The 117,602-nt window shown below is 52.1% G+C and overlaps 14 protein-coding genes and 7 pseudogenes across 14 annotated transcripts; 9 read left to right on the top strand and 12 right to left on the bottom strand.

The window, feature by feature from the left end:
- Nucleotides 1-1,641: 1,641 nt before the first annotated feature.
- Nucleotides 1,642-3,962, bottom strand: SAPIO_CDS1720 (uncharacterized protein; the record flags this gene model as incomplete). Its single annotated transcript, XM_016784924.1, has 4 exons — nucleotides 1,642-2,782; nucleotides 2,848-3,112; nucleotides 3,202-3,324; nucleotides 3,401-3,962. The coding sequence occupies 4 exons, from the start codon at nucleotides 3,960-3,962 to the stop codon at nucleotides 1,642-1,644; spliced, it is 2,091 nt and encodes a 696-aa protein (XP_016645221.1).
- A 2,518-nt stretch (nucleotides 3,963-6,480) lies between these two features.
- On the bottom strand, nucleotides 6,481-7,011 carry SAPIO_CDS1719 (annotated as a pseudogene; the record flags this gene model as incomplete).
- A 1,156-nt stretch (nucleotides 7,012-8,167) lies between these two features.
- Nucleotides 8,168-9,258, top strand: SAPIO_CDS1718 (uncharacterized protein; the record flags this gene model as incomplete). The annotated part of the gene is made up of 2 exons (XM_016784923.1): nucleotides 8,168-8,643; nucleotides 8,724-9,258. The coding sequence occupies 2 exons, from the start codon at nucleotides 8,168-8,170 to the stop codon at nucleotides 9,256-9,258; spliced, it is 1,011 nt and encodes a 336-aa protein (XP_016645220.1).
- Nucleotides 9,259-25,270: 16,012 nt separating this feature from the next.
- On the top strand, nucleotides 25,271-28,585 carry SAPIO_CDS1717 (von Willebrand and RING finger domain-containing protein; the record flags this gene model as incomplete). Its single annotated transcript, XM_016784922.1, has 4 exons — nucleotides 25,271-25,520; nucleotides 25,601-26,267; nucleotides 26,359-27,306; nucleotides 27,379-28,585. The coding sequence occupies 4 exons, from the start codon at nucleotides 25,271-25,273 to the stop codon at nucleotides 28,583-28,585; spliced, it is 3,072 nt and encodes a 1,023-aa protein (XP_016645219.1).
- A 3,181-nt stretch (nucleotides 28,586-31,766) lies between these two features.
- Nucleotides 31,767-33,324, top strand: SAPIO_CDS1716 (FAD binding domain-containing protein; the record flags this gene model as incomplete). Its single annotated transcript, XM_016784921.1, has 3 exons — nucleotides 31,767-32,017; nucleotides 32,093-32,426; nucleotides 32,485-33,324. The coding sequence occupies 3 exons, from the start codon at nucleotides 31,767-31,769 to the stop codon at nucleotides 33,322-33,324; spliced, it is 1,425 nt and encodes a 474-aa protein (XP_016645218.1).
- A 1,557-nt stretch (nucleotides 33,325-34,881) lies between these two features.
- Nucleotides 34,882-36,784, top strand: SAPIO_CDS1715 (Thiamine pyrophosphate enzyme; the record flags this gene model as incomplete). Its single annotated transcript, XM_016784920.1, has 3 exons — nucleotides 34,882-35,046; nucleotides 35,128-36,463; nucleotides 36,525-36,784. 3 exons carry the CDS (start codon nucleotides 34,882-34,884, stop codon nucleotides 36,782-36,784), a joined length of 1,761 nt encoding a protein of 586 aa, XP_016645217.1.
- Nucleotides 36,785-39,299: 2,515 nt separating this feature from the next.
- SAPIO_CDS1714 lies at nucleotides 39,300-40,583 on the bottom strand (annotated as a pseudogene; the record flags this gene model as incomplete).
- Nucleotides 40,584-48,937: 8,354 nt separating this feature from the next.
- On the bottom strand, nucleotides 48,938-51,503 carry SAPIO_CDS1713 (Palmitoyltransferase AKR1; the record flags this gene model as incomplete). Its single annotated transcript, XM_016784919.1, has 6 exons — nucleotides 48,938-49,575; nucleotides 49,628-49,695; nucleotides 49,803-50,064; nucleotides 50,130-50,220; nucleotides 50,308-51,117; nucleotides 51,204-51,503. 6 exons carry the CDS (start codon nucleotides 51,501-51,503, stop codon nucleotides 48,938-48,940), a joined length of 2,169 nt encoding a protein of 722 aa, XP_016645216.1.
- Nucleotides 51,504-53,304: 1,801 nt separating this feature from the next.
- On the top strand, nucleotides 53,305-54,201 carry SAPIO_CDS1712 (annotated as a pseudogene; the record flags this gene model as incomplete).
- A 388-nt stretch (nucleotides 54,202-54,589) lies between these two features.
- On the bottom strand, nucleotides 54,590-56,371 carry SAPIO_CDS1711 (Cystathionine beta-synthase; the record flags this gene model as incomplete). Its single annotated transcript, XM_016784918.1, has 2 exons — nucleotides 54,590-55,889; nucleotides 56,109-56,371. The coding sequence occupies 2 exons, from the start codon at nucleotides 56,369-56,371 to the stop codon at nucleotides 54,590-54,592; spliced, it is 1,563 nt and encodes a 520-aa protein (XP_016645215.1).
- Nucleotides 56,372-58,420: 2,049 nt separating this feature from the next.
- On the top strand, nucleotides 58,421-60,163 carry SAPIO_CDS1710 (uncharacterized protein; the record flags this gene model as incomplete). Its single annotated transcript, XM_016784917.1, has 2 exons — nucleotides 58,421-58,959; nucleotides 59,473-60,163. 2 exons carry the CDS (start codon nucleotides 58,421-58,423, stop codon nucleotides 60,161-60,163), a joined length of 1,230 nt encoding a protein of 409 aa, XP_016645214.1.
- Nucleotides 60,164-60,972: 809 nt separating this feature from the next.
- SAPIO_CDS1709 (uncharacterized protein) lies at nucleotides 60,973-61,516 on the top strand (the record flags this gene model as incomplete). The annotated part of the gene is made up of 2 exons (XM_016784916.1): nucleotides 60,973-61,358; nucleotides 61,426-61,516. The coding sequence occupies 2 exons, from the start codon at nucleotides 60,973-60,975 to the stop codon at nucleotides 61,514-61,516; spliced, it is 477 nt and encodes a 158-aa protein (XP_016645213.1).
- A 1,016-nt stretch (nucleotides 61,517-62,532) lies between these two features.
- On the bottom strand, nucleotides 62,533-64,505 carry SAPIO_CDS1708 (uncharacterized protein; the record flags this gene model as incomplete). Its single annotated transcript, XM_016784915.1, has 2 exons — nucleotides 62,533-64,152; nucleotides 64,305-64,505. 2 exons carry the CDS (start codon nucleotides 64,503-64,505, stop codon nucleotides 62,533-62,535), a joined length of 1,821 nt encoding a protein of 606 aa, XP_016645212.1.
- A 1,156-nt stretch (nucleotides 64,506-65,661) lies between these two features.
- SAPIO_CDS1707 (uncharacterized protein) lies at nucleotides 65,662-67,414 on the bottom strand (the record flags this gene model as incomplete). Its single annotated transcript, XM_016784914.1, has 7 exons — nucleotides 65,662-65,784; nucleotides 65,853-66,302; nucleotides 66,379-66,717; nucleotides 66,811-66,890; nucleotides 66,954-67,026; nucleotides 67,259-67,306; nucleotides 67,397-67,414. 7 exons carry the CDS (start codon nucleotides 67,412-67,414, stop codon nucleotides 65,662-65,664), a joined length of 1,131 nt encoding a protein of 376 aa, XP_016645211.1.
- A 2,014-nt stretch (nucleotides 67,415-69,428) lies between these two features.
- SAPIO_CDS1706 lies at nucleotides 69,429-71,255 on the bottom strand (annotated as a pseudogene; the record flags this gene model as incomplete).
- Nucleotides 71,256-72,316: 1,061 nt separating this feature from the next.
- Nucleotides 72,317-75,156, top strand: SAPIO_CDS1705 (uncharacterized protein; the record flags this gene model as incomplete). Its single annotated transcript, XM_016784913.1, has 4 exons — nucleotides 72,317-72,457; nucleotides 73,090-73,150; nucleotides 73,227-74,842; nucleotides 74,983-75,156. The coding sequence occupies 4 exons, from the start codon at nucleotides 72,317-72,319 to the stop codon at nucleotides 75,154-75,156; spliced, it is 1,992 nt and encodes a 663-aa protein (XP_016645210.1).
- A 1,011-nt stretch (nucleotides 75,157-76,167) lies between these two features.
- SAPIO_CDS1704 lies at nucleotides 76,168-77,088 on the bottom strand (annotated as a pseudogene; the record flags this gene model as incomplete).
- Nucleotides 77,089-77,950: 862 nt separating this feature from the next.
- SAPIO_CDS1703 lies at nucleotides 77,951-80,437 on the bottom strand (annotated as a pseudogene; the record flags this gene model as incomplete).
- Nucleotides 80,438-81,200: 763 nt separating this feature from the next.
- SAPIO_CDS1702 (uncharacterized protein) lies at nucleotides 81,201-82,938 on the bottom strand (the record flags this gene model as incomplete). The annotated part of the gene is made up of 5 exons (XM_016784912.1): nucleotides 81,201-81,389; nucleotides 81,502-82,272; nucleotides 82,363-82,643; nucleotides 82,728-82,772; nucleotides 82,860-82,938. The coding sequence occupies 5 exons, from the start codon at nucleotides 82,936-82,938 to the stop codon at nucleotides 81,201-81,203; spliced, it is 1,365 nt and encodes a 454-aa protein (XP_016645209.1).
- A 9,995-nt stretch (nucleotides 82,939-92,933) lies between these two features.
- On the top strand, nucleotides 92,934-95,714 carry SAPIO_CDS1701 (C6 transcription factor; the record flags this gene model as incomplete). Its single annotated transcript, XM_016784911.1, has 4 exons — nucleotides 92,934-93,595; nucleotides 93,678-94,319; nucleotides 94,429-94,813; nucleotides 94,896-95,714. 4 exons carry the CDS (start codon nucleotides 92,934-92,936, stop codon nucleotides 95,712-95,714), a joined length of 2,508 nt encoding a protein of 835 aa, XP_016645208.1.
- Nucleotides 95,715-97,010: 1,296 nt separating this feature from the next.
- Nucleotides 97,011-98,483, bottom strand: SAPIO_CDS1700 (annotated as a pseudogene; the record flags this gene model as incomplete).
- Nucleotides 98,484-117,602: the final 19,119 nt, after the last annotated feature.

The raw sequence follows: 117,602 nt of genomic DNA, 5'->3' as shown, positions 1-117,602 counted from the left end.
ATCTATCTCCTTCCAGGCTCCACGACTTATGATTTTTTTTTTTTTTTTTTCGGATTCCTTCTTTTCCTTTTCTTTCCTTTTTTTGCCCTCCGTCATAAATGAATGATTATCAGGAAAGATGTCCCGGGATTGGCACCTCTTCCTACTTCGTAGTCTACTCCAATTCTCTCTTGCTTTCGCTGATTTCCTCCGCTCGAGGGCTGTGGAAACAGTAATACATTTGCGTAGACCGGCGCATCCGGGGTGGACCATGTCGTGATAAAATTAGACTCCACAACCAGGCTCCCAGTTGAAGGCCTCCAGCATCTTGTCAGCCCCAGTCGACGCTGCTAGCGATTACGCCGATCTGACTGGGATCTCGTCGCCGACCTGGTCCTTCATGTACTGATCTGGGTTCTAGTAGGCTTCAAGGTACCTGTGTAATCCCCACGCCAATATCAAGTAGCGTTTCCGGATCGGAAATAAAATTCGGGTCCTCGACGTGGCCTGGACAGATTCGGGAGTGGAGCCTGAGATATCGTTAACATTTTCATCTCTCCCTGCTCCTTCCTTTTTCTCCAGCTTATTTTCTTTTCTTTTTTAGAATTTTTCTTGATTTTGAACGTCGGTCAACGTTTATACTTGCACTTCGCGGAGAATTCCAATCCCAGTAGATGTGGCTGACTCCAAGCTTCCAGAAGAAAAGCTCGGATATATGGGCCAACTTGTGATCTTCAATGAGTGGCATTCTTCGCTCCACCTCTAAGTCAGGACTAAATGGCCTGGCCCACTTGATGAAGGTTTCACTAGAAAAAAAAATTAAAGAAAAAAAATTCAACACAATTTCAATTCAATACCCCCCGATGAAGAGTCTGCCAGAATCCACCCAAAGTCAACATACTGTGTAAACACGCTCCGTTTGCCAGGCAACCTGGGCGGTGTCCACAATCTCCAAGTCAGGATCCAAACCATCAATTCCTGCGTTTTCACCTCCTGTACGAAGTAGCTACCTTCTATTTTGAGCCTCCCTAGCGACCTCGGTCTCACCGAACAGGGAAGCAAGGAAGGAAGCGCGGATGAGACAAGTGTCTCAAGTTGGATCTTGGTTGAACCCAGACCACCCTGCGATCCCTCCAGGCGTTCGCGCTGAGACAAGAGCCACAGGGCAAGGAATGTATGCGATGGAAGCTTCGTTGGATCCAAGGGCTGCTGGGATGTCTTGGAAGTGACCTCATCGAATGATCAAGGTTTGATCAGGGTTGTTTTTATATCGTAGGGGTGTTTGTTGGTCTAAGCGACGACTTCCACTTCAAGCCAGCTTCTCTTCATCAATTCAAGTAGATCCCATTCCTGATGACCCTGGAATACCCAAAGATGCATCACAAGACTGGAAAACTATGCATTGACAGATGCAAACAAAGCATGCCAACCATCCAATGCATTTTCATTCTAAAGGCTAAGACAAAGACGGAAACAAAAAAGCAAGGAACATTCTCCAAAGACAAAACGCCTCGTGTACCTCACTTCCCAGAGCCAACTCGAGCCAACTCCATTCCAGAACCACCACGACTGATCCAAGCACCTCCAAAACACTGATCCACGCCAACTCGGCAAAGGGCCTGTTTGTTGAGCATCGTCTCTGTTTACTCTGGAATGGTTTGTTTACTCCATGCTGTGAGATTTCCTCATTTGCATTCCCTTTCCGAGAATGGCCTCTGCGTCGGGCGTCTCTGAGTCTTCCTTTCCGTCCGCTGGAGGCTCTTCTACGGGAGGAGGTTCGTCCACGGGATCCTCTGGTTTTGAATCCTCTCCCTCGTCCGGGACCTTCTCACCAGTGCCTTCATCCGTCCCGGAGCCCTCTCCGCTATCATCACCAGTCCCATCCTCTCCTGGTTCCCCCTCACTGCCCCCCTCCCCTTCATCATCAACTGGCGGTTCCTCTTCAACCGCAGGCGGCGGCGGAGGCGGCGTCAACTCATCCACCCTACCCAACAACGCTCTCAACGCCACAGGATCAACAGCAACAGCCTTCCCATCCTCACCAACCTCAAACACAATCTCATCCAACGTTCTCGCCGCCCAAAGATTCGAAGAAGCCGACAACCAAGTCGCGCAGTCCGTCGAAAATAGTCTATTCTCCCTCGCCGGACTGTCCGCGTCCTCAAACGTCGCTTTAAACGCTATCCTCTTCTTCACTTCCCTATCCTCTTTGACCGTCTCCAGACCAGCGGGGTATAATCTTATCCGTGGGTTCACGGGCCCGCGTGTCGAAAGCTGAAGTAGAATAGCCACTGTAGCCATGTCCGTTCCGTTGCTTATCCAGCGCTCTACTTTCAAGCCCGGATCATCATCCACCGTAATCACCATGGATGAATTAAGAGTAGTAACGTTCCCGAATTCGTAGTTCCCCGCAAAATTCTCTCGCGCCTGCTCCCTTGACACGTTATGAATAGCGGGTAAGAGCGTAGCGCCAATGACATCCGCAAAGTCAAAGTTCATGTTCCCTGGCATATTGCCCGCCGTAAGGAGAGTGAAGCCCACGCCGTAGTCGGGCAGCATGATAATGAGGGCTGAGTAGTCGCCGATACGGCCGGCCTTTTGGTAGCCGTAGGTCCAAAGGTAGGGGTGGCCCATGTTGATGCGGCGGATGCCCCACGGCTTGCCGAGGGCCGCCATGGGGTCGGACGTGAAGGTTACCGGGCGGAGCCAGCGGCGCGTCATTGCCGGTGGGAGGAGTTCGGAAGAGAGGATGGCTTTGTTGAGGCGGGTTATGTCGGCTGAGGAGGCGTACATGCTCCCAGAGCTGAAATGAACCGGATGTTAAAAATTGGAATAGATACACTTGCAAAGGTTATCTGGGCTACTTACGGTCCGCCATCACCAAGTTGGTTATACCAGCCCACTTGAGAAGCGTTTCCTGGGATGACGCCAAGAGTCGTGTCGTTTGGAGTGTTGAAGAATGTTCTCTCGAGACTCAACGGCTCCAAAATATTGCTCGAAAGAAGAGTGATCCAATCCTTGCCTGTGATCTCTTCGAGGGCGTATGCTAGGAGGACATATGCCACGTTCGAGTAGGCCGGCGCCGCATCTGGAGCAAACACCGGCATCAAATCTTCAAGACCCTCAAAGAATTCTAATAGTCTCCATGTAAGCGTTTATTCATATATCAGTGGATTAGGGAGGGACAACGAGAGAGGCTCAGGAATCGTAAACCCAACTTACGAGTTCGATTGCATAGCACGAAGATCCCACATTCAGGCGTCTCTGGTAGTTTCTCTGGAGGAGGGAAACCCACATAGACCAAATCCGGGCCATAATCCTGCGTCAGTTCTCCCAAGAGCGAATCTGTTTCCCTGCCATGTTAGCCTGTAGTTCACTCCTGCGTGCCTATGAAATCGAACCCCGGCCTCTATGGACTTACAATCTCGAGGAATCCCCGACATCTGAGAAGCCAACGCCCCAACCGTCACAGCATCCCAATCCGTATATCGAATAGCATCCCCCTCCCCCCTACTCCTCTCCTGAATATCCTTCAGCTCCGGCACGAAATTCGTAATCGGCACAAACCAGTGCTCATCCCCCACCTCCGCCAACCACGTCAACACCGTAAAGATCTTCGTCACGCTCCCCAGCCTATACACTGTCGACCCGTCCACCTCCCGCGTGCCCGTCGAGTTGACGGCATCCAGGTTCATGGCGGCATGATAGTGCGACCACAGCAGGGCGGTCGGCTCGGCGTTCTCGTGGATGGACCATGCTTCGAGGGACCACGAGTTGTTGGTCGCTATTAGGTTGGTCTCGTTGGCGGCGAGGTCATCGAAGCTTGCTGTTAGCTGTTGGGCGGCTTCGATGATGAGGGGGTGGGAGGAGAGATCGGTTGGTTTGGGGTAGGCGGGGCCGCGGAGGGCGCAGTTGGGGGATGCATGTGTGAGGGGGATGAGGCCCGCCGCGAGGAGGGCGGCGAGGTGCTGGGGTGGGCGCATGTCGGGAGGGTGGCACGGTTGGTTTCCGCACCGACGGGAAGGGAGAGAGGAAGGAAAGGAAAAGCGATAGTTCGAAGGGAGAGAACGGCTAGACCTGCCAGACAGCCAAGGTCCTACGAAGCGAACACCGCGATGGTTATAAGCCAATGGCGCAAGGGACTCGGTTGTGTTGTCCGCGTCATCACCCGCGATTCAAGAAGAGGAAGAAAAGGGAAGCAAGGCTCGCGACACCCAGGAAAACTCTCTCAAGAAGCGGCATCAATTTCTAGGAACCAAGCTTTACTAGAGTAGTTGCTTTGTACTGACGACCCTCTACATTGGATCCTTCCCTCGGCTCCGTATATACGCATTCGTCATCCTCCAGACAAAAAGAAATCCCAGGGTCCGCGGACTGGGGGTAAATTGGCACAGTTCATATACTATACCCAGAGAGAGAAATTCAACCTTCCAGTTCCAGAGACCAGGGCCGTTCCATGGCAAAGATGCCCGGAAAGAATCGGCAAGAGGCCCAAAAGGGGACAATCTCTGCGAAGGTTCACACATGATATTGTTTACTTAGGTCTTGGCCTTTATAGATCGTCGTCATGCTTGTCCCGGGATCACTGGACTAGATGTGGTGTTGGGCGGCGATCTCCTACTGGAAATTGGAAGCGGCAGGAGAAGGACACAGCGGGACTATATTTAGTGACAGGCTCATCAATTCATGGACGGGCAACTCATGAATACTAATCAAGGTTAGCCAATCTGAGGCTTCATAAGTACTCGAACCTCCTTTAACCCTTTCCAAGTATAGAATCCGGCGACGGGAGCGCAGATTGTCACTAGATCGAGTTAGAATTTCCCAGAATTTGTGGCCAGATGAGCGACGTGAAAGTGGAGTTATAATGCGGCGCGAGAAGGAGTATCCAACTCTACAATATGTAGTATATTGCGGATGATCTCTGCATCCAATAGGCTCGGTCTTTACTGAGGATGTGGTAAATGGATGAATGCGGGTCCTTGGATGATCAGCTGGGACGGGACCGAATCCGGCAGCCCGGATCAATTGGAGCTCACGTAGAAATATCTAAGCGGAACTGAGCCGGGCACGAGAACGGACAGGAAGATGCGCCGGGTACCCATGAGTTGGGGCTTGGGGACTACGGAATAGAATTGAGATCTTCACAGAATATAATTGCATTTCGTATAAGTAGCAATACTCGAGCTCATACACACATATATATATATATATATAACAAAGCAGAGTATGATAAGATATCCTAACGGCCGGTTTACCGTGACAGCGAGAAACCGGGTTTCGGGTATCCAAGCCCGGCCTTACTTCCTCGCCGGTTCCGAGATAACGTGCTGAGAGACAAAGCCGCGGAGGAGGAAAGGAGTGGAGGGAGCATGCTAGCTGACTTAACAGGGCTCATGGAAATGTCGTGGCTATTGTCCTGAGCAGAATGACTGCCCTGTCCTGTAGCGAACGAAGCGACCATGACCTGAAGGAAAAGATGTGAGGAAGAAATTGGCGCTTGACGTTTACTTACTTCTTCCACAATGCGAACGTGGTGCGACGGAAGTGATGAGTTGCTAACCTGAAAGGATTCATAAGGATTGGGTAATACTGATCTTCTGTCCTAAGAAAGAAGAAGGAAAATGAGAGAAAAGGAAAAGAGCATTAGATCGTACCCGTTGGATCGCATGCATTCATACCGGGAACAGGCGTGGAACGGGACCGCATCTTCCGCGCCGAGGGGCCGAAGATACATCTGCCTCCAATTAATCCTCGGCCCCTGCACAATTCCGGTTGCCCGCAGCCCTGGTATCAAAGTTGCTGATAAGACTTGTATGTTTCTTACAGAGCTCAAGGTCGGATCAAGTCTGGACCTTGAGGATATCGGCAAAGGAGTTCTCGCGGCCGAAGCGAAAGGCTAGAACTCCTGCGCTGCAATGCGAGCGTGTGATTCCTCTATATTCAGTTTAAGTCTAGCCCTACTTTCTTTTACTTTCTCGTTCTTAAGGCCGGGCCTTTATTCGTATGCTGAGGCGGGCTGGATCAATTCTTATGACGAAATGGAAGCAGCAGTTGACGTGACGTGTGAAGGCACGGGTCGCTTTACGCGTAAATCGAAGGGCAGGGTATATGAAGCAAAAAAAGAAAGAGGAAGGAAAAGAGAGAACAGGGAGGAGGGGAGGGAATCAAATAGTAGAATTTCCGATCACTGGCTCATGCCACTCAGCGATACTGCTTGGGATGATTTTCGAGAATAGATGGAAGGGACAGTCAAGCTCGACGAGAAGCGCTAGCTATGTCACCAATTGACATTAGGTCGCTCAATGAACTGTTGTAAGGAGGGAACTGAAATATACCAGGTATCCTTATGTATCCGGCATCCAGACATTGTAAGGGAAACATATGAGAACAACAAAACGATGCAGAAGCGTTTATATCCGTCTACCACTAATGCAATTCTTCAACTCTACTCGTACAGGCAACAACATCTCAGCCGCTCAACCTCATTAAACAACACCCTTAGTTCCCTCCCACCGTCGTCGCCTTGGCTATCTTCAACCACTCTTGCGCCATGAGCTGATGATCCAAAAAGTCCGTCTTATTCCCCCTTTCCAACGCCGCAACCGCCAACTCGTTCTGCACCTCAGACACCTTGATGCACGCATTCCTATTTCCCCTGAGGGCATTGATGGTATGCTGGACCATGTCCGGAGGGAATCCGTCCTCGTAGGACAGCTCGTACCACGCGTCCAAGAGGTTGTGGTCATCTGCTGCCTGCTTAAAGTATCCCCACGCCGCGGGCTTGTTGCCTTCTTCGCGCATCAAGCGACCTAGTTCTAGGAGGCAGGCGGGCCGCCACTCGAAGGGCAAGGTAGGCGACTTTCCGTTCTCCAGGGCTTGGTTGAGGAGGTTCTTGGCGAGGGCCGTGTCGCCTTTGTAGACGGCGATCTTGCCGGCGACGGTGAGTGCGTCGGGATCGCCCCTCTCGATCATGGCGTTAAGACGCTCTTCTACCTCCTTTGGAAGATTGAAGGGGGTAGATTTGTTCATTGTGCTGATGCCTAGGGAGAGCCTCGTATATGTGAGGGTAGATCCATCGTGACCTTGGGATGAGGCATAGAGGAGCATGCGCAGGCAGAGGTCACGGTAGGCTATGCTATTCTCCGGAGGGGCGATGCGCTCTATGAATATGGCTGATTCATGGAACTGTTGCAAAGTTACACCGATTCCTACATGTCCTTCTTGTCAGTTTCAAGCAAAAGGGTGTGAAATCAGTGTTGAGGCAGGCTCACTGTCTAGCAGGTGAGGGTCCTCCGTATTGCCCCTTTGCTCTGCAGTAATCCATTCGACGATACACTTCCGGCAGAGCTTGACGTCCCCCCCTTGGATGTTTCGATCCCTAGCTATTTGCTCAAAGGTCTCCAGTGGCGGTACATCTACCGAGGACCTTCCCCTTCGTGGCTTGGCATATGCCCGAGTCTGTGGCGGCGCTGGTATCGCTGGAGATAATAGCCTGATGGGAAGAGATGAAAGGCGCGCTGCATATCTGCCTGTTAAAACGGGGCGGAGAGGCTGCGAAGTCCGCAGGAGAGAAACGCCTAGACGAGACATCTCTATGGAGCCCTCACTCTTGAAAGTGAGCTTTGGAGATGGGCTGCGTGAGTGTGATGGATGCTCTCAATTAGGCAATTGGCGGGCTATGAGACCTCAAACTCTGCTGTAATAAATCGCCGCAGTATATGGGAACTAATTTAATAGCGAAAAGGTGAGCAATAGCAAGTGGCCCATTCAATGCGGGCTAAGGAAGAAGCGAAATGCTGGCGAACCGTGAGGTCTGCTGGCTCGTGAGATGAAGCGCTCAAGTTTCGGTGTCGGAATCGCCTGAGAGAGAAGTACCGATTATTATTGGCTGCGTTGTGGGAAGGAACCCATATGATAAGGACTCACCGACTTATCGCACACCAAAAATTTGAACCAGCAAAATCGAAATTTCAATCCCACCACCACACAAATCACTACGTCTACTCTCTTCTGCGAAACCACGTAAAGTGCTGATCTTTAGAATCATCTCCTAAGTTCTTCTACGACCAGTCGCCGACATCTCACTCGGCCCCAAACCTCGACCACGACCAGGAATCCAGTTTCCCAACACCCATCCAACTCTCTCTCGACTCCCGCCTTTTCCTCGCCAATCCCCAACGCAACTATGGTGACCACTAGAAGCGGCACCAAGCGCAAGGCCATGGACAAAGTCGAACCCGCCGAACCCGCCACGAACGCCCCCAGCTCTACCCCCAAGCGACAACGGTTACCCCTCCGCAAGAAGAACGCCGAAGGAGCCACCGACTCTCCCGCTCCCAAGAAGGGCGCTGCGAAGAAGACGCCTTCGAAAAAGAAGCAGGCGGAAGATGCGCCTGCGGACAAGGAGGGCGAAGTCGTCGAGGATGCGGCTGTGAATGATGAAGATGGCGGGGACATAATGGCTGCGCTGCAGCGACAGCTCGCTGCTGCCCACCCAAGCCCGGCAGTATTGAAGAAGGCAGAAACGCCGGCGGTAGTGGCTACAAACCCCCAGGAATCAGATGAAGACTCGGATGATGAGGCGCCGGAGGCTATTTCCAACGTTCAGGCTGCCGAGGCGGCGAAGCAAGTTGCTCAAGCGTCACAAAAGGCAGCCCAACAGTATGTCATTACGTTTTGCCCTCCCTCGAAGGTCTATACCCTACAAGCCTTATTCTGGTGACTAACTACATTTTTCACAGACAAGCCGCACAAGCCAAGAAGAAGCGTCAGGAGCGTGATGCTCTCTTCAAAGCCCAAGCCGAGTCCAGGAAGCAATCCAAACCCGAAGAGGAGAAACCCGCGGCCGCAGAACTCACCGCCCCCACAGAAACGCCTTCCGAGGACGTCGTGACCACCGAGGGAGAGACACAACAAGAACAACAAGTCACACAATCAGGCAAGGCGAAGCTCCCCGAGTTCCTCCCCCAAGAGTTCCTCGATTCAGACGATGACGAGGAGGCGTACCAGGGCGACCTCAGCAGCGTCGGCGGTGAACCGAAGCCCAAGAGGCGCAAGAGTGAGCAGAAGAAGGCGCCCCGGGATAAGAGGGTCGGGTCGACAGTTTACAGGGTCATGTCGGAGGTGGATAAGAGGTTGGCGCCGAGGAAGGCGAAGAGCTCGAATGAGGTAAAGGCGAGGTTGTTGAAGAGGAATAGGAGCGGAGTGCCGCAGCAGAAGGGGTTTATCGTGGGGAGGCCGATGCCTAAGCCGGATTGGGGAAGCTCGAGGAGGTGAGAGGGATGGATGGATGGATGATTGGGTGGATGTATGAAGTTGGGCGTTCAGAACTAATGATAGCTAGAGTACGTCGCCGACGTCGATGAATGGGACGTTCTGTTCTGTAAGGAAAGCCTTGATCATCACCATGCTAACCTCCGTCACTCCTCCTTAACCACCTGCCGTTGACTCGCTCTATTGACCTAGGTCTAAGCATATGATCGACTAACGGCTAGAGAGACTCTCAAGCTGACGCATAACGACTTCAGAGCAAGGAAGTAGACAGAGGATTTACGGTTTGATACGTTGAACACCAGGCCAACCTCCGCGCAGAGTAGAGTCGCGAAATCACAACAACTAACCCACCATTTCGCGACGCCCGCGCATATACTCATTGACCCTCTCTCGCACAACATCCATAGTTCGCCACTCCCCCCAAGATCGCGAAATTCTTAGAAACATGGAAGGAAATCAAAAATCAATATCAAATCAATATACCCGCCATTGTGTTACCGTGTTACCTGACCGCTCCATTATGCACCTTCCCGTCTCGGCAGAAGACGGAGTTTCTGACGGGATTCTCTCACCGAAGGATACACAGGGAAGATTGAGGCCCGGGGCACGGGAGCGGCTCGACGCCCCATGGCGGCCCCACGTGTCTGAATGGAGTGTCGCAAAGCGGCAGAAGAGTCTGTGGCTTGTGGTCCGCTCCGGTCCGGTCAGATAAAACGGCAGCTACCATGAGATTCGAGAGCACTGTGCTTCGTTGAGCTAGGCGGTGCCTCTATGTTTGGGTGCACCTCCCAGCTGAGAGCACCAATTATAGAGTGATGCGATGCGGTGGTCACTGAACCAGCTGTATCAGGTCGACTGCCGCTTCGCTTGAAGACAGGATATTAAGCGACAGGATGCTTTTTTTTTTTCTAACCCGGATCGCCATTTGAGCAGGAGTACGAAGTAATACGCACCATCAGCGTTCCATTTTCCTTTGCCCCGTACTTCGTTGGTGTGAGCGTTCAATTACTTCGTCGTTTACAAGTAGTATTGTGCACATACAAGAATGGTATAAACCAGCCCACAGGAATCTCCGATCGAACTTTGACCTCCAAGAGCTCCGTGAACCTAGGCGAGTGCTACCTAGCCTAGCTGATAGCTCCAGACTCCGCCTTGATCCCCCCTCACCTCACGACTTGACGACACATCTTGATTGCCATCTCCTACTTCGTACTCACACTGGCCACTCGGAACGTTGCCAAAGCATTGGACGCCCATGTTGCAACAGGGACGATTCTTCATGTTTCCCTGTTTTACCCACATCTCACATCAGAACTGCACATCAACTCCGTCCATCTCGGCCTCTTCACAGGGTCCCCTTCCACCTGTTGATATCGATCCTCTCTTTCCCCCCACAGTCAGACATGGCCCCATCGTGCCATGGGATCAAGATGAGCATACATACATACTTGTACTTATTAGGAACTGCATTGCCCCCACGTCGAAGAAGCAGTGATCCGTTGCGAAGCTAGGGTCCCTCCAGCCAAGGGGTTTGCAGAGCATCCTCCTGAGAAAAAATCCCGGCTCACTGGGTGAACTGTGCACATCTGTCACTCTGTCACTAACCCTGTCTGGCTAGTGTCCCCTTCTTGCTCCATAGCCGCAGACGCGAGGGCGACCCAAGGATAAAAACTCTCCACTCTGCTTGCCAAGGCAAGAGATACAAAGCAAACCAAGTAGCATCAATTGATGGAAGGCTGCGTGCTCTTGCCTGTGGTTCCAGTATCAGGAAAGCAGACGAAACATCAAACAAAAGAGGAGAAAAACAAAGAGGTTACATGAAGAAAAAGAAAAGACATTAAAAGGATCAACTCGCCGTTTACAACTCGGGTCTGCATAGCCTCCCTTCCGTTGCAGATTTAGTTCCTTTTTTCCTTTTCCTTCTTCCTTTTGACCTGGGAATCGTCAAGGGTATCGCTTACCCATGTCTATATCACTACTACTATACGTCGTAGATTCGCAAGAAACCCTTGAAAGAGAAACGCTCATCAACCATTCTCGGAACCGCTAGAAAATTTATGCAAGATGGAACAATGAAGGAATAAAAAAGAAGTTTTATTCATGTTTGAGGAGGGTCGCCGCAGCCAAACTTTTGGTACGAACGCGTCTGTTCCCTTTGTGCTCCTCGCACATCTACACATCTGTGCTGAGCATCCATGGAACAGATACTTCGTACCTACTCTTCTACGAAGTACACATTCAGAAATATTCCGAAACGGAACGATGTCGCCTTCACCACACTAGCAGGCCCCCGAAGCGACGGCCCCGAAACACAGTCGCCGGGCAGTGCTCGTTGAGAATCGGCCCAACCCCCTTCGATACGAGGACCTCGATGGCGAGATTCCCCTCCGAAGGATTAGGTGTATTATAGTGTTCTGCATCACACGGAAAGCCTTGCTCAACTATCCCAAGGAAAGGTGCATATTCTCGGAGAGTAATGAAAGGAACCCTGCACCACTACACTGCTAGATATAACGCCGACTCCATTCAGTGGAACAATCCACTTGGAATGAAGCGATCATGACTATCAACATCTTACCCCTCCGTGTAGTGGGACAAATATCACCGGTCCCCGGCACGCGGCCGGATTGGAGGACCCGCTCAAAGAGAACCTTGAAGAGTCTGAGAGGTTACCATCCGCTTGACCCCTTACAAGGCTCTGCTTCTCCCCTCTTTATGTTTCCCCGAATCCAATCGGACCACTTGTGAGGGGCTCCCGGACTATGGCGTGCCTCTGCGGTGCAACTCTACCTGTGGCCCTGCAGGTAATATTTTCAGTGTGTGTGTGTGTGTGAAAGTGTTAACCTTCCACCGGTCTTGATACGGCCTCATACTTGCAAGCATCAATCGTAGAAGTTGTACTTCTGGGCAACGGTCAGTCACACTGCAGCAGCAGCAACAACAAACGACTCGGCTAGGAAACCTTGCTTGTCGTCGCCCTCGCTTCTGCATGAAGTATGTGCGTGTAAGGGGCTTTTCAACGTTCTAAAAAATCCCCGAATGAAAGAGTGCGGGAAATATTGCCGTGCCCAACGGCATGGTAAGCTCGTTGTTCTCACCTAGCCCGGAATCCGTGTTCCGGGCTTTGGCAAGCTCGAAGCCCTTTGTTTGTGATAAATCGTAGAAATCCATGCCGTCTCCCCCGTCATCGTTTCATGGTGAATATCTCAGAGACGAGCAGGTTAGGAGAAAATACAGAATGTCTGATTCAAACACCAGAAAGTTCGAGAACATCCAATAACTGGGTGATCTCGCATTCCTCCTTCATTAAAGGACGAGCAAGCGTGACCGGGTTTTATGCTGGCAAATTTGACTTGTGAATGATCGACAAACATCTCGTCCGAAGTGATGAGAAATACAGGTAGAAAAAAGCGAAACATGTTGGCCGAAGAGATCTACCGTCGCCGGTGATCTCCAGGCCACAAAATGATCTCCATCCCCAGACTTGAAGTTCCAAACATCGCCGTTTTGTGTCATGGTGACTTGCTTCCTGCGTCCTGTGCCAGATAGTCGTGATTGGCAAAAGGGAAAATGGCAGGACCGGCAGAAAGGTGTCTCGTCACAATCGACGGGCGTGAAGACGGCTCCACATCTTCTGGTATGTGTGCGTCTGGTATAGCCGACCCAGCATCTAACGTCTCCGGAACCACACTCCTCGATACGACAGACCATAAACTTGGATGACCAGCCTGACCTCAGATGGAGAGAGCGTTGCTCGCCGTCCAAATGTGGGAAGTAAGAATGATGCACTTCTCCCATCACAGGAGCCTGCTTCGTTATGCTTGACAACAACATGAGAAGATATTGATGCCTGGGTATCGGTCAGCTAAGGGCGATGCCCACTGCCTACCTTAATGACGCTCTGGGTCAAGAACGATCTATGCTTTACCTCGTCATCCAAGTTTAAATTATGTGCATGGCTTGCGCCTACCTCGTGCACTTGCACTTGCAAGTTGCCCCGTCGTCGAGTACGAAGTATCTAGGAGACTCGGAAAGCAAGGATGAGGTCATCCCAAGTGCGAAGTATCCATACTTCGTACTTCGTAACAAGATCAGATCGAATGGATTGCGACCGGAGTCGTTGCATTGTCAAACCATGATACCAGGGCCTCCCTCGTCGCCAAGGGTCAACTTTTCGACCAGGAACTGGGATCCGTTCAGTAAACGTCTGCAAAGTGTATGTAGATACTTCGTCGACATGTCCTTCGGTTCCGAGATCCGGCTCGAAGCCGAACAAGAAGAAAAAAAAATTACTTCGTGGGACCAGCGGAAACGAAACATGAGACGAACCAAGATCCTTTGGGGCTTTGGCTGGCCCATCTGCGAGAGAGGACAGAGCACATTCTCGCCTTCCAGCTCTCACTTCTTCCTCGTACTTTGTAGGAGACCAAAAGACTCAGCCGCCATGCTGAGAAAATAAGGGGGCGGTCCCTTGTTCGTTTCTGTCAACGAAAGATTAGTGAGACTCCTCGCCGGATATCATCAGGGGATCCTGGCCTCGATTGCGGATATCGTGGGGCGCGATCCCACGTTGTCACTTCCGCTTGGTGCTCTAGTGCGACACTTCGCACATTTTTGAACCCCTTTCTCCAAGTGGAAAGCTGACCCTGGCAGGACGCAAGCAGCAGCGCTGCGGTACGAACACTCATCGCGACGTGCCATCGTGAGTGGATAAGAGTAAACCGTCTAATACAAACTAAGTTGTTTGTGCTCAGTTTATGCTTGACACTAACAACAACTAGCGCACCCAGGTAATTTGCTGAAAGACTTTTGACAGAAAGCGGCGTCGTCGCTATTGATAGCGCCATCGGGCAGCTTATTTGGTAGTGTACACTACGGAGGTTTTTGGGTGAAGCCCCCGAAAGAAGAATGCAAAGAACGCCGTGGCCACATGGCAACGGAGATTATTCCACATGCTTTGAGACGACGCTTTTGCTATCTGTGCGAGGTGTCTAACTGGATGAAGGAGTACGAAGTAATACAGTGTAGTGTACGGGAATGTTCCGCAATCTTTCTCTTTCCTCCCACCGGATCTAGAACGTTTTCCAGTGCCGATCAATTTGTTGAGATCTGGGAGCGTAACTGACTCGTAGTGCACACGCTACGGCGCGTTAGTATCGAGAGCTGGCAAATCAATATTGCCGTGGAAGCGGCGAGTTCAGCTTCCTCAGCTCTTCTAGTCCTGTGCTGGAGGTAGTTCGCCGCCTTCTAGCGGGAAATATCACTGGCCCCTTTCCAAGATTCAAGCTGTTAACCTGTAAGATTGCGTCACCAGGGTTATCATATTAGCGCTCCTCGACATCGTAAAAGATGGCGGATCTTCGCAGCACGAAGCGTCAGCCAGCGCAAGACAGCCATCTCCGGTCCGGGTCCGGGACGTCTTCCCAACAAGCTGAGGCGAAGATCAGCGACTGGGAAGTCGGGAACCGTCACCGCCTCGAGCCTCAATTCAACCTCAGCACGCACCCTCGGTGCCTATCGCTGACGCAAGGTACGATCGGGCGCATGCCCCAAAGAAGCAAAAGGCAGATGTGGTTCTACAGATCAATGGATGCCCCAGATCTCCGATCGGGACAGAAGGCGGACCTTGGGGAATATTCCGCCAGCTCTGCGCTGTATTAGTCGCCCGGCATTCCGAGCTCTTTCGGACTCCCGATAGAACTGTTTTACTCTATGATCAAACATCCTTGATTGGCGGGTTTTGCCCCCCACAGGATCGTCGGCGGACCGTTCAGCGGGCATCGCGAAAGTGGTTCTTGCTTGCGCCACTTCTCTGACCGCTGCTCCGGCCAGCTTACTTGTTTGTACTCTGTAATGGAGCGTTAAAGCCCGAGGAAAGGGAGCTACTTGATCAAAGCTCGCATTGAACCCCGAGATGAGCCCCTCCGCTCCCTTACTCCTGTGCTCCTGCTTGGGGAGATCTTTGCCGGCTTGTTTGGTCGTTCTGTTAGTCTCAAAGTGTAGTTTAATGAAGGGACAATAGCGAGGTGGCGCTAGCCACGTGGTGGACGGGGGAAAGTTCCAGGTTAGGCTTTCTTGGATCAATACCCGTCGTTAGCCATGTGGTTCTGATCTCATCTCTGTTGGGAACCCCTCTCATTCCGAGCATGGCCTGGCCGAAGTGCTGGCTGAAGCTTCTTATCTCGTTGCTCGCTCCTGTCCAGGTCTACCAGGCAAGGGGGGAAACCAGTGTGACCATGCCCGACCAGAACCACTAGCAGAGCTAATTGGAACGTGCGATATCTATTATTACTTCGTATTATCGGATCTAGCTAATTTATGTTCCTGCTCCATACATGGAGGCTAGGAGCAGTTCCTTAGATCCTTCGTGCGGAGAGCTAGATTGCGCTAATATAGAAATCTAGTGTAGATGCCCATTTCTAGACTGGTCATGATCTCAATTGATCACTCAAAAGCTTCATGGGTAGCACTTCTAGGGTACACCGGTTTGAAGTACTAGTCGCTTGAAGTGTACATTCTGTGGATGAATCTCGAAGTTCTCTCCATTCAGCGCAGCTATTCAGGCAGCTCTCCAACGCAGTGCGACGATAGCCCCAGACTCAAGCTCAAAGAAGGGGACCGGTCCCCCTCCCTCTCCCATGAAGCTTAATGCACCGGAAAATCGACAATGTACTTCCCGAGACCACCACCAAACACCACCCACCCGCCTGCCTTAGTGCACGCAGGTCGATTGCAGTAGCCCGTCTCTTGCTTTGCTGAAGAGGAAAGGCATGATGCATGCTCTCCTGCTCACCCGCAGTGACGCACTTCGTAGATTAGGACTATAGGATAGATGACAAGTCACATTGCCAGAAGGAATGTGGATTTATGTTGATGCGGTGCCCACAACCAACCTGTGTCTTGATGATGGCTCAGACAAGGGGGGGTCTTTTCTATGCATTAGATGGATTTTGCAATCTAGTATTGGACGAGGGGAATCAAATGGAGGGAATGGGTCATACTACTTCGTTCTTGGCAAGACGATGATGCGGATGAGAGGATATGAGGGGATAAGGGCGTGAGGGGAAGGAGCGGTCCGTGCGACCATCCAGCATCGTTGACCAAGAGGTCAAGTCATTCATGTGGGTTTTTGTCTCTCTTCGCCTCAGTTTTCCGGCTGGGCTTGGGTACGGCTGCTGCGAACAGGCCCGCTCGAGGGCCTCATGACATGACGAGATTGGGGAGAGCCCTTCCTAGAGAGGAAAAGAATGAAATGCACCAGGGAATACCCTGTTCTACAGAGGATATCAGAAGCGCTGTTTGCGGAGGGAAATCCAACCACGGAAAGGTGCGCTCTCGCTGGTATTGGGTGTCTCCCATGTACGAAGTACTCCAAGACAAAGCGAACTGGGGAGACAAAGATAAGATCCTCATGCGATGCCCCGTCATAGTTTAATACCTCGCGAGGCAAACACAACAGCGACTCGTGGATGATTTCCGGACTCCGGGGCAAGACAGGGTAGGGCAGAGCGTAATATCTGTGACCATGGCTAGAATCTCCCATGGAATCTTCTGCTCCACTCCACCATTCTGGATACCGGCTGCGCTACTCGTTCCATCTACACGTGGCGAACAGGATTGGGCTCCTTTGCTCATTCCGCGCCGCCTGGCAGGCAATCCTCCAATCTCAGGGAGAGTAGACCACCTAATTTAGTGTAGACCCGGAAAGGCTAGCTAGCAAGGGATTGAATGGTGGGGGAAAGGAAGGATTCCTCCCTCCCAGTGCTCCTTTTCTGTGCCTGGAATCTGAACTCTGCGAGTAACATTGCTAGTTGTCTGCACGAAGCACGACCTCATCCTCCATGATGCAATTACGATGCAATTACAAGCGGTCAACAGAAAGTACACCACCCACTTTAACCTCGTATGGATTGGACAGGCGAACCCCAAGATTTTCTTCGAAGGAGTTTAGTTCGTACAGGTGTGGGCTCATGGCTGAACTCCTCCACGACACTAGCGTCCTCTGCAACCCACCTCCAGCCATGCGACCATGCGTAACCTGCAGGATTAGCTGCTGTGCGGTGGTGATGATCACTTCTCTTTCTGACCAAAACCAGGTTTATCCACCCGGCTTGGGATTGGAGATGGAAGTATAGAGAAAGAGAGAAGCCTCCGCGGGCGCACAACTTTCCATATGAATGTCTGGCTGTCACGCGACGAAGCCTCCAATCATGGCTGTTTTGGGAACATTCGATGGAAGCTTTTGCTTTAGACAGGGGTGTCTTCTACGTTTTTCTTTGTGTAATGGAGGGTATGAACGTGTTCTTCTCGCCCGCTCTGCGGGCATTTTTCTTTACCAGAGGCGGGAATGCAGGTGATGAGGGACTCTTCCAAGCAATCGAATCCTTCTCCACGGGTGTTTCTCTTATTATGAGTAGTGTATACAGTCTCGCCCTTGCTATGGGACCCTTATTTCCTGGTTAGGTCTAAACCCGGACATGACGGATCTTGACTTCGTGCTTGTCTTCCGTCTTTAGGGGCCAAGAGACCCAGGATAATGCTTCATGAGCTGCCAGAGTGTTCATCCTTCGTAGACCCTGGAGCAAAGAGGGTCTTGAGTTGGAGAAGTTGGTGGGGGCTGTTATTATGGAGGAGCGCATGCATGTCTCTCCTGCATCGGGCGCAGGAAGTTTGCGAGATCCCTGTTCGAAGGCTGACACCAAGACCAACTTCCAATTAAGACAATCTCAGTAGTACTTGGCAAATATCCCCCACATCCGTTCATCCATTCCCTTCGAGATGACTACGAATGAGAGTCATGACTTTGGGTCTCAAATGGAGCACATCCCCAACTCCAAGAGCTCAAGTCCGGGGAAACTACTGCTAGTGTCGTAGTTCGGCTCCCCACCGCTTGGCTAGTAAGTTAGGTCCCTTGGCCAGACCACGCTCTTTCCGGGGATGATGATGGTCTCCGCGATCTTGGTGCATCGTTGCGACATTGGTCTAACTTACTCTGGGGAGGGAGGGACATATCAGCTCATCTCCCCAGACAGACTATTATAGCTTCTTGCTATCTTTCAGATATGTACGAAGTAACTGTAACCCCCCCAGTCTATGACGACGGGGAAAGTGGCGATGTGGAGGAAACGGAGGATTCGGAGCATGAGGAGTGCGTTAGTACAAGCATGCAAAGTAACCCCCATGAACCACACCGGACAGGCGGGGGCATTTACAGACATTAAACTATCTTGTGAAGGGATGGATCATAGTGCGAAAGACGTGCAGGATTGATGCTCACCAGGGGTTCTCTCCTCACTCGTGGTTGACATGGGTAATGTTCCTCCGAGGCTATGAAGATGGACGGCAAAGAAAATCGGAGGAAGGGGATCAACACATCTGAATCAGACCTGGGTTCTTCTGCAGGAAGATGAGATCCAGCGCCTTGGATTTGAGGACATACATATCATACGTTAATTGCTTCCTCATAAGCTGCAATCCGTGGGGGAATTTCATGCTTGTTCGCCTCATACTCGAGAGCAGGCCAAGAGAGGATTGATCAAGTGAAGGCAGTGTGTTGGAACAGGAGCCACGGGCGGAAGGTGAGTTGGTGTTTGGACGGGCCTCAAAATCACTTCCTCTGCTTCGTACTGTTGGCACTATTGACCCTTGAGCATACGAACCCCGGCCGGTCTTGCTGAGCTTGGGCTGCAATGAGGACGAGGCTAAGAGATTAGAACGGTTTGCTTACACCTCGAAGTATACATACTTCAGTAGTCATGGCTCCTGAAATTGCTTCTTCAGGACAAGATCGAGACCTTGAGTGTCTCGGGATATTTTTATATTTGAACTACACTAGGACGAAGCCGTTGACACGTTGGGCACCTCAACCTTGTTGCAAAAATGGAGTCATACCGCTTGTCATTTTAACGGAGACAGATGTCAACGAGGCAGGAAGAGGAAGCTCTATTCTTCCTTCAAACATGCAGCTAACTTTATTGCCCTTCCCGAGCGCTACCTTTGTCGCCGTGCACTGCAGAGGTATCCTTCTCACACGTTCGTTGACACTCTCGGCATGTTAAAACAAGACAACCCGTTAAATATCCAAGCGCAGCCCACGGATAGCACTCGCTCGAACTCCTGCGCTCGCACCTCGAAGTCCGGGTACCCTAGGGCTGGGAAGCTGGCAGATCCCTGCCTGTCGTTTTGGCCTTTGAGCAGGAAAACATAGCGAACGGACCTTGCAGATAGGCAGGCAGGCAAATCCTGGGCGAACAGTCAATGCTTGGCGTTGAGTTTATTGCTTGGACACTGCATCGCACACACGGAACTATGGGTCAAGTGCAAGCACGCTGAGCGGCGGTCAAATTATACTTATTCCTCTGTAAGGGCACGGATGGAAATGGAAGGACAGGCGGAACGGAACCGCGTATCTTGCAGCCCTGAGGCGGGAGGTAAAGGAATGGCAATAATGCATTAATGTCATTAATATCAACGTCTCATTCTCAGAAACCGTGAGAAGCAGGGACAGGCATCTAGCGAGATAAACAAGATTCTGTCGTGAGCTGCCAGTATAATAATCCCCGAAACACTTTCTTGAGCCCTTGACACGGAGAGAAAGAAAGAGGCAGGTCTGACTGACCCGGAAAGAATTTTGGTGGTTGGAGTTTACTGTGTACATAGGTACTCTGGTACCTTCACATGCACTGGACATGTCTCTCCAGGATTTGTACCTTTCTGTGGGTCTACATAAGAATAGTACTTATAACTTCATCCGTGCGCAGCATTGGTGTCCCGTTCTTGAAGTACGAAGTACTTCATAAATCGTGCTGGCTGGAGAGAGTTGATGTTCGCTGAAGACGAATCCAGCGCAGTCGATCGCGACCAAGAGAAAGGATCAATTGATAAATGCAAGTCTGGGAGCATCTCTCTCTCCACAGTACTTCGTATGAAGCACTTAGTATTGCACTATTCCATATTGGGAGGTGAGGATTAATAAGAGGTGGGTTAAACCGCTCGGAATGAAAATATGACGAAACTCTCCCCTGGTCATCAGAAATACCTGGTTCTGAAAATGGACTCGTTCCTCGAAACCGGTGAGATGGACTGGGACCTGAAACGGTTCCCCTTGGGCCAATGCCAATACCCAGCAACTCGGAACGACGAATTGGTCCACTCCGGCGTCTTGGACCTGGCGGATTCTTTGAACCTCTAGGAAGCTCGCGAAAAAAAGTAAAAAAGCCACCAGAAGGCTGCTGGAAGAAACTGTGGCTTTCGGGACATGGTCCCTGTTGCCGATCTTGTCCCGTTCTGCAACTTCTATAAAGAGCTTTGTTCGACATCAGCTTTGTTTCGTATGATTCTGCGATGAGCGTGTTTCGAAGACCGAGAAAGAAAGAATTTGAAGAGGGAAAAGAAAGAAACGCGTAATAAACCATGACGGAATAGAAATCTGCCCGCTGACGTCGTCATGAGATCCCTCGGGACAGGGCGGGGAGAAAGACGTTATCTGAACCCCTTGGTCGACTCTGCTCTGTGAAGTACTCGGCAATTCTTGGAGTGCAAACTAGATATCATGAAGTGCCACTAGCAGATGCCAGGATCAAACGATCCCAAGGTATATATATACGTGCCTGTACTTCGTACTCCGGGCAGATTTCTGTGATGCTTGTTCGGGGTCCAGTCGGGTTTCCCAATCTCTCAGAGGGTGTCATTCACGCTAGGTAAGATATGCATTGAATTCCAAAAAGGACAGCATGCGGAAAGGACCGCCGCTCTTCCTTTGTAAAATTCTTGTTCCCTCAAGACCTTAAGACGGGTGATATATCCGACCTGCGAGAACGCCCGGCCAATGTCGCACGCACCTTTTTTTTGTCTTCCCCTATGCGGCAGGCTCCGAATGCCTGGAGAGATGAGGTTTGCCACGATCTTGGACTAGCGCAGCAAAGAGCGTTACTCTGGGCCTTTAGGGCAATTGAAGAAATGGGGAAAAGGAACCCGATTGAACGAAACTGGCTCTTACCATCTTATTAGCCTTTGGAAAGGTGGTCTAGAGGCTCCACTGCCAAGTTGGTCCTAATTTCGAGTTTTTTTCCTCTTCCCCAGGGACAATCTAACTTCTTCACCATATGGAAGCAATGGGGTGATCAACGTGTTGATCGTACGAAGTTCGAGACTAGCTCATCCGGAGGCAAGCGCCCGCCCCAGACGGCACTTTCTTCGCGCTTGCTAGGAAAAGAAAATGGGATATTCATGCTTTGATGATCCTAAACACAGGTATCGCGATGAGGACATTGGGAGGTAGAGGTTGTGAAGTATGGATGGAATATGTAGGCTGACCTCCCCGAATCCCATATTGCAGTGCGTATGTTGGGAGATGGGGAGGGCGCCTGCTCGGAATGTCCTCCCAATTTTGGGGAGCTAACCTTAATGGGTCCCAATCCGGAGGATTGGTTGCGGAAGTGGCAGATATCCATTGATCTTGGCTGACCGTTGCAAGATCACATCTCAAACTTTCCCATCCCCGGACCCGAGACTTCGATTCTGCCTTTGGGTAGTGTCTCAGTAACGGTACCCTAATATCTTGCCCTAGGACTCAATGGGATCTAGCGCATCAGGGTTCTAAATTGTAGGATTGTTAAAGCCATCAACTAAGCTGGAATCATGGACGACTCGAGTCAATCATTTGATCTCTTGGAAAATACAAACGGAGTTACGGAGCTCTCTTGGAATGATCTAGCGCAGTAACTAAACTACGTCGTAAACTACATGGAGTACGATCTTGATCCTTCGTCGTCCCTTTCTCACCACCATTCGGAGGATGGCATGTAGCCAAGACCTATGATTGCACGGTCCCTTCCCTTCGAAGTACGAAGTAGTTTACGAACGTATACAAAGTATGAAGTATACAGACTTGGTCGTTGATGCTTTTGACGCCAAGTCTGCCTGCACCTCTCGCCTCTTTAAAGTAATTACTTTGTAAGAGAAGTGCGAGGAGGTCCAATCGAGATACGTAGTGCGATCTGAGAAGAAAAGCTCATTGATGCATGTGCCCTGGCTCTCTGCCTTGCGCTTACTTTCCACTAAATAAAGGCACAGGTTGGTGGGATGATATTCGCGTCAGCATCGTACTGATGGGCCAGCTTCATTGTTCACTCGCCTACGTTGTGCAACAATACATACAATGAAACAAAGCTGTATAGAACGAGGAATAAGTACGAAGTATAGTATTCCATCACTTACATGTCAGAGAAGCGGAACCCTGCAAGGGCAAGGTGTCGTACTTGTGGGTGGAGAGACACACTTCAATGATGATCTCTCTTTCTCTCTTATTGATGAGCTTGTTGATCATAGCGAAGCGAACGGTACCTCTCATGAGAGAGGTCGTACTGCAGTGTTACTGCTGGCACGGGCTGGGATCAATTAACATGTTCTCAACGACCTGATAACCAATTTCACAGAGAAGAAAGAAGTACCTAGATGAGGGTTGGTATACGACAGGAAACAACTTGCCTCTTGAACGAAATGGAGACCATCAAATTTGTACCCTCCCTTTGGACTCCAGTCCCCTCTTTTCTGCAGCTTCCCTTCTTGGTTGTTCGGCCCAGACGAAAGGTGGACCCGGAACATCTGGGCATCGTAATGTACCTCGTGGTTTCCTCACAATTTACGCCTACTCGAATTGTACGAAGTATGTGGGTACATTGATTGATGCATCAATTTCTCGTAGACTTTATTTTGCCCGGTCTGAGAGAGAGAGAGAGAGTACTGAGTACTTCATAGCACTACTCACATTCCCTAAGATATCTATGATCTCGGAAGGTACCGAGGTACTCACGGGCTCGGTAAATCCGTGGACGTGTAATTCGCACGAAGGTGGAAGGAGTCACTGAGCAATTGAGTTTCTGCGGTCTCGGATTGATGTCTCAGCCCTGTTCAGTGTTCTGTTTGACACCAACCGCAGCCTTTGATCCCCTACCGCCGAGTTTGCTCGGAGCCACCAAACAAAGAAGCAAAAAGCATTGCATCTTTCCAGCTCTCGCTGGTCGAACCGCAGAGAATCCCAACTAGATCGTCGGTGGTGCTGAGCAGCATCCTGTTGAGCGCCTCTGCAGCTTCGGAGTCCTCAACCCGCTGAGAATCTGGTGGGGGAAAAACACGACGGAGTTGTGCGAAGCGGACGGATAGAGTGCGCTACACCAATCTTACATCGATGCAGGAACCAAGCAGAAGCACGAACTGAGAGCGGAAGCCTCCTTAAAGTGGTCACCACGACATCCAGTTCTAGGATTTAGCTTTCTCCGCCCAATCCACCCAGTCCCCATCAATCCAGCCTACTGCTTCTCAGGCGGTTGTCTTTGCCCGACTTGCCAATCCATCTCAAAGACATTGTCTCTCCTTCTCAGAGACAACTCCCCATCTCTCTCAGTCCAACACCGGGAAACCGCAGCGGGACTATCCCTCAGTAAGGTCTTGCTGGGCTCGACACTGCATCCTCCCTTGCTTTTCTTGGCGAATCGGGATCGTCAATGAGATTTCTCTGCTCATTCTATTAATACCTCTGCTAGCAAAATCTTTAATGACCTTAGGCCCTAGCCATCTCCCTCCGCCTCTCCTCTCCGACTCTCTCCCGACTTTTAAGGCGAACAACTCCAAGTACAAGTACTAGCGTTCTCCAAATCCGACTCTCCTCGCAGGGCATCGTACCAGTTGATGGAGCTTTTCCGATCCGACCAACCCACCATCCTGGGAATCCCCGTCTTCCCACATAACATCTGGCATTGTTGATACGTCGACTTGAAACAGTTACCCAGCGTTCGACAAGAGTACCTCTAGAGCCAGTGCAACGCAACATCCTACTTCTGCATACGTCGTACATTGAAATTCCCATTCCACGCCCCTCGCACCTCTTCGCATCTCTTCCTACTCTTTCCACACCTCCTAGTCTCCCACCCCTGGCTTGACACCACCCCTGTCAACCCACTGACTCCCGGCATCCTTTCCCAGCACAAGACGAGGGTCATTCTAGACCTTGGCTGCTAGGCTAGCTCGTCCACCCATCCGCCCAGGCCAACTGCTGATCCCCCGGATGATATATTATTCTACTACTGTTACTTGTATGCCCGCTTGGGCTCTTGAAAAGGGAGGCGAGGGATCCTAGAACCACCCTTCCCAGACTTGCGAAGTACTCTCCTCTCGTGTACCTGCCTGGCCATTATTACTACCCTGCGCGTACTATTACTAGTACTGCTGGTGCTTTGTCTGCGTCTTTCTGGGCGTCGTGCCATAATAGTCATTATTCCACCTCTTCCCACTCTTTTCCTCACGAACACCCATTCGACCTTCCATCTACACTCGCTCGCTCAACCTCTCTCATTCATTCATTCCTTCTTTCTTTCTCACAACGACACACAATATTTCTCCCACCAAACCTCGCATTATACTGTAGCCTCTCGACAGAAGACACTCGAGTTTAATGAATGTCGCGGCGAAATTAGCCACAACCAACCTAACATAGTTCATTAATGTTCCACCGCTTCAAGAAGAACTACGGATCCGGCAACTCCTCTTCCTCTGGTCGCAGACACGAGGTCGACGAAACACAACTCGCCAGGCTCGGTCTTGTTGACAGGTCGGCAATTAAGCCTGCCAAACCACGATACCGACCAGACTACGAATTGGAAACGCCTACATATCCTGAAAAGAGTACGTCGTATTTTTTCTCACCTACCTTATATATATATATATTTTTTTTTCTTCGTTCAGTTCGGTTCTCCAGTCCAATAAGTCTACGAGATCGGGGAGCTGCGCCTACACTACTTCAATTCGCATTGGAGCAATCGCTCTTACAGCGAATAGAAAGAAACTTGTCATTCTATTGAATATCTTGTTTTCACCAAGTAATAACTTTCAATTGGCAGGTTTTGCACGATCCACCTCGCAACAAAGCAACCGAGTAGCTCCGTCTATAAGCTCAATCGGCTCCAGAGACAGTCGGGGTTTTCAGAGCATCCACAGCTTCAGCACCGCTACCACCGCAATGGCGACAGCAGCCGATCGCAGCCGGCAGCGACGAGAGCGCACCTTCGTCGGCAGCGAATGTGCCGTGTGTGAAGAACCCCTCGAGCATACCCTCCGAGGCGAAAGAATCCTCCAGTTCTCCTGCGGACACATTTCCCATGAGGCCTGCTTTTACGAATTCATTCGGGAGTTTGAATCGCAGTACTGTCCTATGTGCAATGCGCCCTTACATCTCGATACCAGCAGAGCAGGTAATGTGCTCGATATAGGTATGTCGTGAATAACACCAGCTATGCGCTTCTTCTTCCTGTGGCCTTATCGTCGACTTCTAACCTATTGGTGTGTTCAGAAAAAATTACGAATCTTGTGAGGTCGGCATCGTCGCACGATAACAGGTCGCAGAGCACACCCACACCCACACCGAACACTTGGGATCCTTCTCGTGCTCCCAGTGTCGACTCGAATCGAAGGCAAAGTGGCCCCCACCAGAACCGAGGCGCTCTTCGAGACAGCCGAGATGCGCCTTCGTCCAATGATCGATATGGTTCCCGCGGCCACGCTCGCAGCGACAGCGAGGCCACCGGTGTCGCCTCGTCTGGAGGATACCCCGAGACGATGCAGAGCGGTCCCGCGCGTCGCCACGACTACGATCTCCAGGCTATGGAGACGACCCCTGGAAGCCCACGGAGTGTCGCTCGAAACCCGATCCCACCTCCCACCGTCACGGTTCGATCTGAGTTCCCGACTCTAACCAAGTCAAGGCAGCAACAGACGCTCACCTGCTTGGTCACCGTCGAAGTTCCAGACAACAAGTGGCGACCCGACCCCGAAGATCTCGCCGTTACCCCATCTGTGCCGCCGATCGGCGCGAGGTTGGACGAGAATTTTGCTCGACCTCCATCGCCTGCGCGAAGCGCTCCCCGATTCTACCCATACGAGCCTAGGGAAGTTTTGGACGAGATGACGGAGAATCTACGGAATCGCGTGGATAACTGGCATGGCCTTGATTTTAGCAGGTGAGTTCCATTTAAGCCATCTTCTGGTTTGCCGTGCCAATGAGGCGCAGTTGTTCGCGGACTAACCAATGGGGATTTTAACCGGGGACAGATTTGGCAAGCTGCGCCTATACGGCACGCTCAAGGTTGGCAAGGATAAAATGTCGTGGCAGGAGCTGGAGTGCTTCCTCTTCGCCGAAATGTTGATTTGCGTCAAGGAGAAGCGAATTGCCCAAGCGCAACAATGGGACGATAACGGCCTACCGAAGAAGTCGACGAGATGCACTCTCAAGGGTTCCATTCTAATCAAGAAGCATCTCAACGAAGTAACCGAGACCGGGAGTATCGACGAGAATGTTCTCACCCTCAGCCTCTCTGTGGCTGAGTTACCTCAGTTCCATCTTCGGTTCGAGAACCGAAACCAATTGAAGCTTTGGCAGCAAGCACTCCTCGATCTCAATGCCATCGAAGGATCTCCCGTCCGCAGCCCCGACTATGACCGCGGCGACTTCTCCGAGACGGACGAGGAGCTCGACTGGAACCGCGCATCACGCCAACAGCGTGTTTCTTCGGTCGCATCCTCCTGGGGTCCCAAGTCCGTCACGACGGCGGCGACCGAGTACACGAACTTCGCCAAGAGCCCGCTCATGGCACCGACGGTTCACGTTCCCATCGATGTTGTCGTTGTCGTTCCAATTTCATCTTCGATGCAGGGTGTCAAGATCAACCTTGTCCGCGACGCGCTTCGATTCATGGTTAGCTCTCTCGGCGAGAGGGATCGCATGGGCCTAGTGACGTTTGGCTCTGGCGGTGGCGGCGTGCCTATTGTTGGTATGACCACAAAGGCGTGGCCCGGCTGGACGAACGTTCTCTCCTCGATCCGACCTGTAGGGCAAAAGAGCCACCGGGCCGATGTTGTCGAAGGTGCCAATGTGGCCATGGATTTGCTTATGCAGCGCAAGTACAACAATCCTATTGCTACTATCATGTTGATTAGCGACGCATCGACCTCGGACGTCGACAGCGTCGATTTTGTAGTCTCGCGTGCCGAGGCGGCCAAGTACGTGACTTTTAACCCCCTTATTCCGTCGTATCTGGGGATTACTTGACTAACAGCCTTTTTTCTTCATAGGATCACCATTCATTCATTCGGTCTAGGAATGACGCACAAGCCCGACACCATGATTGAATTGTCGACGAGGACAAAGGCGTCGTACACCTATGTCAAAGACTGGATGATGCTCCGCGAGTGTCTTGCCGGATGTCTCGGCGCCATGCAGTCGCTTTCTCACCAGAACGTCAAATTGAAGCTCAAGCTTCCAGAGGGCTCTCCAGCCAAGTTCCACAAGATCAGCGGCGCTCTTCAGATTACCAAGCGCGCGACGGGACGCGATGCAGAGGCATCGCTTGGCGATTTGCGATTCGGCGAGAAGCGCGACATCTTGGTGCAACTAGTAATTCTGCCAGATACCTCGTCCCAAGACCAGCTACCGCAGGATACGTGGGACAGCCTTGTTTCGGGCTTGGAGGCGCTGGGTGGATCGATGGACTCAGATGAGCAGAGACCAGCTTCCGTGGAGGAGGTGCCTCTCATCCAGGCCGACCTGACGTGGGGCGACATCCTTCGGGACGGCACGGTGGTTCACCTTCCGCGACCGTCGCTCCTGGCCATTACGATGCTCCCGACATCCCATAACAAGAAGTCGTGGGTGAACACACCACCCATCCCTCCGCACCCGAACGTGGTGCAGCGAAGAATGGAGCTCTTGACGTCGGACATGCTCACAAGGGCGTTGACGCTAGTGACGCGTGGTCAGCACGACAGAGCGTTCACGCTCCTCAACGAGACTCGGTCGATCCTCAAGGGTCTCGGCAAGGGCGGCCTCCCTCCCGTACCACCCATGCCCTCCAAGTCTCCCATGACTCCCCATGGCCTCCCCGATGGGTCGCCCATCCCTGCTACCCCCGATAGGAAACGCACACCTTCGCCGACGACATCGGCGCATTCGTCTGCTACCAACGGCCCTCTCGGCCGGAGCCGATCTCAGGACGGTCTTGCACTTGGGGCCGGTATCGATGCTGATACTGTTGCAGCACTCGATGCCGAGCTTGAGGCTGCTCTCGAGTGGATCAACCATCCCGCGGTCTTCAGCCGGGATAGCCGCAAGGCGGTACTACAGGCCATCGGGGTCATCAGTTCTCAACGCGCGTTTACGTACCGAACCCCCATCGAGAGCCTCTGGGCAGCACGTGTAGGAGGAGTGAGGAAATTGACCAACCGCTCGCGAGAGTGGCGCGAAGAGGGCGGAGGCGAGGGTGGAATCATGGAGGAGGCGTAGAAGAGGATTTTCTTTTGGGGAACTGGGCGTTGTCGCCCGACCGTCGAATTTCTAACTGCCATCATTTCTGCCGCTTCTCCTATTTGTTATTTTCTAACTGGGCGCTTTTTATCTTGTTTGGTTCTGGACGGCGCAACGGCGCATAAAGGTCACGCATCACCATCACTTGCTTCTCGCCGACACACGCTCCTCCATGCATGCTTGTTCCAACAGATGTCGGCACTTCTCTCCCCCATTCTCTCAATCTCCCCATCTCATCGCTGACGCGCAATAAATTCTTTCCAATTGTTTTCGGGATGAATTTTTCACGACACCACGCGATCATTTATACACATTCCTCATGACCTTTTTTGAGAGACATGAGTTTTTTTGGAGGGGCTTGTCGTTCTATTTGATGGCAAGCCTGTCTTGTTTCTCGCGTATTCGGTTGATATACCACTTTTCTTTGTTTTTTCCTTGAAAGACAAAAGTTCTTGACGAAACCCAGCGCCCCTTTCCTGCCCCTCCCTTTTTTCGGATCCAACAAAAACACAGGCGTCAAGGGCTACTTTCTATTGCGATGGTTTTGCACATGTATGCAAAGATTTTTTGAATGCAGCTCGGGTGTACCTTCGTGCCCACTGCCAATGACTTAGTTTCCATTTCTTTTGTGATTATTTCGGAGCGCATAGCGCGTTTCCCTTCGAAGGGAACAAAGATACCTCTTCGTTTACGTCTTTACTCTCTTTTCCACTGGTCTTCTATGGATGTGTTTTTTATTGTCAATCTTGATTGATGTGATGGATTAGAGGTTCAAATGTGTAGCCCACGGACAGCGAGGGGGCTTAGGAGACGGATGAGGAAGATGTATTGACGCATGTATCATTTGGTGTCTTTTCTCTCTTTTTTTCCTTTCGTTTTTAAATAGGAGCAAATGGTTCCTTGAGGGTACGATGTTGAATCAAACAAAACAATGGGCTATAGTTATTATTTCTGTGCCGTGTGCCCTCGGTGTTTTGATATGTTGCTCGAATCCGTGTATTGTTGGAGTAATTTGATAGACGTATGGCTCTTGATACACTCAGCTCTTGCCTTTTCGACATAGTCTACTTCGTATGTGCCGTATCCCCCCAACTCTCTCTTGTTTGACGCCTTTTGTTCCGTCTATGGGGTGGATGGCGGATGCAAGGTTTGTGAATAGAATCTGCACGTCAGAGTCATGCCAATGCGGCAGTCCCGAGGTTGCATACCCGAGGAGAGACACATTCAGACCGTGTTACTGCGGAGGTCGAGAAGGGAGCGGTCTTTGATGAATCCAGCATTCACTCCTCAGGCGAATCAGCCGTGTCCGGATACCACATGGTCGAGGTCATGCGCTATCATTTATTCAGCTTTCCCAATGATGGGTTTTGAGATTGTCACCATTTGGGGTGGGAGACGGGGGAGATTCTTGTTGTGGCCTAAGTCCAAGTTTGTTCGAAGAGACGTCCGCTGGCAGCACTTGAGAAACCCCCGTTTTACATCGGGAGTGAGGGAAAGGGTAAAGGAGAAAGAAAAAAAAAAAAAAAAAAAAAAAAAAAAAAAGAAGGCCTGAGAGAGCCAGCCGTGAGTCCAGAACACTGTTACTGGATTTGAACAACATTACCATGTTTCGGGACGAGATGACAGGATGTCGGGTAGAGCCAGTGAGCGTGCAGAGGAGCGCCAAGCGGGCCGATTAGGCGGGATCTAGATCGGATGTGGATTTAATGTTGCTGAGAGGTCCGCGCAGTGACATCAATCTAATTGGAGAAGATTCATGCGAATGCGTTCCGAGGTTGCTCTGCCTCCAGAGATGTCCCTCCCATTCCCTCTGCTCTTCTAAAGAACCTTTGTGTTACTGCGGGATCCTGCTGCTAGTCTGCTGCTGTCAGGCAATGCATCCGTCCTTCGCTAGCATGCTGCGCCAAGTTCCTGGTCCTGGCCTGACCGAATTCGTCCAATATTTCTGACACTTTGTAGGCTCGCGGAACGAATGATGAACTAGCCACCTTCGTGCTGGAGAGAAGAAGCCTTGGCCTAGATGCCGACTGCCTCAAAGCGTCCATTCGAATAGAGGGCCTGCTTTTTTCCTTCTTCTCTTCAACCTAGCAAAGTCTGGTACGGGCCAGGACAAAGGTGTCGCCGTGATAGATCCACTCGGCGATTTCCTGGGGATTTCTGGCTTGGGTCAACCCTACCTTCCTTTCCCGTATGAGATCAATGAAGAGAGAGCACACGCACGCCGGTCCACGGCAGTCGGCAACATCATTTCTGCCGCGATCGTGAACGCCCCTTGCTTGTTCTTCATTCTAATTGTAACCGGTCGATAATCCCCCCCACGACAGGGTCGACCTTGAGCGATTAAATGCATATAGTTCCGTACGTGCTGCCGTCAAACTTGAAGTGAGACATGATGAAGAAAAATAAAGCTATTGTACTGTGGCTTGTCCCTCGCCTCGATCATCAGGCACAGCGGCAGTGTAACCACGCGCTCTGCTGGGCATCAGATCCTGCACCGATGGGTGAAGAAAGAAAGCCTGGTTGGCCCTTCTGACTGGCCAAGTCGCAGCTGCGGGAACCCCGGACAGAAAGTGGGAGGTCGCGGCGGGAGGGAGCATGCCCGTTCTGCGCTGTGAGTGGCTCGAGAGCACCATGCGGAGGACCAGCCCGGGAAACGAACCCGTGAGCTCATCTTCTGCATGTCTTATTCCCTCTTCCAACCAGATTTCTTACTTGACATTTTCTTGTGTTCTTGTTCATTTCCGTTTGGCTAGGGAAGGGGTGGGTGACAGTTGTTGTCTCGAAAGGGGTTGGCCCGAGGAGAGATGGGAGCTGATCTCGGTGATAATGTAAACATGCTTGTAGCATGGATGGACGGACGAATACGATGCTTGCATAGGTCCAAGGTGAGATGCAGCTGCGCCTGGGGGGTTTTTGGTGAAAGGTGAAGAATAAGAAGTCGGCCAGTTCCCCTCTCCCGACGTGACATTGTGCATCCTCTTATTTTTTTTTTTTTTTTTTTTTTTTTTTTTTTTCTTTTTCTGATCCATTGCCTTTTAGGTTCATGGGGATTTGGGTTTACACTTTTAAAAGGGAAGAAACAATACAAGAAAGGAGTGCATTTCCCCTTGTTTCTCGTCAATTCCCCTCTCCCATTTCCACCCACACACAGCCAGCCATCATGGGCAACCAGCCGAGCACACCGCTGCAAACCTGCCTCAACGCAATCTGCGCCGGCCGCGCCGAATGCGTAGCCTACCCCAGCACGCCGCTCTACCAGCTCGCGTGGGTCAAGCCCTTCAACCTCGATGTCCCCGTAGAGCCAGTCGCCGTCATCCGGCCGCAGTCGGCGCAGGAGGTCGCCGAGGCGGTGAAGTGCGCCGAGAGCGTGGGGGCTAAAGTGCAGGCTAAGTCGGGTGGTCATTCCTATGCGTAAGCTTCCTTTCTTTCTTCTCTTTTGGGTCGCAATGTTAATTGAAATGGTGAAATTGACAATGAATTATTTAGCAACTACGGCCTCGGCGGTGAAGACGGCCACGTCGCCATCGATCTCGTGAATCTCCAAAATTTCGCCCTAGACCCTCAAACCTGGGAAGTCACCGCCGGAGCCGGCACGCGCCTCGGCGAGCTCGACAAGAGGATGCACAACGCCGGCAACCGGGCCGTCGCCCACGGCGTCTGTCCCGGCGTGGGCATCGGCGGACACGCGACCATCGGCGGGCTCGGCCCCTCGAGCAGGATGTGGGGGACTTGTCTGGACCATGTTGTCGAGGTGGAAGTTGTTACTTCCGGGGGAAATATTGTGAGGGCGAATGAGCAGGAGAACTCGGATCTTTTCTGGGTAAGTTCAAACCCGCTTTTCTTTTAGTATTATTATTATTTCTTCTAACTGAATTTAGGCCCTCCGCGGCGCCGGCGCTTCCTTCGGCATCATCACCGAATTCAAACTCCGCACCCACCCAGAACCCGGCGCCGTCGTCCAAAACACCTACTCCTTCTCCTTCGGCCGCCACGCCGACATGGCGCCCATCTACGAATCCTGGCAAGCCCTCATCTCCGACCCCAACCTCGACCGCCGCTTCGCCTCCGAATTCGTCGTGCAACCCCTCGGCATCGTCATCACCGCCACCTTCTTCGGCACCCAGGCCGAGTTCGCCGCCACGGGGATTCCCGACCGCATTCCCAGCGGCGGAAGCCTTAGCGGTGTTGTCAACGACTGGCTCGGTAGCCTCGTGCATGAGGCTGGTAATGAGGCGCTGTACCTCGGCGATATCCCCACGGCGTTTTATAGCAAGGCTTTGGCTTTTGCGCCGGAGGATCTGTTGGGTGGTGCTTCGATTCGGGATTTGTTTTCCTATATCGATAGGACGGATAAGGGTACTCTGCTCTGGTTCATCATCTTCGATGCGTCGGGCGGCGCTGTGAACGACGTCCCGCTCGATGCTACGGCGTATCCGCACCGCGACAAGGTTCTGTACTATCAGTCCTACGCCGTCGGTCTAGGCTCTCTGCCCGCGTCTACGAAGTCCTTCTTGGAGGGCGTTCACACGGAGATCGAGAGGGGCGCCGGTGCGGGAGCGAATTCTACGTATGCGGGTTACGTCGATCCAGCGATTCCTAGGGCTCAGGCCGAGGCGGCGTATTGGGAGGGGCATGTGCCGAGGTTGAGGCAGATCAAGGGGATTTGGGATCCCCAAGATACATTTTCGAACCCGCAGAGTGTGAGAGTGCAAGGGTAGATGCGGGTGATGAGGGAAGGGGAGAGAGGGTTTGCACGTCGTGGTGTCGGAGAGTGTTTTTTTGGGAGGACTACGCATATTGAAGGCATTTACTTCGTGATAGAATTAATTATAATGTGTGAATGAGTGAGTCAGGTCTAAGTCGCTGGTGATGGGTCCCTCTGGGTCTAGCTAAGACTCCATCTGCTCCATTGCCCAGTGGAGGAAAATGTGGTGATCATTGCATCATTCGACAAGGCTTGCGCATCATCGACACCGGCGCCGGAGTGTCGATCTGTCATGTGCTCGTACAATGCAGCCTCCGCCTTCCTTACATCCGTTGATCGATCGATCTCGCATATAATCTATTACCACATGGCGTCTGACGGCTCATCTAGACGCGGAACGTGATGAGGGCTGCCAAGGTCCGGTCCTCGGACGCGCGAAGCCCGGTTGGCCACGGGCTAAACAACCGAGCCGGGACAAGCCGCTGTCAAGCTCGATCACGGAGACAAAGGACGAATCAAAGCAATCAATTGCAATCATTCTTTTTTATCCCTTTCGTACCAGATCAATCAGAAATGTGTTTCTGTAAGCCGACAGATTGATGCCTTTGGTCGGTTGAGATGTGCGGCACACCAATATACGCCCTTCGAGCGGGGTGGTGTGGAAGGGCGCAAGTCTCCGATTTGTTCAGCCATCTGGGGTATAAGTATAACACTATAACCTCTCGCATTGGAACGAGGAGATATTGAGATATTCACCATTGAGATATTCGCCATTGATCTATTTACCCTCCGATACCCCTACGTCATATAATCGGAGCCGCGTGTAAATCTCGTGGGCGCAATTGTTGCTGGCCGATACATCTTCCAAAACGCAGGGTTTCCGTCACTCCTCCCGTCCCCCGCATCGCACCTTCCGCCTCCGTTGCCGACCCGCATCGCCGGATTCCAAATCGAGTCCTTCTTCCCCTACGGCTTTTAACGCCGAAACTCTAAACGCGAGGGCCGAAGTTCCAGCCCGAAAAAGGCAAGAACAACTCCCGATAGACCAAAAGACAAGGGGAAAGAAGCACTCGGTTCCCTCGCCTTTTTGACATCACCAGCGAACCCACAACTGCCGTGCCCAGAGGGGTGGGTATCCATAACTCGGGTGCCACCTTCCCCACACCCCCTCGCTCCCCGAGAACCCCGCGAACCCCTCGAATCCTCCAAAAACTTGCCCCTCTCCTCAGCCCAAAGTCAATTCCCGGTGTCAATTTATCTCCTAACCGATTTTCTCACGTAGGTCTGCGCGCTATTGTTTCTGGTGACTTTTGCTCGCGAGTTCGCGAGTCGGCATTTTGGATCTGTCATTGGAGCTGCAGAGGTTGAATATCCCGATAAAAGACAGGATATAGCAGTCCCATCGTCTAACACTCGCTCGCGTGCTCTCCTGTGCTTTCGCTTATTCTAATTGACGCTTCTCGACGGAGACTGGAACTCTTTTCTTCGAAAATTCGAATCCAATCGTTGCTCTACGCCGTCTACGAGGGGACCAGTCCATTGTAGTTGGCCACCGACCCCATTCCACACAATGTACACGGCATCTCTCGCCTTTTTCGAGGCCCTATGGGCTGCTGGCGTGACGCATTGTTTCGTCAACTTGGGCTCCGACCACCCCAGCATCATCGAGGCCATGGTCCTGGGCCAACGGGAGAAGAAGGGTGCCTTCCCCCGTATCATCACCTGTCCCAACGAGGTACGCCTCATTCCTCCCCTTCCCTCTTGTGCAAGTGGCCGTCTCCCTGCCAGGGAACATTTACCCTAACCAAGCCCTTAGATGGTCGCCATGTCCATGGCCGACGGCTACGCCCGCCTCACTGGAAAGCCGCAATGCGTCATCGTCCACGTCGACGTCGGCACCCAAGGCCTCGGAGCAGCAGTGCACAACGCCTCGAGCGGCCGCGCCCCCATCCTCCTCTTCGCCGGCCTCTCGCCCTTCACGCTGGACGGCGAGCTCCGCGGCAGCCGCACCGAGTACATCCACTGGATCCAGGACGTGCCCGACCAGAAGCAGATCGTGGCGCAGTACTGTCGGTACTCGGGCGAGATTAAGACGGGGCTCAACGTCAAGCAGATGGTGAACCGCGCGCTGCAGTTCGCGAGGTCGGATCCTCAGGGTCCAGTGTATTTGTGCGGTGCGAGGGAGGTTATGGAGACGGATATTCCGCAGCAGATTGAGTTGAGGCAGGAGGAATGGGAGCCTGTTAAGTTGGGGGGGTTGCCGGTTGGTGCGGCGGAGGGGATTGCGAAGGCGTTGGCGGGTGCGAAGGAGCCTTTGTTGGTTACGGGGTATTCTGGCAGGAACCACAAGATCCCCGACGCGCTGGTGAGATTGGCCGATAAGGTCAAGGGTCTGAGGGTGCTTGATACGGGTGGCAGCGACATGTGTTTCCCTGCGAACCATCCGGCATGGGTCGGTCTGCGATACGGCATCCACGATGCCATCACTACGGCGGACGTTATTGTTGTCATCGACTGCGACGTGCCCTGGATCCCGACACGGTGCGCGCCCAAGGAAGGGGCTAGGATCTTCCACATCGATGTCGACCCGCTGAAGCAGCAGATGCCCGTGTTTTACATCCCCGCCCAGGAGCGATACCGCGCCGAGGCGCTCACCAGCGTCGAGCAGATCCTCGCCGCGTTCGAGGCGACGCCCGAACTCCAAGCGCAGCTGGATTCGGACGAGGCCAAGGCGGCCGGCAAGGCTCGAGAGGAGTCGTATAACGCGTTGCTTAAGACGATGGATACAACATACCGGCCGCTCGAGGATGGGTCCTTTGGCACGGGTCACCTCTGCCGGACACTACGGAAGCTGTGTCCCGAGGACACGATCTGGGCCGTGGAGGCGGTGACGAATTCGCAGTTTACACACGACGGGATTATGCCGACGCTGCCTGGGTCGTGGATTAACTGCGGTGGAGGTGGGTTGGGATGGTCTGGTGGTGCGGCGCTAGGTATTAAGCTTGCGTCGGATGCGGAGCACGGCGGCAAGGGCAAGTTTGTGGTGCAGATTGTTGGTGATGGGACGTATTTGTTCTCTGTGCCTGGAAGCGTATACTGGATTGCGAGGAGGTACAAGATTCCTGTCTTGACGATTGTGCTGAACAACAAGGGTATGTCTTCTATTCTCCTTCCCCTACGACTCGCTTGTCCCCACTAACGTCAATGAACCAGGCTGGAACGCCCCGCGCCACTCATACCTCCTCGTGCACCCCAACGGCGAAGCGTCGCGCGCCTCCAACGAGGAGATCAACATCTCGTTCGACCCCGTGCCGGACTACGCGGGCATCGCCAAGGCGGCGGCGGGCGGAGAGCTACACGCGGCGCGGGTGGACAGGGCCGAGGACCTCGAAAAGGTGTTGGCCGAGGCGGTCAAGGTCGTGGAAGGGGGTGTGGCTGCGGTTGTGGATGTCAAGGTTGTGAAGGGGTGTTGAGGAGCGGAAGGGGGGGTCATGGGATTGGATGGATGGGGGGCGGAGGGCGTGTATGAGGAATAGAGGAGGAGCTAGATGTATACAGGATTTTCTCTTTTTTGAATATATTTGTCCCCTCAATGTTTTAAGCTCATCCATTCAGATTTCACGATTTCACCGAAAGTTGAGCCCTTGGTGCTCTCGGGATCTTTTTCGGCTCAGCACCTTTGCCCGAGATTTTTATGTCCGCGTGGGCACACCTCAAGCCGGCGATGGTTGGATTCCTGTGGGAGAGGTTCGTGATGGATCGAGGACGAAGTAGTTTTTTCGTGTTACACCCCACCACCACATCACACCCACTGCGCTGAACCGAGCTGTCTATGGGGGGGTTACTTTGCATACGGTAGTGGATCACCTAGAGTTTCGTGAGAAGGGAAGGGGATGGGGGGAGGGGAGGAGAGGGCGTGTTATACTTGGTGAAGGCTTCGGATATTTTGGAGGGTTACTAGGCGGTGAGGGGATTTATTTAGCAGGTAGGCAACCAACATCTTGGGGGGATATTCGATTTACGAGGTAATAGTGTCAAATGATGTATTCGATATGTGGAATGTGGTGGGGTGTGGGATTATTGATGGTTTGAGGAGGAGCATTGAGTGAGGAGCTATTTTGGAGTTGGTTTTTTTTTTTTTTCTTTTCTTTCTTCTTGTTCTTGAAGCGAGGGTTTAGTCTGATATTACGTGCAGTAGTGTGCTATGCCCGGTTTTCAAGCTGGGGAGTGGAGTTACAGGGACATGGAGATTTAGATGGTGATGCCTATTTTCTGGCGATGATGAGAGGCAGGTGTTGGAAATGGTAGGGGCCAAGGTGAGCGTTTTTGGCTTTAGTGTAGGCAGCAGCAGGGTAAAACGGGGGGATGCGGTGCGATGCATGAACGTGGGGACCAGAGCCTGCATACTCGGGAAATCGGGAAGTGGTGAGAGACGGACCAAAAAAAAAAGCTGAGATGGGCTACAAGAGACGGATTGAAGACTGGGAAGCGGCGAGGGGAGTCGGAACGGGGGAGGATGCCATCACGAGGTCTTTTCCCGCCCGCTTTTTGCCGTTCGTTCGTTCTTACGCTCCGAATGGGCACATTGGTGCCGAACGGCAGGAGCGAGAGAGTGAGTAATTGAGTTGAGTGCTTGGATTTCCCATTCTTACTCGCTGTGGGATGAGGTTTTTCAGGTTTTCAACGCGTCGCCCGCTTTCATGACAACTCGGCAAATGCGCATGTTGGAATGAATCATACTTGCCCTTTTTGGAGATGGTGGACTTCGGGTTCTGCAATGAGAGGTTTGGACTTGTACAATGACAAGAGACGGCGAAGGTCAGACTATAGTACAAACACACTACGACACAGTAGTGTCGAACTGGCGATGTTCTTGGCAGCTTTTTGTTTCTCGACTTGCACAGCGGGCGGATGCATGCAGCCGCGCAGGCAGCTACGGCGTCCATCCATGCTTGCAGATGCGAGGACGGGGACGATGGGGAAGAGACATGAATGGGTGAAACTCTATCACATTTCCAAGTGGTTCGATCTTTTTTTGCCTACAGTTTGCCGTCTCCTTTTTCAGCTCCTGCGGTACGTGCCATTGGGGGACATGATTTGAGAGGACAGGGAGAGCGATGGCTCGATTCGACGATGGGAGGTAGGGGCCCAAGAAAGGGTCCTCCTCATTTACATCGTGGGACAGACGTGGTTGATTGATTGATTGATTGATTGATTGACCAATTCTGCTGCTGGAAGCCACAATTAACACTGCCCCTCCCCCGCTCCTTATCGATAACAGCCCTGAAATTGTGAGGCGGGAGCCTGGAATTGATTAACAATTGGAACATTGAACCAGACCCAACCGGGTTCAATCAAGTCAAAGTGTCTCCTGGGGATATTGGTGGTCCCTTGCTTCCCGAGAATTGAGCACAGCATCGACCCACTTGCGACATCGGCTCGGCTATCAAGGTCAGACTCACTTTAATTGACGTGATGCGACTTGTACTGAAGTACTTCGTGCTCGGAATTAACTATCTAGAATGTCGAATCGGGTTGATTTCCTGCTGGCTACCTAGTTCCGTTGGCCTGAGGCTCAAGGACCGGCGAGTCCTATCCGGTGTAAGAGTCAACGACATTCCCATTCCCATCCCAATCCCAATCCCACCCTGCTCACTTACACTTTCATGCCAGACATTGGTCACAAACAGAAAAAGAAGAGTAATTGATTTTTCGAGTCAAATTTGATCTCGAAATCATTTTTTTTTCTTTCATTCTTCTAGTGGTAGTGGTATAGTGGTATAGTTCATCCAGTCCCGATCCCCGCTGTCTGCTGTTTCCCAGCGTATCCCGTCATAACCCATGTACATCAAATAAAGTAGAGTCGTAATAGTACAGTAGAAAACACAAGATCTCGGAGAATCCAAAAAACAAGGTAGAAAAACAAAGGAAAATAAGAAGAAGGAAAAAAAAAGAAAAAGAGTTGAGAAATGAGAAATTCACTCTCTTTTACTCCAATCGATATAACCCATCCTGATACTCAACTCGATGCCTCCTGCTCCCCGCCCCAATCGTAGCCCTCCGCCTGGGCATCCACCTCTCCTTCAACCTCTCCTTCTGCGCCTCCTCATCCTCCTCCTCGTCCATGACGGGTGCGGGCCTGGGAGCAGGAGCCCACTGCCCAGGAGCGGGCGCGCCACCCCACCCCAGACCGAGGTTTGTAAACGGATCCACCAACCCCGCGGGGCCGGCGGCAGATGAAGAAGTCATCCCCGCACCGACGGAAGGATGAATCTCCACCGTAGGCCTCACGTACGAGGTCGGTCGCCTGGAAGGAATGGGCTGAGTAGGCCGGTCAGCAATGTTCCGGTTCGCCCGCGCAATGCGAGCCTCCTGCCTCTGCCTCCAGGCCTCGTCCTTGGCTTCCTCGCGCTGCTCCTTCTTCTCCTTGCGTCGCCGCCTCTTCTCCTCGTCGCTCGCGGTATTATGCGAGTAGGAGTGAGGGTGAGAGCTAGAGCCACGGCTGTGGTAAGAGCTGTCCGAGGGCTGGCGCCTGTGATGGCCGCCTCGGGAGGGCGAAGGGGAAGAAGACGAGGGGGATGAGTAGGATTCCTCGCCGGGGACCTCAATTCGAACACGCGGCTTGCTGTCCTTCTGAGGACGCGGCCGCTCGTCTACTATGACGGGGCGGTGGCGGAGGGCAGGGTCCTGACCGAGAGGTCCGCTGATGTAAGAAGGAGAAGGGGGTGCTGTGCGGGGGATGTCGAAGCTTTGAGGGGGAGTGCGAGGCGTGGGGGGAGCCTCGACGATGATGATGCGAGTGTTGCTGGAGCTGCCCTTCTTGGTATCCTCCTTGTGGTAGCTGCTGCTGCTGGTGCGGCGGCGGTGGCCCGAACGGGATGGCTCGGTTTCCACGTTCACCATGTCCTGGCCATTGATGAGGATGGACGGACGCCTATATCGGTGACGCTTCTCGCGAGAGGCAGAAGAAGAAGCTCCACTGCGGGCATCGGAATCCGATTCGTGGGTCGTCGCCGGTGTGGTTTGGCCTGGCGTTAGGCGTGGTGAAGGGGGGAAGTAAACACCCTGGGAGTTGAAGCGAGGAGAAGCGCCGGGGATGTCCACGGGGGCCGTTGGTGTCGCTGGCGTGGGAGGGTGATGACCGAGGGGGTGCTTGAAGACAATGGGGTCGCAGGGGATACCGCGACGGTAGGCGGTGCACCGGCGGATCTCGCGATTTTCGCGGTGGATGCCGTCGGCGCTGATGAAAGGGTAGATGTCGGTGGTGCACATTGTTGCGGTGGTGGGGGTGTTTTGGGTAGTGGTGTTGGTTGTGACTCGGAGGTCAACCCCGGTGTTTGGGGGAATGACGATCTGAGTTTCTATACGGGTTTTCTTGTTGCGATGGCGCGAGGTAGTGTGCCGGTCAGAAGAAGATGCCGAGGTGAGTGTGTAAGTTGGTGAGTGGGTTGGCTGGATCAGATCACGAGTGCGAGTAGCGACAGTTGAGTTTGCTTGTGTTGATGTTCAAGACATATAAGATGTTGTTATCAAGGGAGTTGGAAGGATGTGTTCGAGGTGGAAGGTCAAGGCGGCAGATGGGAGACTGGTGGGATATGTCTTGATATATATAAGCAGTTGAGTGGAAGGTGTGTGTTGAGTCAAGTGTAAGTAAGAAAAGAAAAGTCTAGGCAGGTACGGGAGATTATATGTGAAAGTGGTTCGAGGATTGAACTTTGAGCGGATGGGAATGATGTTGATGCAGGTGTCGCGGCAGAGATTTGGAGTGGGAGGTCGAGGACATTTTTAAACATCGCGCGTGTAAGACGAAAAGACGTCTTGTTGCGGGTGGTACCTACCAGTAGAGGACAGGACTAGACTGAGACTTTGACATGGGACCAAAGAGCTCCGCCAGCTTGCAGGGATGTACAGAGGGTACGAAGTACTTCGTAGGGCCTAGGACTAGGCCGGGCAGGAGCAGGAGGCAGGGGGGTGTGTGGCTTTGCCCGGGTCTAAAATGGACAAGGGCGTGGACTGAAGTGGACAATGGCAGGAAACAACGACCAGGGCCGACAAGTACTTTGTACCACTTCAAAGTGGATGACTGTTGATGGTCTTGTCCACAGCCCACAGCCCACAGCGTCGGACACAAGAGCCCATCTTTGTGCTCATGTCTCCTGTACTTTGTGCCGCGTGCTCTGTAGGCAGCAGAGAAATCAATGCGAGTCGAGGGATTAGTCCTACCCTCCTTGCATTGTCTTGTTAGTTTGGAACTCTGCAGAAGCGGAGGAGAGGGGTGTCGATATACTTGTAGAGCACACGGTTTTGGACACGAGCAAGAAAAAGGAAAGAGAGCCAAAAGCCAAAATCGTTTTACTGGGGTTATTTTTACTTCCCACTTTCTTACTTCGTACAAGTATTCCTAACCCTGCAGGCCAAATTGGCTGCCTGGTCTTAGGGCTGCAAGGTAATCGGACGTGGTCTGTCCAGTCCCTCTCTCACTCATGGTTTTGTCGATTATAGGCTCCAGTCCCCGAGACTTTCAATTCCTCCGCAGGGTCACATTGATTTTCAAAGGATCGAATTGATTGATGCCTTCTAGGGCTGGACGTTCGCCACTCAGCACTGGCCAGGACCTAGGACCCCGTGGGCTGCTCCCCAGTCATGGATGTCCCGAGTTTTTCCTTCCCTTCTCTTCCCGTTTCCTGATTCTCCAAGTTGATCCGTGCTTGACATTTAGGGTTCGAAGAAGTTACGACGGGGGTTTGTCTTACATCTCGGCTATCCTGGAGTAATTAGTAGACTGCCACTACTTTGTACTTTACTTGTAAATTCCACGCAAATGTCGCGTGTTAAGAAGCAGTGTCAAGCCAAACAATTCGCCCACTCCATTGTGAAATAAGAAGATAATTCAAAGAAAAGACTCTGCATCTCCCAGAAACAAAGTTTCAACATCGTGACGCCGTCCCCATCGCCAGCCCGCCGATGAATCATACCTGCATTCCCATTCCGAAACTAATCCCAAAAGCATCACTCGCCATTGATCGACCTGTCGCTTCCCATCCACTCGAACCCTCGAGAGGGAAGAAACAGGAGCGGCCCACATTTTCCCTTCCCTCCATCCCCCATTCTCGTGGAGGGGTGTGAATGGAGCCAACCCTCCAAGCCAATGGGGGGAGGGAGCTCTTTTCTTGGCTGAGCCACACTTCGCGCCGGCAAGTGACCTTGTGGGGTGGTGTTGCTGGTTGCCGCATTTCTGAGGTTAGTGTCCTTATTTTGCAGTCATAATGCCGGGAAATGGAAATAATGGGTGTCGATGGGGTGTCGAGATGGCTTCACTCCGACTTACACGAGCAGTTTGGAATTTACGAGGAGATCAACCGCCACATCATTATCCTTCGATAATTTTTTTTCTTGAAATGTTGTCTTTTATTTTACGTATGGGTGTCGCATGCGTAATCAAGGCCATCATCTTCATCCTTCAAATATTCGTATGCCCCCAGAGCTATTTTAAGATGGAACAGTTCATTCGAACAAGATGGCGCTCTCTCAAATGTTCGAACCAACAGCCAAGCTTCTCAGAAAAAAAAAATTGACGTCGACAACCCCTTGTATTCCGAGTCCCTTCTTTCATGCCGGCCGTTGATGAGGTTGTTGATTTGCATGTCACATTACTGACAAAAATCTATTTCAGAAAAGAACGCCTGTTTCATGAGGAAACCCTTGGACGAGGCTGGGTGGTCTACGCCTCTCAGTTGGCCCAAAGAATCGGAAGAATCCTGGAGGGAGCCAATAGAGTCTTACAGAAGCTGGCCTGGCCTGGCCTTGGTCGGCCTCCCTCCTGACTTTGGGTGTAAAGATATTCTTAGCCACGATCTCGTCCTGAGTACTTAATCAATATGCTATGATACTGCTGCTATACAGGTACTGAGTACACCTACTAACCGCTCAATGCAGGTCGTGTCCAAAAAAGGAGAGCGCCATATTCGTCTGGCAGCAGTGGCAGGTGACATGGGCTGTGCCACTCCCTGTCAGAATCCGCATGCGTGGAGAAAAGTTGTCGCAGAGCAGAACGACGCATAACCAACAGATTGTGGATTTTTTCACAGCACCCAATCTGTCGGGTCCGTCTGCGACGCCAGATGCAGCGTCGCAGACGATGAACTTCAAATTTAGGCTTTGCTCTTCTTCTTTTGACCTTGGTCGCGGCGGCGGGCCTACAATAGCCGCGGGTCGTCTGTTTTAGTCTGCTGGACAGTGGACTCGAGGTGAGAATTAGGCAGGGTTCGCTTGGGAGGTTAGAGAATGGGCCAAACCCAATCTTGTTTTCCTATTTTTTTGTGGCGATCACCACACGATGTTTCGTTTCTAGGCTCCTGAGCTGACCAAGGGGTTTTCGTGGAACGGCAGAACGCTTGAGAGAAGGGGGGAAAAAAAGAGGGTCACGGCGGCAAACGAAACCACTTCGCATCCAATGCGCCGGGCCTTCTTAGAGACTTGGGCATTCTTTCTCTTTGCCATTGGTGTGAATTGATATTTTTTGTCATAATTATTTCGGCAAAGGGGGATTTGGGATCCTCCCCGAGTTTCCAGCCCAGGAGGTTCGCTTCATGCATTGAGAAGGAAGTTCACGAGGAACAAATCATCTGACGATTGGAGTCTTCAATTTGCTTCGTGTTCGTACGACGAAACTTACTTCGGACTCCTTTTCCGGGCGCGTACAAAAATAAAGTACGAAGTATGGTGGAGGGGGAGTGGGCATGTCTTGCCTCCGTCAGCACTTGTCCTTTCAAATTTCCTGGTGCCTATTAAGGCCCTATCAGGCTGGTCTTGGATGGCATCGATCGTGGATTTGTTTGTCCCGGCTCACGCATTTTGATCGAACATACTTCGTAACCGCCAGACAGGCCGACCGACCCGTCTCGGTCTGTCTGCTTTGAAAGGCCAGTTCGTGGAACACCTTCAAACCAAGTCACAGCTGGCGCATTATTTTAGAGAGTTGGAAGTTCTCTTCTTCCCATCTTCCCTCCCCCCTTTTCCCAGATTACGAAGCATCAAGCATTTTGATCACAGATACCCAACCTTAAATCTGCCTTTTGCCCTATCATCTGTCGACGGTGCCATGATGATTACGTGCTTCCCGCACCCAGCACAGCCTGCGGTGTCACCGGCGGATGCTTCTTTGCCCCGAACCGAAGAACTTCCCATGATGTGTTTTGCTTGGTCTTTCTGCAAGGGGAACCACTGAGAGCGGTGTACGTTTGCAAGGGACAGAGAGCACGTTATTTGTGAATTGGCACACACACACACACGCACTCTCCAATTGTCACTATGTGTGTGTGTGGTGGGGGGGCTGCGCAGCCTGGTTGTGGAGATTGCAGACTGAGGCTATTATGTGTAGTTGTGGCTGGTCGGCTGGCTAGCAATCATGGAAGACTGAATCAAGTTGATCTTTATTACTTCGTACACACACTTGCCGGGCCTTGCCGAATATTGGAGCCTATCAGACACATTCTCCCTCGATGCGTTCACCTACTCGCAAACATTCCGTGCTGCTGCGCAGTTACAACTAGTCTGGTCAAGCTAACACGAGGCGCAGCAGCTGGTCGCGGGATGGGCTTGTGTGCCGAGCTAGTGTCCTCGTAGTGCTAATTAGTGTTAGTGCGCTGTTTAAGCCTGATCAATGTGACCTCAAATGGTTCCTGTTACTGCCAGGCATGGCGACTCAATCACGCTGAAGACCTTGACTTGGCCAGCCGTGGCCTCCATCTGGGTCAATTGGTCGATGTGGAAAAACTACGTCGGCTTGAGGAGAATTACTTCATAAGAAAAAGAGGTATGGAATTTTTACAATTGGGCACTGGAGCCGAGTTCAATGCGACCGTCTTCGAACCAACTAGGTTGCTAGTGGAAGTTGAAGCGAGCACGAGGTTGTCCTCCTGGACAGACCCATCATTGGCATTGGCTTCATGGGAGTCTCCATGAAATGAGAACGAGGATAAAGAATGAAAATTTGAACAGCCCAGATGATGAAGACCTGCACGACGTGACACGATCAATTGATACGAGACGATGCTGTCTGTGGCTTGCATCATCAGCAGGAGTCCTGCATTAGCACGAGGTCTGTAGTCGTCATTCTTCCTCCATCTCCAATTCCAATCCTCGTTGCCTTCTTCAATTTCTCCGGGGGTTGCCAATCACGACAGACTAGTGTTATCGCCGCCAGATTTTCCCCTGTAGCTTTTTGCGGACATCGCACATCGATTCTCTCCTCCTCCTTCGTAATTATCCCTGCTCCTGTACGTACCTCAGGTTCTACTAGTAACATTGAATGTTTCCGCTTTCTCATCTCACAGCCTCACAATGCAAAAGATCAATGCGGCTAGACACCAACGGCTAACGGGTGGAGATCGTTTGTTTCTTCAGGCTTCGATCTCTTGCTTTTTGGAAATTCTGGAAGGGTTACAGTAGGCCAGGACAAGCCAGGCCAGAAAGAGAGACCGTTGAAACAATTTACGATTTGCTTCGCCCGGCAGTCCAAAATAACGGCGATCATGCGCAGAGAATAAAACAGAAAACCCACTTCGGACCCAATCCAAAGGGAAAAAATGATCAACCCCGATCCTGGAGGCAAACCACCGGGGTTGAAAAGGGAGGGTCACATCGAGACTGTGACCCCGGACATTGGAGCTTTCAATCCCTTAACAGGACCGTCAGCTCAAAAGCCTCATCCCGCCCTTCGCCACACTCAGACTCCAGAAAAATTACAATCAAAATTACAATCGATAGTACACGACTGCCGAGCACAGAAAGAAGTCATCACTTTGTGCTACCCAGGGCTAAGATTGTCAAATTATCCGCATCAATAGCTACCAAGCCCGGTTATGCTTACGCAGAAGCTTTCTTTTCCCTTCCTCAAGGGTTTCATCGTGCCCAGTAAGGCAGATTATCATCGAGAGGACTCCAGTGTGGCACATCAACCGCAACAAATCGCAATGCAGGAACCGCTTACAATCCCTCTGTCCCTCCGTGGCAGCAACTGCCTCTCAGCCTCTGCTTCCTGTAAGATTCAAGTTTAAGCCTCTGGGAGGAAGCCAAAACAAACATCAATCTCTCGACGAAAGCAAAAATGCGACAAGTCGAATTCAATTGTAATTCTCCTTTTGCAGCCCCCAACGTTCGCCACAAAGCTCCACGTAATTCCCCCTCCCTGCTACGCCCTCTCATACCCTACGCCCTAACAGAGCGCACAGTACAGCGCCCCAGCCTTGCCAATGACAAGGAAATACGTTGTCAGCTAGGTGGAGTTTGCCACCCGTCAAGCAGCTGCCCTGCAAGTTGCAGACGCCCTGCAGCAGCATGCAGCAAGCTAGTTTGCTTCCTTGCCCTTTTCCGCTTGTCCCTCGCCAGTATTGATTGAGCTTTACTGGTTCCACCCATTGGAGCTTGTACATTTCGACCTGCCACATCCAAGCGGACACTTACACCTACCAACGCCCGCTTCCTTCGGCTTCAGCCGATATTCCCTATTTTCTACTACACCTCGATGCTCCTCTCACACTACTTACATATCTTCAACGGCCGCTCCTTGTGTATGAGGGAAAACGTCTCTGCTCGGCCAATCCGGTCTTGTAAGCCACAAGCTCTGTGACAAGGTTCTCACACACATATACGCGTCGTCGTTTACAACTCCTTCACGATGGAAGGAACTAGTATGCGTATGCCCTCGCGCCTCTATTCACCTAGCCTCCTTAACTCGCATGTCCCTCTGTCCACGTATACCCAATCCAATCATTGTTGCTCCCCATCACATTGGCCTGTCAGATTCTATATGCTGCGGGAAGGATCAAGAGGCTACCAAAGTCTTCACCCCCCTGGCCCTGGGAGTCAGAGTCGCAGCTTATCATTGAATCCTGCTGGCGATCTAAACTTCTCATCCGGGGTGTGTCTGTCGCCCCATCAGAGGCATCCCATTGCGAACAAGTTTCCTCGCCCACCGCCTTTCCTCCCATATCACTGTGCCCTCAGAGGACACCTTCACCCCACGCCCCTCCTACCTCTCCCATCTCCAACTCACTTTCCATCCTTGGTACCCGGGAGACGAGGAATAAAAAGAGACAAGTCACAGGAACCTACCATTATAGGGTCCCATATCCAACCCCGTGACTCCTCAACGCATGGGTGTCCTCTCGCCAAAGAAATCCTCCCCATACTTTGCCTGTGTGATAGACACAGAAGGTTGCCATGGGGCCTTTTGAACTCAGGCAGCAGGGCCAAACTAGCGGCCGCCAGGGTCTTGCTTGCTCGGCCCGCCAACGTCTTCTTCGTTCTGTTCTGCCAAGTGGACCTTTCTGTTTCTTCGGTCTTCTTTCCCTAGGCTCACTCCCCTTCTCCGCCCTATTCTTCCGTATCTCATATCTCATCCTAAGCTCCTGGGCCAGACACTCCAGAGAAACAAGAAGGGTGTTAGTCAGGGTTCCTAACAGCCCTTCCCTCCCTTGGTCTCTCCTAGCCGGACACGCCCCTCCCCCTCGACACGCCCCCATCTCCCCCATCGTCTCCTCCTCTAACACAAACTAGGCATCAAAGCTCCAGAGCTGCTCCTACTGACTGACGTGAGCATCACCCATTCTCAAGAAACACATCGGGACACCCGAGTCTCCTGCCAAACGGCCGTGTCCCTTCTGCCCGTGCCCGCTCACATTCTCCCGCCCTCATCAGGCACCAGGCAAACAAGTCACCTTCTCCAATCCCTTCCGTCCTTCAACACTGCCAACTGCCACCTATGACTCCTCTCGTCTCCTCCTCCACCCCCCCCCCACGAGGCCTCAAAATGACGGATTCCAGGCTAAGACGTATCTTCTCGTTCCATCTTCGTACCTTCGTGAACCTTCCTTTCTCTCTTCCCGTATAACATTCACATGAGTCGACTCGACGGCAACCCGAAGAACATATCAGAGGATACCACCCCGCTCCGGTCTTTCATTATATTATCCCATTAGTATACTATGCCATATGCGTGCGTACTTCATACTCGGTCGTTCATGGAACACACTCCCCCTCCCTCTCCCCCTAACCACTTGCCTACCTCGGCCATATACCTTTACCTCTTCGGAGACCCCAGAGTCCCCCCGGGTTAAAAAAAAAGGGTTGAGCAGAGGAATATGGGCGCCTGTTAGAACCTCGACACCTCATCACCCCACCCTTCGTCTTGGCCTTGATGTTCCCTTCCTTCCTTTTCCTTCTCTTTGCAGATACATCGATAGGATGGATGAATGATGAGTGTGATCGTGTATATCCCCATTAGCCGAGGGATCTCCAGGGAGGTTCATAGTAGTACCTCCCAACGTCCCAACGGCAGGGCGCGCGAACTAAGCACCTTAGGACATCCAAAGTGTAAAAAAGGCGGCCCGGCAGGCAAACCCCATACTCCCACTCCCCTCCCCGATAAAAAAGAAACTTGTAGCAATCCCATGATCCTCGTACAAGACTGTATATCCCTCACGTCCCTCATGCTGCATTAAACACGCTACATGCACATTAACAGAAACACCAGGCCCCATCCACCCCATCCCCAAGTCTCGTTAAAAGAAAAGAGATGCAAGGAAAAAAAAAAAGTCCACCTACAACGATAACACACACCCCCTTTACACCTCCTCGCCCGCCACAGCTTCATACCCGCCCCTCCTCCTCCTCCCCACCTCCATCATCCTCGGACTCTCATACATCTCCGAATAATTCACCACCTCGCCACCCAGACATGCCTGCCCGCTCCTCCTCTCCCCGAAAACCGGAGCGGGATCGCACAGGAAATCCTTGCAATTCGTCACGCACCCCTTCGAGTAAGGGTTCTTCCTCCTGCGCCTGTCCTTGCCGCTGCCCGTCGCCGCGCCGCGCCCTCGCACGGTTTCGATGAAGGGGTCCACGCCTAGGATGCGGGCCCAGTTCTTGATGAAGCCGCCGCCGTGGCGTTTTCGGTGGTGGTGGCCGTGGGGGCCGGCTTCCGTGGCGGAGTGCGCTGGGTGGTTGGGGTCGAGGGGCGTTCCGGTCGAGGTGAAGGCCATGGTGATGTCGGCGTCTTGGATGCCGAACATGTTCTCGTAGGTTGTCATAGCGCGCGAGATTTGGATGACTTGGACGAAGAGGAGCATCGAGACCCAGGTGAGTTGGAGGGTCGCCCAGATGGCGAGGATGAGGGTATAGGCGTCGGCGTTGATGACCTTGCAGAGGCTGGCGCCGAGGAGATTGCAAGAGTCGGATGCCTTGGGGGTTAGGGCAGAGAAGTCTGAAGCAAGTGTCAGTTTTGAAGTGGGATCATCAGTTGTAAAAACGCTTACAGTAGTACAGGATCCAATCATAAAACAAGATGCCGCCTGTAAGACCAACAACATAAAAGAAGAAATTCCTATGATTGTTGACGCCAACACAGTTATATACCCAAGGGCAATGACTACCCTTACTGTTAGCCATCTATCCCAACAACTCTACCTGAGTGGAGGGAGTAAAACTCACTGATCATGCTTGGCAACACATCTCTGACATCTCTTGCAATGCTTGCTCCTCAAAGGTGTGCGAATCATACACGTCACACAAAAGTTGGAATCATCATACTTCCACTCCTTGAGCAGCTCATCGATAACAGCCTTTTGCTCAGCGATGCCCTTCATCTTGGGCACAAAACCAGGGTCGTAGACCATGCAGGTCATGTAGAAGTAGGCGACAAATAGGTAGCAGGATAAGAACGCGAGATTGAGGATCCAATGTGTCTCGGTGGCTAGGCGCAGGCATTAGCAAGAAGGGGAATGGAATCGAGGAAAAGAGGGAGATGCAAAGGCATACCCGATGAAAAGGTGGTTGCCCCAAACACTGGGTACAACCAGTTCAACCCGATCAAGAAGAGCGATCCGGCGAAGATACCCGCTAACCATGGCTAGAAGAAAAGAAAGACATCAACATTTTTTTGCACTCAACGAGAACTCGGAATCCCATCCCACTCTACCAGAAAAAAAAAACTTACCGTCCTCTGATAATGTCGCATATCTGAAGGCGCATGCTCCAGAACCTGGTTCGCACACCACATCAACCCATACCCAACCGCAAGGGCGATAGGCACACCCGCAAATATCGGCATATGCGCTAAAATGCTAATCACAGCCCAGATAAGAATCGTGGGAAAGACGAACAGGAACTTGTTCACGAAACCCCTCCTATCCTTAAGAAAGTACGACGCCCACGGCCAAGGAGGGATGATGGCATGTCCATCACTGTCATATCCGCACTCCCTAAGGGCGCGGTGCCACTGAGCGGTCGTGTTCAGCTCCTGCGCCGTAACGGCGGGCGTCTTCCCCGTTTCCGTTTTCGCGAAGCGATCGGACCCGTACTCGATAAGCTTAAGAATGCAAGCAGCCGACCCCTTGACGAGAGCCCAATGCAGCGCCGTGAACCCTTGCTCATCAACAGCATCGACGCTAGCGCCCCAGCGGAGGAAGACGTCGACGCACTGCGGGAAGCCCTTGTAGGCGGACCACATGAGCCCCGTGTGGCCGTAGCTGTCGGCGACGTCGACGGGGATACCCTGGTGGAGCAGGAGCACGAGCAGGAGGACGTTGCCGTTGAAGGTGGCGATGTGGAGGGTGTTGTAGCCTTGCGAGTCGGTGATGAGAGGGTCTGCGCCGTGCTGGAGGAGGAAGTTGACGACGTAGTAGTGGCAGCGCTGGGCGGCCCATTGGAGGGGTGTCGCGACGGAGTCGCCGCCCTTTTTGTTGACTTCGGCGCCATGCTCGACGAGGAACTTGCACATGGCGTATTGGTTGTTTATCGCCGCCCACTGCCCAGATCGAATGGAGGTTAGCGAATGTGAAAATTAGGAGCGCCAGGCGCAAAGACGGATCATCCCCCCCATCCAATACTCACATGTAACGGCGTGATGCCTTCCTCGTCTGTGTACGTAGCATCATACTCTCCCGACTCGAAGAGCTTCTCCATGCCGGCGACGTCGCCAATCCTCGCAATCTGCATTATGTCGTTCTCGACAGGAGCGGGCGCCGCGCCGAGGGCTTCCGCGGCCGGGGTCGCATCGTTGGTGAGTTCGCCTAGCTCCATTTCGCTGTTGATTATCGGAGCGGCGGCAGAGGATTTGGTGGAGAGGTGGATGGGGAGGTGAGGGTGGTCGTCGGCGTTGGAGGAGTTAGTTCTCGAGACCTTCCTATCCATGTGCCGAGAGAAGTTCGAGGCAATAACGAAGGTCAAGGTGAAGGGTCAAGACATTCACCGGGAGAGAGAGAGAGGGTTCGTTGTTGTCGTGGGTTTTCGTTCGACGTCCGTTTCGTTTCGACTCGAAAAGGGGTTGGAAGCGGACGAGAGCAAAGAGATTCACTCGGGTTGGATCGCACCTCCCAACAATTTTTCCTGTCCACCGTCGCAAAGAGGGATGTGACGGGCGCGGGCGGACTGCTCGGTCAACTCGTAGCGTCGCTTCGGGAGGGTTTCATGAATTGGACGGGGAGCTCCCGAAGAAGGAACCGCGTAGGAGAAGGCGTGGTACGCACTACTTCGGCAAGGTCGTCGTTGGTGGCGGTACTTCGTTCAATTCAATGCGCCAGCTGCGAAAAAGACGGAGCGTCGGGACTCGAGATTAAGAATCGTCGAGGAACAATAAGAACAATCCCAAATTGGGGATGTGCTAAAAAAGAGAGAAAAGTCCGAACAAAAAGGAAGAAAAAGAAAAATAAAATATCAGAGAAAAAAAGAAAGGAGAAACAGAAAAGGCAGTCGTGGATCCAGGGTCTCAGGATGGAGACGACGAATCTGGGTCGCAGTTGGAGGCAGCTGAGGCTGACGAAACGGGAGGTGCCGTCAAAGTCTCTTCTCAGTGGAATCTGCGTAATCTTGGGGTGTAATTCCACCGCCGCAGTGCTCTGCACCGTAAGATTCGTACTTCGTAGTGGAGCTTGGGACTTCGCTAGGACGCGCAATTCTAAGTGGACTGGGGCACTTGGCTTGGCAACGTCTTGGCCGGCTGTTCCGGCTTCAGGAAATGGGCACGAAAAATAGATTTTACAAAAGGGTTTCGTGACTCTCGACCCAGGAAGATGTTAGTTCCAATCGTTTGAGATTACAATATAAGAGTGCCGGTGTAGTACAATAATTGCGCAGTTGGTAGATAGATCGTAGAAGAAAAGGAAGGGACCCAGTCGCCATTGCTTCACCAGCAGTTTACATCGTCTTCGAAAGGATGCGGAATCCTGTTAGATGCAGCCGCGTTCCTAGACAATTTTATGATGAAGGTCGACATCGTGCAGCACTGCAGGGGGAGGTAACCAACGATGGATTTGATCACCACAGGTCTTAATTTCTCGTGGATCCTCACTGACGAGCTCGGATTATTTTTCTTCTCACTTTTCTGGGGTCCCTTGCCACGTCCGACCTCGTCGTGACCACGCGACAGTTGCCAAGATCGCAGCCTTACCAGAGTTGACCCTTTTTTGACAGTTTTTGATAAACCCGTCTTCCTGCCGTTTGAGAATGACCGAAATCTATAGACGGCAGTACTTCGTAATGCGAGTGCCGATTCTAATGGCGATGGACAGTCGAATTTCAGCCCTACAGAGACTTATTGTTGCGCTGAAGAATTGATGTGACTTGCTGCCGACAAAGCGACTCGAACACCAGCCACCAGGACGCCACAAGAAACGCATTGGTAAGCCTCATCAGGCCGAAGATAATCTTAGGTTTGCACGTGACCGTCAACAGGCATCACATCTGGATCAGGGTCCTGAAACTTCGTACGACTTCCACAGGCAGAGCTCCGAAAGCCGGGACGACGCTAAAACGGTGTCCACTTGGAGGATCAACTCCATCAAGAGCTTCATCTTGCAACACAACCCCCTTTTATCAAATACTCGCCATCGCCGACACCAGCGCCGCCATCTCCCTCTTTTCCTTTCCCCTCTCCCTTCCTCCGCAGGGAGAGCGAAAACCAATTCCTCTCCAACAAACAGGGCCGACCGCAACCATGGACTCCTTCAAGGAAACCTTCCTAACCTATCTCGAATTCATCCTCACCCCGTCCCCCACAGTCTTCATAGTCGGCACCCTCATCCTCATCCTCTCCCCCATCATCTTCCACTACCTCCTCGTCCACTCCTCCCCCTACACCTCCCCACCCACCGTCCTCCTCCTCGGTCCCCCCAACTCTGGCAAAACCTCCCTCATCACCCGTCTCGAGCGCGGCACCTCCTCAACCACGCCGCCGCCGCAAACCCACACGTCGCAAACCGCCCACTCCGTCGAATTCTCCGCGCCCCACGGCAACGCCAGCCTCGTCGAAAAAGACGAATCCTCCCCGGGAGGCGTGCACACCAAGTTCCTCCTAATCGACACCCCCGGCCACGGCAAGCTCCGCCAGAACAACCTCGCGCGCCTAACACCCACCGCCATATCCGAAGCCAAAACCAAAGCCGTCGTTTTCGTAGTCGACGCCTCCTCCCTCGCTGAGCAGGACGTCCTCTCCTCCACCGCTTCCTATCTCTACGACGTGCTCCTGCTCCTACAGAAGCGCACGGCGGGCATCAAGACTTCGAAGATCCCCTCGGCCGTGCCCGTGCTTGTTGCTGCGAATAAGTTGGATCTGTTTACGGCGTTGCCGGCGGCGTTGGTGAAGGCGAATTTGGAGGCGGAGATTTCGAGGGTGCGCGTTTCTAGGAGTAAAGGGTTGTTGGATTCCGGTGTGGGCATTGATGAGGTTGGGTCGGAGGAGAATGATGATTGGTTGGGGTCGTATGGGACGGAGAAGTTTACTTTCGATCAGATGAGGGAGTTTAATGTCTATGTTGATGTTGTTGGGGGGAATGTGTGCGGTGAGGGACCTGGTGTTGGGAAGTGGTGGAAGTGGATCACGAACCAGATATAGGAGGAGAGCTTATTTGATTTGGGTTGGTTGGGAGTTTGAGCAGTTTCCATTTGGAAAAGCGAATGCGATACTACACTATTACAACGCATTCGGCGGCAGTCACCTCAAAACTGCGGGTCAGTGACCATGTCATCTCAACAAGAAAAAAGGTTCGGTTTCCGGCGGAGCATTATAATTGTTTCCATCTACGGGATTACTCCAATTATCTACTATCCATCCTTAATGCATCCCATCCTTTACAAGATTTTGTTCCCTCCCTCCCTAGGCCATCTTCTTTTGCTCTGAGCAACAATATAAAACGCCGACTCCCTGTCAATGTTGTTGTTGAAACGGACTGGAAACCAACCCAAGCAAGCGCGCCCCCAATATGTTCTGTTCTTCCCTTGCTTTACGCCTTCTGCTGCACCATCCAAGTCAAAAGATCCACCTTCGTCACCACAGCCACAGGCTTAAACTTGGCCTCCTCACCGGGCGTCCTCTCAGTCACAACGCCAGCACTGTTCCACTCCAAGAACTTGCTAAGCGTCTTAAGTGGCGTATCGACAGTAATCTCAACATACTTCCTATGCTTGCCATGGCCGGCCTCCTGGGAAGGCAGATCACGCGGGTCGGTAACGACCTCGTCGAGGCGGCTGAAGTCGAACATGACATCGCTGACGGGGCTCTGCGGCGTGGCGCGGCCGCGGGAGATGTAGCTGAGTAGGTTACCGAGGGTGACGAGGCCGACGAGCTTGCTTCCGGGGCCGAGGACGGGGAGCTGGTCGAAACCCTTGTCGCGCATGGTCTCGATGGCTTCGGAGCAGGGGCTGGCGGCGGCGATGGAGGTGACGGGCTTGAGGCGGAGAGCCTTGATTGTGGCGCCACCGTAGGGATCGTCGGAGGTAGGGACGCCTGCTGGCTTGCCGGCGGCCTTCTCCTTGTCGTCCACCGAGGGGGCGAGGAGGTTGTTCGCCGCGAGCCAGTCGTCGTCGGCGAATTTGGAGAGGTAGTTGCGGATGCTGTCTGGGAGAATGACGACGACGACGTCGCCCTTGCCGAAGCCGTAGTCCCTGACGGCTTGGATCATGGCGGCCATGGCAGAGCCGGAGCTACCGCCAACTAGGAGACCCTCTTCGGCGATGAGGCGCCTGGCGAGCTGGAAGGACTCGCGGTCCTCAGTCTTGTACCACTTGTCGACAATCTGCTGGTCGAGAACGTCGGGGATGAAATCGTAACCGATGCCCTCCACCTTGTAAGGCTCATCGCGGTGCTCCTCATTCAAGCTCGCAGGAAGCGCAAGGATACTTCCCTGAGGATCAGCAGAAATAACCTTGACATCCTTGTTATGCTTCTTCAAGCCCCTAGCCAAACCGGTAATGGTACCACCAGTCCCCGCGCCGGCGACGATGGCGGAGATCTTGCCTCCCGTCTGCTCCCAGATCTCCTCGGCGGTGCCGAACTCGTGGGCCAGCGGGTTGTTGGGGTTCGTGTACTGGTCGAGGATGTGGGCGTTGGGGATCTCCTTCTGGAGGCGGCGGGCGACGCCGATGTGGGATTCGGGGGCGTCCCAGGCGGCCTGGGTCGGGGTGCGGATGATGGTGGCGCCGAGGGCGCGGAGGACGGCGACTTTTTCGGCGGACATTTTTTCGGGGAGGGTGATGATTGTTTTGTAGCCTTTGATGGCGCCGACGAGGGCGATGCCGATGCCGCTGGGAGGAGGTTAGTGTTGGAGGAGGGAACACAAATCGCTATTGCTACAATCGACGGAAAGGGGGTGAATAAAAGAAATTGGAAAATCAAGAATAACAAAAAAAAAAAAAAAAAAAAAAAAAAAAAAAAAGAGGGAAAAGAAGGATCGGTCTCACTCTCCCCAAGTCACTAAGAAGGCATCGCAGACATGGTGCAGAACTTTGTCTTCAAAAACTTACGTGTTTCCACTGGTCGGCTCAATCAAGGTATCACCAGGCTTGATCCTCCCACTCTTCTCGGCCTCCTCGACCATGCGCAGGGCTATCCGGTCCTTGACACTCCCGCCGGCGTTGAACAGCTCGACCTTGGCGTAGATATCGGCCTCGATGCCCAGCGACTGGGGTATCCTGTTGAGCTTGACGAGCGGGGTGTTGCCAATGAGCTCCGAGACCGAAGCCACGACGGCGGGGCTCGGCTTCTTGGACAGCACCTGTTCTCCCATTGTTACTGTTGGTTTTGGGATTATTGTTTTTTCGTTGATGGTTGGAAGGGGAGAGGGAGAGGTTGTTCGGAGCTGGCTGGCTTGAGCAAAAACTTTTTGGTGGAAGGCGGGGTTTAATACGATGGAGGGGCAAGACAACAAGACAATGGAGGGGCAGCAAAAGGCTTTGCTCGGCTTTGCGACAGTGAAGAACGTCAATTAAGTATATCCACGAAAGACTTGACGGGTATCAATATCAATGTCAATCTGGTGAAGTAAGAGTAGAGAGGGAAGTGCCGAAGGGGGAGTATTCGGCTACTTATGTATTCAATATTCCTAGTCGCCTCGTAAGATTCGAGTGATCATCCCGCCAACCTCTTTGCCCACGACACTACTCGAACTACACTTGTCCTCAACCCTCCAGAGTCCAGGTTGCCCCCCCGTTTGCCCAGCTTGGGTCTGGCGTGGTTCGGACAAGGACCCCCACAACGCTAAATTGAATGTTGAATAATTGATGTCTGCTCACCAACAGATGGAAAATGTGTCTGTCCAAATTTGATCAATCCAGTTCCGCAGAGAAATCTGTCCCCAGCGTCCGTTTTTCCTCAATATCCTGGTTCTCGCCATTGTCCGTTATTAACGTCCGACCGACGGCTACCCTCGGCGGTTCTTTACGTCATAGCATCTGGCGGCAGTTGTGGTTCAATCGTTGCAGATCGACCCAAGACCAAGACCGTGTCTTTGGTTACAGGTTAATGCCCCAAATTCACCAGAAACTAACAAGTCCGTGAATTCTTGAGGCGCGAGTCTGCGAATCTCGACATCAACTGATCGATTGATCATGCTCGGCTTCAAGCACGTCATCCACCCACCCAATGTTGATGCTCTGGAGAATGCTCACGTATAGGTAGATAGTATGGTCTGGGGCGAAGAAACTGAAATCAAGCTTAATTGCGTGAGATATTAGCTGCGAACCTCGAGGTTGGACAATCCAGTGGTGAGACTAAATTCCTTTGCAAGTTTTGGGAGTCGTTGGATTATACTTCGTAGAGGAAATTGTCTTGCAAGGTTGATCAACCTTGATGTCTATATATGATTAATTGCTCCAAAAGCCCACTTTCCGCTATTGGCAGCAAGACATCAATTGATCCATAATTAAACTCCGGTTCGACCCGTCGTTAGTCTGGCTGCCCATACTAGGGACCACTTCGTAGGTGCGACAAGGGACAGACCTTCACGTTTTCCCAACTTCCCGTTTCAAGGTAGCAAACAGACGCTCAGAATTCGTTGATCCCAGGCAGGTGCCGCGTCTCACGGCTAGTTTGGAAATGAGCACTGGGACCGACCACCAATTCCAGCATCAACCCAACTTCTAGGGTCGTCTGCCTCCGCTACATGAACTTGGGCTCTTTCAATCCTCAATACCGCCGATCCCCGCCGATCGAGTTCTCTACCATGTTTTGCCTGGCCAATAAATTAAGCGACGTAGTCGGGTCTCTTCGTGGGCCGAGTCGCCAGCTACGAAAAACGACCCAACGGGTACCATAGCCAGACAGGCTATCACCGCTACGCCAAGAGGACTACCTGCCAGGACATGAAGGTTGGAGACCTTGAGTCAACTGACGCTGTAGCCTCCAGGAGTGAGAGTGGGAGCTGGCCGCGATGCTCGAGAACGACTGCGACATCCGACAAGGCAACACCAGTCAACATAGTGGCTGTAGAAAGTGGCCCCATGGGCGCCCGTCACGCCTTCTGTGTTTTGCAACTTTATTGTGGCTTCATTCAGACTCTGTTACCGGTCTCTTCGTCTTATTACAAGATGTAATATGGCGCTGTAACGTATGCCCATCGTTCATCTATTGCCGTGTGATTCATGTAGTATAAATGCTGATGATTGACCAGAACGCCTTGCATTCTCTCGGACCCATTCAACTCTGCAAGCTTTTATTCAGTCATTCATCATTTCCGCAGAACTGTCCAAGACTGTATCGCCATCATGTCACCCGTCATGCGTTCTAGCCTGGATACTTTCATTCCTAATTTCGACCTATCTCACGCTAAATCCCAACCATGGCCAAGAGCAAGGATCCGAAGGAGAGCAAGACGGACAGGTTGAACAACCTTGACCGAGATATCAGAGAGCTACGCGAGCAACTCGCAGAATGCGACAGGCGCATCGAAGAACTCAACGTTCAGTACGAGAAGCAGTCGAATAGTCGATCGATCTTTGCGAAATCGACCGGCAAAACGCTCTCGGAAATCTACGACGAGCAAGCGGCTATCAGTGCCAAGCTGAGGCAGAAGGAGGTCCTCTTCGAGGCTGTTATGGGCGAGGTCGAGTCGAGCAGCAGCGACGAGAGCCGGAGGTCTCATGACTCTGGTTTCAGCTGGAACAGCGGATCATCCAAATCAAGCGATCCTGCAACCGTCGGCTGGTATTGCGGCAACTGTGGCAGGCTCAACTACACCATCTTTGACGGACCGGACAACTGGTGCGGTTGCGGTCACCAATATTGCGAGGCCCCGATCCCAATCCAAGTTTCGAATGGTGTCGATCGTGACGGCATTGAGACTTTCCAGGAAATAACCGTCTGGCACTGTACAGCCCAGTGGGACCCAGCTCCGGAGTGACGAGCAACGCGCAAAAACGACTCAAGGCGGGCTCATGGACTATAGAGGCAGGCGTTAGGTTGCCGTTTGGTTTTGCAAACTCTAGGGTCGGGCTTGGATTCTGCTTTGTGCTCAAAGCTCCACAGTCAGAAAGCCGCATCACTTGTTCCACATCAATTATCTTGTTTTTTTGCGTTTCGGTTTTTCTGTTTTCCTCTTTGCACATGTGAAGTCGCTCACTGGTCGAGCTTGTCTGGGACATTGGAATGTTACAATATCTTGATTGATGTGATCTCGGCTTACACATGTGAATATCTCAGCTGTACCTTTGGAATGGAAGGCGCATTGGAAGGTGCACTGCTGCCCATATCGTGTCACCCCCATTGCCTCAAGTCAATAGCGCTCTTGCTCCAAGCCAAAAGATTAAGAACAAACTTCGAACTAACCTTTCTTTGCAAGCATCTTCCCAGCCAGCCGCACTTTCCATTATTCTCTCCCACAGACACCCACAGATACACCTTTTCTCCTAATCAAGCAACCGCAAACACTCCCGTCATCTCCATTCGGAAGCTTCCGCCTTCACTATCCGCCTTGCGTTCGGCGCAAGACGTCGCATCAGAATTGGCGTACCTCACCGGGCGGCTTAATGAGACCGACGTATACGCACCAGAAGCAGTACCGGTTCAATACAATGTAGAAGGAGATCCAGAGAGTGGCCTTGTAGTCCTCCCAAAGAGCGCACAGATTGCGAATTTGGGGAGGAAATACAGAAAAGTCAAGGCGGAACTTGACGAGGTGAAGGCGAAGGCGATGGCGGAGGTGAAGGCTGCCGAAGCAACAGTGGCAGATACTGCGATCGAGGAGATGACTAAATCTGAAGAGACCCTGCAGACGACTAACCAAGAGGAGATTCCAGAGACAACCAAAACCGAGGAGACCTTGGAGTCAACCAACCTCTCGGATACCCTAGGGACGACCACAACCGGGGAGACACCAGAGACAACGACACCCAAGGAGACCCTGGAGAAGGCCAACCTCAAGGAAACCTTAGAGACAACCGCAACCGAAGAGACCCCAGAAACAACCGCTACCAATGTGGCCCTGGAGACAACCGCCCTGCAGATCACGGCTGGGGCCTTACCGACGAAAGCGCGGAAAGTTGCGTTTCAAGAGCCCTCTGACGACGGTAACCCGATCTCTTGATCCACACAGGGTTGACAAACTTCCTTTTATTGCAATACGCCCCAATCCGGCTGCATCCCTGTTGACCCAGTGGGGATACCATTTCATACATACATTGTTTAGTCTTACTCTTACAGATTGCTAGCAGATCTGCTGGCTAAGGCCACAGATAGAAACATACCACTCCACCGAGGGCAGATGACTGCCAGAGCAGAGCACACTGCCATTGCGGCTAGCATCACCAAACTAGAGGTCATTGATTGTTCAGCAGCACAACACAGATGTGGACATGGCAGTCTGTCCCCTGGCTGGAGCTGGGGCACATAACCTAACTGCAGAGGAATATTAAAGAAGTGGTAGTGGGAGAGAAGAGATATAGAACTCAACATATCCACAACAAGTATCTTAACTCTAAGAGATGAAAAATATGCCTTGGAATTGCTCTTCAATGTTGGTTCTGAGAAGCTTCTGCAATCCTGAGGAAAGGAAGGTGCATTCTTGCCTACGTGATGCCATCAGCCTCCACTGCCTCAAACCAACAACACAATTGCACAACTGCACTCTTGCTCCAGGTCAAAGAATCGATTGTAGCTTGGTCAATTGATATTTCAATTACTGAAACTAAAAAACATCAACAAACCTCGAGCTGCCTTTTACTTACCCAGCTTCACAACATCATCTCTACCATCCACACATTCCATTTTTCTCCATCACAATCACCCATAAACACCTACCAACATCCACAGATACACCTTCTCTCCTCATCAAGGAACCTCAAATATTCCATCTCCATCTAGAACTCTCCATCTTGGTGTTCCAAATCACCCACCATGCGTTCACCACAAGAAATCGCAGCAGAGTTGGCATACCTTGTTGGACAGCTTTACGAGGTTGATGTCTCCACACCAGACACAGTACCATGCAAATACAAGGTGGAGGGGGATCCAGAGAGTTGTCTTCTAATCCTTCCAAGGAGCTCACAGATGGTCCAGTTGTGGGGGAAGTACAAACAGGTCAGGGCGGAATTTCTCGAGGCGAAGGTCAGGGCCAGAGCGAAGGCCTTGGAGGCAACAACGTCAGTCACCACGACCGAGGAGACGCTGCAGACGCTGGAGGCAACCTCACCCGAGGGCGCCTCAGACATAGCCACGGCTAGGGTCTCGCAGACAAAAGCTCGGAAAGTCAGGTTCAAAGAGCCCTCCGACCGGCGACGACGGTATGTAAATCCACTTTTGAAATGCCTTGTACCATAATGTGGGGATCTCGCTAAGACGTCGACATAGGTCAAACAAATCAAACAAACGTCGGGGCGGTGGACCTCCTAGCCAGATCAGCTGGGTCTTAGTCCACTGTCCTAGAACCCTGGAAGTCTAGGAACCTGGAACAGTTCCTCGTGGAGTTTTACAATACTAAGGACGAGGCAATGCGAGTTTACAAAGTGTGGGAGTGGGACGCTGGACAGACGCTGGACAGACGGTACCGCTACACTGGAGTATTCAGTGCTCCTTTTTAGAGAATAGGAATAGCCGCAGGTGCGACCGTCTTGGAAGATCTCGCAGTCTTCTGAGAAACCGACAGACAATCCTACCCCGTTCCCTTACCATATCTGGAACCGGTAACTCGTGCAGTCGAGAAGACCACACTTCATCGTTAACTACTACAATCATTCAATTATCCCTCCAACAGCTCACACAAAATAACATGAAATGGCTGCATGGCACACATCCTGGTCAAGGACCAGGTCCCATTGTCTCTCCCACAATCCCATCCTCGTCAGCCCATCTCCACAACCTCTTCGTCCCATATTTCTCACCGTTAGAACAAGTGTCGTAGCAAATTCCCGAATCCTCGAATGCATCCTCCTTCTGCGATATGAACTAACCCAGCATGAGCAGCCACTTACATCCCCTGCGAGGCGAGACGCGTCGGTCATCGGCAGCCAAAACGTTGAAAGTTTAATAATCGTTACTCGATTTAATAATCATCTATCTAGAGAAATCCAGGGTCGCGGAGGTCAATTGATCTCTCTTCCGAGGGGGTCGTTCAGTATTTCGTAAAGCGCATTACTCTCACCTCAGAAACCCCACGGAGTTTGCCCCTTTGTTTTCGTGCGTTGGTCTTGCGTCGGACTTTTATTGCGTGGTGCAAAAAAAAAAAAGCTGTTTAATAAACGTAAACACGCGTTGCCCAGATTCGAAGTCAAAATACTTCTTTTTTCTTTCCGAAGACGTCCTGATTCTGGATTTGGCACTGCAGCAAAGTACATATCGATGCGACGCCGCCTTCCTCGGGAGGCATCTCCGTTCCGCGGATGCAGCTTTAGCAGCATTTCTCGAGGCGTGGATACCCGCGTGGATACCCACGTTGGCTAAGAATATATACGAAACTGGCTAGTCGTCGAACCCTCCCCATTCCTCATCGTCTTCATCCTCGTCCTCGTCCTCGCCCACACTCCCCTCCTCGGAGTCATCCGAACTCACATCTTCCTCCTCCTCCTCCGCATCGACCTGCCCATCCCGGCCATCTTCCCCATCCTCCTCAGGAACAACCGACATAAACTCCCCTGTAGCCTTCAACAGCGGCATCCCCAACGCATCCCTCACAATCATCCCTTCCTCATCCCTCACAAACGGCTCCTCCTCCTCGTCCGCCTTCCCCCTTCCTTCCCCCTTCCGTCGCTCATCACCCTCCCTCACAAATCCCGCCACGAAAAAACCCATAACCCCCCTCCCATCCCCCTTATAACTCCGAATACAACTCTCCGCAACAACCTCATCCCCTCTGGCTGCCCCCACCTCCCCCCTCACCGGCCACTCCCTCATCCCCGAGACCTGCTCCTCACGCCTCAGAACCCTCCACCCTCTCCTCCTCGCGACCTCCGAGTTCAGCGCCGCCAGCACCACCTCCTCGTTCTCCTCCGCGTGGACGGAACATGTCGAGTACGTCACGCGCCGCGCCGCAGGGAACTCCAACGCGTGGAGCAGCAGATTCAGCTGGAACGTCGCGAGAGCCCGCAAGCGTGCCGCGAGCTCCTGCTCCGATCCCACCGCCACGGCGTTCCCGTCGTCGTCGAGAAGGACGGGACCGCCGTCTTTCACGCTCGACTCCGGTCCTCGCTTGCGCTTCTTGCCCTTATTGTCGTTGGCGCTCTTCTTCTTCACACCAGGGGGCAGCGGCGGTTCCGGCAAATGCAGCTCCGGCACAGAATCCCTCCCCACGATCCCGCTTCCCGAACAGCTAGGATCCAGCAACAGCCCCACCACATCTCGATACCTCTCCTCCCGCGGATCAACCTTGAGAAAATCCTGTCCCAGCGCGATCCGAACAATCCCCTTCCCACCGGCCCTATCTACCATCTTCGCCAACGTCTGCGCTCTATTCGCGTCCTTCTCGAACGCGTACACCTTCCTCGTGAGCTTCTCGTGCTCCGCTACGCGCGAATGCAGGATGGCCGCCAGATGCGTCGTCTTGTTCCCCGGTGCCGCGCACGCGTCGATGACGTCTCCGCCGTGGCCCGGGTCGGGGTCGAGCAGGTACGCGGGGAAACAGGAGGCTTTGTCCTGCAGGATCAGGGCGCCCGATTTGTAGGCTTCCGATTTCGTTAGGTCCACGCCGGGGGAGACGGCTAGGAGATTCGGTACGTGTTCGTCGATGTAGATGACTTTCTTCTCTGGCGCCGCCGCGACCCCCATCACGTCGGCGATGGAGAAGACTCTCTTGAAGGCCGAGAAGGTTGTCTCTAGCTGCGTGTCGAGATCCGATTTCAGGGCGTTGACCCGCACCCACCTGGGATACCCTTCGCCTTCGGTCCGAGTCTCCTCTGCGATGGCTGCTCGTAGTGCTTCTAGCGTGGGTTGTTTCCTCCGTATCCTTGCACGCGTGAACTCTGATGTTAGGCGGCCCTTGTGTCGCTCAATTGTAGAGCGTAGACCGTGAGATTGGGGGAGTGCTATGCCGTTCTTGGCGAGAAGGAAGTCGTGTACCAGTAGCAGCGCAAGTATAGGCGTGAGCTGTGCCGCCAAGTTAGATACTTGTGTAAATAGGTGTATCAACGCCTTCCAGAACGAGCCACAATGTCCATCATTCCATCCCCAAAAGGCTTTTAGGCAGCCCACGCGTGTCGCAGTCCAATCGCGTTCCAAGAATAAAAAGTACCACTCACCTTCCTCTCAAACTTCAAAATCTCACTCGCCTCAACAACCTCCTTCAACACCCCGCTCCACCTCGCACTCTCCATCGCGAGAGCATACACCTGCGTAGGTGGCGACTTGAGCCCCTTCTTTCCGAATACCCGCGTCCGGAGGCTTCCGCCGGAAGAGGTTTCCGAGAGGAGAATCTCGGCAGTCTCGTGGTAAAGCGACATCCCCTGCGCTTCTCTCCCTGATTGACTAGGGCTGTGGTCAAGATATTGTTGCCGTAGACAGATGGTGGGCAAAGGTGGTGAGTGACCTCGCCTCGTTTAGATCTCCCAATCTATGTACTGATGAGTTAAAAGAGCTTCATTCCGTATTTAGATTGATTGAGCCTGGGTGAATCGGTCGAGTATTCAAATGGGTTGCGATGAGGAGCTGAGAGGTGGAAAGGGAAAGTAAGTGGTGTAAAAGTGGTTGGTGGATGAAAATTCTCGACGCCATAAAAAATTCATGCTCTGAAGTCCCATCTCGTCCTCTCATTCTCAGTTCCAACACCGAAACACATTGGAGACAGCAACCCAACCCGTGAAAAGTTCAATACACTTTACGCGTAGCTCTGTTCACCATATTCTACAAGATACGCTTCCAGCCTTAAAAAACAGGAAAAAAAAAAAAAAAAAAAAAAAAGAGAGGGAGAAGCAGGATCGCCCTGATACATCAGTTACATGTTTCTAGATTCAGGTTCAAATGTGTTTTTTTTATTGCAGGATGCTTTCATCGCTATCCTCCTTCGAGTCCCATCCGAAACCCATATGTGCTATGGGATCTATTGATATAATTTCCGGTCGCTTGAGAAGGCCAAGACCGCACCTGATGCGAAAGGCAGGTTCTTGGGGTTTACCTTCATATTCTTTACCATTCTCGCGACACCCTCTCTGTAAACGTTGAAGGACTCATAAGCCGAAAACCAAGAGAAGGGAAAAGGTCAGCATCGCTGGCTGCTAATAGGAATCATAAGAGAAACTAGGTTAATTGGTACGAGAGAAACGAGGTAAATCGTACCGCCCCGCCGCCAGCCATACCCTCCCCCATCATCACAGTCAATGCAAACAACATACGTCTCGAGTCGAATCAACCACCCCCTCAGAGAATGCCCGTATACCTGAAGCAGCTCAGCAAACTGTGCAGCAGGCGCCATAGACTCATCCACCTCCACATTCCCTCCTTGATATCTTGATATCCTTGCCATTAGTCGTGTCAAGAACCACCTACGCCATGACCCGAATGAAAGAAAAGAAGAAAAAGAAAAGAAAAAAGAAATCATTTGCATTTCCCAAGTATTTTTTTATCTCATTCCATTCGCAAACTGATCCCGGAACCCTCCATTTACTGAGGGGGATCGTCCTCCTCGGGTTGGTCAAAGAGAAAGTTCGCCGCTAGCTCCTCGTTCTTATCACACGCAAAGTAGGCCTGAGCAGCCTCCTCGCGGCTGAATCCCAGCCGACACAACTGCGAAGAAACAGAATGTTAGCGCACAATCAGATCCCAAAAAAAAGGTCCGTAAAATCTGAACATACCCTCTCGATAGCATCCCGCTCCTCCTCCGTAACCGAAATGGCCTGAGCACCGGGGGGAAGAGGGGCATCGTCATCCCCATCTTCGCCGAGAAGACTGAGGAACTGTTCGGGGTTGCTGGCGATGAGCTGCGCTAGGGCAGGGTTACCGGCGCCGAGTTGCTCGAGAATGGGCTCCAACATCTGAGGTTGTTGCTGGACAACCTGGCGGAGTTGTTGGAATTGAGGGTTGTTTCGGAGGAAATCGAGGTTTCCGAACCCCTGCTGACCACCAGCAGCGGCCGCCGCGGGTGCTTCACTTCCTCGTGTGGTGGCGCCGCCCTGCTGGGCAGCAGCGAGATCGAAGAGGTTGACATTCCCTTCGTCACCGCCGGTAGCCGCTGGCACACCTTGAGGAGCGGCCGCGGGGGCTGCTGCTGGCTGGGCTCGTCGCTGGATGTTCTCAGGGATACCCTGCAGGAAGGCAGTATTGGTTAGCATGGCAACAAGAAAAATTGGATTAAACTGAATATGGCAGGGGATTCATTACATTAAGGAGGTACTCAACGGCTCGGTCTGGGTTGAAATAGGCCGCTCGCATGGCTGCCTCGACCTGGGATCGCTCGAATCCCATGGCCTCCATATTGGCTATGGCCACATCGCGCTCCGCGCCGACGGTTAGGGCAGAGGGATCGTTGAAGGCGGCGGAGGTCTCGCTGGTGGTAGGAGCGGCGGATCGGGCGGGGGTTGGGGTAGCAGGAGCGGCAGCTTGCGATGCGGCCTGGGCAGCTGGAGCAGCTGGGACAGCAGGTGTTGAAACGGCGGGTTGTGCGGGGGTGGCGGGGACGGCGGACGATGAAGCAGCTGGCGCAGGCTTGGGTTCCTTCGGCTGTAGTTGCATTGCCAGGTTAGCTGAGAGTTTCTTATCAAGGGCTAAAGAAAAGTGTTCCTGACGCCAGGAACGGATACGGTGCGCATTTACCTTGTTCACCATGCAGACGACGAAGCCCTTCTCCTCGATCTTGTATGACTCGACGGTCTCCTCATCCTTGAGGATTTTGCCTGGCACATAGTTAGGGATCCGAGGTCGAGCGTCGGCCGGATCTCAAGTGTGATTCTACTCACCAGAGTAGATCAGCTTTTGTTGTTTGGGCTCCCATCCCTTCTCCTCGCTGATCTTTTGCTTGACGGCGGAGATCTGGAGGGGTAAGCGAAGTTAGTTGATGCGACATCGATGCGGGGAAGTCACATATGCGCAGAATTCGGCCATCTCGTCGTCGACCCAAGTGCGGACCTCCTCTCCACCCGTGACGCATGGTCTCTGCGACTTCCATTTGGCGAGAGGTGACGGGCGGGGTGCGAGAGGAGCTTGGGCGCGACGAGAAGCGACGAAGGCGGCTGCTGGAGAACATCGGGGGATGATGGCATACCAGGTCGGTGGGCTCGATATCGAGCGTAAACTTGTTTTGCTTCAAGTCCTAGATACGAAACAAATCGATTGATTAGAATCGAAACCCACGGATTACTGCTGGGGGGTTCGGTGGCAAATGACCGGTCGGGCGGCTTACCTTGAAGGTGACCTTCATGTTGGGCGCGTAAAGGTTTGTAGGCTGTTGATTGTGGGGTAAAAAGCAGGTGAGGGTTTTGGCCAGAGAGGAACCGTAAGGTTTTTCGGCCAGCAATCGAGGGGTTATCGATGCTTAGGCAATACGGGAGGCCGTGGGAGGTTTGAGAGATATGGACAGATCGTTCGAGATGTGATGAGTTGGAATGGCAGGGGAGGGAATTTAAGGATGGTGGACGTCTAGGTTTATTCTCTCAAGTGCCTTACTGTAGCGTGGGAAATTCCGAAGGCGAAGGCGAAAGTGAAGGCGAATGGTGAAATGGATGGCTCAATGATGATGTGGATGGTTGGTCGCCTGGAGCTGGTTCCAAGTCCAGGCAGGTGCGGGCGGGCTGGGTCAATGCCTCACTGGCTTGGGCTTGGCTTGTCAGGTGGGGCAGGACGGTTCCATTACAGCACAACACAGTCTGGTTGTCCAAGTGCCGTTTTAGTGACTTTCGTCTTTCATACCGAGTTGGATTCAGCGGTATGCTCCTGAGGTACTCAGTACATTCCCGGGCAGGACTGGAGCTTGCCAGGCTTTGATAGTTCATAGCGGGGTAGGTATCCCAAAAGGGGAGGGCATGTCTCGATAGGTATTTTCTAAGAGGATCGATGGATCAATCCGATACAAGTACTTAGAGTCCAGAATGTGAGCATCAAATGAGATTCTAATTCGAGATGGCAAAAAATGGCTGGAGTGTGACGTGGCCGTGGCTGGAGTTTCTTCTCTCAGCTCATTCTCCTTCGAAAGGTGACAGGAGGAGCAGCTCGGGATTTGATCAAGAGGGATCTTTCATCGGAGGGGCCCTGATGTTTCCCCCAACTTCACATAAATGACGATTGGCTCCGTCTATCAGTGAGCTGAAACAAACAACGTGTGCTGTAAAGCGGACTGTATTAGGCTTGATGACATCAGTGAAGCCTCTGGGGCTACAGCCGAGAGTTGTAGTGGGAAGCTCCTCTCAGCTCCGTAGATACTTTCCCAAACTTACTCAGACCAAACTGTTGATGTACATTCGGTTGACATCGTATTGATGCTTCTCTGGGAAGGGGTCTGACTTGGCATGTGGTCTGCCGAGGAATTCCTCAAATCTCCAGGTCTGCTTCCCTTTCAGAGGGTATGGCCGCATTCGTCTTTCCGCATTAGTACAAAATTTCCATTTGGTCCACGCCACAAGCTCCTTGGAAGGCGGAAGGCGCGAGGCGAGAACAAGTATTCCGAGCTGTTTCTGTAGGAACAAAGAGGACGACGGCAAGCTACTGCCATCGTCTCATTGATTAATCCTACCTACGTTGCTCCTGTGCAATGGCAAAATCTCGATATTGCGACGACACTCCCCCATCTGAAACTCTCAAATCCACCCGTGACTGTCTCCAAATTCTGAATTTCCCGATTTAAGCCTTTGAGAGTTCGCGCCTCCTTGAAACGGCTTGCGGGGAAACATCCAGGCTTGGTGGATAAGCTTCAGCTGCACTTCCCAAAAGCTTGCGTCCGAACCAATCAGGGTAGCAGAATCATAGCTTCTGTCGTGCAGGCTGCACTACGAAAGTTGTCAATATCCGAAGCTGGAAACTTATTAAGCGAATATATCACTTCAATGTTCTCGTGCGTTTGCATCACGGGCTTATCCTCTTGAGCCATCGAAGAATGGTCTGGTTTTCAAACCTTGCCTTTACCAGATCGAAAAAGCTGTCGAATTCAGCGAGCCCCCAAGGGCTATCTCCCCGCTAGACTCTCGTCTCAGCTTGTGTCCTCAAATCTGCAAGATGTCCTCCTAACAGTGTACGCAAGCTGTAACCATACAGGCATAGATGGTGCCCGATACCAATAATATAGAAACAGTTCCCTCCGTAAAAGCAAATGGGGTATAATGTGCCCGCCTTTGAACAGGCCCCTTGCAACGCCGTTTTCCTTTAACCCATCTCTCTGTCCACCGTTTTGTGTCCTTGGTAAGAAATACATCGTTCTCATCATAACGCTCCCGTCGGGAGGTTCATGTCGAGGTTTCCGCGCCTCCACCTGGGCCGTGAAGAGCCTCAAGTCTCTGCCGATTAATCTCAGCATCCTGCTCCTCCTGCCTCCTCTGCGCCTCTTCCTGCTGCTCTTCCAAAAGCTTAAGCTGCGCGTGGATATCAGCCGTGGCCTCGTACTCCTTCCCCGTGGCCGCCTGGAAATCATCAAAGTCCATCTTCAGCCGCTTGGGCCCCACGAGCGCCGCGTCGATGCGGGCCCGCGCGAACCTCTCCTCGCGGTTGAACTTCATCTTGATATGACGTCGCTGCCGACCGGGGAAGAGCTGCGCGATCATCTCAAAGTCCGTGCCAAACCTCTTAAGTGCATGGTAAAACTTTTCCGTGTCTTCTTCGGACCAGTGGTTGGGGCCCCGGAGCTTGCTTCCCGTGCGGAAACTATTGCTCGTCACTTTGTGCGTGAATTCGTTCTCTTCGACTTCCTCTATCGGTCCGTCCATGGCGTCGCGAGCGTGCCGGTCCATAACGAGCGAGCTCTGGTCCACCACGATCTGGCCGTTAACGATCTGGAACTGCGGTCCTGCTGCTCTGGGAGGCGCTGATGATGATGGCACTCGCTCTGAAGCGGGGGCGGGGGCCGGACTCTGGGAAGCCTTCACCGAACCGTCAGTCGAATTACGCGTGCGAGCCTTACGCTCCCGGTCCCGAAGCTCATCGTGCCTGCTAAACTTCTTTCCAATGCGTAAGTCCCTTGTCAGGTCTGCCATTTTTAGTTTCTGCAGATCGACAACTTGATGCTCGGCCTCAGGCGGGGTTTCAGATCGCGCGCGACTTCTTCTTCGGGTGTCGTCGCCGGTCGCTTCCGTCGAACCCTCGGCTCGAGGTTTTCTCTGTCGTTTTGGTTTAGGCGGCGCATCAGCTTCACCCTCAGTCCCGTCGGTTGCTGCGTTCTTAGCTCGTCTCTGTCGAGGTTGGCGCTTGGGTTGAGGAGTGGCGGAGCCGTTCGGATCCGATGCCTGGGTTGCATCTTGTTGAGCATCAAGAGTCTTCCGCTTTCTTCCTCTTTTCGCTGGTGTGGGTTTCGCGACGGGAGGAGCAGAAGAAGCGGGACCTTCGGAGGATGGAATGGGGTCGTTTGGAGACAGCGCTTGCGTAATGTGGGTAGATGTAGGCAGGTCCTCAGCTGTGGATGGAGGAGTGGCAGAGGAAACTGCTCGTGTGCTAGGTTCGCCGGGCTGACCGCGCGTCGATTGGGATTGGGCTTCCTCAGCCCTGGTCGTGGAAATGGCTGGAACGGCATTTGGCTGCTCTTGTTGGGGTGGAGCAGCGACTGGTTGATGCTGGGGCTTAAGGGATGGTGTCGCCGCGATTGACGATGTCGGGGTAACTATAGCCGCGTTTTGCGTAGTAGACCCATTTGGACCGGTTACTTTTTCGGTTGTGACAGATCCAGGGCGTATATTTCTTCCGTTTGTTGCCTGCGAGGCCGCCGCACGTTTACCCGGCTGCTGCGATTTCTCGGATTCATTCGCAGGCACTTGAGGCACACTAGGAGTTGTGCTTGTCTGATCGGTTGAGCGGTTCACTTCAATCGAGTCGGATGGTCTCGAGGACGGAGGAGTTGGTAAAGGCGGTTCGCTTTGTCGCGATCCGGCTTGGGCGCTGGGAACATCGGCCGTTGCTGGTTTCGGTGGCTGCGGGGCAGGCGACGCGGTTGCAGAGATTGTCGATGGTGGGGGGGCAGGCGATGCCGAGGCGGAAGAGGCAGTCGCAGAGGGTGCAGGACGACCTCGAGGCACCAGCTTGGGCTTGATCGAGGGCCCCGTCTTCTTTTTGAACATGGAACTCATGTTGGCGAGAGAAGGCCGATTGGCGTCCACTACGTGGATGCTTCAGGGAAGACGGGGCGGGGTTCAAGTTTTTTTCCCTTTCGTGGTGTCACGGGTCAAGGGTCGAGTCTCGTGCGGGATTTCATAGAATTGCCGGTCGGAGGTGAAAGAATAAAGGACAAACGCCCGAGAAGAGTTTTCGCTTCGGCATTGACAATCAGCGGCGGTAGTGTCTGTTTCGGTTTGGACTCGGAATGGCGGGGGAAAGAGATCTCGATTGCCTGAGGGAGGGAATGAACATTAAGTGGGAGGGTGACGAGAGAGTCGCACATGAATCCCTGAAAATTGGAAGTCGGAGTGTACATGTTCGATGTACCTTTTTTTTTTTTTTTTCTAGTTCTAATTTTTTTTTTTCTTTTTCCTTTCTCTTTTTCTTTATCTGGGTCCTTCCTGCCGTGGCGACGAATCAGTCTCACGGACGTACCAAGTACGTCGCACGGAGTACAACCTGGAGAATAGATTCGGAGATTTACCCACAGATTAGCCCTGTACGCAAAATAACAATAATAGACACTAACATTTAACTCGCCTGGCCGCACCAACCAATCCTTCCCTCGCATTGAGGCTACGCCAGCACTAAACCCCTTCTGGATCTCTCAAGCCTGAGAATTGTTCCTTCATTGTTGGAAACTTTCGAAAATTCATCGACTCTGGCGTTTCTCCTTTCCAAACCAGTCATTCCCCCTTCCACCCATTCTCCTTATCGCCTGCAGGATCGCATTTCCTCGACGTGTTCCGACCAAACATTATTTTGATGCAGCAATCGTCGGCTTCATTGTCTTCCTGCAGCCACTAGCGAATCCCCCCCCCCCCGTCGCTGGACGGGCGACACCGACCGGTTCATTCATCAATCTTCTACCGCTCCCCACGCCCCTGACCCCCCTCTCAATTTCTTCCTACGCTTGTCTCTTCTTGTCGACACCCTCACCCAGCAGCAGCCCTCCCGTCCGTCTCTCTCTACTCCTCTAATGCCTGTTGCGACAAGTCACAAATCCTCCCTTCGCACGTCCGCCTCATCCAAGATGGACAAGGACAAGATCGAAGATAGGAAGCGCCCTGCTGGTACCAGTGACGATGGCGCGCCGCCACGCAAGAAGTTGGCCGTTAACGGCGGCGTGGCGAAGGACGACTACGAGGGCCAACCCGAAGAAGTCTGGATCGAGGTGAGTCGATCGCGCGTCTTTTCATCGCGACGATTAATTTTCCCCGTCTCTTTTCTGCATTTCAGCATTGTCTCCTGTCATTTCTGGACATCTTGAAGCCGAGAGCGGTACTTGTTGAGAACGCTACGGTCTGTTGGCTCACACATCCCGCCCCAATGTGAAAAATCTCGCCGTGTCAACCAGACATCCACAGACAAATCCTATCATCAAACACCGCAACCATGTCCATCCATTATTCAACATCGTGGGCGCTCATTTCCTTCGTGCGACGACCTCCAAAAATGGCCTCGACCCTCATTCCACACTTGTTCTCTTTTGCTTCGCTTTTTCCTATTGTCGATTCATCACTGCGGTAGACACGTGCTAACTGAGGGTGCCAAGAACTTCACGCGAGGCGCGATATACCGTCGAATGCATGAGTACAAACGTGAGGCTGCAACATATTCTGCCCGCCTCGAAGAATTGCATAAGAGATCGTTATATCATGACGACCACATTCGAATCGTCGATGCTTGGTGGCGCCAGGTATGCCCTCCCCAAATCCCGACACTTCCCCGAATTCGGATTGGATTCTGCCCAGCCACCTTCGACCCCTGAGCCCTTAGACCTTCAGTCGACTGACTCCGCCCTAGCTGTTACAAGAGATCGAGTTGGTAGCTACTTCGACCGTACCTTCCGACGCCATATCACCGGGTAAGCCTCTGCCATGGACCCTGATCGTTTGACTTGTACTTGTGCTGTCGAGTGCTAACCCAAAACCCCATTCCAGACCCCCCCTACCTCACTGGAGTCACCTTTGAGGACAGCACCGATTTCCAAAAGCACCTCGACGAAAAAGCCAAGGGCATCAAGACGAAGGCTGAGGCACTTCTCAACCGCCTCGCGGCATCGAGGGGCAGCATTGACCCTAATCTCTCGGCCCTCGAAGAACGAATCAACAAGCTACTTGCGAGTCAGAAGGAATACTTCGTCAAATTAGACCGGCTCAGCTCCGAGAAGGAGCAGCTTTCCGAGCAACTAAACACCGCGACACTCCGATACTTCAAGGCGGAGAAGAAACTCGACAGGGTGAAGAGTGCGCAGGTGCGGGAGCTCGAGAAGCAAGCCCTAGCAAACGACACCAAACAGTCCGCCCCTGCTTCGGAGACCAAGGGTAACTCAGAACCTAATGGCGTGAGCCCAGAAGTCGTCCAGAAGTACGAGGAGGAGCGTGCTGTGGTCGCTCGACAGAAGGAACAGATACAGTCCATCCTGGAGGAAATCAAGACCCTACAGGAGGAAAATTCGGCGTTAAAGTTGCGTCGGGAGACGCTGACTGACGAGGACTACATTAGGACCGATGTGTTCAAACTGTTCAAGTTGAAAAGTGAAGAGCTGATCAGGCAGGTGAACCACCTCGAGGCCACAAACGCTCAATTAAGGGAGGAGGTTGAGAAGCTCAGCGCGGAGCGGACGAACTTCAAGAGGCAGGTCGAAGCCGACGCGCAGGCCTTGACTCAGGAACTCGACACCGACCTTGTAGCGCGCGATCATGACCTAGCACGCCTACGGTCCGCCAGGGATGAACTACTAGCCGACAACACCATGCGCAAAGCCAGCCAGGAACAACAACATTCTGCCCTTGAACACATGAAGGAACTCGTCAGTGTCAAGGATGATAGAATCGCTGCTTTGGAGTCTGAAATCGCGAGGCTTAAACCGGCGGAATCTGAGGATCAGGAAATGACCGAGCCCGACGCTGAGGTAGACGGCCTGGAGCGGGACGCGCTGCTTACGAAATATCGCAAGCTTCGACAAGACTACCAAGCCGTATCAAATGAACTCCCGGCGATGGAAAAGGCGTACCGAAAGGCGATGGCTTTAAGTCACAAGAAAGTGATGGACTTCGAGGCGCTCGAGAATCGAAACAGCATCCTTATGGCGGAAAAGAGCAAGGCCGATCAGAAATACTTCGCAGCGAGGAAGGACGCCGATACCAAGATGAGCGAGATCCGAACGCTTAGGCTTCAGAGTGGTAAGAGCACGGAGATCATCGCCCAACTTAAAGAGGTCGAAGCCCAGAACCGCATTCTCCTGGTCAACCTGGAGAAGCAGGTCTCCGATCTGAAGCAATCCAACATGACCCTGGCTGCGGAGAACAAGAAGCTCGAGACAGCCGCATCCGAAGCGACGAGGAAGTCGGACTCTTACAAGAAGGAAATCAGCGACTTGACCAACCTCGTAAAGTCCAAGGATTCTACCGTAGCGGCAACGAGAGAGCGTAACATGACGCTGGAAACGGAAACCGATCGACTCAAGGTTCGGACGGAAACGCTTCAGAAGGACAAGGAGAGTTGGAAGACAAAGGCTGAGAGCAACTCTTCAGATGTTGAAAAGGGTCTCAGGGTAAGTTTAAGACCTAACCACAATTTCCAACGATATCTTTCCCCTCCTCTATTTTCATGCTGTGTGTGACTTGCAGAAGTGCAGTCAACCCCTTTGTTCGTGTTTCGTTACTAACTTCATGAACCTTTCCCCGCATCTAGACCCTTATGGTTTGTTCGATTTGCAACGAGAACTTCAAGAATACTGCACTCAAGACTTGTGGACACTTATTCTGCAACAAGTGTGTGGAGAATCGAATCAGCAACCGTATGCGAAAATGCCCCACCTGCTCTCGAGCTTTCGACAAGATGGATGTCATGGCTGTCCATCACTAGGTGGAGGGTTGAGAGACTCGAGGGGACATGCAGATACTTTGGCGCGACGGAAGCGCGTAAACGATAACACCTGTTGGCTATTTCACTGCTGCTGTACGACTAGATGCGAGGCAGGCTGGAGAACATGCGCCCACTCCATTCTCTGCTGTATTATGTTTTGTTGATATCCGTGGTGCGGAGGAGGAAAGAGGTGGACGAGAACAGCGAACGACGACAGAACCCCTTGATGGCCACACGCAATACCTTCGATTTTCTTCTCCGCCTGTTACTATTTTTATTTTTCAGCTGCTGAGCTACTTCTTTCTCACAGCCCTGATCCGAGATGAAGGAGGATCCATCGAGTATACAGCCCTGGCGAACGGCGCCTTCGAAATAAAAAAACGACACATTTTCAAACGAACACTCTACTCGGGCAGAGGGGAAATGAACTTTCTTCTCTTCTGTTCCGAATTTGTACTTCTACTGTTTCTGTCTCCGCGGAGAAAATGCTGCGTGCGTGCGAACGCTATGTGTAGGAAATGTTCTTTTTGTCTTGGCAGGAACGAAGGGGATTCTACCGCCTGCATCATATACCGCGTTCGGGCGTGTCTACGGGTCTGTCTACGGACGTGTCTGTGTGTTTCGACGGGGGGAAACACAGTGTAGCCTTGGCATTTGGGAAGGGGGGAGCGGGGGGGAGGAAGCATTCTGAAGTGTTACATTTTCTGTGGTTGTATTATTGTACATGTTGTACGGACTGGCTTAAAACAAGATTCCCCGGGGAGCAGCGAGCATTTGGTGCGAGGATGAAGGAGGCAGGCGGAGAGGTATATAGCGTGATGGATTCGGTGGTCCTCTGCGGACAGATGGATGCTTTTTGGCGTCGGTATATACCACTCTTTGTTTCCGCGGCTGCTAGCTGTTCCTCTCGCGTAACTTTTGTGTTGTGCTTTTGTGTCGTCCAAGGATGTTTGGTGGTGTGCAATTCGAGCGAGCATCTTGTTATCGCCATGTCCATTCCCTTCCACCCCTTTACCGCCTTGAAGTCGAACCAAATCCGGTACTCTCATGCGTCCTGCCCGATCCCGAAGCGAACGCCGAAGAAGAAGAAGAAGAACGGGCAGTCGACGATTCTCCCCGACTCCAACCACCACCACCATACCTCCTCTCGTCCCTGCGATTGTTGCCCCCCGTAGCCAGATAGGTAGCCGCCGCACCGCTCGCCAGACCCGTCCAAAATCCCGGCTGCCACTGTCCCGCATTTCCCGATCCATAGGGCTTATGGCCGGGATACGGCGGCGGCGGATCGTGGTCACCGCCTCCACCTGGACCCCAGCCGGGACCTCCCCATCCTCCTGGTCCATCGCTTCCGGGCCAATATCCCCTCCTCCTGGCCTCACCGGGTCGTCTCTGACCATCCGCCCCCTCGCCAAAACAAGCCGCATACAGAATCCACGCCGCAAAGCCCACAAACGCCGCAGCCCACAAATACGAAACCCAATCCCACCCCTCAGTCCAACTACTACCCCTCGCCACCTCAGGATACCTCCTCTGCCCCTTATCCGTCAAAACAAGCCTGTACTCCACCCCACAACTGCCCTTCAAAACATACGGATCATCCCGAGAATCGTACCCCTCACAAATAACCTCCGTGCTGCCCAATCTCAGCTCCTCGGGCAACTCAGCCTTGCAGGACCATTGGATATCCTCGGTGCCGTAGGCTGATCCTTGGTTCGTGCAGCGCATCACGTCGATTTTGTGCAGCGCGCATATCGAGGCCGGGGACACGCAGCGCAATTGGGGGATGGCGGAGACGCGGCGGTGGGTGGTTTGGGAGGAGGAGCGGAGGGTGAGGGTGCGGACTTGGGAGAGGAGGATGGCGTTTTTGGGGCGGGAGGCGAGGGTTGGGGAGAGGAGGAGGAGGAGGGCTGTGAGGGTTTGGAGGACGTGCATTATTTTTTTCTCTTGATTTTTCTGTGCCTTACTCGTTGGATTTGTTTGGTTGCTTGTTTGGATGTGGTTTTTGGGCTGATCAATTGGTTGATTTTGTGAGTGTTCCTCGGTCGTGTCGCGATGCGGGGACGACGCGGTTGAGAACGAGCTTCGCTAGGGAGGACCAGTGAGAAGCTGGCAAATTGTAGGTATCGACGTCAAAAGACGAATCTCGAGACTGCAAGTCGTAAAAGAGATTGAAAGAGAATTCCAGTTGTAGCCCTGAGGCGCCTTGATGGCGAGTGGCGAGTTGGGACGGAAAAGGACAGATTTCGTTTTGTTCTTGGGTCGTCGTAGTTGCCCGACTTGGTGAGGCTGAGGCCAAAAAAAAGAATGCCCTGGACCAGACCGGCCTCAATGGATTGGTGAGGGACAAGGGGAAAACGGGAGATGTGCTGGAATGGATTTCATGAGAAAGAAAAGGTGAAAGGAAAAAAAAAGATCCAATGCTCACTGGGGTCGAAGAGAAGAAAATCTGGCTTTGTTCAATTTGTCTTCTTTCATCGTCCTCTTTTTTGAGAAGAACAAAAGGGCGCTTTGGTCCTTCCGGAATAGGCAATGAGCTCTAGGAAGGAACCATCATCTTAGGTCCTCGGGTCGCACCTGCCTCCGCATGCCGCTGCATAAACATCATGGAATACAAAAAAAAAAAAAAAAAGCAAAAATCTCTCGAAGTTGCTAGAATTACATTTTGGCGAGATGCCAATCAACTCTATGCTCCATGTAGATCCAATAGTATACACTCTCACTCTTACCCCCAAGCCATTTTGATGCTACCAATCCTATCCCCATTTTCATATCAAATACACACACACCCACACCCTCAACCAAGCCCATGCTCAGCAACAACATGCCAAAAGTGGTGCTTCATATACCTCTCCCTCTCCCCCTCCCCCTCCCCCTCCGCACCCTCCGCCCCCTCCACGCCCGCCTTCCTCTCCCTGACGGCAGCAACAAGCTCCCTCGCCCCCTCCTCATCGCCCTCCTTCAATAGCGCAACAAGCAACTGATCCAGCACGCTAAGCGCCACCCTTCTCTCCCTCCTCAGCCTGAAAAACGCCTCCTTCGCCTCCTGCGCCAACCCGGCCCGCGAATACCCGCGTATCACCACCTCCCAGAACACGCTGTCGACTTTACTCGACGCCTCGGCGGGCGTCGTCTCGAGACCCCATGCCCGAATCATGTCGCGTACGGCTTCGACCTCGCCGTGAGAGAAGTAGTAGTCTGCGATGATGGTGAAGATGTGTGAGGAGGGGAGGATGTTGTTGCGTTCCATGTGTGCGAGGACGGCGTTGACGGCTGCCGAGGCGTCATGCGGCGGCGGGAGAGCCTTTGATCCGCCGCTCTCGTGTTTGTCCCGAGGCGGGTCGAGGAGGACGTGGATCATCTTGGCGTAGGTTGCGATCTTGGGCTTTTGGCCAGAGGCTTTGATGGCGGCGAAGATGCCGTTTACCGCCTCTAGCTGCTGCTCTTCCGTCGAACCGGCCGCCGCTCCGAGGACCTCTTCGACGATAATGGTAAACGTCGCCGCATCGGCCCCGACGCGTCGACTGTTCATCTCGCTCAGGAGCCCCGCTGCCTCGGTCGCTAGCCCATCCTTGAGCATCGCCCTTAGAAGCATGTTATACGTGACGATGTCGGGCTCGACATCATATTTCGCCGCCCACGAGAGTACCGCCGGCGCAGCCTTGACGCCCTTGGACCGTAAAACTCCCGTCAGAGCCGCGTTGACGGGGCCGACGTCCGGCTTCACCGCTTCGTCTTGCCTGCCGTGCTTGACCGCCTCGTCCCAGAGCTGACCCATCTCGTAGAGCGCCTTGATGGCCGGCTTCTCCAGCCCGCACGCCATCAGCGCTGATATCCTCGCAGACCAAATCACCGAGTCTAAGGGTACGCCGTCCTTGACGAGCTTAGCCCAGAGTAACCCGATGTTCCTCGGCTTCCTGGCCTGCTTCCATCCTTCAATCATCGAGGTGTAGGTCCTCAGCGTGTAATCGAACCCGTTCTGGCTCATAAAAGTCAAGACGATGTCAATGTCCTCCTGACCGAGCGCGCACCAGATGAAGACGCAGAAATTCAGCAGGTCGGCGTAGCGTTTATGTTCTTCCGAACCAATCTGGACGGCGCTATTCTTCTGGATTTGACCCGAGAGCTCGACCCAGACTTGCCGGATGTGGTCGAGGTCCCGCGCTTTGAACGCACGCGAGAGGTGCCGATGGAATTGGCTCGGATCTAGAATAGGCTTCATCCGCTCCCGCAGAATGTCCATGTTTTCCTCCACGTAAGAACGTAGAATCTCCGATTGTCCCTGGAACTCGTGCATCGCCTCCTCAGGGCTCACCCACACCGACGCCATGACATCCTCCAAGAGATTGAGTAGCGGCGCGATTGGTTTTGCGGCGTCGCTGGACCGTAGGCCCTCCCTCTCGATCAGCGTCAGCGTAGCTAGGAGAAACGCAGGCATCCCGACCAGCTGAACAGCTGGGGCGGGGGCCATGAGGCCCTGAATCACTGCCGCGAATGGGTCCGGTCGCCGTATCAAGCGCTGGATCTTTGCACTCTTCAGCGCCGGAATGCGCAGCACGCTGAGTCGCGCCGGTTGGGAAGCGCTAAAGATGACTAACCAGAGCCCGGCAACGTCCTCGACGATGTGAGCCGTATCACTGGTCTCACTCTGATGTGCGGTTATGTGCTCAAGCGTCCCCTTCACGAGCCTCAACAGAGGCCGCAGATTCGTAGCCCTCCCAACGTCAATGTACACCTCCGCAATCTCCTTCCCGCTAGGCAAACTCCGATCCCCAATCCGCTCCCTCTTCGCCTCCAAGATAGGCTCCAGCAAGCCCCTCAACCCGGCCGCCAACGTGGCATTCACTCCCTTCCCGCTCCCCAAAACAGGTAATATCTCCTCCTTAACCGTCCTCCACGCCTCCTCGACCGTCATCTGTCCCGACCTCATTAGGAACCGCACCTCCGTGATCCGCTGTCCCACATTCGACTCGTCCACCCCTCCATCGCCCTCCTCTTCCCCTCCGACAACACTCTTAAAAAGCGCCAAACTCCTCTCCTTGTGTCCCATGCGCGCGGGGCCCCATGTTTTCGCGCCCTCTGAAGCCCTCAGTGCAGGGTTTATCCCGCCGCTGCCTTCTCTTTGTCTCCAGCGGGACGCCTCCAGCCTCGCAGCAGAGACACTTATCCCCCGCACCGCCACGCTTCCGACACCGTATACCCTTCGCGCAGGCTTCGCAGCCGCCGCAGACCCCACCGCGAGGAGCAATCGCCGCCGGAGACATAGCTCGGTCGAGATCGACATCGCTTCCTATATCCGGTACGAATTGGTCGCTATTCGAGGCATCGCGCGTGCGCTACGTCGATCGGCAGGTCGAAGAAGGGTCTCTCTCGTGTATTTCGATTATTTTATCGGTCCCGCATTCGATTCATGCCGTGTTTTGGTTCGAGAGGAGCTGTGGTGCTGCGAGCGAGAATTTTGATGAAGTTGGGATGAGGTTTGGCCAAGGTTGCTGCTTTCCTCGGTGATTGGTCCGTGTCAAATGCGTTCAATCCGGGTAGCCTTACTTCGTACAGGTCCACTGATCTCTACACAGCCACTGCCAAGACTGAACTACCTCGACTTCTTCGCACCCCGGGGAGTATTGGTAGGAAAAACGTGCCTTAATTGATGGGAAAAGGTATTTATTGCTCATGTACTTCATAAAATTCGTGCCGGGGAAAAAAAGTAAAGTGGAGGTTACTCTAGGCGGCTATGTTGAGCTCTTCTCCATCAACTCCTGTTCCCGGGGCTCTTGTCGAGATATCTACGATACTAGTCTCTGCCCGCCAAAACTTGCAGAGGGGTAGGAATTGGAACAAGAGACAAGGGGGGTTCGTCTCATGCAGCATGTACATACTCACATACTGCCGTCATGTCTCCTCCACACACACTCTCTCTGACACTCACACACACCCGTCCCCCCCACATTCGTAGCCCACATCCCGACCCCCGGGAACTGGTTCCCCTAGGGTCTTCCCGCCATCACCGATCGGTACATGGGTATCAGAGCCGCATCCGCATCCGTCTAAGTCGCTAAATCCATCGGATCCCGGCCCTCAGTGTACCACACTTCGTCCAGACCCTGACTATCACCCAACCTCAAAGATCCGTGCCTTTTCAACGCAATGTCTACGTGAAGGGCAAGAAGACCATTTCGTCTAATGTCGTCGAGTGTCCGCTTCTGATGCCATTTAACGGCTTCGAGGGTGTCCCGCTGCAAAACCGCCCGAGGGTCAGGTGTCACTTGAATGAGAAGCTAAAAGCAAGAAATTAGTATTTAAAAAAAAAAACACACCACCATTCCATGGGAAGGATTTGAACAATACCTTGTCAATAGAGTCGATCCTTGCACTGAGAACCCCGCTCCGAATCATCTCGCAGAGCTCTGCTCCAAGCGACTGCCCGGGCTTGCCAAACGCCGCCTCTAGGTTTTCCAGCTTGATACACGCGTACGGGATCAAATATTGGACAATGCATTTGGTCCGGATCTGCTTGTACAAACTCGCAACGTGCTTGTAAAGGTAAATGTCGAGGAGGTGGTCGGGCTTGCAGGAATCTAGGATCTCGAGACACGCGGTGTATTTCCCGTTCACGTAAAGTCCCAGAGCCTTTCGCAGATGTGGTTCGAGTTCGAGGAATGGTCGGAAGGTCTGGCTCTCGAGCACCTTAGTCTTCAAGGCAGATCGGTCCATCGTTGCCAGGGCCAGGATCGCTCCGTATACGGCGATGTCGTTGGGGCTCGGGATATCGGGCTCGCTTGCCAATCGAGGGTTGTTGTCCACGGAGAGGAAACATTGCGCAGCCTCCTTGTAGGCTTCAGCTTCGAGATGGGCAAGTCCCTTGGCAATGTTGACATATCGAAGAGTGGCGGTGGCGTCTTCCGGAACCTCTTGAGTTTGAAGACTCAATAACTTGCCAAGCTGGAGCGTCACCGTAGTCCAGTCGCGCATCTGGATGCCTACTCGAACTAGATGCTTGCCGACATCGATTAAATGTTTAGGAGTGCTGGCATCCGTTCGCATGTTTCCATATACTTCGCTGGCTTTCGCAAGAGCGCCGATCGCTTCATAGTGCCGTCCGAGGTCTTCATTTCCGATCTATTAGAAGAAAAGTGTAACTGTTAAAATACCGCCCTGTCTTCTTCCCACGTAGTGTATAACGATGACGCGATGGACGAAATAACTCACCCGAACGCTTTCCTTGACAAGGTTACTTCGATAAACCTTCAACTGGCTCTCGAGATGTTGAGTTTCCTTCTTATTGGCAGAGGAGGTCTTTTCGATCCAGGCTTTGTCAAGCTCCGTCTCAGGATCGCTTAGAGATACTCGGCGAAGGGCATCGACGACATCTCGGTATCTTTCAACATCTTTGCCAGCCTTGGCTTCGGCGACGGCGGCTTTCAACGCATCGACGGATAGTACAACGCTCGTTCGTCCAATATGGTAGAGGCGATCAAATCTCGTTCGACCTGGGATGATAGAGAAGAAATGTTAACTCGACGAAGCTTAGGAGCAGGTCTGGAGTGGATCAGGCAGAGAGGGGGCTTTCCTACCTTTGTAATTTTGCAAGTAAAGCTCAAGATCGAGCTTTGGCTGTTCTATATCAAGATGTTAGAATGCAACATAACATCATGACCCGAAGCTTGATGGGAACATGTAGAGAGCTAGAGAGGTAGAGTCCATACCTCGCACAATGGTGCGCCCTTCACTGGCCAACTCAGCAAAGAAGGCTTCAACCTTCTCCAAGTTCTCACCGGACCCCATGGCGAAGATGGAGAACTATCAGCCAGGCGGCTAATTACGATATTAAGGTTGGATGGAAGCTCTTCACAAGACCAGGGGTGCTGCAGAGCTAGGTTGCTTGTTTGTCGGGGAGCTTGCTGCCAGCTTGAAGGTAGGACCAATGCTGCCTGCACACTAGAGGAGGGGTTCTTTGGTTGGTGGAGGGGTCCAGCAAGCTGCCAGTTCATATGACAGCTGGCGACATTTTCACATTTACAAAGTACTTCCATCAACACAACAGAATGCCGCTTATGTAATATGTTAGTCCCAGTCAGTTTTGCTGATTGTTCAACCCAGAAACATCAGAAGGCAATTCCTCTCCCAGGTCAACTGTATCAAAATTGAAGAGTAGCTGTGGCGAAGAAACAAAAGTTTTTCTTGTGAACAACAGCACTAGGTTGGGACTGATAATATCCACGATGTGCCCCAGTCCTGCAGCTCTCGTAAAACAGCTAATAATGAGGCTTTCTGACAGGTTTACTGACTCTTTCAAGCATTGGGGTACTTACGAGGTATCATGTTGTATTTGACATCCCCAGCAATCTTCTCCTCGAATGTGGCGCCTTCTCGGGGCCCCTTGAAAACGGCGGGGGAAAGAACCTGTGACGCCAAACTAAACTCCGTGCTCCGATCACCGACCGCTCTCCTCCACGCACACACAAGGTGAGAAGGCTGAAGGCACAGACCTTCGGAGATCAAAAATCGACTGCTGAGAATGAGTCTCCTCTCCTGAGACTTTTAACCCCCCCCTTACGTCAAGCTCTTTCAGCATAAATCCTCGACGGGGTTGGGACACGACACACATTCATGTCCCATCACATAGCGTCAACTAACACTCCCCACTCCTGCGCACTAGTAGTGTAGGACATGGAGTGGGGGAAGAAGAGGGGGGGTCCCTGCTATGACTGGTGGAATCCATAAAATTTAATACCTGCTCGCAGCATGGCTTCTGATTGATTCGTCGGTCAAGGTGCAATTTAATCACTTTCCTCTGCTGCAGACTCTGTAGCAGTGTCGTGTAGATCTCGAGGAACTAAATCATTTCGGCGATTTCGAATGCGACGCTGGGTGAGGTGAATCCACATCCCATCGCGTAGAACACATTCGATTTGCCACGACTCTCTCTCTTCTTGCATTGTCGGTTGCGACGCCGAAGAGAGATACTCGAGCGATATATCGATCCGCAGACTTGCAGAGAGGAGTACGTAACACTTCTTCTCTTACTCCTCCGTGGGTGCCCACTTCATAGGTGCACGAAGTAGTGTCGCGCCAGACCAGCCAACACCGTTAGTTTCCTCGCTGGCTAGCGCACCTATCTGTTCGTTTCGAGGCTGACAGCCCGGCTCGTCTGTGACCGCCCTTGCCGTCGGGATTGAGAACATCCAGAACCAGACTCCGCACGTCTTCCCAGATCGCACACACCACTGATCGTCACAAGGGGTTTTACATTTAATATCCCGTTCACCATCTTCTCCACTCTCTTCTGTCCCAGGTAGCACAAGGCTCGAGAGGTTAATCCGCACGTTCTTGCTCTGTCCAGTCTGTGAAGCAGATAGTAGCATCACGATTCAATATCTGAAGCTCATTTATACCTTACAGCCCATTCATTCAACTACTTAGGAAGACCTCCGGGCCAGGCTCCATGGCACAGGTTATTGCCACAGATTCCGGTTTCCCAGCATCCATCGTTCCGAATGCCAATGGCTAAATCGTGCCTCGTGATTCTTCAAATAAACCCCTCGGGGCAACTCAACATACGGACCCGAGACTTTCCTTGTAATGCCCGGAAAGACAGCGGCGGGTGGAATACGAGCGGAAAGGGTTCACTCCAGACGAGGAATCACCCAGGGGACTGGGCCGGATTCTCCACCATTGGCCCGAGTCCCAACGAGCTAACAGACAACGTGCGAGGGGGGTTACGTACTCCCTGTCACTAGCCCTGGGGTTCTGGATCGGACCCGAGCAAGCTAGTCCAGTCGTGTGTGATCCACAGTCCAGTTTGATGCTTTTCGACCAATACCAGCGGCGGGGTGCCACCTTGCCGACTATGCAGCGCAGCGACATCCACAGCTACACAACACCCAGCACGCACCGCGGCCCGCCAGAAGGTGCCATCATCAGCCTGGCGGTGTGAAGGCCCAAGGAATTTGGCAAATAATGTTCGACGTACGAAGGTACCACCTCGTCCGTACTGTGTGTGTCTGTGTGTAGCGTATGCGGGAAAAGCAGGTTTGAGCCAGGCCATTGCGGGGGTGCTGCGGTATAATTGCCTGGCAAGGTATGAAAGTATGCAATAATAACCCGCGCACCATATAGGGCGAGGCGCAAAACCAGCTTGCGTGAACAGCTTTCGGCTACCGACTTCGTCCCGTCATCAAATCGTAACAGATGGGTTTTGGTCTGGCTGGATCGCACGGTAAACACCATCGCTTGGCGGGCCACCCTGCATACCCCCATGGACGACCGGGTGCGGAGTATTTGATTCCGTCATGCCTGCACGCACATTTTAATGCAATATCGCAAGGCGTAACACAACTCCCCTCTCAGGCACGAGGCATGTGAGGGGAGGAAGGGAGGGCAAAAAAATTAAGGGAAGACCAAGAATGAGTTGGCCTGTTAGTAGCACGATATCTGCATTGCAAAAGTGCATGCTGACGAGTCCTCTAAATCTTGGCTGTAGTAATTGGCTAATCGGGGTCCCCGGTGATAATAGAGCCTCTGGACTTTTCCATTAGACACATGCTGCCAAGAGCCAAGATTCCCGCCAAGCATTTTGTCAACGTCTGGGCCTCGACGCCAAGACAGCACCATCAATGTCTCAACCGCTATCTCCCATGTCTTTTGCTTGTTTAGAAGATAGGAGATGGAGAGAAACCGACAACGGATGGATTCCATTAGTCAAAAGACACTGGCGGGGATGGTTGAGGTTGCTTAAGATGCACATTGCACCACGCCAAGTGAGTCAGCCGGGCTGATGGTTTAGAGATGGCACAAGTTGACGAGGCACTTTCCCAAACGCATCCCACCACGTACGGGCGCTCTCTCCTCCCAAGTTGGATCCGTCTTGATATGTCGTCGATCGGGAAACCCCGTAATTGGGTATCTGTGCGCCATTTATACCTACTTCGTACTTCTCCATGGTTCTCTAACCAAATATGATGGAAATCAGCGCTTTGGACATCCGCTCATGTGTCGAAGGTGTGGATACTTGCGAAACTCCAGGATCCCCCGTTACCCGCTTCAGCCCCAAGATCGGGCTGAATATAGCCCGTCCCAGGATCAAGATGCTTTTGAATGCCCCATGTTCGCAGATGTTATTAAACTTCGTAGATAGTAGTGTAACTGTCGTCGGATCAAGCCAGTATTAGTGTGTGGAAGTTGGTCTTGGCGCTGGATGGGGTATGGAGGGGGTGCCGTTGGAGTTCGTCCCTAGTGTTGTGTTCCCACTATGATGGGTGCTGGCTGGTAAACTTACCAGAATTGATGGATTAGGATGTGACGGGTGTGTGTCAATGCCAAGACATTGAAGGTCAGATGCGGAATTTTCTCCCAGGCATAGACATGCACCTGTGATGTATGCCAAGACTTGATGCTCTGCTAGCTCAGGAGCTGTCCCTGGTCTACCCCAGACCCCTGTTTTTGTATTTCGTTCTCTTTTTATGTTTGGAATGACAACGTCCTTACCGCCAGGCTACGTCCGTCTGTCTCGAATGCCGCATTCGCAATCAGGGCGTGCGGGACGCACAAACGAGTGCACCCAACTTAAACTCAACTACGAAGTACGGTGAGCAATGTGCTTCTGCATTTGTAGCTGGAGACGAACCTCCTTGATCGAATCTTGGCGCCTATTGCTCTGTTGTTCTACAGCGCGCAAGTCGGTCGATGGATCTGGAAAACTGCTAGATCAAAGAGGAGAACTTGCGAATGCGAATGATGATTCCAGGCCCATTCAGAGAATGTAGTGGGTCTTGGCCATTGATTGGCAAACATCAAATCTATTTGATTTAAGTCTTGGTAGCCCTAGTTTACTAGGCCGGAGTGGAAAGACCGAGATCAATTGATGACGACAGCTACCAGACTGGTGCGATCGGAAAAATTTTGAGTATTATGCGCGATGCCTCGTACCATCTCTCATCACGATGCTCCGCTATTCCATTTTCCCCCTTCCTTTTGTGCAATTTCCGAAATTTAGCACGGATGCGATTTCACAAGTGTCGAAGAATCAGGACGGTCTGAATTCTCTGACAGTTCGCGTCACTCATCGACTCCAAGTGGGTGGAGGGCTCCAGAAAAAAAACTCGACTGGGATTGCGATGTTCCACCTGCCTCGCGCTCTCGGCCTCGGCGTTAAGACCGAAAACGCAGCCGCGAGAGAGAAAACGCTCAGCAAACCTGGCAGGTATGACCAGTTTACATAGTACCGATTCGCGACTCCCAGATACCCTGTACATACAAAGGATTAGCACATACAGTGCGCGGGCAGGGGCGGCTCTTATTTGCAGGGAAGCTCCGATGTGGCCTGTGCTTGCTATTCGTGCGCTCAAAGGATGCGGGACACGAGTACACTACTTCGAAGAATTAATGTTAATTGTTAGTGAGGTTCGAGGCGTGGGTCATACGAAGTACAGTGCTTACCAAACCAAGGCCCGATTCGACGCCAACAAACTCTCAGTCTCCACAAACATCAAATCAATTCGAGATCCAACAGTTTGAAATCGACTCATGAAAAAAAAATGGGGATCCAGGGTCGGTACCTAGAACCTGCGTGGCACTCGCATACAACAGATAAGTACCGATAACGGGATAAAAAAAAACTGGGACACCAAGGCTCTCAGCACGAATATTCTCCTCCCCGGCCCATGAAAATAACACACAAATGCTATCCGCGCTATTGGCTAGGTCTGCTCCTCGTAGGCACCAAAATCTCAGTCCGCAGATGTAGCCTGTGAACTAAAGATTTGGGGAGGACAGCCTCACGCCCTTCCACCCCAGAAAGGCTCAAAGCCGACAGGGCCTATGTACTACGTACCTCGCGCATGTCCTGTCCAGGCACAGGTAGCCGGCCTGTAGCGCGCTCAATTTCAGCCATTCCCCTTTCTTCAAGCTGTTTCGTAAAGTTGAGGCACTTCATCTCGATTCGATGGCTTGAATGCGACCGGCATCGTCCTTACGCGGCCCCGACATCCCCGACCCCCCCTTCCACAACCCTGGGGCCTGTCCAATCCCTAGTGGGCGGTGGCATCGACTACTGTACACTATGTACCCTCCACTGGCGATGATGATGATGACGATGATGATACTCTACGAGAAGGCCAATCCAACCCCCGCTGGTTCGGTCTTTATACCGGCTGTTAGACCGCCGTTCAAAGGGACCTTCGAAATAAGAAGCCTTGTTCTATTTATATTAATGCCCGCCCGCGACATGGTGGAAGAATTACCCTTCGTTCCGTCGCGACCGAGGCTAACCAGTTTTTGACAAAAGACACCCTTGAAAGCTTGAGAGGTTAGCTCAGCCTAATGAGCCCAAGTCCAACATCAAATAATTAAAAGCGGGTCCCCGAGTATACGTGCAGAGGCCCCCAATTGCGTAACCGTGCATGAGAGACCCTCTATTTCCCACCGGAACGTCGCCCTAAACCCCCTTTGAGACGACATTCCCATGCAGCAACAAAAGTTCGACGGCCTGGCCAGCCAACGCTAACAGGGACCTTTGCTGCCGAGGGGGTTTGTACCTCTCTCCGGCTGGCTGGGGCACAGTATCCCATACTGTCTCCCTCCAATCGACGAAGTCTCTACTCTGGAGATAGGAGAGGCCTCCCCTCATTTTCCAGAGCCAGAATCAAGGTGTATGGAGCAACGTCCCAGAAGGCTGCACTGGTACCGAAACGCTGCCTTGTAGATCCTCCGTGAGACGAACGAGATTGATGTCTTGCGCTCTCTTTGATGAATGTTCGGGGCTTCTCAATACCCGGCCGACATCCGTATAGCGCATGATAAGGTTGGGAAGGAAGGAGCCGTCTCCCCGACGAGATGCAGAAATCGTTGGGGATTTGTGATAATTGCATATACATTGATGTGCTGCAAAGCTAATGGATCGGTGAACTGCCTATTGGTTGGGTACCGGATTGCAAGAAATCCGCGCAATCTTTGCAATCTATCATGATTGCTGCCACCGCTCGTCTCAGAGAGAAAGGTGGCGAGCAATGCAACATCTACTCCTTGAGTAAGGTCCGGAACTGTATGTCAAGAGTTCCTTTCCCGTGGCTCCCCTTTGCGCCGTCCTCTCTGGCGGCGTGTAAGAGCAGACCCAAGCTGCGGCTACAGCCTCCTCCGTTATTAATGGCCCTCTCCTAGCTTTGAGACCAAGACTCGATTGGTTGCCACTCAGTTATTACCAGCTTTACAGTTTTCTTCTCATATGAACTCGATATTGCTTCTGAACACCGGCCCAATCCCGAGAAACCCAAAGACCTTCCTTTACGAGCAGTGACGTAGCCTTCTAATGTGGGTGCACACCACTAAATATGAGAGAAAGGCCTCCCGATGACGGGCAAGAAACTCAACACTGAACCCTCTTAAAGCTTGGATGGCACTTCCCGTTCGTGCACCACTATCGCTGGTAAATACATCAATTCAAACTAGTCATGTGTGCCTGTGTGCCCTTCGGGCTCCCGAGTATCAACTTTTCGATTATGTCCAGCCTTCGGACACAGGAGGGAGACACATTTGGTCAGGCTACCCCGAGGATGTACAGAGCTACGAGGCTGCAAAGTACTCGTCCTCCGACCTGAAGAAAACGCACTTGAGCTTGAGGCCTGGTGGCCTGGTGGCGGGTTGCGGCTGCTCCCCCTGGCGCAGAACAATCCCTAGGACATGGGACAGATAGGACTTCCTCCGAAATGCATTTTAGTTTCCCCCATTCGAAAAAAAAAAAAAAAAAGTGGAACGGTACGACCTTCTCTCCTACCCTTGATAGTTCATCCTATGACAGATTTGGAAGCAACACTACAAAGTAATACTTCGTACTTCAGAGTACATCAATGGCCTTTCCAGACGATTGGATTCTTGGTATGCACGAGTACACGGTGACAGGATACCGGTGTGACTGGCAGGATCTTAAAAGTGCGGGACTACGATGAGCGGGTGCGTCCCGTATGTATATGAATGACTGCTGTTGTTCTTCATGTGTCCATGCTACGCACATACGAGGCATACTTCTCAGTCCTGAGCAAGTGGTAATCGACAGCCGAGTAGATTCTACCAAATCCAAGTTTCTACACATCAATGATCGTGATAGGATGACTGGTACTAACGGTACAACTTGACACTATCTAGGACCATCTAGGCAGCTTGTAACCGCGAGATGGGACTTACACTGGGAGATTGCCAACTGAACTCCGTTCCGGATTTTATAATGTATCCAAACCCGTCTTAAGGATCTTGATCTGTGACTTCTTACAAGTTTCCCTCCTTGGCGTTACCAACAAGCTTCACCGTCCTGACTTGGCAAATGGAGATGGCCCGATCGACGTGAAAACACCACACTCCCCAGGCTCGATCAATACTCCGTACGCAAGTTAGGTTCCTGAATACCACAGTCCACCCGACGGCCAGCTTAAATGTTTTAAATCCGAAAGGCAAAGTTCCGCATCAGGTTGATTAAGTTTGTTGAATCGGGAAGTGAGTATGTACTTGATACAGTGTGGACAATTATCTAAGTTACTGTTGTACCAGCCCTGGTCCGCAGTCTCTTGACTTTGGTCTCTGGTCTGGTCCGGTCCGAACCAGTCTCTGTACCCACCCTCCACCTCATCCAGTCCCTGTGCTGACCACGCTAGGAGAAAAGGCCAAAGTAGTGTGGGCTTGTGGTGCGGTTGTAACTTGTGCTGCCCCATATCATTCATCATTGATGGTCGGCTCCGTCTCTCCTTCTTCGATATTGATACAGGAGTGTACGAAGTACTTCGTAGTGTACACCCCAGTACACCCGCGAAGGTGTAACCACGGCGCAACTATGATTGAAGAAGCTGCAATGAGACCAGTGGCGGATTCCCACTTCCCCCTTCGAGTCATCGGACGGTACCTCCCAAGTATTTTGCTTGAATTGATGTCTTCCCTGTGCCTGTTGACGCCTTGCTAACAGGGCTGGACCACCACTAACGACACGCCAGACACACACACTCACCCCCCGTTCTCTCTGCCCTTCCCTTTTCTCTCATTCCCCGGCGCTCCTCTCTTCCTTCGCCTTCCCCAGTCGTACCGCAGTTGGATCACTTTCACTCACGCGAAGGCTGGCTTACTCAACCTTTTCCTTCTTCCAATTTTTGATGTATGATCCTCCTCCATTGACCTAACCCCTGTCCCCCTCGACTTCCCCTCGCATCTCCTCATCACCTGTCACCTTCTGCATAACCGTGTTCCCTTCTCACTACCATCTCACCTCGGGAAGGTACATATATGCACCCTACCTGACTTTGACTTATACCATATTGATCTCATATTGATCTCTTCAACATATCCCGTACAAACTAGATCGAAATAGACTTTCACATTCTCTTTTTCGTGTAAGCCCTACAACATCCCACACCCCCAACACCCCCAGCATTCCCAGCACACCCCAGCACACCCTGGCGCAAATAAATCGCCGTCCCTCCAATCGCTCCAGCCTTGCCCGTTGCAGTAATACTTATCTGAACATTGACGTAAACACCCAACGAGGGCTTCCATCGCTCTTGACCCGCCCCCTCCTCCCTGTTGACTCTACCCCTCCGCCGTGCTGTCATCCTCTGCCCTATAGCCTAGTCCCATCTCCGCTACCGCCACTGGCCGCTCATACTTCGTCCCTCTCAACTCCCTTTTGACTCTTTTGACTCAAAACACACCCCGTTCTTCCCCCTCAAACCATCCTAGAGTGTGCGTCTTACTGCATAACCTTCAACCACTTCCCCCCTGGCTGGCCACGTTAGTCTTAAAACCCATACACCACTTTACTGCGTCCCGCCTTCATCTGGTTCAGAGATCGACTTTAGATCTGAAGAATCACATCTCAGCACGCGTTCTCAGATTTAGTCCTCGTCAACTTTTCTGAGTCTGTGTACCATACTCAGCGCCGATACAACCGCGCGCATCAAGTTGAAATCCGCAACCCTCAGACCTTGAACATTTTCCAGGAATTCATTCAAGAATAGCGTCAGGGATATCGCGACGGGCAGGGTATTCCTCCCCCATTCTCCCTCGCCAGCTCTCCGCCGCGGGAGCGGTGCCCCGCCATCATTTACATTCGGAGATGCCCTCACTGGCGTCTAGGGAACGGCGAAGTCTGTGGGCTCAGAGGCTAACAGAGTCAGAGGGTAGAGCGGGAAGTAGCTTGGTCCTGCCCAAATGGTGAGCTTTGCCGTCAATAGACCTTCTTATCATCTGATATCGCAGAGCATGAGTATTCTTGTGTCTCCTCCTGCCCGAAGTTTGTGCTGACAGGCGCCAGTCTCCGACATCCCCTGAGGGGTCCGACGACGATCCTACCGGGGTCGCATCTCAAGAGTGGAATGCCCAAGATAGCGGCCCTGGTCAGGATGGCGCCTCACCAGCCGGGAGTGGAAAGTCGGGTACTGACGGAGAAGGTAAAGATGCGGCCGGCAACGACGCGCCAAGTCTTCCTGTCCAGAAGCGCCGACGTGTTACTCGTGCCTGCGATGAATGCCGTCGGAAAAAGATAAAATGCGACGGAAAGCAGCCGTGTACTCACTGTTCTGTGTATAGCTATGGTAAGTTTCGCCATTGGCCACCTTCTTAATCATGATCAGGATGGGAAATGGGAATGCAACCTGGCTACGGCCACAACTTAATGTCAGGCGGCAAAATCGTAGCTAATTCGGTCTTTTATAGAGTGTACATATGATAAACCCTCGAACCGTAGGAGAAACCCGGCGCCGCAGTACATCGAAGCGCTAGAAAACCGACTACAACGAGCTGAGTCCATGCTGCGCAAATTCGTCCCCGATGTCGATCTTTCAGACCCCGATCTCGACCCAGCTGTTAAGCAGGAGTTCCGAAATCGAGAACTTGCGCGTGCTCAAGCAGCCAAACTCAAGCAGGTACAATCTGGATTTGATGCAGATGTTGAAGATGGGCAGATTATGTCCATGATCGAGTCGATTGGCCAACTTGACCTAGATGATGCAGGGGGTTGGGATTTCCACGGCGCGAGCTCCGGTGCCGTCTTCCTTCGCAGGATGAAGGAGCACTTTCGGGGCATGCTGGGTCCTACCGAAAAGGTCCCGTTCCTTCCTCGCCCGGAACGGCCTCCGGGACTCATGCATATCGAATCTCCACAATCCGGCGCCAGCTCGCCCTTCGATTCCACCAGCTCTCTCTCGTTGGAACTCCCATCCAAGGATGAGATTAAAGATTTGTCTTACTATTCACTAAACTGCGCAACTTGCCTAATTCGAATCGTCCATATACCCTCTTTTTACGAACAACTTGACGCCGTTTATGACAAGACTTACGACACTCTCACTCGCGACGAATACCATTTCCTAGGCCTCGTCTACGCGGTCATGGCCCTCGGCTGCATGTATAGAAATCTCGATCCCGAAAAGCCCCAGAAAGCGGCGTATCGGGAAGCCTTGCAGGAAGGGTACGTTCCATCCAGATTTCCTCCGAGGCATATGACGAGTCGGAGAAAGGGCTAGAGATTAACTGACTTGCTATCCGTGTAGGCTACGCTATTATAATTGTGCGAAAACAGTCCTAAGGGACTTGGCAGAGTGCAGGGACCTTACTTCACTTCAAGCATTGATCTTCATGATTCTGTTCCTCCAAGCTACTTCGAACCTCAGCGCTTGCTACGCCTTCCTTGGGATTGCTTTAAGATCGTCGTTGCGGATGGGCCTCCATCGTCACCTAGAGCATCGCTTAATATCCCCTATCGAGCAAGAAGTGCGGAGACGGGTGTTCTATGTTGTGCGGCAAATGGACATTTATGTTTCTACCCTCCTAGGTTTTCCTTTGCTTCTACGGAACGAGGATATTGATCAGAAATATCCCAGCGAGTTGGATGACGAATACATCCTCGCAGACGGCCTTCATCCTCCACCTGGCGATAGCCCGTCACTATTCCAGGCGTTTAACGCACATACGAGGCTGATGGAGATTCTCGCGAAGATCGTTAGGCATGTCTATCCGACACAAGGATTCAACCAAGGGCAACCTTCGATGGGTAAAGGGAGGGACCCTCTCAATACGACTTACATCATCAGCTACGCCAGGATTAGGGAAATCGAGAAGGATCTCCACGAGTGGTACGAAAAACTCCCGGAAATCTGGCGGCCGAGTCCCGAGGGTCACGTTGAGGTAGTCCGGTGAGTGATTTTCCACAACACTGCTTCTCGATTTATGATGCTTGTAGTGTCCTTAAATGGCATCTACCATTTAAGCGGGGCAATCAGCGTCCTAACAGGCCAATTTTAGAATTCGGCACCTCCTAAGGTTCGCCTATGCCCACGTCCAGCTTGTGTTGTACCGTCCATTCCTCCACTATGTCTCGCCTAGGCTCAGCCGGGGCAAGAACATAGACGAGCTTTCGTACGCCTGCGCAGCGGCGGCCATTAGCGTCTCGCGGAATATTGTGCATATAGGCATTGAAATCAGAAAACAAGGTGTCCTCATCGGTCCGTACTGGTTCATGCTTTACACAGAATTCTTCGCCGTCTTATCACTCGTCTTCTACGCGACCGAGAACCCTCAGAAGAATGGCACGGCGGAAGTGTTAGGGGATGCGATTGCTGGGAGAAACATGATCGCAGATCTTGTCGATGGCAGCCTCGCCGCAGCGCGGGTAACTAAGGCACTTGATGTGAGTCTAATCGAGCGCCTTCTACTTTGGAGGGCGGCAAGCCTTACGAATTTGTACTAACGGGTGTTTTGAGCCTTTCCAGGTTCTTTTTGAGGAGCTGCCAAAGAAGATGGATCTCCCATTCCCGCGCCAGGCAATGTCGAAGAAGCGTCCCATGACAGCAAAGGATGACTCGGCTGGGCCATCAACTCTGCACCGACGACCCGAAGAGCTACCGCCGCAACAACCTAACTCCTTACCTAGAACTTCCATTTCTCAGTCATCAACATCGAGGGGGTCATTTGACAGTGCATCACTACCCGCTGGGGGCTTCCATCCAGACGCATTCCCGGCCAATCTCCAGGACCTCCTGCCGCTCGATATGGCCTCACGCACGACACCCGATACCACAAGTAACGGACCCGCCGGAATACCTCAGGGGTCCGGTTACGTGGGCGGCCAGAGCGCGAGTTCGGCTTCGCTCAACAAACTCGACGCCCTCATGTTCCCTTCGGAGGATCCGTTCGACTACCCGAACCAGCCGATGATGGAACTTGGTCTACAGCAGAAACTGGGACAAGAACACTCGATGCAAAACCAAGGCCAAGGATCCCATGACTCGTCGCAGTTTTTCGTTCCGGGACCCTTTGACGATGTAGAGTCGCAGCTTCTTGGTCAAATGCCGCCCTTTATGATCGACCAAGCGCAACAGGGTATGGATTTGCCCATTCCCATGTTCACTAATGATTTGACATCCCACGGCCACGCTGCGTCACCCAACCCGGGCCAGGCACAGGCGGCGCAGGCAAGCCAGCAGAGTAGAGTGGAGCAGCTGCGGCGTCAACAGCAACAGATCCTCGCAGCCCAGCGGTTCCGCACTGATTGGGCGGCGTACGGCAGGGGTACGGGAAGTTTCCACTGAACCTGATTGTGGAGTCGGTGTTGTTTATTATGGTTTGCTTCCGTCCGCCAGGCGGAAAATAATAGGGACATCCTTCAAAAGGGAAGGGGGGGGAAAAATGAAAGGGAAAAGGAGAGAGGTATGGAAACAACGCACGTTAGCATGAGCTCGAGATGTAGTCCATATCCGCGATTCGCAGGCCGAACATTTTCATGCCATGGTTAGGCGTTAAGGCGGGGGATGTCAGCGGATGATGACAACGACCCATGTGGAAAATGCCCTTCCTTTTTCTCTCTCATTCTCCGGGACTTGGAAGGTGTTTTGATATTGTAGGAGCTAGTGCACGAACGACAGGGAGGAGTTGTCTCCCCCCCCCCCCCCCCCCCCCCCCGCCCCCGGGTCTGGGTATCTTGGTGTATATCACCCTGCCTGCGGGTACATATTTTGAGTCCTTGTTGGATAGGTTTTTATTTGAGAGTATATATCAATGAATAATCCAGTGATAAGGGAACCTCAATGATGAGTTTTTCGTTTTCTTTTCCCCTTGTTTTTGGGGCAGGGTTCGTGGAGCCGGACGATCACGGGAAAGTAGTCGGCGGAAACGTCTTCGTTGTCTGGCCTCCAGAGAGGGTGATATACCCTCGGCGAGATTGTATTTTTGTCAAGAGGCACTTCATGTTTCTGTTTTCATAGTGGACCATCGGGGATATAGTGTCCCACTTCAAGCTGGAAACGTCGAGGCCCGAGGGTCAAAGACATGAAAGCTTAGAGAAACGAGGCTTGACTTTATTCATTCATCATTGTGCCATCAACGACAGATCCTCTTGTAAAATATATGCATATATATATGTGCAGCCAAGGGGGAGAAAAAAAAAACGAATCAGAATTCAACCAAGCAAGTGAAGACATGCTTCCAAGAATGACCTAGCCAAATCCCATCCTATCCATCATCTGAAAGTCTATAAACACATAGAACAAGCAAAACCAAGATCATCACCAAGACCAAAACCGCCATGTTTGAGACACAAGTGTTAAATAAAACCCCGATAAAACCATCATGATACTCTCCCAGCGTGTTCCGTTCAACCTTTCCATAAGCCATTTCAACCTCAAAACTCCCGTGGAGAGGAGAGGTGGGTATAAAGAAAACAAGACCGCCAGTTTCCACGCCAATAGTAAACCAAGTCCAACTCGAATGCCGTCATTTCATCGCCATTCTATAGCCCATTTTGTAAAGTAGATAGTCCGTCATCCCCATAATCGCCGTACGTAATTCAAAATATCCGAGGAATAAAAAAGAAAGAGTATAAAAAGAACCTAGTTCTTTCGTGCTCGCTTCCGCCTTCCGCCAGAACTGCCCTCCTCGCCATCTTCGTCGGTATCGTCGCGGGCGTGTGAATTTCCCGATTTCTCGTTACCCTTCTTGATGGAAATGAGACACCCCTGCTCCTTGAGCCTCTTGGTGAGGGGCGTGCTGGCTTGCATCCCGGGGAAGTCCTTCGCGTTGTACACGGTAAAGACGTCGCTCATCACTTCGGCCTTGATGGGGAACTTCTTGCCGCCCTGGGTGCTCGTAATGGGGTCGATGATTACGAGGGCAAACTTGAGGCGGAAAGATCCGGGGGTACGGCACGACAGGTCTGGGAAGCAGAAGAAGCAACCTTCCTCGCCATTCTCATCAAGCCCGACAAAAGGTGAGGCCACAAGTGTGCCCATCAACCTTCGCTGTTGGCGGTAGTCTTCGGGCATCGCGGAATTATCCTGCTCTCCGGTCGAATCCCAGATGGAGCAGTGCATGACGGAGAAAGGGTATTTAATCCGCTGACTAATCTCTTCCCTGGAGAGGCTCGGGTCCTCAATAGTAAGTTGAACAATCGGGGGCGGATCGATGACTCGTCGGTCCCTCTCGCCAAAGCCGCAAGACCGTGCTGCTACGGGTTGTTGGCGAACAGTTATTCGGTATTCGGACCGTGTTGACGGTAGACCGGCTATAGGCATCGGAGGCTGTGGCACAGCGCTGCTACGTTGGGGTCGGGCTTGGGGCTCTTCGTTGCTGAGGAGGTCGGAAATCTTCACTCGCTCGGTCTTCGTGTCTAGCCTGGGCGACCAGGTTTGGTGATTGTGGGGGCTCGAGGGTTGAGGAGTTGGTTGGTAATGGGCATTCTGAGAATATGCCGGCGGAAGCTTCGCAGGATGCATCTCAGAGTAGTGGTCCTCGACGGACCGTCTCTTGTTGTGACGTATGGGCTGCGGTTGGTAAGGTTGCGGTGGGTGTTGGGGATAGGCAGGCTGCTGCTGTTGTATCCTAGGGAGGTGTGGCACAGGCCCTTGTGAGATCCGCGCATCTTGGAAGTCTTCAGCCGACCTCTCGCTTGCCGTCGATGAGAGAGTGGGGGATACTCGGGCCAGATCTTGTACAGGGTTACGCTTTTGTTGGGCTAGAGCAGCAAGATGGTGAAGGGGTTGGCTCGTAGGAGGAAGCAGCGGCGGTGACGATTGCTGGATGGGAGAAGGCGTCTGATAGTCGTGGTATCCGTAGGAAGGCTTTACCGCGGTGTGAAGAGGAGGAGGCGGAGGCGGATGAGGCGCGCCTGTGCTGATGGAGTTCATGGCATTGTTATTTGTCGCAGACGTGGGTGGTTCGTGGCCGCTAGGTGCGCCAGACATGAGGCTCGAAGGCGGCGGCAACCGCATGGAAGGCTGATCAGCGGGATAGTAGCTGGTCGCACCTACATGCCGAGCAGCGCCATAAGGTGGCTCGTGTATCCATCCGTTTACTGGCCTAGCCATTGTGTCCACCATGGTATAGCCAAAGTTGTGTCTTGGGATAGACTCGACAGCCGTAAACGACATGTATGCAAATAAAAAGGCGTGAAAAACCGCAAAGGCACAAGATGCGGAGAGTCGATTAGGTATGGCAGCTCTACTATGCCAATCGTCGCCGTCTTCTCTGGCTGGGAACACAAAACTACGTTAACACTCGCCGATGTGAATGCCGATTGGCAAAAGATATATCTGCCTGCAGTAGCAACGTGGAACACGAAGGTTCGGAGTGCCAGGTGCCAGGTGGGCGGGTAAGGGCAGGTCGGGACAGAGTTCGCAAGGCGGGAGGGGAGAGATCAAGGATACGCGTGTGTAAGTTGTGCGATTTGGATTGGGTTGTGTTTCGTGTGATGCTCGGAACGGGCGTCCGGAATTAGCGGTATGGTTGGGAACAAAACTTACTTGATTATGTGTCACAATAACGGGACTCTTGGATGCAGGACTGTCGAAGCTGCCAGAGTATCTTGCAACTGAAGATTACCTCTCGGAGATGCTGGTATGCTATGGACCTGGGGGACGGAAGGAAAGAGAAAGCTGAGAATTCTAAAGTTGTAGGAGAGCCAATTAAGGGTTGTTGACCATGTTCAAAAGAAATAAGGTCCGGTTGCCAGGAGGAATGCACGAGAGGAGAAGAATCGGGCTCGACGTGGAGGTAAGTCAGTGAATGGATGTCCAGAAGTCGCTCCGCGAGTAAACAACGCCTATCTTCGACCGGCACACTTGTAATAAGAAGTGCAGTCGAATGATGCCAGCTGGTGGCTACATATATCGGCAGTGAAGGGCGTCCAACTTGACTACGGCTGAGGCTAACGGGCTTGGATGGTCAAGTAAAGATCTAATCGAGAGAGGGCGGATTCGCGATACTGGCCAAGGCCCAAGAAACTGCAGGCAGCCAAGTGGCGCTGCCCTTTCCCGTTGAAGAGGTTGCCCAAATAATTGTCTTCGTCCACTCGTGGGAGCTTGCCTAGTCGGCGCGAGGGAGAAATTGGTCGTCTTCCGGTAATGAGACGCTTTCGACAGGTTGAATCTGGCGCCGAATATGACACGACACGACAGCTTTGAGGTTGCTGCAAGAACGAGCGGTGGCGATGCAGAAGAGGTGGTGGTGGCTTAAGGCTGGGCGAATTGTAGCGTAACAAGAAGCCAAATTGGTTCGCGACGTCGACTTGCGGTTAAGGGAGACGAGAAGAGAAAAACCACGACACCTGGCAGAGAGAACCAAAAATGGGGCTTGAAGGTATTATAAAGAACGTATTGGAAAAGCAAGTAGGCGCGTGTGCTGGAAAAGAGTGGAGAATGATGATGGAGGAAAAGCAAAGTGAAGCAAAGTGAAAAGAGGGAGAGACCGAAGAGATGAAGGATGATATCTTTCCTCCTTTCTTTCTTTAAAGCACCCGGCGTCGAGAATATGAGCTGTATAAGATGGAAAGCGGAGGGTGACCCAAGGTATATATGCACACATTCGAGAATTTGGCAACGAAGAGGATGTCGTAGGGCGATGGGAGAATGAGATATAAGGACGTGGGATCAATCATGTACATGTATATTGCAAGGCAAGAGATAATGTACAATGCTTTCCAAGTGTGCCAAGAACAATGAATGGTACTCGGATGGGACCAAACCCAGGCTGAGGCGTGGGAAAAAAATGGTGGAAAGCGCCAGCCAAAGACGGTAGCGGTGGAGAGTAACAAGAGGAAGGTACGGCAGTGCATCTACGGTACGGTACGGAGCATTGCCCACCTGTCACTGAGGACGAGGAGAAGGCACGGGAGATCTAGACGGAAGGAGAGGGCCTGTGACTGGGCTGCGACGGTACCATACTGGAGTATATCGACAAGCAGCCACCACCACATGTTTTTGCTACTGACCGGGTACACTAACGGGTACTCTTCGTTGTGTGACTTTGACACGACGACACAACTGCAGCGCCAGGCCTAGCCAGCAGGCGGTACCCTCCCATTCTGCGCTAGCGTGCTCGCTACCCACTGATCGCCTCGAGTTCCTCAGCACTCTCTCGCCGGTTGTCTGGTTGAGCTTGGTTCAGGTTGTTTGCAGGCTGCATGTGACTAGATGTACTCAAGAAAGCGAGGAGGAAACGGTGGAAACGGGGGAAAGTGAGAACGAGGAGTTCCCAGGCCGAGGCCCGCCTGCAACTCAGGGCTCTCCCTGTGCCGGGTAGACGCAAATGGCTTCCAGCATTGCATCGAATCAATGCTTTCACGCTTTGCTTGGACGGCAATACTATCTGGGAGTCGTAGAACGGAGAACGGAGTCTGTCATTTCAAGGTACAAGGGTTGACGGAGTTTCTTCGTGCGAGTTTCTTCGCTGCCAGAGCTAAGTACTAGGATTTGGAGAGAAAGACCCGGAAGTAACATGGGAAAGGGCCATGGATCCCTCCTCCAAACCCAAAAGAGGGGTGTGTGGGGAGGGGCGTGGAGGAGGGGTGTGGGCGAGAAGAAAGGGTGTGTAAATGTGCATGTTCTGGGGGGAACGGAAGGAAGGGTTGAAGAGGGGGGGTGAGAACGATCCTGGCCCTTGGTTCTCTTCTTCTACGCCTCCGGAGGGTATCGGTAGAAACAAGGGGGAGTGGATGTTGGGGACAGGCGAGAGAGCCGAGACTGGAACTTGCCTCGCTCCGTGTAGGTACGGAGGAGAAGCTGAGGGAGCTAAACCCAGGAATCAGGTATTGCTGGATGAAGTATTAGCCGTATCCTCAACCTCAACGGAAGTCGAGATGGCCGGAATTTACCCTATTGAACCGCCGTTCGATTTGAGATATATGCTCTCCTTATTTGTGAGACGGCGAGTCCCCGGACTTGTCAGAAATCGTGGGAGAATCCTGGAGTTGATTGAGGCTTTACCCCGATTTCTGTGCTCCGTGCGCCATCACCACTTTTTTTGACATGGACCGTGGAACATGGAAGTCATTGTCAGCGCTTGCTCCGCAGTCGTGCCCTGTTCAGATTATAGGTTCCATGCTCTACCAAGCACCACGAAGTACGAAGTACCTATCAAATATTACATATTGCAAGAATATTTAGCTCGTTGCTCGTGAGTACAATGTCGAGAAGAATATTTATTCTCCAGGTCCAAATACGGTCGACTCCTGAACCCGGGCGATCGAGACATAACATGACCTCGCGGTCTCGCCCACCTCGGCTCAAAAACCACAACCTACAATCATCATCTCGGGTTTGGTGAGATTGCTGGACCCACGAGGTCGACCCCGTTCCTTTGTTTCGCCTCCCGCGGCAAGGCAAAAAGCCTGATGCTCTCCCATTTACCAGGCTTTCCACAACTCTAACTGAGATTGGGTTTCCGATGGAAGCCTCGGAGAACGGTTCAACGATTTAGAAATGCGGAACCGACTTTGGGCGGAAAAGGGTAGGCGATTAACTAGCATGCGGCCTGGCAAGAAGCTTTCTGAAGGTTTCCCTCCCGCCTTAGTGAAACCGAAAAAAAGTTGGGTGGTTCTCTGGCTTTGTTGCCACTCCTCAGACGAAACCGAATTCCTCCTAGTTCGTTTTTCGCTCTTTTTCTAGCCTCTTGAGACAACGGCAAAAGAAAAAAAAAAGAACCTAGTGAGGAAATGTGGAAGAACCGACAAGCCGAGCGTCAGCTCCGGTCAGGACATGTTCGAAGCTAAATAGCCGTGCCGTGCTTCTTACGGGGATCTCCGTTTTGGACAACATGCACATTTCGCCCGCTACCTGAGATCCCTTGTCCCGGTTTATCGGTGATGAATGTGCGCTTGGCGAGGGTTTGTTAGCGAATACCTTAGACCTAACGCTCCCGTCAGTAATCAATTCTCTCTTGATCTCACACACCGTTGGGGTTCTTCCTGACCTTCTATGACGATATTACTGAAGCTTCCATCTTCATATTAACTAATTAATCGACGCATCCGCCTCTATTGTTGTTTCCGTGGCTGGTCCCCAGAGTAGTACAGCTTCGGCAAGTAGCAAGTCTTCAATTGCTGCCGGCTTTACTCATCAGATTACATGGCCGAAGTGTACCAGTCTTCGACAGTCCTAGATCTGTTCCATCCATTTCCGAAGCAGGTCTTTTGGACCCCGAAGCCTTTATTCCCGGATCATCAATCGAAGGAGGGGCCGGCACTTTATCAATTAAATCGATTTTATTTTCCCGTGCCTGGCATTCGTCGTCCTAAGGTAATTCGAGGAGGAACCAAGTTAAACAAAGTGACCTGGCACTTGGATCTGCTGGCCACATGTATGGAGTAGATTAACACATCCCCCTGATTCCGCACTCTAGAACTTCGGATGTTTACTTCAACTATTGGATCTTGGGCTCTTCTTTATCGTTCCCTACCTGTTTCGAGTCGCCATGCCTTATAACACTTCCCTCACTGATCGGCAGAGCATGACATCGATTCAATGTTGCCTTGCAAATCCTACCTTTTTGGCCCGTTTGCCTTGGATTGTCCTGCACCACATGCTTCTCTTATCAAACCGGTTAATGACGAAACGTCCCATCTTTGAGGCTTCCTGGTCCTCCGCCATTTTACCCCATCGCTCCGAATCCTCTCCGTCGTTTTGCTTTTTTTCCCCTCCGCCCAGTAAATGGATTTCCACGGTGAGCCCGGAAGCTGTATATTTCTCCTGGTGTATCACTATGGAGAATAATGCAAAACGGGGGAAAAACTGGCATGGTTTCTTCTGCCCCGGCTTCCGTCTTGCCGGCCACCCGGTTGAAAATGCGCTACCTCATACGGGTTTTAACAGTCTTGCCCTGTCATATTCGTGGTAAGCGTCATCATACTAGGCACTGCCAAATGCCTCTTTCCCCGGGTATGTAGATGGGCAAGCCATGATGCGCCCGAAAAAGGTGCGCTGCGGGTTAGAGGTGGCAGTTGGAATATTGTAGCGCTCGCGAGATCACCACGAAGTAGACGAATCATAGGTAGACACAAATTGAGACGAGGTGGGCTGTAGCTCCTCCAATAGATCTATGAGCAAAGATGCAACTTCCCCCCCTCCTCCTCCACTGGCTCGAAGATCGGACTCTTAAAATGGTTAGTTAGACTACGATTGCAATGATGACGCTAGGATAGATCCTTGTGTGGCCACTTCATTTTGGAGAGTTTCCAGGACAGGTGTTGTTCATGATGATCCTTGTCCAGCTCAAAGTGAAGGAGAGGTGATCTATCTGATGGGACATTTCACACCGAGATCTAATCACAGCTGCAAAGGCTTAATCACCCCGCTACAAATCACGAAACACCCTTCCAGGTGCAAACATGAATTCTTCACGAACTGTGACAGTGATTGTAGCAACACCAAGACTCAAGCGGTGTACGAATCGGATTATTTAAGCAAGACCCCAACTCCTCCCGGTTCCACCTTCCCGGTCACAGTCATGCTTGTGAATCATGTAATCGTCGAATGTCCTCACGGGGTGCCACCTTTTTCCAAGTAGCGTCACGCATCATTATTAGTTCGAACACACTCTATGACGAAAAATAGAATAGAATAAAAAAGAAAATAAAAAAAGGAAGGCAAAAAGGAAGGGGGGAAACTTCAGTTTTCCTTGGTTTTTCCTTCACCGGTGATGCAATTTGCTTTTCCCCTCACAGCAACGGAATAAACTGGGCCACAAGACGAGCACATTACCTGAGCCTGATACGTGCGTCTCTCAGTCCCGCGATGCTGCATCTGGGTATGACAGGAATATCACCTCGTACTCGTGCAAAGTCCGAATCAAACTAACTAGTAAAACTAGTTTTCGTCTCGCTGGGCACGCTTTACCCCAATGGTCCGTCTCCACCAGTGGCCCGTCGTCCCAATCGGGAAAAGCAAAGTGGAAAAGGCGGGAGCTAAAATCAAGCCCACCTGCGCCCTGAAGCAGCTAGCTCAAGAAGAAAAAGAACTTTAGGAAAAAGCAATTCTCTGACAACTAAAGGAGAAGACTTTTTTCCAGAGGTTCCTTGGTTCCGTTATAAACGAAGGGTGGAAAACAAACAAGTAACGAGCGGGGAAGGGAGGATAGAGACGAGAGGCAGAGAGAGAGGAGGGGTCGAGCTCCAGCTCTCGGGTCCCAAAGATCGAGATTGTGAGAAGTGGTCGGTGATACTGCACCTCCGCCTTGCCAAGGAATGCAATTCCGCGCTGGCCTTTTCGAGACGTGGTCCTGCTGCCCTTGAGGGAGGGAGACTAGTGGACGGAAGCTTCCTCCAACCTCTCACTGCACAGGGAGAATCCCCCGACTGGAGAGATCCCTGGGAGGAGAGGAGCCGAAGGATCGCTATCACCTTGTGGGCTCTGATGTGATAACAAAACCATGCGAGGGCAGCTTAAGCTTGAGGAGCCAGAAATAGTGACCAAAGAACGAACGGCATCAGAGTGGTCAGTGCGTGCTATGATGCATGCATCTACCGGGGCGCTGCAGTTGAAAGAACACATTTGACCGTACTTCGTACACGATATCTTGGGCGAGTCTTCTCCCTTTGGTATATACAGGTTAAAAAAATCGTAATCAGAATGGCAGACCTACACTTAAAAGAGAAGAGCATGGACATTCTCGTTACGGTATGAGCTGGTCATTGAACTAAACTGGCCCATCTTGACCAATTTACGTCCCATAACATTTCACTGGTGGCTTTGCGACGATATCACCGCCTGGAAGAACAGGAGTGGGTCTGGACTGGCACAGGCGAGCCATACCTAAAATAAATTAAAGCGATGGAACAAGGTTGGAAACCACGGGTTCGTGGTGGGCGGGGGACGAACTGGATTGGCCGCGATGCAACCCTAATTCCGGGTTTCCCTTTGAACCCGCAAGGAATGAGGGGCCAGGGTGCCACCGCCCTACCGAGTCCAGGTCGCAGGGTCTCAATGGCTTTTGCTTTTTTTTGTCACTGACTCGCACTCGGCTCGAATGAATCTTGAGCACATTACTCACGAGTGGATCTAATTCAAGCGGTGCAAGGGTCAAGGTTCCGTTGATATCGATGTCGGCGGCGGGCGCACACGCATGCACCAGGTTCCTCGTACGAGGGAGGCCCAAACTACATATTTCGTACCACGTACTGGAGCATGGAGGAAATTTCTACAGGGTCTCCCATGATGGTGAGATAACAGTAACAGTGGGGAAATATCTTCTAGGCTCTCGCCAAGTGGGATTGGCTAGGGAGTAGGGCGACCTCGCTTGTATTTTTGGCCACTCTCTGCTTGTGATGCCTACCGCCTGCAGGGCCAACAAAGGCGGCTATCAGTTCAAGGGGGTTGGTTCCCTTACACTGGATCAAGCAAGGCCTGCCTGGCCCACGTCCCCGGAAATCGGGAATGCATTTCTCAAATTCCTGCTTCTCCTCGACTCTTCTAACTCGTTTTCTGAGTGGGGACCTCAGCTGCATGGTGCTTCTCGTCTCACTCTACGGAGTAGGTGCAAAATGGCTCAGCGTACCTCGGTACAGAAGTTCAATACATTGACAGATACTTTGAGAAATACTCGGGTGCCCAACCGTCAAGCCTCAAACTGGGTTAGCAGTGCTCCGCATCTCAAGAACTTGGCACTCTCAGTCACAGTCGCCTGAGAACCTGAAGCAGACAGGTAGGCGAGCGGTGTACAAGTACATGGGCGATCCAGAAGGTAGATGGAAGAAAAAGAAGCGAAAAACGGGTTTTGAGCGTCATGGCCAGCCAGGATAGCCTGGTCTTCCACCTGACACATGGACACTTGGTATATTGGATGCGAAACAATGGGTGTCAAATGGTTCAACCAAACTTTTCCTTCCCTCCTTGTTCGTCTTTTGAAATCTGCAGAGAGCGTGCTAATGCAGTAGCATCGTACCCTCATCACTAGTGTACCGAGGTGTCCGAGACAGGGTGCAGGGGTTTAGCTAACCCCAGCTTTACCAAGCAAGTCGATTACTCCGTATGTTCATTGCTCTCCATTTTCATTTTCATTTCCATTTATTTTCATTTTTCTCCTCTTTCGTCTTTTTTTCGCCCTTCCACAAATACGGTTTGAGAGAAAGCTGTTAAAAAAAGGATCAATAACAGCAGCACCACCACCACCAGAAAAAGAAACGATCGACCATGCTTCGGCCGCAACTTGGCGGTGCTCAGGCCCGAAGCATGGGGGCATCAATGGTGCACCAAGGGCAGCTTCTTGATCATTGCGCGCATCGGACACTCGCCAAAGCGAGATAAGCTACAGATTTCGAACCAGGTCTTTCGCTTGAGACTCAAATCATCTCTGGGACTGAGGCCATCTTGGCGTTGCGAACTGGTAATTACCGACATTAGACCACAGCGTACCGCAGTAACCTCAGAAGGTACCATGGACCCATGATGCTGTCTATTCCTTCTCCGCTTTTGTCCCCCCACTCGAGCCAGGGAATCCCATGATAATGATACATCATGTACACTTTTGTCTCAGGCAAGGCAGGCTCCACGAGCGGACGTGGATACGTGACAGGAGGGCGACCTGAATTAAGAAGAAAGGAGTATGCCCTCCGGAAGGAAGGAGCATGGGCATGGTCAAGCCATCGAGCCATGGAATGCGAAGTGAAGAGAAAACCCGAGGAACGTACAAAGTAGGAACACGCCTTTTGGTCGACGGCCTTGATAGAGATCGAAACTTGGGTGGAGAAAGTGCTCTGGCTGGCTGCTCAAATCAATCAAGCTCAATTATTCCATTTATGCCATGCACTGCCTGTGTAGTTTACGAAGTACACTAGTATTATCCAGCAACGCGCTAGTCCACAATACCCCAGACCGCATCGGAGCTTTAATGCTTCCTATCAATATGTGATTGTTGGGATCATGGAGTGCCACCCAAGGTTAAGTGCACAGGCATTGCAGCCCCTCTTCACAGGTACCTTCGTGGTGCCCACTCTACTGCTCGCAAGAAGTCACCAAGTTGGCCATCTCAGGAACCTGCTTTACCTGGTTTCCCCACCCACCCCTTTCCCTTTCGGTAGACAGGGGCCTGGGTCTTAGAAGGGTTCATGGAAGATCTCGGCAAGATACATACTTCGCAAGGCCTTGTGACGGGGGCTTTGACTGTTAAGCTGCTGCACTACCTGACCAAGCGCCCCTTCTCTTCGACCTGAAATCGAAAGCAACTTTTCGGGTTTGAGAAGAACGTGTTCATCGTCATTACCGTTTCTTCGGGAGAGTAAGCGGTAATATTACACTCCCACCCTTCCTATTTAACCTTGTAGATGATACCTGTGTACGAAGTAGATGGGGAGGAAATCTCGATGGAGAGGTTAATCTACCTCTAACAGTGGAGGGACGGTACAGATAGTTGGACGCGTGTGAATCTCTCTGCGTCATATCGACTCCAACGATAGCCGGCTGCGACGTTCGAAAAAACCGGTTAAGAACGAAGACCTTGTGACTGAGGGTTAGGTTCCATCAGTGGTAACCTCACCCAGCGCACGTGTTTTTGCTACAAAGAGAGTGTGTGGAGAACGTGGGTGAGAAGGCCGTTAGACGAGTGTTGTCAGTTAGAAGACTTGACACCCAGTGAACAACCAACTACGTTTAGATTGACGTTGATTGATAACACCAGGTTAGGCATCGCATACTTCGTAATGACGGGCGCTGGACAGGTAAGCGCGTTCTTTAAGTTGCCAAGTGTCCACAGTCTAGAACGAAAAAGCAGCAACGCCCACGCAGGCGAGCCACACACGGCAAGACACCGTGGTCCACAAGCTTGTTTCAGTCATCAATTGCTAAGCCAGACCTCTACGGTCTTATCCATGGTTTTTCACCAAGGGATGGGGGGAATGCATGCATAGGGAGATGGGAGGGTGAGAGGGAGGCTTACAGTGTACCAGCCACATCAAGCCTAAAACAAAAGTATGGCTGAGTCTTAAAGTTGGGGGAGGGGGTTAACTCCTTAAATTGGAACATGTTCGAACATGTTCTCACTTTGGAGCTAACTCGACCCCAGCTTGTGGCAGAGCAGGGCGGGCGGAGACAGGGAAGGGAAGACAGGGATGGGATGATGGAAGGGAGGGAAGACGAACATGGATGTGCAAGGCAACGCTGCCACCGAGCAATAGTCCGTCGCATTATTGATGGCACGGTATCTCTCGCTAAATGTCGACGGTCAAGGGTAGGCATGAGTTTCCCTGGTCGTGACTCGTGAACTTAGACTTTGGGGGGACAACCATTGAATAGACAGACATGGGGGAATGCTTGAAGCGTTCGTCATCGGCTCGCTCGCCGGGAGCCCCACATTAACGTTGAATTTCGTTGGAAATGAGAAGGGTCAAGGACCACGTCGGTAGACGTTTCCCCTTTGCAGGGTCGTCTTTTCTTCTAAAGACATGGGTGAAGGAAAAATGAACCGGGGGCGGGGAGGTGTTGGTCGAGAAGGCAATTGATCCATGTTGACCTGGCCTCATCGCAATTTCGGCGGTTTAACTGTATCGATAAGCTTGAATCTCGGGGGGCCAGGGTGGGGGTCTCTTTGTCTCTCTTTATCCTTTCTTTTTTCTTATTTACACAGGTATTTTATGCACATTTCTTCATTATATTTCTGGCGGTGTCTTGAATGTTGGGAGGGAGGGGCCTATTCGGGAGGAAGCAAGAGGTGCCCCCAGCATGCATTCATTTCTGTCTCTAGGTGAAGAATAACGCGTGCATATTCCGCCAAGTATGACGAAGCGTATTTTAGGCAAGGCAAGAGGTCTGTTTCGTTTCAGTTTTACGCAGCTCACACAAAGTACGAAGTACTTCGTACATGCGGCGACATGGTCGTCCCGTTCCCCGCGACGGCACGAAGTTCCCAGCTCTCACGCCAGAAGCTATTGTTTGTTCAGCCCCGGAACTACGTGGGCTCCTTCTTTGTACATTTTCTTCTTATTATTCCCTTCTTCCCTTTTTATTCCTTTTTGATGCATGTTTGTCTCAAGCGAACGAATAGAAGGTTACTGACGATGTGCTGGAAATTAATAAGGCTGCAAGCGGAAAAAAGTTCTGGGGCGGGAAGTGGAAGAATGGAACCGCTATGATGAGTGCGAAGTAGTGGAGATTGGAGATAATGTGAGCATGTGAGGATGAGAATCACATCACTTTGGGATATTCTGGGGATATGGAAGGTGGTTTACAGGTATTATGAGGTATCTTTGGGAAAGGAAGAGAAATTTCTCTGTATTATATCCGGAGAAGTTGGCATCAAAAGAAGATGACTCATGGTAAGAGGCGGAGATGATTAGACGAGTAAGTCTCAAACCCGTAATCGGAGCCGAGAGCTTCCGATGCCTCACCCAAGTTCTTGATGCTCGGTGCTGTGCTGGGGAACAATTCGAAGTTGCTGCACTCATGTACCTCGCTGGCTACGAAGTACACAGTGCCCCTCTGTGCTCTGTACGAAATATTTCGTATGTTCCAAAGAACAGAGGGTTCGACCAATCAAGAATATCGTCACCTTCAGTTTAGGACTCAACATAGCTGGTAACAATACTTGCTCCAACACGGTTTTCAAAAATGTTCGCGACGATTGCCCGGTATCTCACTCTCACTCTGCGTTGGGCCTCTGCGTATCCACACCAGCGGAGTTCCCGAGACATGCTCTGGCCATTCTTCGTCGTACGAAAATGCTACTCCTTGCACCGGGGAAGAGGGACCGGTTTTCTTCATGCAATCTTGCAATGTGAAAGTGCCTCTCGTTCTCCCAAATTTCAGGTCAATGGATTTCCTCTATTTTCGGTCGTATGCACATTAAATCCGGTCAACTCTGCATCTGCTAAATTTCGATGTGAACAAGAAAGGGGCATGGATGGCAGGAAACAATATATTGGACACTAGACGGCGATGGTCCATATTCTATAATAGGTCCCATAATACAAACCCGGCTAAAACATCAGTACGGCAGATGTTTGTGCGTGCATTCCCTCGCTGGGCAGGGTTCCGGGAAAGAAGAGGGCTTGACCGATCAGATTGAGAGTTTACCGCGTCATCAACTATCCTCCACTAACACACAATGAAGGCATACGAAGTCGTTCATGCCGCATTAACCACCATATTGACACCTCTGTTCCCAATGTATAACTCGGTAGATTGTATTTTTGTCTAAATTCTCCGCAAGGATTTGTGCATTGGAAATACGGAAAGACGGCCGGAGCTGCAACTGAGCGCCTCATCCTGCAGGCTCGAACCGGCGAGTGTCTACTGACAAGTCATATCTTCTTAGCTCGTGTCACCAACAAAACACAGAACTCTCCGTTCAAGGTTGAACTGCAAAGCAGACTGGGTACTTCGTAAGGTCGCCAGGCGAAGCAAACACGGGGTGGTCAGAAACGAGGGGCCAACGCCCCCGTAAGAGCCCCCAAAATTCCCTGAGACGTGCGCGTGCCAGATCTTGAATGGTCTAATAGTGGGTGGGGGGACACTCTGAGATGGCAGATGAGCAGATTCCAGGAAACGAGAATCTGGGAATAGAAGCAGGGCCTGACAAGCAGCCGCAGCCGCACGGGCGCGGGCACGGTCATGGCCCATGGGCGACGGAACTCGGACAACAGTGCATGCCTACCTGTCCAGGTGTTACACACCATGATTTCCAGCCTAGGTGTGGCGTTGTGTTGGATTGGGAGCTGGCAAGCACACAAAACGGTGCACACAGTAGCCTTGGAGTGTAAGTACTAGTATTGGATAGCGTATACCCTCTAAATGGCATCAAGTTCTTGAGAAATCTGACCAACATTCAACGGTTGATTTGTTGCGAAGCCAGGCTTCTCTGTGTCTTATGGCACTGGTATGGCATGGTATGCTATGCGATGCTGCGCTGAAACCTTGCCAATATGCACGCTGCTCGCGTACCAACATTGAAGTATTTGCTTCATGTAATGGAACGCAGACGATGCATACCGCCTTGGTGATCCTTACCAAATAGATGCCCAGGCATACACTGCTACTCTAGCACTGCACGCCGGCTTCACCCATCATACAAGAGGGTGTGCTGCGTGCTCTCTCCTCGGAATAAGAAAAAGGAATAATAATACGTGAGCCTTCGCTGGCAAGATCCCGGAATATAGGAATCGGTACTTGGAAGAGGCTAGTTTGTTTTTTCTTGGGGGAAAAGGGGAAGCTAATGCCTGCCCGTGATGCTATCCTGCATGCAGCCTGTCTGTCTCCTTCACGCTCTCTCTCTCCTGGCCTGTAGCCCTGTCGCTTCTGGCTTGGAGAGTGGCCTGATTTCTATGCTGGATGCCGAAGCCGACGCTGAAGCCTGATGATGATGCTACTCTGTAAACAACGATGGTGTCTGCGAGCTAGGGAAGATGTGTACTCCATTGGAATATTAGTGCCAGTCCATCTGTCTCTTTTCACTACTGCTTGCCAGCCATGTTTCGACTAACCTGAGGGGTTGATGGACCAGCCACAGCATGCATGAAATGAGACTAGGATGACATCTAAATCCGTCATACCAACTCCCCCCCCAGAAGCAGAGTATGAGTATGAGTGTTATCCTGTGGTTTCCGCGAATGTGTTCCATTATTTCTATCATACGAGGGCGTCACAGCAAACGTGGCTGGCTGGACTAGGAAAGCTGCCACGAAGTAGCCCTTTCTTATCGACTCTTGCCTTTGCTAAGAAAGCCTAGTTGAGACTGATTATTGGCAGTGAAGCTCTGCCCGTTTACTTTTTCTCTTGGCATGGTACCCTTCCGGGCCCTTAGGACGTACTAGCGGCGGAGGCTTCCATCCGGAGGGACGTCTTTCTTCTTTCTTCTTTTCTTCCTTCTTCCTTCTTCCTTCTTCTACTTCGTGATGTTGTAGATCTTGGCGCCTAACATAGCGGGGGCAGAGAAATATATGCTTTCCCCCCTCTTGTGGCGATCTTGATGCAATAGCTCTCTCTCGGCGCCCTCGCGTGGGCATTGATAGCGACTTGGAACGTATTCTTATATTGTATCTCAAAGTCAAGCCCACTTGGACTGTCTATCGAAACAACCAATCCATCAACTCACTTTTTTTTTCCCCATCAAATCTGATCATGAATCGAGAGGCCATGGCGTTCTACTTTGTACGCTCCCGAAGCCATGGGGGGCTAAGGTTTGCTCGTGCGTGACGAAGAGCAGCTTAACGGTTAGGGACTCGTACAACTGCCAGAAACGATTCTTCTTTTGGCCTGGCCCATATACTCCGTACCAACGCGTTACTCTTTGTAACCGGGCAATATGTTCCTCACCATGAAAGCCTTGGGTTAGACCTAGGGTCAACGGCTTTGCCAGAGCTAAACCGCACAGAGAAGTTATACCCAGATGAGGAATATATTTACTTTTCAATTAGCTCTTCTTCCATCACTGTTTTCCTAATTGTGGCTATCTTTTCTTTTCCCATTTTTGGGGGGTCAGAGTAACCTGAACCTGGAGGGGACATGTAGTGTACGTCAAACCGGTCACAGGAGACACGCGGAAGGAGGGAGTGACAGAGAGGTAGAGACGGAGAAGGGGAAGTGGCAACTGGGCACTTGGGAATTTGGGTCGATACCTGGAATTGGGAAGGAGGCATGGATGCCTCCTCCGTCGTGTACAGCATGTTTTGCCAGCTTGGTGATTCCAGCTTCGGCAACTCCCGCCTCATACATTGATGCACTTTTGATCCTGTTCCTGTTCCAGCTACAGCTGCAGCTCTAGCTTCGGCGCCAGCTCCAGGTTGGTCTGACTCTGGATCTGGCTTGAGATTTCTTTTTCCCTATCCCGCCCAGGTTATGGTTACCAAGAAGGGGCATGGGATCAATAGGCATGACTTGATGCTGTTTCTTTTTTTCTCCCTTTTTTTCCGTCTCGTCTTTCCACGATTACTTCATTCTTCCCCCCCTCCCGCTGATCACGTCCTTGCATTGGGATGGCTAGTGCACAGATGATACGGAGATTATAGTACAGCAGAACGCAGCGCAGTATTATCTCTGGATGAGATGAATTAGCGAAGTGGAGAGGATGGACCGGGGATTACCGATTGGGGTTGAAGCCAGGCTGGCGGTGGATGGAGTTGGAGTTGCGGTTGCGTTTGGGCGCAAATTAGCCGCCGTTTCAAGTTTGTGGTTCAGTGATCCCTCTGCTCCTCATTTGCTCGTCTTCTCTCCCGGCTCGGTTCCTGGAGGGAGAACGGGAGAACGGACGCACACGGAGAGCGAGAGGGATCGCCGAACCCCAGACGCGATCCTCGGCCCGGGTGCGACGATAGTGATGGATCCATCCCAAACCAGCGGGGAATTTAATCTGAAGTTCAGATGCCACTCACATCGACGACGCCTTCGAGAACTGATGATCACGGTTTCGACCCATCTATACAGCATCACGCGCATTCATTCTCCTCCACGTAATTGGATTGGATTGGAAGTTGGGAGGGAATCGCCTGTAAGGGTAAGGCAGATCCCGTCCCATCTTTCTAGAATCCCATGAGGCTGTCTCCAAGCTTGGAGGCGGCCGAGAATCATGGTTGCATCAATGGTAGCCAGATTTTCTCATGGGGAAGAAAAGACGAGGAAAACGGACTTCTAAAAAGGCAAAAAGTGGACTGGGAATCTCTCAGGTCCCTCTCGTGTTGCTCTTCCCGGGGTTTCGTCCCATCTTTGAGATGCCTCGGACCACGGAGCGGACATGAGAATCGAGAGCAAGCGAACGCGTGATTCCCTTCATGATGAACCCCCATGTGTTGATCCATTCCCCTATCGTCCACTGGACCAGAAATGGCAGTTTGAGTTTATGCCTGGCCTTCTGGCAATACTCAATACGTTAGCAGCTCATCGCATCCCTTCGGACTAACACACCTGGGAAGTCTTGGCTCATGCTCTCTCATAATCGTTCCTCTTTCCCCTCGTAGCTCCATCCACACTTCAAACTCTGTTTCTCTCTTATACCCACCCCTATTTAGTTCGACTTGTTTCGCTCCCCACGCACAGGAGACGGCCAGACGGCAGCTAGGTAGAGTTTATCCCATCTTCGGGATCGACAATCTCCGCCAGGAGGGTCCTACGATTCCACTTTTGTATCCACATGGTCCCCGATCTTCTAGATCTTTTCCTATCCAAGTTCACTCTCTTATTTTCTGTTGAGATAAAATAAAGAATGGCGCGGCAAAATGGGTTTGAGGCGTGTGAGTTTCCCCTCCCTACCGGCGACCCTCCACTTCTCTCTTCAGTTGGCGAAATGCACTACCCAGGGCTTACTTGAATTTTGCCCACTCTCAGCAAAATCCCGTTCCGAGGATCCAGCCTTTCTTTCGAGTTGGTTCGGATCCCGCTCTGTGGGAAGAGCATGACGAGATCAGGAGAAGAGAGGGGACGAACGCCAGCGCCGGGGGCGTGCAAAAGTTCAGATGAACTCGTTCATTTCGCGAGTTATCTGTAGATCGTCAAATCTATTAGCAGAGGAGTGACGGCCAATTGCAATGCGAGAAGTCGAAAAGATGAGATGGGTCTTTGCCATGGGTGGAGCTCCTGTGGTCCGGACAGCGGAAGACCGAACTGGTCCGAGTATCCTCGTTCGAACGATTGTTCCCGTACACCTTCTACTGACGGTTCGTTTATGTTGCCGCAATCAACTATGCCGAGTTGGCTTGACGTGGGGCAGCAAACTCAAATCCTCAAACCTAACTCTTTCCGGACACCGGGGCAAGCAAAGAAGGACGGTTCTAATCAGGTCACAGAAGCTCCGGGTCTTGTCCGGCCGGAGCTTCGAAATCCGGGTAAATGGTTGTCAGACACTTGACCACCAAAGACCACTGTTTTCCTTCTTCCTGCCTTCTTCTGGGTTTCCAAGAATCTATACGTTCTTGGGTTTCTACTTGATTTTCCTCGCGTCTTGATACAGACCGCCACGAGGACCCCGCAGCTAATACGCACCCTTTATCTCTGCCCACGAGGCTATTCCTACATTTCGCTGCACGACGATACCGGGCTCTGGTCGGATTTCTGCGACACTGGCTGTTGCTCTTTTTCCCCTAATTGGTCCTCGTGTTGCATGTTCTGTTGTTTCCTTTTTCTTCCGCCGGGTTACGCATCATGTCTGGTGTGGTTTTCGTCTCAGGCGAGTGTACCATCCTATAGGGTTGCGACGATGAGGATTAGAAATACTGGCTAGTGCTTCTTGTATCTGTTCAACACCGAGCTCTCATCCAAGTGGATGTGAAATCCAACATATTGTGGTTCCGCCAATATGCGAGAAACATCACAAACTCTTGCCATCTCTCAATGTTGAAGTATATCTGCACACGCCCTCCCATATGTTGACGTTATGCCCCAATTGCGGCTTTTCGGCGTCATATCGGACTATTTTCCTTCATATACCTGCTGAGACCGCCTTTTTCTCCCGCTGCACTATATCTGCGCCCGTTCCGAAGAGGCACGGCTTTCCGCTCTTAGAGATCCGGGAAAACCATCACTCCTCTTCCCACCCTCCCCTTTCCAGCAACCTCCCCCTCTCCCCTTGTTCCCTGTGTGTTTGTTTTCCGTCCCGGCTAGCGGGAGCACAGAATCTTACAGGGATCTGCCTTTCCATATCGTGCCGTTCATTGGAGCATGAAGGAAGGTGTGAATAACAAGGTACCGAGTGGCGTTGACACCCACGCACACGTACGTACCAACACCACCTCCTGGTCTCGGTAATGCACAGGTAAATTGGGGCAGTATAGGGAGTGAGAGCCATTGGTTGATGACGACGAGCAGCTCTCGGCTTGTCTCGTGCGTTCCCTTTCCCCTCTTTCGCGTCGCGGGCACAGAAGCTTGTCCAGGATCCGGGAAATGGGATTTCCTGGAATGTGGGTGGAGAGCATGTTCGTGCGGGTTTTCTTCTTCTTTCTCGTTTATCTGGTGGCTGAGGCTTGTCTTTGCATATTGCCGACCGCCGCCTCCTCTCTTCTGTCCGTCTTACGATGCTAAGATTGATGGTGCCTTTTCTTAAGGGTAAGATTATATGAGCGTGTCTACCACCTTAGTATAGGGGTTCTTATCGATTTGCTGAGAACAAAGAGACTGGATATAGGACTCTCTATATATGCTTGTCACCTCGAGGAAGCCCTCAATGGCAATGACTCAAGCTACTGAAGAGAAACCAGAAGAACACAAGAAGACATTCTAAGCAGGCCAACACCTCTAATCCTCGTCTCATCTAGATTACTTCAATTAATCCCCCAGAATGGGGTGTCCTGCTCTATTCCCGGCTCCATGGAAATATTCCTAGCCGCCGCTCTCTTCAAGGAAGCTGTTCTTCCATTTACTTTGCAGAAAAAGACGGAATAGAAGGCAGTAAGAACCACCTATCTGTCCTTCCGTTTTCCGTACCTTTCTATTTTCTCTTTGCGGAAACGTTCCTTTATATCCCTGGACTCTGGGAAGCTACGATTATTTTAATTAATCTTCCTTTCTATTCGGCAAAGAAGTGGATATGGTGGCGGCTCTTTGGCTTCTTGGTTTCCAACTCTATTTCCCGGGGAACCGGCAGACGTATGGTCGTGAACTAAATGGACGGAGCTGAAGGAGGGCTCGTATTCAGGTCCCGGAGAGTGCGGAGGCTGTCAACTTGAGACAGGGCATTCGCCCGCCCTCTCCTCTCTAGACTAGGGAGAAACGGCGATGAGGAAGACGCGATGGGGAAACGAACAGGGCCATATAGTTTTTCTTTTCCCGGGGGTGGCAGTTGTTGTGTGGCGGTTTACCCGGCAAAGGGAGGGGAGAGCGACTGGTGCTGCTATAAGCATGAACATGCCTGAAGATTAATGTCGTTTGGAGGATAGGTATGCGGATAGGCAGAAAGGCTACGGCGTAGATTTTCATTCGGCGGAGTGTATTGAGACCGACGAGGCTGGGGAACTTTTTGTGCTGTTCTTTTATGTTAAGATGCAGGTCTAGGCGGTTCCCACACGCCTGGCATAAACTGCTTATCAATTCGCATTGTTAAGAAGACTCTTTTGCAGTCCTCGTCCTCTTCTCGTAGAAATAGAGCCATCTACCTACACCTATACAACACGACTTCCAACATGAGCCTTTGACGGTGGGGAAGAGCCGAAGAAGGCCAGAAGGGAAAGAAGATCACGTCCCCGGTCATCAATGAATTATAGGCTTCAAGCCCACTCCAAATCCGGCTCTTTTCCAGAAGGCAGA

The sequence above is a fragment of the Scedosporium apiospermum genome, assembly GCF_000732125.1.
Source record: "Scedosporium apiospermum strain IHEM 14462 chromosome Unknown SEQ_SAPIO_0077, whole genome shotgun sequence".
Classification (NCBI taxonomy): domain Eukaryota; kingdom Fungi; phylum Ascomycota; class Sordariomycetes; order Microascales; family Microascaceae; genus Scedosporium; species Scedosporium apiospermum.
This window is presented reverse-complemented; position numbering and strand designations above follow the sequence as displayed.